This window comes from Streptopelia decaocto (genome assembly GCF_964273445.1).
Source record: "Streptopelia decaocto genome assembly, chromosome: 1".
NCBI classification, from domain to species: domain Eukaryota; kingdom Metazoa; phylum Chordata; class Aves; order Columbiformes; family Columbidae; genus Streptopelia; species Streptopelia decaocto.
This window is the reverse complement of record NC_138663.1, coordinates 20,359,623-20,503,801: the sequence shown is the minus strand read 5'-3', so window position 1 is coordinate 20,503,801 and position 144,179 is coordinate 20,359,623. Positions and strand designations below refer to the sequence as shown.

The 144,179-nt window shown below is 39.5% G+C and overlaps 3 protein-coding genes across 4 annotated transcripts; 1 reads left to right on the top strand and 2 right to left on the bottom strand.

The window, feature by feature from the left end:
* Window positions 1-79,267: 79,267 nt before the first annotated feature.
* On the bottom strand, window positions 79,268-91,551 carry CRELD2 (cysteine rich with EGF like domains 2). The gene is made up of 10 exons (XM_082060266.1): window positions 91,244-91,551; window positions 90,051-90,133; window positions 89,021-89,131; window positions 87,136-87,227; window positions 85,942-86,118; window positions 84,621-84,719; window positions 82,917-82,994; window positions 82,062-82,157; window positions 81,083-81,223; window positions 79,268-79,832 (listed from the first exon to the last, which is right to left on the bottom strand). Exons 1-10 carry the CDS (start codon window positions 91,394-91,396, stop codon window positions 79,774-79,776), a joined length of 1,089 nt encoding a protein of 362 aa, XP_081916392.1. The 5' UTR covers window positions 91,397-91,551; the 3' UTR covers window positions 79,268-79,773.
* A 259-nt stretch (window positions 91,552-91,810) lies between these two features.
* On the top strand, window positions 91,811-108,363 carry ALG12 (ALG12 alpha-1,6-mannosyltransferase). Of its 2 annotated transcripts, XM_082043655.1 has the most exons (11): window positions 91,853-91,953; window positions 93,882-94,399; window positions 96,097-96,286; window positions 96,420-96,552; window positions 98,032-98,205; window positions 99,549-99,743; window positions 101,059-101,162; window positions 101,641-101,864; window positions 102,563-102,732; window positions 102,921-102,996; window positions 107,016-108,363. In XM_082043655.1, exons 2-11 carry the CDS (start codon window positions 94,293-94,295, stop codon window positions 107,245-107,247), a joined length of 1,605 nt encoding a protein of 534 aa, XP_081899781.1. In that variant the 5' UTR covers window positions 91,853-91,953; window positions 93,882-94,292; the 3' UTR covers window positions 107,248-108,363. The 2 variants fall into 2 exon arrangements, with proteins under 2 accessions (XP_081899782.1, XP_081899781.1); XM_082043656.1 differs by lacking the exon at window positions 93,882-94,399 and having other exon boundaries at window positions 91,811-91,953.
* Window positions 108,364-114,435: 6,072 nt separating this feature from the next.
* ZBED4 (zinc finger BED-type containing 4) lies at window positions 114,436-143,808 on the bottom strand. The gene is made up of 3 exons (XM_082043654.1): window positions 143,627-143,808; window positions 134,371-134,448; window positions 114,436-119,783 (listed from the first exon to the last, which is right to left on the bottom strand). The coding sequence occupies exon 3, from the start codon at window positions 119,375-119,377 to the stop codon at window positions 115,862-115,864; it is 3,516 nt and encodes a 1,171-aa protein (XP_081899780.1). The 5' UTR covers window positions 119,378-119,783; window positions 134,371-134,448; window positions 143,627-143,808; the 3' UTR covers window positions 114,436-115,861.
* Between the last annotated feature and the right edge of the window lie 371 nt (window positions 143,809-144,179).

The following is a 144,179-nucleotide window of genomic DNA, read 5'->3' as shown; positions in this document are numbered from 1 at the left end:
GACACTGAATTAAAGGCTAAAGTAGCACTACTGCTTCCTAAAAAGTACAGACCTAAGAAAGTTAGTCCACTCTGAGGATAGAGAGAATAGTATAGTGAAAGTTAAGTGGAGGAAGAAGACTACCATTTCATTATCAAGCTCTCTGTCTCTTGGTTTCCCATCTCTCTCACATGGTTGACTTGGTATATGCTGATGATTCATTGTGATGATTCTTTCACTCAAAAAAGCTCTGTCACTCCAGGACAAAACAGAAAAATCCAAGCAAAACACTTCTCTAGTGTTTCAGAGGTTTAGTTGCTCTTCTTGCTGTAGTTCATCGCTGGCATTATGCTCACAGTCATATCTCTGCTCTATTACTAATTTTAGCCTTCGGATACTTAAGCTGTGAGCCATAGGCTCTTTTAACCACAAATTATTTTATGGGCTCCTATGGGCCTGTTCATGTTCATGTTTTTCTCTTCTTACTCTCCCTTGTCCCAAAGGGGAGTGAACCTCTACTCTCCTTTCATGCAGTGCCCTTCCTTAGTTGATAATTGTTTTCTTGATTATTTTCCCATTTCCACTTCAGCCCATTTTCTCTCCTGTTTTCTGTAACGTCTGTTACTGACTTCTGTCCTTGAGAACATTATCTCTTTAAAAAAGGGAATAGAACAGACTACAGTTTTTGACTGAAAATTTTGCCTATTAAAATTGAGTTTGTAAACTCAGTAAAAAATTAGAGAAGAGAGGGGATACAGAGAGGGGAGGGAAATATCAGACACATTGTTTTGACGTTTTCAGGGAAAATTCTTTATGTTAATCATAGTAATGTATTTTGGAGAGGAAGGGGTAAGATAGTCTTCTTGGCCAGCCCTCTAGTAGAGAGAAGAGCTATTTCATGTACCTAAAGCAAGGTTTAAAAATAAATTATTCTGAAACCCAAACTCCGGCATTTGTAGAAAGGATGTTTTGAAAAATGGAAGAAGTTCAAATATTTGATATAAATTTCATTGACTGGAATCTCTGTGGAAAGATTTGCAGTTCTTTTATACAAAAGTAAAGACACACAAGCACACACACCTGTATGACTGGGTGTCTGTATACCATTTGAATATCTAGCATATTTAAATTCCAAATGAAATGTAAAAACTTATTGATCTGTCCTCTCAGGAAGCTCAGAGGCTAATGAGTGAAGCATCAGATGCAATTAAAAAACAATTACTCAGAAGAACATAGATATATTGTCCTTTCCTGATGTAACCAAAAATAAGCTGGCAAATGTCACAAAATGTTACTACTACATTACCTTAATGATAATTTGCTGCTCTTGAATCATCACTATACTACTGAGTCAAGGGGCATTCTAGCATTAAAATACATAATTTAATGTAAAAACTAAACTTTGCAGAGAGTCAGCTTCCATCCTGCTGTGGTATATGATATCAAATGTAAATATCTAAATGGAATATCTGACATATTTGGAGAGGACTGGAGGGGTGAGCTAGCTGGGAATTTTTAATCAAGGTTATTTTCATCAAAACAGAAACTGTCTGTCCTATAAAACTGAATTTTCCAGTGGCTATTTTCATTTTTCTGTTCTGTTACTGAGAAGAGAGCTACAGCTACCCACATTATAACCCTCTGTATTTTAACCTTTGGGGAAAGCCTCAAAGCTGATGAAACCCCCTCAGCATCAGCAAAAAGGAGCAGAAGGACAAAAAGACTTCACATTTAACTGCTAGTAACCCCAGTTGAAGACTAATAATTTCACTTATGGAAAGGAAGAGGAAAGTGAGCAGTACTTTCTGGGCAGGCAGACAACTGGCAAGACAGAACTCCCAGTAAACACTATTTTTTAAAAGAAATCTCTTTCTGCTGAAGTAAATAAAAAAATACATGTAATGTTGGGAGCAGGAGGAGGGAGGATTGTTCTTTTTACTTTTTAACCCAAATCAAAAGTCAAATATTTTCCAAGCTATTTTATTAAGCCAAATGGATTTCTACTTTCCAAACAAATCTAGTTGTGATCACTCAGGTTTCTGACCACATGCCAAACATACCTCATATGTTTATGTGGAGTTTCACTAGAGGAAGTTTTGCATAGTTCAGTAAAACCAGCTCCTCCCTGCTCCCAGCATCTCTCCCAGAAAGTGTGTCCCACCCACCCATGGGGCTGCTCCCCATCCTCCCTGCTCAGCCCACCCCGCACATTTCTAACCCTGGAGGGACCTGATCCCTGCTTGCTCACTGCCCCATCCTGGCCTTGCCCCATCCTCACACACCCTAATTCTGCTGATATTTCATAGGCGTCTACTCATGTTTTACAGATGTCACTACCCTTTAGTGATAGGGAAAGGGTCCTTATTCACTTTTTCCTTTTTGTTTTCTTAAGGAATGTCAACAGTTAGATGGAAGCCAGAAATTAGTCTGTGTTTACTGGCATTCTGAAATAAATAGGTTTACGTGACTTTTGTAACTGACTTTTCTTCTTATACCAGTGCCATTTCAGTGTTTCATACAATGCTAGATCTTTATTCTACTGAAAATTTCTATGCATTTTTTAAAATATTTGCCTATATATTTGGTTTTTGTTGTTGTTGTTTATTTTATTAAAATATATATGAACTTAATTTATTTTCTAGTCTATCTGTCAGACTTTTTCTTTTGATAAATTTATTTTTTAAATCATCTTTTTATAAAAGAATTAAAGATGGAGACTGAGCAGAACTGATACAACAGTTTGGGCTGAAAATAAATAAGGGGGATTGCTATGTTTCTTTTCATAAATAACATTGTGTGTGGTATCAACTGGAGCTTGAGCTCAAAAGAAGCCTTCCTTCAAAGTAGCTGTGGTTGCCTCTCCGTGAAAGGAACAAAGATGGAACAAAGAAAGGAACAAAGCTGCCAGGATCAAGCTACTACACAGGTAGCAAGTAACTATTTCAGCACAAAGATGTTATTTATTTATTAATAATTATTAATACATGCTTACTGTTATAGCAGAGAATGAATTAATAAAATTTGGGAAAGAAACAGTATTTATTCAATTGGCAGACAAGAAGTCAGTCAAAGAGCTTTACATTAATATGCTTTTCTCCAGAGCCTGGGCAGACGTAAGGTCAGTTATGTTGACTCAATAGACAGATGACAAATTGTTAGTTTACCGCAGCTCAACTGCGTTCAGCCATGTGCCTTGGCCTTCAGCTTATTAACATACTGTTTCCAGATGTCTCACTTATTGTACTATTAATTCTTCAGTTATGCTATTGATATTTCACATTGGATAGCACCTGATATATCGGAACCATCCACTCCACTGGTGGAGAACATCAGTAGTCACATTTTATAAAGTCCAAATGAATTATAAAGTGGGTGATTATAAATTTATCATATATGAATAAAACAACTAACTCAGAAAAACAAGCTAATGTGCATTACTGTGTGTTTACCACCATGGGCCCAAACTCATACAGATAGCTGCATCGGTGTGCAAAAATGAACTTTATGTGTTGAATTTTTTATGGAAATACACAATTTTTCTTCAATGTGTTGTATGTCATAACATCTTCAGGGAATCTGTGTTTTTTGCAGATTTTAGTCATTCAGCTGAAGCTTAGAAAGCCTCACATAGGGTTGCAAACTAATGAATACACTCTTAAATAAGGCAAAACCAAATATTGGCTTTTGCAGAAGGTGTGAATATATTCAGGAGATAATTATGCTTGACACTGTCAGAGTTTGACCTATTGGAACACCCCAAAGCAATCATGTATGTGACTGAACAAGGGAATTCTGACTTAATCTTGTGAATATAACAGTTTAATAAATTATAACTTGTACAGTGAACCATAGTACACAGGATTTAGCTGCCCTTGGTTCAATATTTAGAGCAACTCAGGTTAAAAAAATGCAGCTCAGTTATATAAAGATTCTTCATCTCTTACTACTGCAGAGCAAAAAAAAAAAAGAAATCTGATTCTCTCAGGACTAAAGGAAGAACACGCTATCAGGTAGGTTTACCTATACTGAGCAAAGCGCCACCTAATCTATCTCAGCTGATACGACTGTAATCATATTAACTTCCATAGTCACGTTCTGAGAACAGGACAGATTCAATCATGGATGTGTGCCTAAATCAGCTTCTCCATTAGCCTAGTAAGAAAAAAAAGATATACCAAAACAACTTTTGTAAAATCTTTGTTTTGTGCCCTGCAGTTGCATCATCAAGGCAGTCTATAATTAGAGCGCACAGGGACCAGTGACTAATACCATGAAGGTACACTGAATTAACTGAAGTGTTTTCGTTATTTTTACTAGTAGACGGGAATACTAGATGTTCTGATGCTGTTCCCCAGACTGCAAATATTGGCACACCCTGCTCAAATACAGCCACCAAAGAAACTACAAAAGAAATAAAAAAGTACCAAATGCAGATGCCATCTCTTGTCCTACAGTGTTTACAATCTATATGTTCACACGCAGCACGATCATACTTCCAATGTAAAAATCCCGTGCCTCTTGTGCAGTGACATATCTATGCATGTGATCACTAATGAAAAGGCACCACTTTTTAACTTCATCTTGTATTGGCTTTGCTGCTCTGTTCCTTGCCTGACATGTTTTCCCTGTCTGCAAGACCTTTTTGGTTTCTTTGAGCATTGACTGAATGTGGTAGGAAACATTGTGTTAGTTATTCACAAAGATCTGAAAGAATGGCTTTGACAGAGCCTTCACTCTTGCTTTCCCCTTCAAACCAAGCAGTATGTGCACTACTAAATAGTCAGTTGCTGGACTGTCAGCTTATTCCTAGTAAACACAAAGTCTGAGTAAATATTTTGTAGTTTTGAATAGCAGGGATGTTTTGACTGATTAAGTGGGAGGGAGGGACAGCTGGCTGGAAAGAACTGTCCAAAATATGTGAGCACAAGATAAAAACCAATACATTGTCCCAGCAAAATCAAAATAGCTGGTGTGAATTGTTATATGCACCTGTATCTGAACACACTCCATTATTTTTTACACAGATAAATAAAATCTATTGGTTCTTGTAAGTTTTGGAATTTGGTGAAATCCAGTTCAGTGTCAGGAGCCAGTTACGGGATCAATGCACCTTTGAAGTAGTGCCTAGCTTTGTGTTGACCTTTGATAAGAGGATAAATTTCCCCCTGTGTCATTAATGCTGCCCACAAACATAAAAGGGATATGTTTGACTTTCCTTAACATCTTTGATATTTATCCACAGCTTTGCTTGAGATATCAGGTATAAAGATGACCCTGTCTTTCCTGACTGTGCTGAAAAGGAGAGATATTTGTATTTAAAATCAAGTTCAAACCTAGGCTGGAGAGATAGTTTCAGCTCTTGTTGAACTTTTTCCTAGCACAGTGCAAGAAGCCAGTGTAGGTGAGCTGATGTAACTTTACTGTAATAAAGTTCAAAAAACAGTCATGATTTGTCAAGCCAAAGGCCAAAATTTACCCTGAGATAGGTCATGATACCACGGAGATCAGACATTACCCAGTAAGCATGTACCACACCAGAGGAGAAGAAAAGCTCAAAAACATTTTTTCAACCCATAACTAGGGTGTGCAGTGTGGCGAGTGAAGGTTAGACCTGTCCACAGGTGCAAATCTCACTGTCCTGTCCAGGTCAGCTCACTGAAGCGGGTTGTTGCATTCGGCCATGCACACGCTAGGGTAACGCTGCTTCTCCTGCTGCTCACAGCATGTGCCTCGAGTCTTACCCCTGCTGTGACTTCGTTTGGGGAGTGGGTTATAGAATCACACACACTTTAGACATAAGCACTGCTACTACCCGAAAGTCAGATAATAGTCCTTCTGGGCAGCTTCCCTCCTCTGCAAAACAGGTAGGTCCCATCTCCTAATTTTCTCAACCCTGCCTCTTCTTATCTCTATACTTGGTCATAAGTTAAAGAACTTCTGAGGACTGTCCAACTGACTGGCATGCTGCAGATGACAAGAGCTGCCAGCAGAAACTGAGTGACCAAGGACATCTCTGCTTGTCAATAAAACAGGCCTTGACTCATCATTTCAGACTGGTACATGTGTGGCTTTTGCATGTGACTAAGAGCCACGTGCACAGAGAGTGAAAAATGAAAATGGTTTGGGGAAATTGATTTAAATAGTGCCTATATCTTTGGGATCCCTAAGAAGGGTAGCAGGTGAGTAGGCTAAGGTTCAAATTCCCAATGTGGTACACACACAGAGATCATGATATTCTTGAATTTGGAGTCTTTTTCGACAGAAAATAAAATACAAGAATATGAATGTACAACTACATGTATATTGTAATAAGTTTCCTTAAAAATAGCTGTTGGTAAAACAGGATTTCTGCTATGAACGAAGAATCATATCTGTAGTCAGTCCTCAGTTAATTTAGCAGCCCTCAATTTCATAAAATAAGAGTGTGTATCCAGGAGTTCCTCTGGCAAAGGGGTCCCTCAGAATCTGGAAGATTTACCCTATTACAATGTAAAGAAACTTATGGCAAGGATGACTGACTAAAGACAGAGGACTCCAAGAGCATCAGAAAAGGAGATAGAAGAAAGACTGCGAGAGGGTGTAGGTGTGTGAGAGAATTTCCCTTTCTCATATGAGTAAAGTGAGGAGAATTATTCTTGTTCTTAAATTTTGCAGTGAGAGGAGTCGTGGTTCTGCTTCCTTTCCTTTCTTCTTTTCTTCTACTTTTCTCTCTCTTTGCTATGTGCAGACCCTGTATTTACATTAAAAACTTACATTGATTCTGATGCACTTTTTTAGATTTACATGTGGCAACAAAAAGGGAACTTTAAGAAATATTTTGGGCAGGATGGAGAGAAAATACAAGATAGGTGTTAACCCTAGGCTGAGGCAGGGGAGCAGTAGATGACTTCTGGGAACTACAAGGAGGTGCCAGAGAGCAGTTGTCTTGAAAATCCCACTCAGAACAGGATTATTAAGAGCTACCAACACTTTCAGGAGCTAAGGACTCTTCCTAGCTCTCTTTTTACATACTGGGAGCTGTCTGTAACAGAAGACTCTATTATGCCTGGAACAATCACTTGCTCATGCAATGCCATTCTATGCCCATCATACATATCGTAATCCCTGAGCTGGCACAGGAAAGTGACCAACTGATTCAGAAGCATCTGAGATTGACTGTGATCAAGCCCATTTACTCTTCTCTGTTGCTGACATCTCCTGTCTGACTCACCCTCAGGTGTGGCTTAGCAAACTGTACTGTTTAACCCTTGCAGCTTCCAATCTGATATTCTGCTTCAGCAGCATGGCTGTGAGTCAGTGCATTGCCCAGGCATGCACTGGGAGCTCTGCATTGTGAGCTTGAGAGCAAACAGGTCAGCTAGGATCCCTTATCCTATTAAACTGTGGGGCCTTACCCATGTAGGGAATGGTCTCTGGCCCATGTTATCCCACAAAGGGCTCCTGGGTACTATCCCAGGTAGTGCAAATGAACCAAAACTCTGCCTTGGGGCTTATTTACTTCCAGTATTAATGGTTAAACCATACAGATAATTGTAGGCCAGATCAAATTTGTGCTTTAACTGGTTTAGTCATCGCCTTACTCTGCCCGTGGTTACAGAAAATGTTCATTTTCACCTAGGAGAGATCCCATAAATCCTCACAAAAGAATGTGAAAGATTACTCAGAGGGTTTATTTGGTTTAGGACAGTTCCCACAATTTCTCAAACAGTAATAGGGAAATTAGGTAGAGCAATTAATAGATCAGTAGGTAAATGGAGAAATAGATATGTTCACAAACTCTTTAAATAATTAATGATATAACAAAGCACAACACTCATTAGAAACATCTGGGCTGCCTACAGTTCAGAAGAAAATTAGGTCTTCTCTTCAGCTTTAGTAATAGTATCATTAGTACATGTCAACATTTAAAACATTTACGTGAGTCATAAAAGTATGACACAAATTATTTCTAGAAAGGAACACTACATTTTATTTAAAGAATTCTGTAGTATTTTCTCTTTTCACTTGCATTGTCAATTATTTTCTTCCTAATTCTACTCTCCATGAAGCTCAGAATGCTGACTTGTATCTCTGCACATCTTCTTAAGCATCAGATAAAAAAAATTCAGATCAGTGTCAATTCCCAAATGTTGTTGTGGTTTTGTGGAACCTCCCTGTCTGGTAGGAAGCTCAAGAAGTTGTTTCACCCAGGTCCAGCCCCAGTGGGATGATGTCATCTGCTTCCCCTGGCTTACCTCTCCACCTCTTTAGCATATTCTACCCAGACTTCCTCATCACTTTTAGGGCAATGAGTCGTCTGAGTTGTAGATGAATGAAATAGGCCATATTATCCTTATGTAAGGAAGACAAAATATTTCTGCTATACTTTGCATACATAGTTGCTAAGGCATCAAGCGTACCGGTTTTATGATATTGACAAAATACACAATTAGAATGGTGTATGTCCATGTTTGACTGATTGATACTAATTTCCTTTACAAACACAGTATTAAGAAAATGATTTTGTGGAGGAATTGGATGAAGTGTGCCATAACATTTAATGATGTTACTTGTTTCAGTGCCTGAATTGATGACATATCACCTTGTTGAAAGATGGATTTATGAAATATTTAGCTTCAGCTCAGTTAGTCTGTTTATCATCTTCCTCAAATGTGGGAAATACACTGTTCAAATAACACCACAATACGAAAAATAAATAAAATTTATGATGAGAGTTTCCCAATATAATCGTCCTGAATATTTTACTATTTTGACATCTGCATTATTAAAACAAATTGCTTCATTTTCACCCAGTGACTGCTACTGGAGTTGCAAATCCTGCAAATGTCAATGAACAGCATGCACATGAAACTTCCACTTCTTTGTGATGTACAGTCATCTCCTTGAGCAGATTAACTGTACAGTAGGCATTGGCTGACTCAGCACCACAAAAACACAGCAGTACTGCTTCCACAACTGTCTTTGGCCTAGTATTAGTGTCATGCTTTTTATCTGACAACCTGTCTGAACTAATAATCTGTCCAGGACTCTACTTGGCTTCATGAAAGACAGGCAGCCTTGAAATCCTTTCCCAGAACTGGGAGTCCGTAACAAAACATTGTGTAATCAATGGCCTCCAGACTGAAGAACTACAGGTGCGGTTTGGTTTATTAACTTATGGTTTGTATGAGACCTCAAGGATTTGGTAGTAAAGCGAGGGACAGCAGCATCTCTGACTGCTGGTGGGAGCAAAAATTGCCACTGACAGTACCTCAAGGATTTGGTAGTAAAGCGAGGGACAGCAGCATCTCTGACTGCTAGTGGGAGCAAAAATTGCCACTGACAGTACCATGTTGCTCAGGGTGTAGAGCATGACCAGTGTAGAGCCTCACCTGGAAAATGGTGCTGCATATAGTTCTGGAATTCGAAGCATTGGGAAACATGGGCATATGGAAAGCCATGGACCTGGCTCTCCATAGTTATATAGCTTTACACTGAGCAGGGAGCAGGAACACAGAGTCACCAAACAATTCTTGGTCCAAACCCCTGCTAAAAACAGGACCTATTTTGAAGACAGATCAGGTTGCTCAGAGTGAGATATCACACAGTACCAACACTGGTGTTGTGTGAGATTTTCCACTTTCTGGATGTCCAAGATCCTATATATTGAATAAACTTGGAAAAAATATAGGATAAATTACAGAAGTCCTAAACTCTGTCCTTCAGCCTTATCACTGACAGACTGCTTCATGTCAAGATATAAAATAAACCCAAAACTAACTTTCCTTATTTCTGAGGAAATCAGTAATAAATCCAGTAAGTCATGACTAGTTCCGTAATGTGAAATAGGTATATGTAACAGAGAATCTAAGACATGTACTCCTTAGAGCAGCAATTTTATGGGAGGGAGACTTCTTCTCCATGTTTTTTTTCTCCCAGATTTCCTGCCAAAGGCTCCATCAAAAGTTTCAATTCCCTGTGGTTCTCTAAGCCAAGAGACATGGAAAAGGGTCCACAACAGTGTGTATTGATCTCCTTCCTGAATCAAGAAACTTCCCAATAACTTCATTGTTCTTGATTCGTTTTACTCCATCCCTCTGACTCTGTTGGCTCTCAGTGTGTTCAGGAATAAGATGTGCTGGTTCCATCAGAATGCAGATTTCCATATTATAAAGGTCCTACTACCCAGGTTTCCTCACAAGCATGTTCTGCTTACAGAGAATAAACTACTTTTGTACCAATACCCATACAATGGTATAACTGCAGTGTATTAGGTTTATGAAAGGTAAATGTTATGGAATAGTTACATCCCCAGTTTACAAAAACAAAACAAAACAAAACAAAATAAAACACCTAAACTTTATATAAATCATCGGAAAACAAATAAAAGAGTTACCAAACGATAGTTATGTGTAAGTATAGCACACACAAATAACCTTTAGCAAGAGGGCTGGGAGCTGGAAGCAGTCTTACAACAGCAGCATAGAATAGTGCACAATGTAGCTTACCAGATATTAACTCCTTTCAGTAGCACAGAAAATCTGGCTGTTCCTGTCCTTCTTACAAAATAGACAAACCAACCAGTTGCATTTTTCTGAAGTGTTTAAATCAAGGGGGACTTATGAGGTGTGTAGATTCAATGCAGAAGGCAAGGCATCATGACAATGCAATCCAGCCCTCATAAAATGAAACCCATATATAAAAGTAGCCCATATAAAACTCAAGGTTAATTATGCAGGAGAGAGCTTCAGGAAAAAAGAAGTGGCAAAATGTTAATAACCTGAATAGTGTAAACAACAACATAAGTTCAGTTAGAAAAGCTTCTAGTACATCTATCCCTGGAAAAATTAGGATGAGAAAATCTATTAAATCCAAATCTCTATGAACTTATATTTTCAAAGAATTTTGGAGAACATTCAGGGTTTGTTTTCTGCTTGCTTTCTGTTGCCTTGCAAGCTACAGTAGACAGTGAACATGCAATAAAAACTCTAGCTTTCTTCTGGTCAAGTGGTTTTCCAGATATTTGCTGAGGTTAAGAATTGTTTTTGCATGGATCTGGCCTAGAGAAAGTGTTCAAGAGACTAGAATTTAAATAAGCTAGAATCCCCAAAGCAAAGAAAATCAGAGGCTAAGAAAGTCTTGTGGTTTATACACAGAGTTTGAAAAATCCAGTGAGAGACCTCAGGCACATAAAAAGATCTTTCTGTGTCCATTTTCCAGCTGTAAAATGGAGATAACTTTTCTCTTCTAATTCTCCAGGAGGTTATAGCATAAATTCATTAATGTTTGCAAGGCTTTCAGATGTTGTGTGAATATCTAAGAACAAAATAGGAAACTGCTGATGGAGAATGAAGGCCTTATAAATTTTTATATAGATAAATCTTAGTCTCTTACATTTCACATGGAAATTTGAATGTAATTGTGGAAATGTAAAGATAGAAAACAGATTATTTGAGTAATGAAGCTGGTGATCTTTGATACATCTAAGGGTGAGAAGGACTAGTAAGAGGACTGATATTAACCCCTTATTAAAAAAAAAAATCATAATGTTTGCACAATTGATAACCATAAAACACTGTTACTGTGGTTTTGTGTACCTTACTCATCATTTTGGAGTTTTGTCATAAAGCATTTAGTGTTTACTAACCACTCTGCTAACTGTTGCCACTATCTCACTTTTCTGCTCTTCACCTTTGATTGATTTAATTGACCTTGATGATAATTGGTGACGATTAGGATGAAAATATAACAACTCATAAAGAGGCACCAAGAACATGTGCACTAGAAGATTTGTGTTAAGCATTCCATTTTTGTGAAGTGATTAGCTTTTGCAGAATGGTGGCCTGCTCCAAGTACTGGAAGAGGCACCATGGCACCACAAGATTCGTTCTCACCTCGTAAAGTGAGGTATTACTCAAAATCTCAGGCCAGTACATAGATCGTACCTCAAGTTTTGTTTTAAAATGCAAATCAGCATTTTAATCATCATCCTTATCTGCCAGAAACTCAGCTGCTGAGAAGTCAGCTTCTCTTTCGGCTGATTGATCAGCCTAAAGATCTTGTTTCTGCCTCTCTGTCCTCCCTATAGCATACCCTGCCCCTGTGTATTTAAATTGTGTGCTTTTCATGACCCACTAGCCATGATACATACCTCAGAAGCATACCATTCACAAATAGCAGGGTGTGCCTGCAATAACAGTAAGCACTCCTCAGGCATTTCTCTGCTAAACTGTCCGATGTCCTTCTTGCTACAGCTACGTTACCTATCAGCTGAGAGGGACTAGAGGGGAAAACATCTTCTCTAAGTTTCCTGAGATCTTCTCTGGCACCATTTTTCAGGTGAGAGTCACCAGGAAAAAACATATTGGCAGTAGTTTAAGCAGGAACTTGAATCAACTTCATCCTCTGCCTTTCTCCCTCCTGTCCATACTCACAGGTTATTTTTTGTTTAGTGGACACAAAATCCAACAAGGAGTTTTGGTATGCTTCAACCATGACTCTGATCTATGTGAGACAGAGATTAGATCTGGAGGGCACGAGAAAGCTTAGTACAGCTGTAACTTGTACACTGACTCACATAGCTAAAGCCGTCTATATCTGTTCACAACTACGGTATGTACCAAGCAGGAGAAGAGAGAAGTGAGATGTATATAGAAAGGCGTTGACATTGGTCTTATAATTTTTATTTTTAATGGAGAACAATTTAGCCCATCCCAAACTACAGGAACACTAGAATGAAAGGATTAGCAAGGTATAAAGTCTGTCAACACAAACTAAAACTAATTCTGGCCAGGAAGGGTGAATTTCTGCTTCCATCCTCTAATTCAATGACATTTCAGCTCTCCACACCAGACATCATCAGAGAGACCCTGGGACAACTTCGCATCCTTTACAGCAGATAGCTCGAAACCAGTGAAGGATTCATTTGTTTCAACTGATATTTACAAAGACTATGAAGAGGTAACTGATACACTTCTAAATGCAGGAGCACTTAGAGCTATGGTGGGGAGCAGGTGAGGGCTGACTTCCCATTTTTAAAAACCATTTAGACAGCTGAAATCAGAAAGTGTTCAGTACTAGCTAACAGGTATGTTTGACGGCACAGCAAGAAAACAAAATACACATCTATGAGACGGGGTCAAAGCAGATTGACAGCACACAGATGCCCAGTGCTGGCTCTTCTTTGCCTCTTCTTACATCAGCTACAGCTGGAAGTTGGCACCAGTGAATTCAGCAATCCTATCTTGTGACACTGGGGCACCAACTTGCCCTCTTTAACATTACAAAATAGATGTAAAGTGTATCTTTAGGAAATCATGCCATTTGCTATTTACAGAAAGATCAAAGCATAATTTCTGGGTCACATGTAAAAATCTCTAAACAAAAACTTACACCAGTTAAGAAGAGTATGCTATTGCAGCATTTGAAACAAGTAAATAAGAGCAACTCCTTGTTGCTATTTCATAATGTTTTTAATAAGCAACCATTTCAAACACAGGATTTCAAACTGAAAAGTTAAGAGAGCCATGTTTCATTAAGAGTATTAACTTATGTAATCAGAATCAGCACCAATTAGATCAAAGTTATGGCTCTTTATTGATTAGTCCTCTGTGTGTGTTTAATCAGTGACTGGCCTTTGGTGGACTGAGAATAGTAAATTAACATAGAAACTCACCTGATCTGTTCCTGGAAATACCACTGTGTTGGACATTAAGAGGTTCTTTAACTAAAATGCACTGGTTTTAAAGAGAATTCATGACTCTGGTCTAAGTTATCAGCAAGCTGAGGATTACAGATATGTTATCTAACAAATGAACAAACAAAAAAAATGGTATTATAGAATGTTACTCTTAGCCTTGGTGGTAACAGTCCTTTCTTTTCTAAGGCTCTTTATTGTTGTTATGTCACTTCAGTTATAAGACCTCTGTTGCATAGGAAGACCCAGTAAGGATTTTAAAAATTCAAACGGCAATAAAAAAAAACAAAACACTCTTAGCCCCTTTTAAACAGCTTTACTCTCAACAAAGTGGTGTCCACGTATGTGTGTTTTGAATACAGGTCCAGCCTCTAATTTCAAAGGCATTGTAACTGACCCATAGAAAATGTTCACCCAGGTTTTATCAATCAGTGTTATGATTCTCATACCAGAAAGCCATATTCACTACCCTGGCCATCAACAAGCCAGTGCACTCTCCAGTCTGTGTGTCTGGAAAATATCTGGCTCAGACCACAGATAAGCACTCTCACACAAGGACAAGAAAAGCTAATTGTCTACATAATAGAAGACCCAGGACTCTTGTTCCAGGAATCACCTCTCCATCATGACACGACACCAACACAAAGGCACAGGGGCAGTACAATCAAGGCTGGGCTGACACAGCACCCTGACCTGTGTACAGTGCAGGTCTATACATGCTTGGCTCTCACTTCACATTTCCTAAGCCTATGCTCACCATCCTACACATGAGATAAGTCTGGACTTGATGAGGTTCACACCTATATTTACATAGGATACTCATAACATAGAGCCTATCATTAGTCAAACTGGAGTAGGTGTTCTTATGATGGTAAGGTAGATCATGAATTGTACAATCTCTCCTTTTCCCGTAGACGTAGAAAATGCAATACTCTGTGAGTTCAAGGGCAGGGACTTTTCACCCCAAGCACCTTTAGCCTGCCTGTAGCCATCCTGCATGCTCTCAGCTGGTGCAGTCTCATAGCATGTCTTTGCTATGAGCTGAATTCTGCTTATATTGCAAATGCAATATTTGCAACTCATTTGCAACTGGGGCATTGTTTTTTACAACCTTTACAGAGGAGTGTACTTTTGTAATCCTTCTTGCTACTTTTTTAATGAGAAGTGCCTCAAACCAGAAGAAAGTTTTGGAGTTGAGAGGTTAGAATGTCCTGAGTTGGAAGGGTTCATCCCAATGAACTCCTAGAATTTTTTATTCCAGTGAAAAGGGTGAAGTCTTTGTGACTTTCATCATCTTTGAGGGCTAGAAATAGGTTTTGTGCATGTGAGGCCAGAACGTAGTCTTTATTTAAGAATGCGTTTGGCACTTCTGATATGAGGGGATTTTTTAAGTTCCCCATGGTGTTTCAAGCTTCAGGATATATTACTGCTAATGCTACATCAGCCTGCTCACCACGTATTCCCCGGAGAATATGGCAACAACTTCTTAAACAAGGCAACAACAACTTCTTAAACAAGAACAAACACCCACCAACACAACTGTCTAACATCTCCTGGATTTGCACACAGCTTAATCAAGACACGGTGTGGGCTAATTTTCCTGCTGTGATAGGGATATCCACGTAAGCTCCCAGCACCAACACTGATATCATTCAAACCCTTGCCACAGTTGCACTAGGGAAGGGTAACTGAAGATTTCATAGCCTGAAAATGGCATACAAAGGCAGGGAGTAGAAGGAGTAGCACTGTAATAAGCATTGTTTTGCAGTTCAGGAGCTAAGACAGAGACTGTGTGGACTGATTTGCATGACAGAAAATTTGAAACTGATCAGGGCTTCAACCTGCCATCTTAGACTTATGTTTGTGTTGTGGAGGGGATTTTTTTCTTGCCTGGCTATGTAGTAATATGGAATACCATACATCAGACATTAAAAAAAAATACACACACACACAAACCCAAACAAAACACCCAACCAACAGAAAAAAAAAAAAAAAAAAAGGCAAAGTGACGATAAAAGCTCATGCCAGAACAACATCCTTATATCCTTAATGGCAAAATCCTTTCTCAGGGAAAAAAGTACTACCTGGCTGTTACCCAAAGAACAAAATCAAAGGAACAGTTATACTGATCCTGCCAGACTGAGGTGCAATTACATTTAATGTAATAATTTCTAGGGCAGTGCTTTTGCTCAGAGCATATGAAGATGAGAGCAGGAAACTTTGAAATTGAAAAGCCAACACTTCATTGACGTAAAACAGCTGGGTGAGTTTACACCAGTCAAGGTGACAGCCCTATTAATAGTATAGGCAGCACTTCATTTGGAAATCAAAGCAACTCTGGATGTACGATTAGCAAAATACCTGTAAATCTTGTCTGAATAGAGGGGGCAGCTATGTTTTGTCTTATAAATCAGGATCTTAGTTGCTGCGGTAATACTCCCTGTATAACTTGCTGCGTAAATGAAACTCAATCCCTGTTGTACCAAGACACAGAGGATTATAGAATAATGAAAAACAAAACTAAAACAAAGCAACACAGTCAACTGAAGCCTTAAGATGAAAACCATAAGTGAAAGTTAGGTTTAAAAATAGTTGGGTACTAGTTCATGGGAATACAAACAGGTTTGGTTTTTTTTGTTGTTTTCATTTCATCAAGGAAAACAAACTTTGGAAATACTTTACAACTGGAAAACACAGCACTGATGTTAAAACAATCATGAGCAGCTGTACCTGTCTCCTGCACCTGCCTCTGGCACCTTGGGTAGATAACTTAGAGAAGAAACATAGAAGTGCTGACTAACAGCTGATGGAGGAGAAGACTGGGGATGGTGATGAACAAAGACTGGGGTGGAGATTTATAAGATTTACAAAACAGATTTGAGGCCAGATAGTAGTAATTGATTACGCATAGTAATTTTCTTGCTTTTAAACTACAAGGCAGTTGAAATCCATCTATCCTCAGTACTTTGGAAAGAGCAAAACAGAGACATTATTAGTTTGGTAAATAGCACTACACCATGGCCAATGTTTCACGGACTTTATCACCACATGTAAAGTGTTGCACAAACAGATTGAGCCAGTGCATAATAAAGCGACAAGTTTGTACTGAGTGTAGCTGCCACCCTACAGTAAACAATCCTGGTCTAATCATCAAATATTATGAAGCCCTGGGAACAGCTTCTGGAAGACACAACATAGCACTTTGTCCAAATGGCTGAAGCTGTTGGCTGTGGCACAGCACTAATTCAGGTCCCCCAGGGAAATCCATCTGCTTTCCAGCACTCACATCTTTCTTTGGCTGAAGAGGGGCCAAAAACAGCAACAACAAGTGGACAAATGTCAGAATTTTGTAATGAACTACCTTATTATTTTTTCATTTTTCTCTCTTCAGCAAAGGACTAGAGAAATTAATATAATGTATGCAATTCATGAGGGAATGGCTTATTTCCCTTGCTGTAGGACACATATTTAACTGTGTCTTACTAAAGCAGGATTTCATAGGCCATGTCTAACCATAGAATTACACTGACATGTAACTGGATCTTTAAAAGAAAAAAATCCCTCTACTGTGCCTCTTTGTAAAAGGCAAAACTTCCTGTCTTCACAGTGCTTAGCCAAGATGCCCGTGTTGCACTGATTTGCATTTGCTATTAATGATTTAATTGTCTCTCCACCTAATTACCTACCTCTCTGACTAATTGTATCTCTGAGGGCAGTAAATACAGGGTGGAGAAGTTTGTATCTATTTATCTCATATTTGCACCTGGCTAGTAGTTTAAACACAGACTCCTCCCACAGTTGAGCAGACATAGCATAACTTGCTTTGCCATAGGAGTTGGACCAAGAAGTTGGCTCCCTTCAGACTGTGTATTGATGCCACTCCTGACTTTTTCACCTTGGGATGCAGAGTTCTCTATATGTCCCTAGATACTGAACTCACCTACTGGCTCTGACTGATGGCTGACACAGGTTTCCTGAGAAGAGCTATACACACTGGCAGTGCACGAACCCACATCTGAGTGGTTAGCAACTGGTTCCAGGTGAACTTCAGACTGTTGATTTTGGGTCTTCAACCTGGAAGCGACTTGAGGTAATATCTCTGCTGCCCCACACAGAATAAAGAAATGGAGACAGAAAAGTATAGCCTTCCCTTCTCTCTTCCCCTGTCATTTCAATTGGAATATCTAGTATGAAATAGATCCCTGGAGCTGTATATAACCCAAATTCTGACTGAATGGAGGAAATTAGTATGCTGCAACATCTCACAGCTCAGAACAGCAGAGACGCAGGCAGTGGAGCCAACAAGAGGAGTTATCTAGCAGAATTGTCTCCACCTTTAATTATAAAACCTGCCTCATATCCCCAAGTTCAACAGAGACAAGCTTGTTTGGCTGCTTGTTGGGGGAAGGTAAGGGGGTGGGTGACATTTCTGAGCATGCTATATGGAGTACAGCTTTTTTTCATCTATTTTTTGAAGCAGTTGGAGGAAGCACGAGCTAAAGGCAAAAGACTGTGAGGGAAAACATTCGTAGAAAACATTTCATATAAGCTTACAACATTTATTAACATTTATGATACAAGCAAGCAGAGACCTAGATAAATGCTAAAGCTGTATTATCAAATTGTTAATAGGCAAACATATTAAAAAAAATCTGTGAAATAAAGAATCAGCTGAGGTTTTTTTTAAACACAGAAGAGATCCCTTCCTCAGTCCACTGACAGGCTGCTTCAGGGCTCAAAGCCGTGCATGACTCTGAGCTTCACAACTCATCCCATTTGTCCTTGCTTCCAGACTGACAGAGTGCAGGTCAGTTCATGGTCAATAGTACTGGAGGCAGCTGACACATCCAAAAGAATCAGAAATGACACCTGGTCTTCATCCATCATTGACGAAGGATTGTTAGCCAGCACAAATATGTGCTGTGACTTCTGTATCAAGTGGTTTGTAAATAACTGTGCATTATGGACAGGATTTCAAGTGTGCTCAGTGTTGCCCTATCCAAAAAGAAAAGCAGACTAAAGCTACCATAGAACACTGATGTGTGCGGATATAAACTTACGCAAATTCAGTGCTCATAGCATATGGAGAGTAGGATTACCTGGCCATCTACTGAAGGATCTGGGATCTGACAGAAGGATTTAGGACCAGTTTCCTACAGAGATATTTAAGGAAACAGTTAATATGAAAGTGATGTATGTCATTGTGTGGAAGAGTGTCTGGTTTTAAACTTGGATTTATTAGGCACACTTGCTGTGTGAAACAAGTTCAGAAACATTAAGTTTCAGTCTCTCAAATCAACATTCATGTAGTGAATTTTAATAATGCACAATAATTCCCTGGATCACTCAGAATTCATATCCTTCATGACTACATGAGTATTCTCTGGGTTATTTAGTCCAAACAAGCCTATTGCAATTGCTACAAACAGAAAATAAGGGAAGAGCTGTTCTTTGCACAGGAACAGGGAGGTAGTTTTCTGTGTACATGCCTCTGCTCTAACATCAGGACCAGATAAAAATATTTGTCAGGGCCCTGATAATAATATTTACCAGACTGGTAACCCTAACCTGCCCCTCACACCCTACTATCCTCAGGCCCTTCTGTCCCAGGTCTCAAATCCCCCAGTCCCTCCTGCCTAAAAACTCCTCCAAACACCTTTTGTGTCAAGTGACCCCTCCCACATTGGCCTTTCGCAAGGTCTCCGCCATTCCAAAACACCTTCCTCCCATACCAAAGCTACTCATCTTCCTCCCCAGCTCTCCTTGCTTATATTTACTTCATCTTTGACAATTATTTTTCCATACATTTTACCAACCCAATCTCTTTTTTTCCTACAGAGTCAGTCCTTGCAACCCCCAAACAAGAGAAATAAGGCCTTCCTACTCCTTTTTGAATGCAAACTCTCCCATCTGCCACCATTCTTCTCCAAACCCTTTATCAAGTATTTCCCTAGACCTTAAGTTCCCCTCTATTCCCCATTTCTGTTTCCTCTCCTGCAACCTCTGAGCTTCCAACCCTCAGCTCAGTGTTCTCACCCTGGTTCCCATCTCCCAAATGGTGCCATTCATTTATTTCCCATTTATTATCCCCCAGCTGACTGTCATGAGTCAGTATATTCTCATCAACTTCTGCCTCCAGCTGAGCCCTCCCCTTTCTAAGGTTATCCTCAGATAAACGGTCTGGAGATCCTGGACACAGATTTAACTCATCAGAAATCAACCTGGACAGGACTTTGATAGTAGAGGAAGGTATGTATAGCCTAGCTGAAGGTGTTGCATACAAAAGCTTAATATTTATTGTTATTTTCTTGCAATTATTTTCAAATAATAACCTGAAAGTTCAGGCAATTCCCTTCCTTTACCTCAAATAACCCTCAAATATGAAATTGTCATCAATAATAGATACAAGGACAGGGAAAACATAAGGATGAAAATAAATACTTTACAAAGTAGAAAATGCCACTAATTATTCTTTAAGAAATTCAGAATGTAATTAGTAGATACTGTACATGTTTGTTACTGTGTAGTTACTTAACTCTAAAAAAAACCCTCTACACTGCTCCATATACTCAAATTACATATCTATTCCTATTGAGTTCTGAAATATTCAGAATTAGTGTTTCAGTATATACCTCACACAGCACCAAAAGATTCATTTTAAATTCACAAACCAACTTACAATTAAAATATACTTATTTCTGATTTACACATGAATAATTATATTGTAATTACAAATGGAACCATATAATAAAATCAAGTTTCTTGCTACTATGTCAGAATAATTACAGAGCAGTTAAAATTCTGCTTTTGGATACATCTTCATTAAATTCCACTGACTAAGGGAAAAAAAAAGTAAAATTGGAAAGAAATGCTTGGCAATTTCAAAAATCCAGTCTTACAAATACCAAACAAAACTAAGTCTAAGTTTTCAGTCACATTATAACTCTAGAACCAACGACTTCTGGCTGGGAACTGGAACTTGCTCAGAAATAGATATTCATAGGCATGTATACTTTGGTCCAAGAATGAAGAATACATTAACGTTTTATATAGCTTCTTTTTTTTTTTTAACCTGGTTTCCATGGAAAACTGAAACTGTAGTTTTGTGCACCCCTAGAGCTGACATGGACTGAGCAATTCAAAGTCAATCTAATTTATAAGCATGATCATGTTTCCTAAAGGGCATATTCTCTGTCTCTCTTGGTTGAGAAGCCTGATCCAGTGGGTGTGAGCACACAGTGTAAAAAGCATACTTACAAGATTACATTTACTACTTTGCATTGAAGTATGAAATCACTTCAAGAGTCTTTTCCAGAGGTGTCAAAAGGAGCAGATTTCTCCTTTTTTGGGGCTGTTCTATAGCCCTTACCTGCAGGTGAGCTGGGAACAAGCAGCAAAGATAGGCAGTTTCCTCTCACCAAGACCCCAAGCATGCTCACTACAACTAGGAGAGCAAGAAGCTGCATGTGTCAGGCAAAGCTGGAGGCACCATGGGGATGACTGTGATGCAGGATATCAGAAGGACAAGCTCAGAGCATCGAAGTGTTTTGACCTGAGAGATCCAGCAATGAATGTTAAGGAAAAAGTGAAATAAGAGGCAAACTGTATGAAATGCCAGAGGTTTGGGGAGTGGAAGAAGACTTACTGTTACAGAGTCATTGGAAATTAATCCTGACCCTTTGGTCTTCCCTGTCATGTGTTTCTGAAACAGCTGAATCTGGCACCAGTTGACCATGATCCCAATCTAATGCTGTGACCAAGGGTAGAACTTCAGTGGAGAGGCTAATGGAAGAAAAAATTGAGATATACACTTAAATTGCTTTGACTCAGTCAATCCCAGAGCAAAAGCTTTTGTATCCAAATTGTCTCATGAGATAAGTAGTAAAGTAACTCAAAAACATGAGTTCTCCTAGTTACAATTTTGGTTTTGTAAGAAATAGCACCTTACAATGGTGTTAATGGATTTCTGTTGTATTCCTCTTTCCACAGCCTAGTGAATGTCCCCCCAGGAACAAAACTTTGGAATGTCCAAGCCAGCATTTTACGGTTGTGGTGGGCTGAACCTAGCTGGGCACCAGGGTGCCCACCAAGCCACTCTATCATACTCCCTCAGCTGGATAGGGGCAGAAAAATATGACAAAAGGCTCGTGAGTTGTGATAACAGAGAGAGATTCACTCAGCAGTTGCCATCATGGGTAAAACTGACTTGACTTGGGGAAATTAGTTTAATATATTACAAATCAAATCAGAACAGGATAATGAGAAATAAAAACAAATCTTAAAACACCTTCCCCTCACCCCTCTCTTCTTCCCAGGTTTAACCTCACTCCGTTTTCTCTACCTCCTCAGCCTGAGTGGCCCAAGGGGATGTGGAATAGGGATTGTAGTCAGTTCATCACACAGCGTCTCTGCTGCTCCTTCCTTCTCACACTCTTCCCCTGATCCAGCAGGGAGTCCCACCCACAGGAGGCAGTTCTCCACAAACTTCTCCAATGTGAATCTGTCCCATGTCCCACAACTCTTCAGAAAATATTCCAGCATGGTCCCCTTCCACAGGGTGCAGTCCTTCAGGAGCAGATTGCTCCAGCCTGGGTCCCCCATGGGGCCACAGGTCCTGTCAGGAACCTGCTCCAGTGTGGGCTTCCATTGGTGTCACAGCCTCCTTTGGACAAGCCCCTGCTCCAGCATGGGGTCCTCCACAGGCTGCTGATAGAAATATACTCCACCATGGTCTTTCATGGGCTGAAGGGGGACAGCTGGTCTCACCATGGTCACGTGCCCGGAGCACCTCCTGCACCTCCTTCTTCACTGACCTTGGTGTCTGCAGAGTTGTTTCACATATTCTAACTTCACTTCTCTAGCTGGCCTTCCCTAGACTTTTTTTCCCCCTTAACTATGTTATCCTCAAGGTGCTACCCCCATTGCTGATGGGCTCAGCCTTGGCCAGCACCTCGGAGCCAGCTGACATTGGCATTGGCTCTATCAGACATAGCAAAAGCTTCTAGCAACTTCTCACAGAAGCCATCCCTGTAGCCCCTTGCTGCCATAACCTTGCCACACAAACTCAAAACAAAGGTATTTATCCAAGAAGTATGAGCATCAAGATTCATTTTCCTCTTCAGCCAATGGGAATTCAAACCCATTTCTCCTCTTGTTTTCATATTAAGTAGTTGCCGGATAAACAAACATTCCTGAAAATGATAACCAGAATCAATAAATCTTTCTCCTCCCTGTGATGTTTATTTTATAGCCCCTAATTTTCAGGATTGAGCCATGTATTGTGCTCTTTTATTTTTTATTATGCTAGTCTTTTTTAATTTTTTTTTTACCTGTGACATATTCCAGCTTCAACTCAAGAAGATGCATCAAGAACCACAGAGCAACCTACAGCTGAAGAGTTCTGAGGCTCAATTGAATAATGAAAGACTTGACTTTGAACTTTCTCAGTCTAGCCAAGGAAGTATTGCAAGTATTAAAAATTCTGTCTTATAGTATGAAGAAATTTAAACATTCCTTTCTGATTCCTTTTAAAAAATACACATAATTGTATTTTTCATGCAACACACTATTCTTTGTGTTTGCTAGGAATTCTGAGAATATTTTTCAAGTTAAAGACAGACTTAAGGGAAAATTCCTATTTCTGAAACCTGATCAAGTGTTGAATCAGCTGCTGAGCTCCTTATATTGGGGCAATCCGAGATGGGCTGCATAGAACTGAATTCTCATAATAGTAATGTTTAACATCAAACCAAGAGGCCCCTGGTGAGTTTAGGTATCTATATTGGGTTAGCTGCAGCTGAGCATGGGATTTAGGGATCATAATTACACTCAGCTACACCCAAGCTTCTCCAGAACTTCCTTAACTCTTTATTGGATCAACCCTGAGTCATTTTGTGGATTTGCCCTTGTTTTGATTTTTTAATTTTTTTTTTTTTTTTTACTATCAGTGCTGCAAAATTTCTTCTGGATCATTCTTGGAAACACACAATGGTTAAGTGTTTTTCTCTGTTTGTCCTTTATACTTGGACAGGAGACAATGGTTCAATAACCTAAGACAGCTTTATAGGAGGGATTATGATGTGCTGTCACAGCAATTTACCAGTTCCTGATGAATATTCATTCTGTCTCCTCTGAAAAGCCAGGAACTCATGATGAAGCAAGAAAAAACTCTGCAACTGGACAGAGAAGAGAGAAGGGAGACACCCCTGCCAGAACACCTTTCCATAGTGAGGAAAGGATCACCAGTCACTAGACTGACTCCAAATATTATCCTCTGTTGGGGGACCACACAAAGAGAACGCAACTTCCTGTCCATGTGCCCGGAATCCTGGATTCCCCCATGTCCTCAGGCAGAGGCCTGTAGTCTCTCTATGCAAAACTCTTCCAGCTGAGATGTGGTTTTGACAGTTGGATTGACAACTGTCCACTGGAAAGTGAGTGGAATGTCAAAGCTGTTGTGCAAAAGGTGATGAAGAGCTGTCATCTAATCATTGTCATTGATTTTTATATCTACATTTCTTCCAGTTTGCGCAATATTTTAACTGTGAAATATTGTGTGATTGCATACTTCCTCAGTGGAAGGAAAAAAAAGTATCTCTTTTTTATTCCATGTGCTAGAATCTCCTTCCTGTACTCTTTTCTTATACATCCAAGACTTGCAATAGTAATTTAAAAATTGAGCAACTAGCCATGAAAATAATGGACCAAATTAATTCCAACTGTCACATTCACTTTAGGAGAGTTATACCTAGGGCAGTTTTGGCCCTCCTTTTTAAAGATTTAAATGGCAGTTGCAAAACAGAGCTTTTATAGCAGTCCCTACATTTTCTAGCAAACTTTTGAAATAAAATTGCACGCCTTTTAAAAATCTGTTTTGCCTAAACAGCACCTTTCAATGAGGCTCTTGTTTTTGGAGACTGGAAACTGTGTGAGTAAAGAAACATTACATTGTAATATATCTCCAGTGTCTCCATTTCTTAATCTGCTTAAAATGTAAAGGAAACTTTAAAATAATACCTCCCCAAAACAGAAACTAAATCACCTCTGCAACAATTATTACTCATTTTTGTATTACTTTCCAAAATAAATAATTAAGGAAGTATCAGAGCCATGATGAGCTGCAAATTATTTTTCCATTTGTTGCCTCCTCAAGCAGGATTCTGGTGTTTTTCCAATAAAAGGTAGTTAAATGTTCTATAAATCTCTGCGATTTGCTTTCATTTCAATACGAAAAAGATTTCTTCAGTATCAGGCATAAGAATAATCCCATTTTGCAATGGCCATTTCAGATAACACTCAAATCACCCACCTTTTGCTTCTGATTCGGGTAATGCTGAACCAGTGGTGTTCTGAACACCTTACTACCTAGCTGATTCACACCTAAGAGATGATCTGACTAAGGGGCTTGTTTCAAAGATGTTCCATGGCTCATTGATAACTTTTATACAAATTGCAGAAGTATCCTTTCTAGAAAGACCTGTCTGTCCTCTTGCTGCGATTCAGCTGGGCTGAGCAGAGCTCTGAGATTGGAAGAACCAGCTGGTAATCCACACCAATCATTAAGCAGGCAAGCATATTTGGTCACTTAGAACTATGGCTATGCTTTGTTAAACAGAAGATTCAAAGGCTACCAGCAGAACTTGAGAAATTAAGATGGTTTATCTAGCAGCCACATTTTTTACCACATGAAAACTGAAGGCCTGCCCTGATCTATCCCTTGCCTATTTGCGCTGATCAATGCGCTGTGAGACTTAGGTGGTGCAAAGAGCTCTGCTGTTAATTCAAATTTTCCTTGTATCGATCCTGGAGTACGGTCTCCTATTTTGTGTTAGTGGCAGGCAGAGACCAGGCCAGCAGCATGCCAAAATGGGAGACAGGAATAGGGAAGTGGCAGACAGAGTATCAATGGGAACCGAGTGTGTTGTTGTGTACATAGCGTGACCACACATGCGAAATGCTGATTCCATCCAAACCCATAAAGCCTGACTTTAAGCTGATTCAGCTCCCTCTTTTCTGCCCCTTGTTGAGTCATTATAAGGCTTTCTTGTCCAGGATTAGACCTAATCTTTCTGTGACATCATCCTTTACACTGAGTAATGTATGAAGTGAGGGCTGGACACTGGTCATGATAGCTTCCACAGATTTGTAAGCCATTGCGTACATAAGACTGTTCTTTCTTGCCAGTGTCATAAAATTTCAGGTTTCTGTTTTCTTTTTCTAATTACTACACAAAGCTTGATGTAATTTGTTCTACTTTGGCACTCTTCACAAAGCAATATGTAGCACAGCACAACTTTTGTAAAAATCATGACATTTTGGATTTTCTACAAAAAACTTTTATTTCTGCTATAACCTCTAAACTTCCCCCGAAAAAGTTCTGTTTATAAATTAAGAAGAGGTTAATTTACCTTTATTCTGACATCTGAAAGTCCACCAAGTGATATAGAGGCTCTATTTCATGACACCTTTTTTCTTCTTCTTCTCTTCATGCTTCCATTGCTCACTTTCTCATTTTACACCCCTTCTTTTCCTGTGATTGCCTCCTTCTCTCCATACATCCACTTGCTTCAGGATTCTCTCATTCCTTTGGTTGGCCTCTAGCACATATTTCTTCTTTCTTTCTTTCTTTCCCTTTGGTCACCTTCTTCCTCCATTTTCCTCTTCTCCTTTCATGTTCCAGATACCCTACTATCCTTCTCTGTTTGTTTCCATCTCCCCTTCTCCTTTTCTGCAAGCACCTCCTCCCCATTTCCTCCTTCCTCAATTCACCCCTGCTTTTAATGTATAATTTTCCCTTTCTGATGTCTTTTCACTCTCACTGCTCCCTCTCCCTCATTCCCACCTGCTTCTTGCTCTACCACTTGACTTTACTTGTTTTTTTGGAATGGTTTCCTTCCCTCTTTCCTTCTCAATCTATAAATGATTTGCCACTGTTATAGGTTTTACAAATTCTGTGCAAGCTTAAAGAAGAAAAATACCTGTCCTTTAAATTGCAGCCATTCAATGCACCTGAAGAGACATCTTGACAGGTGACACAGCTCTTTGGATTCACTTTTTATCCACAGTAAAATACAATTTTGAGTTTAGATGGAAGGATAGTACTTCCTTGTTTCTGGTCTTCAGGTCAAGATAAGACCTTGCTATGTAACCTCCCACCTGTGTATCCAGGTTTTCTTTGGAAGGTGTTTATTATGCTCTAAATGGTTCTACAGACTAGGACTGCATCCATCCAGCAGAGCACATGGACACAGCAGCAATTTTCCAGTTTGTGAGGAAGCCAAGCTGAGGAAAAGGAGGGTGCACCTGTGGACCTCAGATACGCTGTGCTTTGATTTTTTCTGAGATGTATTCTTAGTTCTGCTTGTTTCCCACCATACTGACTGTGTAGTAGGCTGTGTACAGGACACAGGAGACATCACAGTTCTTTCTTGAAAGTATTCAAATAATAAAAAGACAAATCAATGATCGGAAGAATACAAAAGGTAGAAGCAAAGGTACTATGAGCCATATGTGTCTGGAGTTGAGCGATTTCTCCTTTTGAACAAGCCAATCCTGGAAAGACTAGAAGGCTGCAAAACCTACAAGTCTAGAGCAAAATTGGCTTTGCTTTCAGATTGCTGCAGAAAACAATCCAGTAATAGAGGGATTTCAGCTACTGGGCCCAGTCTAAGCACTCCTCCCCCATTTGGAAGCTTTAATCCATTTTACAGAGTTAGTCTTCTCTCACTGGGGAAAATATTATTGATTTTCTTTGCAGCAATTTTAATGTAAGAAAGAGTCCTACTCACAGCAACCATTAGGAGCTGATGTCTATCCTTGGTTTTGACATTCTCAGGCAGCAAAGAGAACTGAACTTTTCTCCATTAATTCCTAATTATGCTAACTGCTAGGCTATTACAATCTGTGGGCTGAAACTTATTTTTTTTAAAAAATACAATTGGACAGCACAATATACTTCTAAGTCTGTTTTCCTAATCCAGTTACAGATATCAACCAGAAGCTATAAGACATAGATCCTCAAATATATTTAGGTTTTTAAATTTCATTTATTTGTATAATAGGTGACATGGTAAAATTTACTCCTTTCATACTACGCAAAAAGCCAAGGTGGCAATAGCAGGGGCCAGGCAGAAAAAAAATTCAAAGCATAGATCCTGCCCTAGCAGCCAGTGAGAAGACTGTCTTCTGAAGACAGTCCTCTGTCTCCTACACTGTCAGTTCTTGGCACAGAGATTGCAAACACAAGGAATCTACAGTACTCAGGGCTGATGAGATTCCAGGCTGAAGACAGAAGTCTGAGGAATGATCTGTAAATTGTCTAAATGGTACCATAGATTTCTGAATTGAAAGATCTCAGCACCCCCTCAACACAGTGTCGCCACTTCGAAGTAGAAAAACTCTCAAAACTTATCAGCCAAATATATCTCTGAACATGTAGACAGGTCTGAAAAGGCAGAGCAGTTCCCAACAGCAACCAGCAAAGCCAGGAGAAACACGGCCAGGAAAGCTACAAACCAGAGAACTGGTAATCTCATATTATTCCCGAGGATCTTGGGTGGATGTCTGTGCTGCCCATTTCAGTCATAGCTCATACTCTCCTCCAGGCAGATGGAGTCACCTCTTTGAACACGAGAGTGTTCATGTTCATTTACCTCTTCACTTGAAAAGCTGGCAATCATCCCTTAACCTGCTGGCACCACTCTGCCTAATGCAGCCCAGGTCCTGCTTTGTTCCCAGGACACATAGATGGCTCACCATCAGCTTGGTATCTATAAGGACACCCAAGGCTTTCTGCCAATCTGTTTTCCAGTTGGTCAGCCTCCAGTCTGTGCTGGTACTTGGGCTTTTTCTTTCTAGGTGCAGGATTTGGCATTTCCCCATTCCTGAAGTTCATTAGGTTCCTATTGGTCCATTGCTCTCACCAGGTGAGGTCCCTCTGATGGCAGAACATCCACCTGGTCTATTAACCACTCCTCCCAGTTTTGTATCATCTGCAGACTTGCTGAGGGTGAATCCTGTCCCATCATCCAGATCCTTAATGAAGGGACTCAGAGGTATTGGCCCCAGCATTGACCAGTGGCTGGCCTGATGTATGTTTCATCCTCCAACCCCTCTTAGAAACATTTTGTTTACCTGTATGACTTCCATTAAACGTAATGAAAATCATGTGGATAAAAATCTATAATACTCTGACTTTTCAGCCTTCTGGTTTTCAAAGAAGCCCTTTGGTTTTCAAAGCAGCATATAGAAACTTGGTTGGAAACTTTCAGCTGATTTTAGTGGGAGTCATATATGTTAATTCAGAGATCATTTCAGAGGCTTTGTGAATATTATTTTCTTAAACTACATGAAAACATTTCTTAAACTGCCTGAAAGCTGCCTTAAACTAGTCTGAAAATGGGGCTGCCAGGGCAAAATGTAACTAACAGTATTGATTTTATTTTTGAAATATTACTGGATTTTGACAGACTTTTTAGTGTAATACAAATAACAGCACTCATTAAATTCCTTTTTACAGTCCTGCAAAATGATCTCTGGTCTATGACTAGGCTTCCCAAGTATGGTGATAATACAGCTGATTAGGTAATAATAATACTTAAGCAAATTCTTTTGGAGATACATTACTTTAAATCATGCTGTTCCTCAGCATGTCTTTCCTAAAGAGTTATTTGGACTTTCACTCAATTAACTCAGCATCCCCCAAAGTGAGTAAGCCTCCAGATGGTTTCTTCTTTGAGGTGGCTAAGATATTTTTACTGGAAAGGGGATGCAATTTCTTTCAGTCTGCATCTGTGAGACATTTAGGAAGTTATATTGGTGCTCAGAAAAAACGACGCCTGTCCTGAAAAATCATCCTGCTCTTTTATGAAAGTTTGTTCTAATTGGCTGCCTACCTAGTGTAGCTGTCTTCTCAGCCCACACTTTTGCCTGAGCTGGGCTGAGATGTCAAAAATGGAAGAAGAAGAAAATGAATTATTTAAACCTTCATGTAAAAAAGCACCCAATTCTCTTGCCATTACACTGATTTTATGTTAGCTCATTCAGTTTACCTTTTTCTATTAGTGCATTTTATGAAGTCACTCCCCCTCGACAGCACTGTGCAATGTCAACAAGACCTTAGGAGTTTTATCAAGCTTAAAGATGCACCTTCATTCTGATATTTAGAATTAGGACTAAACCTTCTTGGACCTTGGTATACTTGAATTTATGGCAAAGCTGATTCTGCATCACTAAGTTTGGATCTGAATTTGAACCCTCAGTACCTACTAAAACTGCAAACTCAGTAACCACTTGAAAACCATTGCTCATGTTTTTCCACAGGATCTTCCACACCAAGCTGACAACAACTTTTTGTTATTGAAAACAGCCTCCAATATGGTTCCATCTTTTTTTTTTTAAATTTTATTCAGATTGACAGTATTGCTAAAAAGTCCTAAAATGCACTCCAACAGCCTTTGGCATGTTTTAAAATATTACATGGATACAGTGTAACACAATTTCATGCAAAAATTAAATTTCCACTGATATTTATGGATGCCAGATAAGACTCTTGAAAATGTGTGTGTAAAACTCAAGTAATTATTTCTGGGTTTCTGCCAAAAAATTCAGAATCGATTTTTGTTACATGAACTCAAACGACAAAAATAGTGTTTGCATAACTTAAAATGAGTTTTGATCTGTATTTTTTTAAATGAGGACTGTTTCAGTTATAAGCAACAACACACAACTAAAAAGCAGAAATACTTTTTAACAAGTTTCCAGATAAACAATATTCCTTTAAGAATTATCCACATTTATCAGACAGAGCAATACCACTCTAGTATCTCTTTAGTATTGATGGAAAGAATTACAGAGGGTGTCTGGAATACTCTGGTTCATAATTTAGAAGGTTTGCCAACCTCCATTATAAGCCCAGTGATTTGCACTGAGACTTACACTAAATGTACACCGAATAATACTTCCACATCCTTGTTTCTTCCATTTTCCTTTCTTCTTGGTTATTCAGCTGTTTGCTCCTATCTGTACTCAGGTTTCTTACCCTTGTTCACAGTTGGTTTAAGAGCAATACTGTTGCCTGTCTGTTCTGTAAATCTTACTATGGTTGCCTTCTGGTATACCTAATGGTCTATTAGGACAGAGTATTTGTTTTGAAAGCAGCAGCTCAATGGTCAACATGAAGAGTAATGCTCTGATTTCTCTCACCATTCTAATTTTAATGATCTCGTGATTGTTAATATGAGCATCACAGAGACTATGATGAAAATATACCTTCCTGATGAAAATATACCTGCCCACCAGCCTTCCTGTCTAACCACAACACAGAAAGACAGGAAAACATTGAGTTTTCCTAGAGAGTCTTAATCTCATTTTTCAGTTGCACAGCATTTTGTCCCACTTTCTGGTTTTACTAGGTAATAATATCACCGGCACTTTGAAAAGGAGAAAAACATTTATGACAAAGCCCTGAAAAGACAATTCTTTTTTAAAAGCTAAAATTTGCTTGAGTAAGAAATTTCAGTAATCAGATTTTCCATGCACTCTTGCAGCATACTATTATTAAACTTTACCAATAAGTGTGAAAAACAAGGCGCATAAAACAAATCATTGTGTAAACAGTAAAGATGATTCCTATGAAAGAAATGGTCAGAGTCATCCACTCACAAGCCCTACTGGAACATGCTGAAGTGAGAGTAGTATGGACCTTATCACTTACATAAAATTCTTCTTGCCATGTGGCTTGTGATTGGATTTTTTGATGTCATTTTTTGGGTGGACAATTGCTAAATGATGACCCTTACTTGGTATCAGCAGGACCCAGCTCTCCTAGAGTCTGTGAGCTAGGGAAAGTCTACTACACTCTAAGACTCAGATATTGGTGGAATTTAATTTCTCAGTCTCAGTAATACCTACTCCCAAGGGGAGAGGGATGCCTAAATCCCAACCACTTCCTCTAATGTTAAGCTTCTTCAGACTAAACATATCACTGGGTTCAAGGCAAAATATTTCCTCATACCACAGGCATCAAGCTATGGAAAAGCCTTTCGCTAGAGAAGTGGAAGTTCAAACCACCACAGACTACTGCCACAATACAACGAAAGTCTTCAACTCTCTGGACTAAAGCTGTAATCAATTGTTGCTACGCCTCCTCTTCCATGCATGTGTAGAAAGAAAAATGTTTATCTCCAGAGCAATTTTGTGTGTATTTCTATAAAAGGAGAATAAGCATCTAGATTTAGACATGACCCCATCTTCAGCATGCCCTGCAGTATGCAGTGCACTCAGCATACTAGTGGTTTTGGAAGTCTCTCCACAGCATTTGAATGCCTAACAGTGAGTTAAGGTATACAGTAATGAGGACAAGTACTTTATTGTTAGGTGCTTTAGTTCCTTTTATTTATCTGGTGTAAGGAATTTGTGGGTGTTCTTTAGGGAGACAGAGAGGTACGATGTTCACAGGGATCACTGGGAACTCAGTATTCCCATGGGCCAGACCAGTTACCAGAGGAAACAATACTCACTAATATAGACCTACTATTCACTCATTTCACTGCATTATTTCATCCAATTTTGCGCTGCTTCTTCAGGAGGTGTGTGATCCACTTCTCCAGCAACACAACTGAAAGGCAGAGCTGTAACTCCAGACATGGATGATGAACCAATGGGCTGCTAATTTCGTTATACAAAATGTCATACCTTTTTTTTTCTTTTTTTTTCTGGTCAGATCTTCTGCAGTGGCAGTACATCTGGTTTTGGCTAGAATTGGTTTGGCACTGTGCTCTGTAATGTGGCCAGATTCCCGCAGCTCTGTAGCCCAGCAATTTGTCATAAGCAAGTCCATTGTGATTCATCTTCTCATGGAAATCTGCAAAATTACAGCTCCTCCACCACAGCTGATTTTTGGATGTGATACGATGCATCATCACTGTGTAGTGGAGAGAAGACATGGCCCAATATGACAAAATATCTATGACTTTCACCTCATGGTCTGCAGTGACAGAGCCTAAAGTCTGGTTTTGTGTACTTACAGACAGGAATCCATGGGACTCTCTGCATGCCTGTCTTTCCCTTCCACCCAAATGGTAAATAATACTGATAGGTTTATCAGGAATGTTCTACATTTAAAATGAAGTAGCTACGTGTTCTTGCAACAGAGTTTTTGAAGAACCACATCATGCATTTGAGTACAGGCTACACAATTCTGAGATATGCATAGGAAGGCTGAGTTCTCTGAGGTTAGTATAATAGTGAAAATATGACAGAGGGTGGGTAATCCACTCTGTCTGGGAGAAACCCTATGTGGTGCATGTCCCTGGAGGTCAGGTCATTGGATACACTGGCTGTTATGTTCCAGGGAACCCAGACATCCCACCAGAGGTTACCTTCTGTAGAGACAGCATGTTAAAGAATTAGTGCCTGGTGGGCCATTGCAAACATGGTGATAGGACGGGTCAAAGGAAGATTTCTTAGTCAATAAGCAGACAACTCCAGGATTCCTGTGTGAAAAAAACTTACCTTGCATACATGTTGCATCTTGTGAATGGGAGAGGAGGCCTCTTCTGCAAAGTTTTCCTGTGCTGACTTCACCAACAAGACAAGGTGGTAAGTGGCAGTATGATCGCTTGGTGGTGAGTACGCTATTTCTTCCATCCTTTTCAGATGTCAGAAAAAATAAAATATTGAGCCGATTGGTTCATGATTTTTTTGCTCAATCGTGATTAGAAGATGGGAAAAACCATCCATTAGGAGAGATATAAAGAAGCAACTGAAAAAAAAAAACTTAAGATCTCTTGCACCACTACCACAAGAAGTTCCTTAATAAAAGCGAGGATGCTCTTCTTGTTTTGTTTTCTGTGTAAACACCAAGCAAAATTCATGTCCATTAGTTTGTCTTCCAAAAATAATCAAAGAAATTCATAACAAAAACATGTCCACTGTTTCAAAATAAAAACACCTTCATTATATCTTTGTAAAGCTCCAGCCATCCTGGAAGTTCACGTGGCAATTATAAGGCTCTCAAAATTACACTGTAACAAAAGAATTTATAAAAACAAAAGACATCAGGGATTCATGTTTCCAAATAAATCATTTATTTCAGCTAGATTCTTTTACTTTGAAACTAAAAATTCAACTAAAACATGGTCATTCAAGGTCCTTAGATAGGAAAATCAAATTATACTTTATTGAAAGTACTTCAGAATGTAGTAACAGAAGATATGAAGCTCCTTCCTTGGCTGTTTCCAACAAGTACACAGAGAAGCCATGCAATAGCAAAGAAAGCAAAACTTCTTGCAACTTCCTTGTTCAGGGGGTTGTTCCAAACTGACTCTGTCCTCAGTGTGATCTGGACATGTCTCAGGGCTGTCTAACCCATGCTGAACAGCCAGCGTTCCATACCATGTTCCCTATAGAAGCTGTCCCAGTATATATGGACAAGTCTTCCTCTGTCCATAAAACGATACAGCCAAATTACAACATGCAGACAGAAAATATTCCCATCTAGCTGCTGATGGCAGCTTATGGGACCCTCTGCATTGCCAGCAGAGCACAAATGACTCCAAATGGGGCTGAAGTTGCTGCCTGCAGGTTTTATAGCAATGGCTGTGGAAAGCAAAGCTCCAAAACTAACTTCATAAAATTAAAGGTCTCTCTCTCTTATTTACTTTACAAATCTCCTGGAATGTGGCACCACCCAAGTATCAGTCGTGCATCACTATCAAGCTGAGAGCTTGAGTAAACATGAAAAAATCACAGATAAGCTCATTCTGACCTGCGAAAACCAAAAGCAAGCTGAGATGTGACAAGGGCATCTCAAGTGTGGTATGTCCTGTGATAAGGAAGAGCTTGTTCTGGGAAGGGCCCTTGGTTTCAATTTGCTAATTTCTTTGCTCTACAGCATCGGCAATAACAAAGGCATAAAAGACCTTTTTCTAATTTGTACTGCATGTTTGGAAAATATGTCTTCTCTGATTCAGGCACTCGTAGGGTGTGGATGGTACTTTTACCGTCAGTGTTAGCCAGCACTCTCCCACTGTTTCAATGTTTTCTGTCACTCTGCATCCTGCATTGCTGGGTAAGGTAACCCATCATCTCAAGCCATATTACCACTAGGGAACATTAAAAAAAGCTAAAGGAAATTAAGTTGGAAGAGAGCTGGCTAGTTCTCTAAATAAAGTGAGATCATTAATGTCAGGCATGCTAAGGCAATGTCTAAATGAGTTCCATTTTTAGTGGCCTAACTCTGGTCTGATTTGCACTTATGTAGATCCAGATAAACTACTTGGAAGCAAAGGGAGTTCCTGTAGAGTTGCATCACAGTAAGGCAGAAGCAGAATATACGCTTTTGTTTACATTTTCTGTGATTTCAAGAATATAAATGAGTTGGGAAGACCCTTTTTTAGCCTTATAAACTCAATGGAAAAAGTAATCCAGGAAGACAAGGGTTTCTTAGGACTCTCACCAAAGCCACAAATAGGGCACTACTAGATTATAACTCTTACAGTAGCACCCCTGGGAGAAGAAATCAAACTCCAGCAAAGCAAAAGAGAAAATCAGAATCCTCTAGTTTCCATTCTTCATAATAAGTTTTCTCTGTATTTATTTCCACTTGGAAACAAGTTGTGCTTTTGACTTTATAACACATAAAGTACATTTTAAACTCACTTGTGTGAAAGTCAGCATTTCCCCGCATTCTGCATAGCAACAAGCATGATGAACTGAGAACTACTTACTGGAAGTGACACTTTACATCATAAAATTCATAAAATATCACTTTTTCTCTATATACAACACAGTACCAGCTTTCACTGCTTGTTCCATGATATTTTCAGTGAGACAGAAGACTAAATAACAGAATGCCAAGCCTGGTATAATGTTTTTATGGATAGAAAGAGGGGGGGAATGGAGGTCATTGCTACTGAAGAGAACAATGCATTTCACAGTGGCAAGATACAACAGGGAGAACTGGAAACCAACGGCTTCATCTCCAGCTCCCATGATGCACATGGTGATGCTGCCTATGAACTGTCAGTGACTGGAAGTCCTCACTGATGTCGTTCTGTGAAGGGACAAGTGTCACCATTTCTCCAGAGGCATAAAATGGGCAAGCCAAATACAGACTAACAAAGAGGTTCACTACGGCAAGAGGAGAAAAGCAGCTGCAGAGGAGTCCTCTGCCTTGGTGCATGCAAGCTGTGAGAGCACAGTTGTCACAGAATTCCCTGTCTCCCTGGCCTGCTTAGTCTTAAAGAGGTCCCAGCTCTGTTACACAGAGCTGACAGGTCTCAGCTTTCCTGCACAAACCAACCCGGCTGCTGTAGTCTCTTGTATGGCTCTCTACATCAGGCAGAACCAGACATATAATCCATGGACCAGGAAAAATTTTGCTGTGTCTTCCCCTGTTCCACTTGTCTTGATTCCTCAGGACTGAAATATCATGAGGAGACCCAAGCACAACCCTGACCCACAAGACACAACCACAAGGATTTGGTATTCACAACTTGGTTTCATCTCCAGTTCTCTTTCTGCCCTCAAAATATAGACATAACCAGCTCTGCAGTGGTCATGTCCCCTCAGCTTGCTTCTCTGCCCCTCCACAGCAGAGTGGTCCTATCCTTTCTGCCACAGAGGGAGACCTGTTCCAGGCTCATGTTATGCCAGGAAATAAGCCCAGGTACCACCTGGGAGAGCGCTGGGTAGTTCAAACACATGCCATGAGCTTGGCTGACAGACACTGTGGGCAGTTGCAGGAGAACACCCCAACCCTCACTGCAGCCATGATCATTTCATTGGTACACACATGGCCCTCCAGAAGGCTGAGAAGGCAAGAGGGACTGCAGGACTCTGCAGTAACTACACTGGCTTGGGCTCACCCTCTGCCAGCTGCTGTGGGCAGATCCTCCTCTGCCTTCGCACTGCTGTGCAGACCAGACTGCCCCAAACAAAGTTCTGCAGAACCGTGCTCTGAGGAGCCTTGGCTACCATGATGATTATCTAATACAGCTCTAATCACAATATTTAAGATGATGTACGTGAAAGATAGGCAGCAAAACATTCCTCTTCCAGAGAATCCAGTGAGGGAGTAACCTTCCCAAGGAGATGAGGTAAATTTCCTAAAGACGCTCTCCAAAATGTCCTATCTGAAAAACAAGGTAGTAAGAACACAAATCCCTACCCAGTCCTCACAGAAGAAATGACAAGGGACACTGCCAAGTCTGCTTCTGGAGACAATTTGCTCAGATTTGAAGCAGTGTACAGACTTTGGATAGACTGCAAAATGGATACTTTTGAAAATAAATAGTTTAAATTCAACTAAGAAAAATACACATAGCATATATTTCATTAGCACTCTTACCAGTTCTCTTGTTTTATTTGTTCAGGGCTCAGCAGGGATGCTAATCAACTCCCTTAACATTGTCAACAGTCTCAGGGGTTCAGCATCACCAGCAAATGCCAAGGCTTCCAAGGTATCTGTGATATTTGAAACAGAGTTTTGGTTATGGACATTTATTTATAGAGCACTTTCACTCCAAACTTCCAAAACACTGACCACAAGTCCTGTTCTGGTACTAACAGGAATCCCTTTGCTGGTCTCTGGATTATCAAAACCCCCTGGCAAGACAGCACTAACGCTTAATACAGCAGCTTTGTACTACAGTGTGAGACAAGCAAGGAATAATAATGTATCTAACTATAATAACTAAATTACATGCAAATGTCAGTTAAGCAAAATACAGTTACCAAAATGGAATTTGGACAGAGCCCTTTTGTTAACACCCCAGCTCTTGGCCAAAGTGCCAAAGCACTTCTGAAGGTTAAGTGTGGCCAAGAACTTGGTTTTACAGCTCATCCAAAAGCCCATAATGTTTGCATTAACGAATGGATTGTATAATAATTACCATTTCAGCAATGTGTTGTAGCTCTGCATATTATGAGAATTCTTTTTATTGGTAGTGGTGCCTGCCTTAAAATGATCTGTCATTCACTGCTGTTGTTTTTTTCCAATTCTGGGCAGGTTTAGTCCATTTAAAGTCTTGCAAGCACTCTTTATTTTCTGTGTCTCTCTCTGATAGGAAGCATTTCTGCAAGAGTCGGTCATTCTGACAAAGAAATCAAGACAGACAGATCAGGCAATTTTTCAGAGAAAAGCTCTCAGTTTTAAGGAAATGCGGATTTTGTACTCGGGTCTGCAAAAGCTAACTGCAATTCAAGGACAGTCTGTGTGACCTGCTCACAGCAGATTTTGGCAAGTCACTCCCTTTTCTTTTTTTCTTTTTTTTTTTTTTTTTTCCGTTAGGCAAGTACAGGTGAAAAAAAAAAAAATCTGAACAGTCGAATTTATTATGTTCTAGTGAGCACCAGGGGAGAGTAATTATAAAGCTTCAATACAAGACTGACACCATCTGGCTACTACAGAGGTTGCAGGCTTTACAACATGAAGGTTGCAGGCTTTACATGAAATACAGCTTTTATACCCAGAAAAATGCAGTATCTCGACCTACAGTTCCAAGTGGGGGATCCCCAGTGAACAGCCAGCACCTCCTGTGTGCACCCTATGAAAGCTGGAAAAGCTGAGGGCTCCTTAGCAGCTGGCACCCTCCTTCTATCGCCGTGCTCAGGGCAGGTGCAGTTATTTTATTTCCACAGGTCTGTAACGTTCCCTGTTAAAAGCTGTCACCTAGTGCAAGCAGTTTCTAGTAGGTACTGATTTGGGTTTTTTAATATCAGGAGGATGAACCTCTGGCTTTTGTATTATCTTCTCAGGAACATGCAAGCAAATAAATAAAGTGAGAAGCAAGAATGTTGTTTGAGAAAACATAACATTTCTCCAAGTAAATCAGCCAAGGCTTAAGCTAATGCACTTGAAGAATGTACTGAAGTCAATGAAATTGCTTGCATTCTTAAACTGAAATGGCTGGATAAAAACCTCTAAACAACAGTTTGAAATAGAAATTTAACCAAATGTGTCCTCTCATTTTCTGAAATCCTGTACTGAGCTTGGGTTCACAACTTATAAACTTGATTCCCTTGGTCAGGAAAGAAAAATAAGATAGCAACCAGAATTACACTGTAGCTGAATACTGGATGACAATAAATAATTTCTCACTTCTCTAAACTGCTTTTTCCCAGATGCTTGTCGCTCACTTATTTGTATTTATTTGGAGCACGATTGTTCCTTCTTTGCAGTTTCCCAGAAAGGAGTATAGCTGATGCTTTCTCAAACTCAGTGAGTCAGAATGAGTCAGACCACAAGGATGGGACAGGGTCCCCAGAACAAAACTTCTCTCTGCAGAGAGTTTGAGGAAGAAGTGAGTTTCAAGCTGCACGCTGCCTTGGTGGAGTTTCTGCTGCAGTGCCGCAAATATATCACTTTCTCCTGCTCAGATCAGCAAAGAAATTGAATTTAGTCCTTGCTGACTGATAAGGTGAATGTTTGCATTTTTGGGGAAGGAGTGGAATTATGCAATAAACAGTAAAGAATGTGACCCAGAGAAATCATCAGTACAATTATACAGAGAGACACTTGAAAGATATTACAAGCAGATGGAGAAATAGGATTTTCAGAAGTATGAGGTTTCCTTAATAAGGACTCCATCTGGGATTTAAAGTTTGCAGCTTTTTCTAGTTTCCATAGAAAACTATTTGCATATCTTAACATAATTCAGATTACTTCCGTGTGTCTGCAAAATTTACTCAAGCAGTGTTCAAACTCTACCCAAAAAAGGAATTTTCATTCTTCACATTGCGTATTAAGTTCAAATTTGTGTGCCTCATATTGAAGAGATTAGGTTTTTCCTTCCTTGCAATCCTGAAAACCAAATACTGCAATGAAGTAAGAAAGAATTACAAAATCCCAAATATATAATAATTCCCTTCCTAATAAATGCATTTGTGGGAGCTAACTGTTTTCCAAATACATCTTGGAAAACAGCCATCACCAGAACTACAAACTAGAGCTATATGAGTATCTGTTTGTATGGTTAGGTTGCCAAAAAATTATCAAATAACAGAATAAAAAACCAGTGACCTAAAATGAACTTTTCTCATTTCCTTGGCAAAACGGACAAATCAGTGCAAATCATTTGTGGACCAAAAAGAAATGAAATGTCTTTTTTTGTTTGTTTGTTTTAAGACTTCATGGCTTTTTTTGGTATATTTAACCTCCTACAAATGTTTGCACTTGTTAGCATGTAATCTGTTTGTTGAAAATAAGGTAACTAGTTTTAATCAGGTTACCAGATTAAATACAAATGCTTCTCCCACTGTTTGTTCTGAGTCCTGTCCTTACAGAACAAAGTGCTTCTGACCATGCCCCATTACTGACATTGCAGCAGCTCTGTGAGATGGAGTCAAATGCTGCTGTGGGGAGTTGTTACTCCTTGCACCTTGTTGGAGCACACTGGGCTGGGCTGGGCTGGACTCAGTGCTAAGGAAACACCTCTTGTCTGTATGGTAGCTCCTTGCTGCATTTATTTGCAGTTTTCTAGCTTGTATCATAATGGACCACTGACAATTTATTAAAAATTCACACAAGCATTTCCATGAGTTCACACTCTGTTCTTATCACAGATGGACCTAAATTGCAAAATCTGGATCCTGAATTAAATGTTCTTTGCTTTGATATGTCAAATGCAAGGTCTGCCTTCTCTAAGGATTAAAAAAAAAAAAATTTTAAAGAAAAAAATAATAAAAAAGGTGTGTTCTTATCTTGAATTAGTTAACTAAAAGTAAAAACCTAGCAAAAGCAAAGAAACTCATAGCTCACATTCGGCTTCTATATGATCTTCAGCTCAATGTTTAATTTATTTACAGCCTACAAATTGCCCTGTCTTCAGTGGAGTGTTATTGTGCACTAACTGCTCTGAGTTACGAGTGCCTTTTTTCTTCACTGAAGAAAATACCCAAGTACCTAAAAAAGCCAAGTTCTGACCCACTCCAAAAACCAGAAATATTAAAGCACTGGATGTTAAGACACTTATGATCTGGTTGTGCTGACAGCACACTGCACACTGTCAAAGGTAATACTGAGGCAAGATCCCAGGATGACTGATAACACTCAGGTGTCATGTACTGGGGAGAATGACAGAATTCTGCAGAAGACACTAGTATTTTGCTGCTTTGCATGCAGTGATAGGAAAGCACCTCATTTTGCCTATGCTGGTTTATGACCAGGGCAAATAGTAACAGCATTTTTTCACACTGCTATTTCTGGCTGCTCTGTGTATTATGACATAAGGAAGGGAAAATGAAGACCAGTCAAAATGTACAGTAAATGAGATGATGATGATGAAAACTCTTTAAGTTCAATGTGCACTTAACAGTTTTTCTCTGCCCAGCAAGGCTTGGAATAAGAGGAGGAGGTTCTGCAGTACTGCCACATCCCATAACGTCACCCAGCACTGGTACTGAGAAGGGCTCTTCATTCTGAAGATTCCTACAATTACATCCTTCCACAGAAGGTTTAATGTTTGGTAGTCTGTTAGGAAGAAATGTGTTTTAAACCAGAGTTGGAAATAGAAAGGATGATTATGACACAATTATGCAGAACAAGAGCAGCAGTGAAGACTTTAGAGAGAGGAGTTTGAGAGAATTCAAACAAAAAAAAAAAAAAATGAAGCATTTTTCTTTGTGTTACACCCAGCATCTCAAGAGATACCTCAACAGGACTGCTACAGCTGGCTGCTCTGTTTCTGTTTATCTTCAGTCATTAAAAGATCCTTCTGTCGCATTCTGAACCATGCAAAGGGTTAAATACATATGTCATGAACATTTAAAATTAATTGGATCACAAATAATTGCAACCAAGACCAAAATCTTTGGATTGCAGTGTCAGCTTTATGATAGTAGCACAAAAGGTATCTATTTCCATTTCACAAGCATTTTTTGTTATGGTTTTTGTGTGTCTGTCGATGTCCAAAAGACCTTCCAGCAGAGCATACTGTATCAACAGACAATTTTTCTTTTAGAATTTTGTTTGGATATTCCCTGGAAGATTGTCATTGTGAAATTTGTACTGTACCATGATTTATGCTTTTTTCCTGTGCCAGGTAGATACATACTAATATACTACAACACGTGCTTTCAGTATCATGTCTAAACCAAACACAAACACACAGTCTATTGAATGCCTACAAAGTTTACCGTATTAGATCATTTACATTATGTTTAAGTGATTCCTCTCCTCCAAATTAATTTTAAGCCTAAAGAGCTGGCATATGGCCAGAAGAAATAAGAAGGATGCCAAGACCTACAGGAGATCAATAGGAAATTTTAAATTTAAAGTCCTTGAATCCAAACTGCTGACAAAGATTGCAGGGTCAAAAAAAAAAGTAACCCAGTTAATGGCTTCCTAAGTAAATATCCAAGATAATTTTTATTATGTAATGAAACTTTTTAATATATGTAATCTTCACTCTTTTCCAACTCCTATCTGTCGGGGGAAATGTAGTATTTTATATACCAACAAATGAAAGTTCTCGAAAGAAAAATGCAAAGGAATGCACTATAGTTAACAGTTTTTAAAAACACAGTTGACTAAATATTGACCATTTGACATTGAGCACAGAAGGATAGACTTCATGTCAGAACATCTTATTTTCCTGGTTTTTGTTTTTAAGCAGTGACTAACTATAGAAGCAGCACCACATTTATGATACCATTATTAATGTGGTGACAGCTTTTCTATTATAAATTTCTGTTTTCAGGGATTTATAACTCCTCTGTGGAAGACTGTTCCAGGCAAAAAAACTTTTTGAAGTGCAAAGATCAAAGATCACATTAAGCTTCATGTTTAAAAGAAAACTGTATCTTTTTTCTGCAGCACAGCAAGCCAAAACTTCAAAACAGCAGTGAAAGGATAAGTGGGTCTGGTCTGCTTTATTTTGGCTTCACACTGGAAGAAGTGATAGATTTCATATTTTTATTAGCAGATATTAATATCAGAAGAACATTAAACTGCTTTTGAGGCAGCATGGAGTCTGGCATTCACTATTGCAATTTAAATTATTTCAGTTCCTTGCAAGACAAGATTGTCTCCTAAGATTTTCAGAACTAAAAATTTTAATTTAAATTTTAAGTAAATATTGATTTCAGGAGAGCTAAGATTTTTCTCCTGGCAGCTTGTACACAGCAAAAACTTGGTTTCATCAAGGGAATGTTTGGATAATAAGGATAAATAAAGTGAAGGTTTATTTAAACATTAAGAGGAATGTAAAATACTAGATCAAGCAGAAGATTAAAAAAATATAAAAATGGCCTAAAGTATACTACCTAAATCTTGCTAAACAAAACAAAACAACCTTTTTAAAACACTCCTATGTGTCTCTATTTCCATTGAGGTCTGTATTTTTGCAAGGCTAGAGCTGAAATACAAGAATACCTATAAAAACAAAAACAGATAGGGATGAAATCCAGAGAGACAAACTATCAAAAAGGAATCTACATGATTTGGCAGCAAAGCAGCACACTGTCTGTGCTATTTGGTCACTAATATTTTTGTAAGTTGTTTCTTCATTTGTTTTTAGATATATGTAGTAGTTCTGATGTTACCGGGTATATATAAAATAATAGGTTATAAATCATTAAACCTGGTTATATTGTTTCACTTAGCATTTATGTTTTATTTGTGTGATGGAATTTTTTGCAGTCTGTCTCTAATTATAGGAAGGAAATTTTTTACTGTAGTTTATTTGACTTCGTTCACCACTTCTCAACATATGCCATATTTAGGACGTGATATAAGTAACACTGTGTATGAAGACACACTAGTGCTTCCAATTCAGGGCCAGCTAAGGAATGTACTCCCTTAAAGTGAGTGTTTAAATCTCCTTCAGTTAAATATCAGTCTCAACATGCAGTCGCAAGCCACCCTGAGCAAGGGCCTGGTGGAGAGTTCCATCAGTGGTTTTGTGGAATGAGACTCATTTTTTTCCTTTTTTAAGTCAGGAAAGCTTAGCATTATGTGAATTAACTTCAGATGGTTTTAATCTGCTGAGCAAAAAATGCCAGTACCATGCAAGGTGAGAGTTCATGCTCAGCCCTCTGCGTGCTGGATTAAGGTGCCTGGGGTGCACAGACACCCACACCAAGCCCACCAGCCCAGCCCTACACCAGGCTGGACCCCTGCCCTGGGGGCAGCTCCTGCCCAGACGCACAGGGTCTGATAGCTACTAAGCCATGAACTCAAGCTGTCTCTGCAGGGTGTCTGCTCAAGCACCTCAGATTGCCAGGCACATTGCAGAGATGCTCTAGCAGATGCATATAAAATTTGTTCAGTTCTCACTGGGTTTATCTGTCCTGGTTCAGGGCTCACCCTGCAAGAGTAGCCTGGGTCAGGCAAGAGAGCAGAAGCTGCCAGGCAGTTGGTATTTCACTGTCTTGCTTCTGTGGGCTGTGTCTGGTTACACCGTACTCACACCAGCCCAGCCTGCTCCACACAACACATCAGGTAAGTATCTCCTCCTCCACTGAAGCAGAAGAACAATCCCCAAGAGGAAGACCTGTGTGGACATCAGTGCTGCTGCTGCTAGGTTACAACTTGAGCAGGCTTCAGGAGACAGCCCTAGTGATGGAGTTCCTCCAAGGCTTTTCCGCTGGGCAGCTTTTCGGCTTTGCCGAAGCAGCTCAGGGATCTCATATGTTAATCTTTAGCTTCTATGAGTCCAAACTGTTTCTGTATGCCTTCTGCTCTAGATTGTGTCCCTGTAGCTCTTATCAGTTACGTATTTGACTATTGGTAGTATTCATTTGTGACAAATGACCTCTTGCAAAATTTAAATTAAAAAATATATATATTTCAGTGTTTAGAAAATCATACATCATTTGCAGCAGATCCTTAGGAAAAAATTCCACATTTTATTTTTGTTGTTTCCTTATTACTATCTAACTGATTCAGTTATGAAACATATGAAAATTCTGCATCCCAGCTGTACTTTATAAGCATAAAATAGTTCTAACCTCCAGCTGCACGCAATCCAAACCCTAGCACATCACTTCCCTAGCAAAGACACATGCATTTGGGAAAATCAGAGTTCTGTGCCCAGAACAAATCTAAACCATTCACTTGCATGAAAACAGCAATGAGTACTGTATATACAGAGTTTATAACTTCTGTTGTTCTATAGAAAAGTCTAGATTATCTAGTTCGTACTCTCACAGATTACAGATCACTACAGTTTATCAACATATCCTTCTTAAAAGTTTAAGTATCTAAATTTAGGACTCAAAGGGCCTGAGTTGAGCTAAACTGCTTATCACATGAAGTTTTTTACTCTTCCCTTCTCCCAAAGGTTGCTGCTCCTGCAGCCAGGCAAAGGGATAATTGTCTCACCCTGCACCCTGTTGCTCCACCTTCGAAAAAGGGGGGAGGTGGGAAAGCACAGCTGGATGCAATACCACTTCCAAACACAGAAGCTAGATTCAAGCCTGAGCTCATCTCTTAAGTACTTAGACCAAAATATTCTGAACCTTAACTGGTGATTCTGTTTGCAACAGAGGAAATCAAAGTCTCACCCGCATCCAAGGCCCTTTATATGATATAATACCAAAATTATTTTTATTGCTAACCTTCCTACTATTCTCTGCATTTCTTGTATATACAATAGTGACTTCAAATACAAGTTCAAATATGAATAGCAGCCCCTTCTATCCCAGAAGTCTGGGTATGTTCACAGAACGCCACTGAAGTCAATAGAAGAGCTTCCACCAGGAATAGATTTTTGCCTTTTCCTCACCTTTGTCACCTAAAATACATGCACCTTTTTTAGTGTGGGGCATATAAGTCATCTTCAGGAGAAAGTGGTCATAAAAGGCCACTGATAGCTGCAGAAAGTCCTCCACTGATATGTAGCTTCCCACAATTGCATTAGTCATGTCTTTGTTGCCTGTCTTCCTTCAGCTGCCTGGCCTTTGACAGGTGATGTTTTGGGAGTTACGATCTGAAACATGTCAAAAGCGAGGTAACAAAAGCAAGTGTAGATCTCTGTGTTTTCTACTTCCCATGGAAACTTTTCTTCAACAGGTACCCATTAAAAAAACCTTGCTGTAACTTACACTGGGATCAGGCATTCTGAAATCAGAGACCTGTCAACACTCCCTAGCACAACCGAGTATTTGTGCAATGCCATGAGGTCCCCAAATTAGCTGCACTGATGCAGGACACAAGCTAACATGGGTAATCACCATCTAGTACTGAGTTTCCATGCATGAATCAGGGACCCAGGTACTTGCAGGTTTGCTCCTGGCTAGGTGTTAACACCATCTTCTCTTTGCTTTCTGTTAGGAATGTTCTTGACAAAAATAATCTATGAAAAGTTACCAGGAAGACTGTAACCTCTGTGAGAATGCTGGGTGCTGTAACCTGTTGATGTGGGAGCGACACGCTAGTGAATCTTGATATTATGTTTGCTCTATTTCTGGAAACATGTTTACACTTATGCAAATGAAGATTTGTTCCCACTGATTAATGCTGTCTTATTTTTGTTGAGTCACCTCACAATGCAACCACTAATTTCTACTGGCTTGGTAGAAAGATAAAAGATGAAGTGAAGTTCCCATGAAAATCATCTAGATTAACTCTGTGACCAAGGGCTAGCTACATGCAGAGATTACATCCATTTAACTAAAACTTTTTGAACTGATTCAGTTAAAATTCATGCAATTGCCATATGCTGCTTGAAGAAATGTATTTGATTGGATGTATATTAATACTAGGCACTGCTACAGATTGATAATTTTTTACAAAAGGGAGCAAGACCTAGATTATATAAATCAATTTACAAGTTGATTAAAAAACTCTGTGTTCACACTGGGATGGAAACTCACAAATGTTGTCTTTCTCTTATAGCTATATTGACTGAAATGACTACAGTCATTATTGTAGAGGAAACAATCTTCTATGTTCATAGTGCCAAAGAGCAGAAGTATGGTAAGGTCTTTGCTAAAAGATTTCTTATAAATTACTGCACAACTTTCTCACACATCCAGAAACTGGTTCCCTAATCATATGAGATTTTTTTTTATTTTTTTTTTTGCATGACAACAGAGATTAACTCAAACACTTCAAAAGCAAAAACTGGGAGAGGAGGGAAATGTCTGTAAAAGCAAATCTGTTTGAGTCCTGCTGAGTTTCTGAAGTGTCAACTATTATTACAGTTACACTTTGTAATGTGTGTCTCATAGGCACCACTGTGCTACACTCTGAATGGAAGATGTGGTCCCTGAACCAGCAAGATTGTGTCTGGTTTTGGTTTTTGGAGCAGAGGGAACACAGAAGAAGGGGCCAAAGTAGAGAGGCTAAAAATCTGGACTAACATGTCGCACAGATGTATTCTAATCTCAGTTTGACAAAGAACATCAAAGACTAAGTTTGGATGTCTCCTAACTAAAAATGGAAATTGCTGGAGTTTTTAACTCATCTGTAAGACCAGATGAGATAACAAGCTCAAATAAAACTTTTGCTCTCATGTATCCTACTTCAGAAGGACTGAGCGCTGCAATGAATTGCAATATAAAAGACAACTACTTAGTTTGGTCTAGATGCTCTAGTATATATTAGTGCTAACTTAATTGATATTGTAGTAGTAAAGAAGAAAAATCTAGAGAAATGCAAATCTTGAAGGCCCATCTTTTACAATTACTGGTCTGCTTGTATTCTTCTCTTTACACTAGTGCTGCATGGCCTCCTAATGCAGTGACTTATCTGACAACAGGAGATATTGCAATTTGATTGAATTACTTATTATTGTCAGCTGGGAAAAAAATGGCAGATATGAGATTCATAATATGACTATGTTGGTGAGTTTATTTAAGCCAAGAGGTAATACTCAACCAGGACATCCACAGGACATGGCAGGTTCAAGTCTGTGCTTGATATTTAAATCTCCATCATCCAGGAGTTTTTTCCCTAAGTATAAAGCCATGGAACTCTCTTAATCACTTCTGTGGTAGAATGTATTTAAAACTCCTCCAAGACCAGACGAGGCCACCCATCAGGCTGTAGCATTAATCCCCTGATTTTTTCTAACCTATGACTCCCTCTTTAACAGCACTTTTCACACATATGTGATGAAGACTGAGACAAAGAGATCAATTCATCCACTGCTGAATTGTTGCAGCCACTTTGATGAAATCTGATAACTGTTTAATATCAAGGGAACAGAAATTCAGTTTAAAATGGGAGATGGAAAGGGATGTCATGGGACTGTGAAAGGGAAAAAGGGGAATAGACTAAACGATCTCCAGAGGTCCCTTCCAACCCTAACTGTTCTGTGTGAATGTGTCATAAGCCTCTTAAAGCAGATTCCACTGAGATATTAATCTGTCCACTCTGTCTTGATTTTGTTATGCTGGACCTAGAAGTTTCAGGCTTCAGCCATTTTCTCTAGCTCTGCACAAGCTTGCAAGCCCTCTCCCGTCATGTTCTCCCTCAAGAGATGAGCCCCGCCAGACGGCATGAAAGCCGTGAGTGCCCATTCCCCTCCGTGAATGCTTGTTCTCCCACACTCCCTGGCATCCTGATGCACCTTTTCAGAGGCTTCCCAGGCTGAAAATACTCCAACAAATGTTCATCTCATCAAGAGCCACAGTTCAGCAGAAGCACAAACCCAGGCAGTTCATGCACTCTGCTGTACTCTTTTTATCCACTTGTAAACCATGGATAATAATACTTTTTTTTTCCTACTGATTTACCTGCCTTTCCTACTGTTTCAGTCTTACTATAAGATGTAAGTACCAGCAAACACCCATACAGAAATATAAAGTCCTCTTAGTTTTAAAATATTCTGGTTTTGCCTGCCCTTGAAAAGAACTCTGACCAAAGCTAAGTCACCCTTACTAACAAAGGTCTGCATATCTGTTTATATCTATGTAGTGTGCTTAGCAGTGTTCATCCACAGTCTTGGCTCAGGATCCTTCAAAGGTGCCATAACACCACTATTAGATACTGTAAAATACTTTTCTCTATTGCCTTTCAAAGCATATATTAATGCTGGTCATGCTCTCAATTAGTGAGGTTCTGTCATGAAGATCCACACCTGAGGAGCATAGCACTAGCAAAAGCAGTTTAAAACAAACACAAGAAATTACACCTCTTCCCAGTTCAGAGTTAAACTACAGTTGATTTATTTCTTTGTCTCAAGTTAGAGTAAATGTTAAATGTTGTCATAGGATGAAAAATCATTTAGAGAAAATTATGGAAGAAAAATCCACAAAAAAGCTTTTAAAGACAAAGGCACTATGTTCACTTTGGGAAGTCTCTGGCTGGCTGGAATAATATTCTGAAATTTATCACTAGATAATTATTTTGTTTCTGTGCCTCTGCTCAGATATTTCTATGACAACATACTGAGATGAAGGGATGCTGCTCAGATGAGATGAAGCCATTCAAGCACCCTGACAGAAGGATTAGTGTGACTAGAGATCAGTTGAATGGACCATGGCATCTTCCAACAGTTTGTGGCGAAGAGGGCTAGTGCAATCTTTAGATTATCAGCTGAAGAGTGATTCAGGAATCTGAGGTATGCTGTAAAGGAAAGAAAGATGGGGAGGGGCTCCACAGTTCTCTTCACAGGGATAATGCTGACTCCGGAGGGTAACTGGGCACAGAGAACTGTACCAAAGGGGAGAAGGCATCAGGTAATGCCTACATCTTCTGCTTTTTCCCTTCCGTGCCACCTCAGCTCTGCAGGTGGTTTCCATACTCTCTGTTCTCCTATTAATATGTTGTCCTCACAAACAATATCACAGAAGCATGTGAACGTGCACATCTGAATGCGTGCACACAGGAACACACTTGCAAATGTTTAGGGATGTCATATCTGTACACCATCAGGAGTCAGTGCATGGCTTTAAAACTACTTCAGAAACCACAGAGCCTGTCGCACCAAGGCAGCGGACAATCTGGGACCCCATTAAAATGTAATATCTGGGTATTTGTCATTCTCCCATGATAGCCGCATTCTTGTAGCCTGTCTGCCTTTACTTATTTATTTTGTTGGCATTGCTCATCCAGGTCTTAAATCATCCTAAATGAAACATTGGAATAAAAATGCCTGAGAACTGTCAGCACGCAATCCCACTCTGCATTCTTTTCTAAGCTTTGCATCCAGCCTTCACAGTACAGATGCTTGCAGTCTGGTGTGTTATAACTTGCTTTTATTTTCAAATAGTGGATTTGTCAACATTTCGGAGCCATCCAACCTCCATCAGGACACACTGACAGCTGATCACAGGTTTTAAATAGCTGACTGATATTTGGAAATACAGCTTTCTAGGTGTCCATGATTAACTCTATGATTCATTCAAAGTTGAAAGAAGGAAGACAGTTACTCTCCTCTGATGTACCATGGTTATGAAGAAGATGTATTTTTGAAAATCTCTGACTAGCAAAATTGTAAAGCAAGGGAGAACAACTAATGTGCTAATGAGTGACCACTGCCTAACTATATAGGGAAGTCAGGTATCAATATATGGCCAGGGGCTTATGGAAATGTCCTTCACTACTGTTCACCATAAGCTGAGGCTGAATTGTCTATAAAAACTTCAAAAAGCATTGGCAAAAAAAAAAAAACAACCAACCAAACAAATCCCAGCAAACTGCTCTTTCTTGTCCATCCTTTGGCATGTAACCAAGAGGTAAGTGGAGCTGTGCAGACCTGCAGCAGCAAGAGCTGAGGCCAGCAGAGCGCCTAGGATGTGCTGGCAGTGTATCAGGACACTCAGTGCAGATCTGCCGTGTAGCTGATCCTCGCAGCCAGGAGAGCACAAGTAGAGTAGTGATGGCTGTGTAGCCCTGAACCCAAGCTAGAAGCAGAGTTAATTTGGGCTCAGAGCAGTGTTCACAGCAATATACTGTTTCTACGACCAACCAACATCTGTGTCTAGTGCTGCACTATGCTTTCACTCAGAGCTAGCTTAAGGCTCTCTTGAACATGTACCATTGCAAAATTTTGTCTTGCCTCAGTGGTGGTAGGCTAAGTCCAAGGATAAGAAATGAAATGCTGACTTTTTTGTTGTCTAACTTACTGCTTCAGCTACTCAGTGCTCACTGCTGGACCTACTGTATAGCTGCTTGCTTTAGTTTGCAGTATTTTTTCTGAAATTAGATGCATTTTTTTATAGACAGGGGAAAGAAAGTAGATACTGAAATCTGGTTTCCTAGTGAGCTTTGAAAACCAAGGCAACATTCCTGAAGTAAATTTAGTGCTTCTTTGTATTAAATTGTTTACAATTTGTGAAGTGTGATTACTTCTGATAACCATTTAAGAAATAAAGTAGAAAGAAACAGTCATAAGATGAGACAATGAGTTCCAACCAAGTCTGTTCTGTAACTCAGCAATTCCCGATCACTGATCTGACATATTTTAACAGAGGCATTGTAACTAGTTTCAAGTGTGGTGGTAACAGAAAAATCTTGGTTTTATAACTTTCCTAAACCAACAGGCCCAGCTACTCTTTATACAAATGTTGGCCAATGACAAATCCTAATGCTTCATAACATTTCAGCCTTGTATTTGTTATTTAGCAGGGTTTTGACTAATTGGCAGGACGACCCATTATCATGTTGATGGATCAGGTTTCGGTGACTACCAAAAGTGAAATTTTGGTGCCCACCAAACAGGAGGAAACTGGCTTAATTTTTGTTTAGCCATTCACTGGCAGTTTGGAGACAGGAGCTTTCTAGTAATCATATGCATCCCTTCCCTTAATCCCTAGATTTCAAAATCCTGCCCTCATGTGGTACTGCATCTCTCACCCAACTTAAATATCTTTCTAATGTCCTCTGAAAGTGTCTAGAATGCCAAGAAAAACTTGTCATGCTGCTATGATAGTAGATAATAAATGACAGCTGACTATAACTCAAGACACTGCCAAAATTCTTCATCAAAATCTCCCATTCCAGCAAGCTATATTACCCTGTATAAAGAGAAATGCCAACACACCATGCACTAGTCCCTGAACCATGGAGAGATATTTATTTTAAATATTTGACATGATGTATTATGGATTATTTGCCTACCAGAGAAAGATCCCAACCATTAGACTGACTGACTGATTGACTGATTTATTTGCTTTTGTGCCTCATTCTGTTCTCTGCTAGTCTGGAGCTGTAAAGATTGATCTGGATTTTCACAGTTTTGAAAAAAATCCTTTTGAAAGACCTAAGATTTGAAATTGAAAACTAAAGAGTACCTCTCCTGTCCCAGGGAAGAAGAGAAACAAACCTGAAGAAGAACAAATAGGAAGCTCAAAGAGTTCATGTAGTTTGTCTGGACAAGCTGGTGTTGCTTTGCATTAGCCAGGACTGATGCCTGCGTTAAGAGAGCTGTACAGCTACACAGCTATACCTGCCTTTATGATTGCATATGGTGTTACACAGATGTATTCCCTCCTGGAGGTTTCCTTTCACTGCAGTGGGGAGGGCTAAAGAGCACAGCACGCAGGTCTGAGCCACAGCAGCTCGTGTGCTGGCACAAATTCAGGAACAAGTTCGGATGTTCAAGTTCAGTGCAGCAGCCTTTGTAAGGCAACACTTTGAACTCCTTCCCAGTTCTCTATCTGCTAAAGAAGGACAGAGGCATTCTTTCCTTAGTAGGTATTTTATGAGAGAAAACATTAAATATTGTGAAGCTTGCTGACATTTGGATAATGGGGCCATGCAGATATCTTAGATACATTGTTAGAAACCATACAACGCTCTTGTGATTTGTTAGGAAACACTGCTTTTTGTTTAGTGCACCTGTATAGGTACACAGTATACATAGCTGTTAAAACCCTGCATTTTGCAATAAGCTAAATCTTTCCTTTCTGTTTTCTGTCCCAAGGTGAAATATTTTTGAACACACTTCAGTAAATTGCTCCATCCATCCCTAAGTTCCGTCGAGGTGAAAAGATACAATTTTTTCTCCATTTTATAAAATTAGAGCTGTATTTTTTCTGTAACAATTAATCAGGAACATTTGAGAGAAAGAGACAGGCTGCCTCCTACAACATACACAAAGGAAAATAGAAATACATACCCTATACTTCATAGCTAGGAACATATTTTTTAAGTTAGATGTTTAATTCCATATAACCAATAACATCAGTCAATGGTCTACATTAAAATGGTCGAATAAAACTATGAGGCATCCTCAAATAAGTCTAGACACTAGTGTGGGAAATACTCATTCAGCTGTGTGTCTGGTTGGAGTAACTGATAACAAGCTTTGTTAAAGAGTGGTTGTTCCCAGGTCACAGGTCTGCTCCACTAAGGCTGAGTGACTGCTTTTGTACAAAAATAGGGTCCATTCCCAGAAATGTCACTGTACCAAAACCATAATTAGTTACCTGAGATTATCCAGATAAAACCCAAGGCAATAAAAGGATGAGTAATAAAGGCAGAAGACTCTTCTTGTGCCAAAGGCTTTGAGTTATCAATGATCAAATGATACAGGAAAAGAAAAAGATATGGCTTAATTGATACAATGAAGCATACTCCATGTACAGTTGCACACAGTGTCCAAAACAGACACTACAATATTCAGTGGTGACATGGAGGTGAGAATTATCATCATGTTTATTGATGAATTGAATTGCTTAGATCATATTTAGATCAAGCTGGAAATTCCCATAGTCATCACAAACTGAAAGGGTCAACTCCAGCATCCATGTTCTGGGCACGTTTGGGGAACAGAAGGTTCTGAGGTCCTTTTCGCTTTTGTACTTTCTGATGGAAACCAACTCTATGTCCATGTTCCAAAGACCTCTCTCTGGGCAGTTCTGTGCATATTCTGTGGCATTTCATTTAGCATGGCTGGATGAAATGTTACATTACATAAATAAAGCAGATTCTGGAAAGAACCGCAGTAACAGCTCCAGCTTCCAGATTGGATTCAGTAACTGATAACAGCTTACTAGTGTGAGGATACTGAGCGTTCTTCTGTTCCTCATTACTGAGAAAGCAATATTTTTTATTTTCTGAATTTGAAGACTTGTGAGGCTCTTTGGTCCCTGAGACATTAAAGGAAGCAAAAATCTAACTCCTTCATGTTTTCAGAGAACAGCAACTAGATCTGCTGTCTTTCATCTTAATTTAAGCCTGTTACTGCTCTCCAATGCCTTCATCATTACTCAAACAGTGTGATGCTGATTATCTAGTTACTAGTACAAGCATACTGATGGACATTTGCAAAGCTGAAGTTTTGAGGTTTGTTGATTGGAATTGATGTCACTGAATTGTAGGAGGGGGATTTAGCACTGGGTTAAGATAACTAGGTTTTGGTGTCCAAAGTATTTAAAGTATTCAAGGAATACTTGTAGGTGTCTTGTGCTACTTTAGAGTATGTAGGTACTCTAAACCATTTGAGGCACCCTCACAGGATGACATATGACACTGAATTTGAAAAGTATTCAAAATATTTTTGAACAACAGGTGGGATGTCTCACAAGCATTGAAAATTACACAAGACCTAAGCTGAAATGACACAGGACCTACATTTAGATAACTGAATCCAGATGCACATGAGTCTAATCTAGGATGAAATAAATTTGAATTTTGACATGACATCTTAAGTAACTAAGTTTTTCAGTAACTTTTCTAAGATGAACTTTTTTCCTACCGTATTTGTTCATGTAATTAATATATGTTTCCTCCACATTTTCTTACCATTTTTCATGTGTTACACATATGGCTTTAAGTGCCAGTGATCTCCTGTTCCCAAATGGCCAGGCAGACTAGGAGATCACAGCCATCAGATTCACAGGCATTAAATACACACACCCCGTATGTGCCTTCAACACAACTAGGAGGTGCATGTCCAAGGCCCATGTAGCTTTAGTCAGGCCAGCCACTACGCTTTAAAAACTTCACAGCAAAGTTATCTTGGCTCCAGGCTTGGCACATGTTTATCCCAGCTGCTGCTCAGCATTATGTCCTTCCTCCTACTCAGTGACCACTCTGCAAGTGTGCAAGATCAGACTGACCAGTGGCAGCTGGTGTTGGACTCACAGAGCAGAAGGAAGACTGGTGCTAGGATTTAAAATACGTTTTACAGCATGCCGGTACAAGGCAGAAGCCAATTTTACAAGATTTGGCTCATGTGATATGTCTATCCTCAGTGCTTTCGGGAACTAAAAAATCAACAGTTCCAAATATGTAAATTCAAATCATTCTATTCCGTGCACACATTTTATTATTTCTTACTCTCCAGCCCAGTCCTTTGTGATTACCAGTTATAAAAATTGGGCTTTGCAACATACCCAGAAAATTATTAATTTGGGCTTTGTTTACACATGTCTGCATAACTCAGCGCAGGTAATTTGAAGAGACATGGTAAGCAAGAGAGCCCTTGTCTTTCCACAGTGATATGACTTGGCTATAACGTTTGTCATAAACTGACATTTATATTTAAAGAAAAAAAAATGTCTTGAATTTGATATTTCTTGAACTATTGCACTATAAAACATATATACAGGAGTAGTTATATACACTGATTTAAATTTTTTTAATATATTTTTTACTTTCAGCCTGCTAAGAAATCTGCTATAAACAAATCCTTGGGCTCCTACATTTTTCATTACTACACAACCTCAGTAATACTGTTCAGTGAAGCCTTTCATACCCTTGTCTATACTAAAGGGAACATTTACTGGAGAATACTTACAAGGAATTTTTGAATAAAAAGCATCTTTTCCAGAGAGTCTGAGATCCACTTCACATGGAGATGCTCTAGCGGCTCAGTACTTAAATATCGGACAGGAGAGGGATGTTGTGTGACATCCAAGGTCACGAAGCACCTTACAGGCAGCATTCAGAAGTGTGTATGATCCAATCCAAACTAATTGCCATGAACAGGAGAGCAGCAGGCACTCAACATTACTGTCCATTTACCAGTAAAGCCTGACTATGAAAGAGTTCATTTTATCTGTTCGTGTGTACGTGTGTGTGTGTAGATACAAATTCTGATGGCTGGACCTTCATGGCAGACTAAGTCAAACAGCAAGTGAAAATTAGGACAGTAAAAAAACACCTGTTCTGCAGCCACTTTGGTTCTTCCTTATATTTATTTGGACTTTTGTAAATTTTATTTTAAATCAATGAGATCAGTTAGACCAAACTAACAAGCAACCAACTGAAGCAATTATTCACAGTCCAACACAAACCTGTAACCAAGCAGCAAAGAAAAGAACCCAATAAAAACTCACAAAGATAAATAAGTGAAAAAAGGGAAATTGTGTATGTTGCTTAGTGTGGATACAAGTAGGATGGGGTCTGGTGTGCATAGCACAGGCTATAAAGCACTTAATCACCTGTTCAAAGCCAGGTGCTGAAAGTTTTTAATCATATCCTGGTTACTCAGAAGCTGTTTTATAGTTTGGTCAGTGCAAATTTAAATCACCAACACACCTGATGTCTGAGACGCTGTCAGGAAAAGGAAAATGACAATACCTGGGACACCCTGAACACACAAGGATTTGCAGTAGTAGATTCCAGTTGGAGTCAAGAGGCCAGGATGTGGCCCACGTGACTGTGGAGTTCTCACTCCCCTCCTCCCTGGATGATCCACCTCAAGCTATATCAGTGTTCAAAACACCAGGTCACCTCACAGAAACCCTGGGTGACCACGGAAAGCCACAAAAGGCCTATTTCTCACTGCAGTCGAACCACAGTGCTTCCTTCTTGCCTCCCGACACTTCCTTACAAACTGGAGCTCAGGGAATTCCCTCTCCTAGTGCTTTTAAAGGAGCTGCTTCTAGGCTGTCCTCACTTTCCCCTTCCTGGACTTACTGCTGTTGACGACGACTCTGCAGTTTTGACCTGTAATTGCCTGGCTTTTTTTCTTTTTTTTTTTCCTTAAGAAAAGAGATTTCCAGCTCCTTTTCTTGTATCATCTGGTTTATGAGAAGCTACGAAATAATCTTGCAGATTTCTCCAGTGCCTTTGATTCTCTGAATATCTCCCAGAGTACAGATGCATATACTGCAAAGAATTAGTACCACTGCTCACGGGTCCCTTTCCCCAGCTAAGAGGCTGCTGCAAAGCAGCTCAGACAGCTCTTGGCTGGGAATCTCTAACCTGGTACCACTGCACACCACATGCTCCCGTGGTTATGCCAGACCCTTTGAAAGCTTCAGGATCAGACACCTCATCCATCACGCTCAGACAGAGTTCAGATGAAGAAGCCTTCAGGCTGATTTTTATCAGCAAACAAATCTCCAGTATGCTCCAAAAGTGTAGAGGATGCTCTAGGAGCCCAGCTCTTGGCTTTGCTGTTCAACTGGGACCTTGAGAGTCAGCTGCCATGTGCTTAGGCAGTTGTATGAATTAAAGTCACTCTAGTGACGGTACCTGTAGTGGTTCACACATCTGGAAGCTTATTCCAGAATAATCAGCATGCCTCTCCACCTCACAAATTCTTGAAAATCGTAAGACAAACATGGATGGAATTGTGAGACAAACATGGATGGAAGCTTTATCCAAATTAACTGAAGTCAGTGAAACATTCCTAATTGACTCCACTGACCTTCAAACTGGACTATTCCCAGAAGTTTTCAAGGCATTTGAGAGCTTCAGGGAGCTTTAAGGGAACAATAAACCATGAAAGTGCAGTAAAGTAAGCTGGGAGGAACTGGGAAGGTGAGAAGGCTTATGGCATCTTTGGACCTTGTACCAGAGGACTGGCACAGTACTCAGGTGTAACAGGGAATGCCTCAAGAGGAGAAGATGTTAGTATTTACCCTGAAAAGAAATGGAAAAAGTGTTACTACTGTATCTCTGAGCTCAGAGGCCTTCTCTTTGCCCCAAGGGAAGCAAAGGTATTTCACCAATATGGGTTTATTCTTGTAAAATGCCTCATGTGTCTGTAATAAACTTATGGGACATGGAAACAACAGTGGACATGAACCAGGTGTCTCACCTCTACTGGGCTGCTTATTGTCCAGGCCTTCTTTATCCACTGACTCTTTTTTAATAAATATCATAACTGCATAAAGGATTGCTATATCCCAAATATATCTAGATAATGCATGCATAATTTAAGCTTTCTCCCTTCCATAAAAATGTAAAAAGTAATTTCTTTATCATTTAAAGAAGTATCACTGAATGGTTTTCTTGTCCGGCCAAGTGCGCATATGCTTCTGTCTCGGTGTTATGGAAGTGGAGGTGAGGAGTGTGTATGGATCAAACTTTTGCCTGGCCAGATTTCATTTTATTACCAGGTTTCCCTGTGAATCCAGCAGTCTCACTCCAAACACATCACTTTAGCACTTGTAAATCTCTATAACAAAATGTCCAGGGGGACCAGTGTGGGTCTCAGGGCCACCCTTCCCTCCCACGCTGCAGTCAGACGTTAGCATGAGGGCAGCAACCTCCCTCCCCATCCAGCCTCTCACCCAGAAACACCGTCCCTTGCCCTCCATCTTCCAACTGGGTCAAAGGGAAGGCTCCAGGCACAACCTGCCTCCTGCCTGTGTGGGACTTATCACAGACACAGGCCAGACCTGGCAGCTAAACATTAAACAAATACCTATTAGCCACAGAAAGGCCATGCTCAAAAGCCCCCAAATCCAGCTTCTCAGGCAGAGGGTCACAGTCCCATCTAGTGGCTGGCTGACACTGGGGAAACCTCACCAGCATTTTAAAAAGACCAAAGGTCAGGTCCACATTGGTGTATGTAATGAAGTGAAATGAGCAGATACACCCTCACATATGTGTTGTATAGAAATAGGTAAAGATAGGCATACACAATACATTTTCAGTTATGAATGTAAATGTTTGAGGCCTGAAGCACAGGGTTTTTAGGATCAGTCACACAGTGTTTAATACACTTACACACTTGTGTATACTTACATGCCATTCACTCTGTGTTGGTTTTTAAATCAGCACTCCACTAGATAGCTTTCCCTTTTTATTTGGGCACTTGTTGTTCACAGACACAAGCCAGACAGAGTTGGGAGCAGATAAACATTCCTGGACCTCTTTCACTTTGCGAAGGGAAGTGGAAAAAGTACCCCAATAACAGGATGTAGGTTTCTCCAAAGGAAAACACTGGGGAACTCCCAGAGCCCCTCAGTAAACCCCATCAGTTTTCTAGTCAAAAGCTAAAAATGACCCGATGAGCAAGCGGCACTTTTAGTAAGGGAAAGGGCAACAGGGGTGCCTTGGCCCACACTGCATATTTTAAGTATGTGTTTGTGCACGATGTGAAAGCCATGCCAGGGAAGCTCATTGGCCCGGGTTTCTGTGACCCCACTGGACACGGCAGGTCCCAGATACGCAGCCACTGAAGCGCTTGAAGATGACACATCATAGCAAGCTTTCCGGCACAGCTCGCAGCAAGTGCTTTTCAGGTAAAAACACACAGGTTAAAGAAATGAGATCTTAGAATCACAGACACTTGCTTTCCCTCTAGTTGAGAAAAGACAAGAAACAAAGAATTTAACTGGGAAACGAAAGTAAAATATAAGATTTGTGCCTGTGTAGTGACTTTGTGCCAAATAAGCAGTTTAGAAGGTGGACAGCACCCATTAGTTAGAAAAATGCAGCACTGCTTTGTGTTTCTGTTTGCTTACACACAAACAGGTTTCATGCCTTGCTGTCCAGGGAGGCTGCAACATTTCACATTATTTGTGAGTTATATAATTTTAAGAGCACCTAATGAGATATCTTCTGCAGAATCCTCCTCTGTTCTGAAATGTGAGCCATTGCTCACATCTATAGTATCACATACCAAAAATAGCTCACAGCTACTACCCACATTCTGAGTATATCACACAAAAGAAGCACAATAGAGGAGGCAAACAGAAATAGAAATTGTGGGTAATGTCTCATTATATTAGCTAGAAATGTTTCTATCTAGTAATGGAAAAGTGTGTTTTAAAAGAGTACTATTAAGGGTGATTTGAAAAGTCAAAATGCACCAGTAAAAAGAATTACTGTAATTCAGACTTCTGCAAATGCATTGGGATTGTCTTTCCTCACATGATCTCACCCTATTTTTAGCAAGATTCATCTTATTTAGTACCGCAGGTTAAATGGGATAGACAGGTGGGAAAAAAATGTTTTCCAAAATGGTTGTATGCTTTCAAAGAAAAAAATCACTTTTCAAACTGAAATGAACCCTCACACTTTTACATAAGGCTAATGTGGGGGTTTTTAGTACAAAACTTAACCCCTTAAATTCAGAGAAGAGAGCAACAGATTTTCATTCATTCTGAAAGGAAGAGGACATTTTGCCAATTTGTTCCACAAAAAGTGGTAAGCGTGGATGAATAGTGAAGGTCAGGCGTGTGCTCGTACAGTGAAGAGTACGTTTTTAGTGGTCACCACTTCTCCCTCTCCCTCTGGGCTGGCCTTAGTCTTGTCTTGTCTTTTCCACATCCTTGCCTCCAAGGCTTTCTCCTCTTCTCCCCCCAAGCTAGACCCACTCCCCCTGCCCTGGACCCTTCATGCTGCCTGGCTTCTCTCCCCACCACCTCCCATCACTTCTTCCTACTCACAGGGCTTGATCTCAGGAATTCAGATGTATAATTTCTCCTTCAAACTCCTCAGCCAGTTGCAATGCCCTTGTCCTGCACCTCAGTCCTTTGTCCTTATGTCCTTGCCTAGCCTGTTTCAAAGCTCCACCTGTCACTAAGTCCTTGTTGGCTCTGCTGTCTCTGTTCTCATTGTCTACAATTTCTTTGCATCCTTCACAACCCATCAGCCTCTATACATCCATTATTTCCTTTCTTTCTCTACAGTCCCATTTTCCTTATTGAACAAGTCCCAGGCAATGCAGTCAATGAATACAGTCATCATGGGAAACCTTATCCAAGTTTTTAAAGTCAGGGAAAGCCAGGGAAAGAATGTCAAAGAAAAAGCTCCAAGATATCCAGTAAAGACCTTGTTTAGCCCCTTTCATTTTTTTAGGAGAGAGCTTTCTATGCCTCAGAGAAGCATGCCAAAGAAACCCCTAGGAACAGGAATCACTTCTCTCTGCTGTCCTAGAGTAGAGTTGTGGAAGAATGAGTCATTTTGCAGATCAAAAGGTCTGGGAATTGTTCTTGTTTACAAAAGATGTGGATTCAAGATCTAAGCTGAAAACACACTGATTACACAGGAGATCAAAGTAAGAACATCAAATACATCTGCCCCAGATGTAACATGGCCACAAGGGCCTTTATGGTTTTGTTGTGCTATGCCAAGCCATATTTCCATTTAAAAACAAACAGCACCATATCTGAATAGGATGGGACATCACAGTCAAATGCAAGTTTCACTGTTTTGCTTTGTCAAAATAATACAAGTTTCACTGTTTTGCTTTGTCAAAATAATACATGTAGTTTTCAGGTTTTCATTTCTTTATCCAGGTGCTTGAATGAATAACATCTGTTGCTTTCATCCCTAATTCCCAAATGATCCACTGCCAAGCCATTCAGGATGGAAGTTTTGCAGGAGCCATGTGCTCCCAGTTCAAGCATACGCAATGTCACTGTTGTTCCTGAACTGCTTTGTCCCCCAGGGAAACCTGAACAGAACTGTGAAGAAACACCAAACAAACACGCTCTGCATAGCTGCATTGGCTACCGGCACTGTTGAGTCACCTTCATGTTACAGGAGGACTGAAGGGAAACCAGCTCTGGGGAATCAAATCACAAGTTCATTCCACTGTCTGGTACAAGCTCCTGCATCTCCTCTTCAGGCCAGTACTACAGGAACAAAGCAGGCTGTATATCTGCAGTTTTCAAGCAGATATGAAAAACAGATTTTTTTAACATTAATGCTTATTTAACTATGCACACTGCAGAGTAAGTGTTGGCAATATAAATGTCAATCAAAAGACATAATTGCATGTGAATGGAAGATCTAGAAGTGCAAATGCATAATATACTTAATGCTATCTGAAATGCTAAGGTTTTTTTTTTTAATGATCAATTAGCAGCTATTGTGCAGCAAACTATTATATACATAGTGTATATAGCATACAGACTTCTCGGGGTAATTTCTCCAGCATCTGAAGGCCTCACCCCGTAAGCTGATGCAAGTTTGCTGAAGTTTTGCCAGCTGAGGATCTGGCCAATTACAATGACAAGCTGTTTTTTTTGTGTGGTTTGTTTTGGTTTTTAGTTGGTTGGTTGGGCTTGTGTTTGTGTTTGTTTTGGTTTGGTTTTGTTTTCTTTTTTTGTGGGGTTTTTTGTTTGTTTTGGTTTGTTTTGTTTCCCTGCTTTTTCTTTTACTTATTTCGTTCCATTAAGTTAATTAAAATAAAAAAGATAAAGGGTCTAAGTAATGAGGTCTTGATATTTGGAGACGTATATTGGCTTCATATATTATATATATTATATATTCAATATTTGGCTTCATATATTATATATATTATATATTCAATATTTGGCTTCAAATATTAGTGCAGAAATCAGCTGAAGTTTTAGGATCACACTAGTAGAGCTACCCATTGTATATATAGCAAAGATCCTGACATTTCTGAAAACAAGGCTTTGTCTTGGTAAGGGCAGCAGTAATAATGGCAGCTATCTATTTGATATCGGAAAATGTTCTTTCTACTGTTTTAAAGGATGCAAAGACAGTAGAGTTTCAAAACACCTCAGTATCGGTCAGCAACAAAGGAGACCACACAGAGAGAATGCATTGTCTACTGTCCAGAGGTACAAATTAGTGAGTATACAGATGAAGTCAACATGAACTGACAGGGCCACTCACTCATGATTCATCTTCAGGACTTGCTGCATTCACTGCTCTGTGCTTTATAGATGGTGGTATTCTCTTTTCTAGGGAGGAAGTAGAAACAGGTGGTTTCAGTTACTTTTGATGATTTGCTATATTCTGCAAAAATGTAATTGTCTTTCTTCTCTTTCTGTTTTGCTAGGGGTTTTTGTGTTTTTTTGGTGGCGGTGATTTTGGTTTGGTTTTTGTTTTTTTTTGGTTGGTTCATTTTTTTTAATCAACACTTGGTAAGTACTGGGTGACATGAACACAGACAGCATTTTTACAGTATAATTTAATTACTCTGAAGTCTAAGAGAACTAAGAATCTGTTTTTCCCCTGTATTTCACCAAGATCTTCTCTTACTGAGTGGGCACCTCATACCATAGTTTTGCCTAGTTGTAAGTGCAGGAAAGGAGTATAAGAATAAAACAATTTCCTGTTCTGATTGGGTATAAGCAATGAGTGTTCAGCATTTCACAGGTGGTTTTTATTACTTAAATTATTCCTAACCCTACCCTATAAATCAGTTCTGGAATACAGAGGTCTATTCCTAGCTGAAGATGCTCATGCAGGCAGTGGGAAAGGGCCATTTGTGGGGTTTGACTGACACATTTAGCACAGTGACCTCATGAGGAAATGTTCAGCTTGTCATAAGTCAAAGAGTAGGCAGCCTTTCCATGGTGAGGAACAGATGGGAAATAGTGATGTACTTTTCTGTTTCCATCACCTTCAGCACAAGGAGAGGCCAAAGTGACTTCTACAGGAGTTCATATCACATAGATTACCTCAAACTTAGCAGGCTGAGAACTGTTCCTAAGAGGTATGTTTCTGATTAAGGAACAAATTTCTCCTGCTGCTATGCTGTTGTAAATCCATTTTGGATGGCCTCTATGCCAAGGGAGTCCTTGGCTGCCCAGATGAGCAAATATACACAAAGGCACATCAGAAGAGCCTGGAGGTAAGTGTAACCCAGGCCATGGGAATTGTCTACAGCTTCTGAATCTGAAGATTTTGGGTTTGAATGTGGTTCTCAAACATCTGGATGAAGATTACTCAAACTCAGCTGCTGCCTGCAGACAAAGCTGATGGGGTCCCCACGCTTCTGCTCTGAAGGGACCCCACAGCCAGTGTGCAGGGGGGTCAGTGCCAGGCAAGGGTGCTGATTCAGAGTCAACACATCTACACTGAGCAGTTCCTGAGCACGTTATGCCCAGCATCTCTTGACTCTTTAAACAGCACTGGCAGTAAGACTAGCTCCACATGGACAGCTTATTGCACAGTGCACCCTAGATATTGTGAACTATATATGACATTGACAGTTGAAAAGGTTTTTTGGAGGGACTTCATAGAGGAGCAGAGAATTCCTAGGTAGCTGTGGCAGGATGCAAACCCCCCTTTCTCCCCTTCCCTCCTTCATCATGGAAGGAGCAGACACATCTCCCTCTCTCTCTGCTGTTTGAGGCTAACAGCTTCTTTTGTTTGGCCCCAGAGCACCCTGGCCAGGGCCATTAGGAGAAGGGAGTGCCGAGGCACCAGGGAGCCGCTGGGCACCCGCGGCCAGTGTGGGGGATGTTTGGAGGCTTCAGGGGCACCCACAGCCAGTGTGGGGGTGCAGAGAAGCTTCTGGAATGCCTCCAGTCAGATCTGATCAGCCTATAAAAAATGGGACTCTCGTCGAGACTCCGCCCATTGTCGCGGGTCGCTTGGAGCACGAGCAAGATGCTGCCGCCGAGAGCCCCCTCCCCGGGATGGGGACTGCGCTTGCTTCGCCACCACGGGTGTGAGTAAAACTTCTCGCAGGATTGCGAGTATATTTATACTTTCCGTGCACGTATGCACGTGTAACTTTCCATGCTCATTATGCACACGTGTAAAATTAATCCTCGCATAATTGCGGGTGTATTTTCCTCCCGTGCTTCCACATCAGCATGTGTAACTTTCCATGCACATTTGCATGTGTAACTTTCCGTGCTCAATACGAGCACGTGTATAAATTATTTCCTCGCACAATCACGAGTGTATTTTCCTCCCGTGCTTCCACATAAGCACGTGTAATATTCCGTGCACATTTGCACATGTATTAACCCTGGCAGGATTGTGAGTGTATTATAAATTTACCCTCACAGAATCGTGAGTGTACAATTTCCGTACTCACTACGAGTACATGTATCTCTTTAAAAATAATCCCACATCGTGTTTAGGCAAGTGTGTACTCCTCCCGGACTCAGAGACAGCTCCGACATTGTTTTGGGTGAAACCATGTGCATGCACTCTGTGGACCGCCTGTTGTATTAGTTGCTGCCCCATAATAATTTTCCTCAACTGATATCCGAATGTGTATTTAAGTCACTTTTGGAGTGCTAAAACCCTGTTTCTCACTGGTTTAATAAAACTTGTTTTGGACCCTGTTGTCCCTTAAACTAACTTCGGGGTGCCTCCGTGACAGTAGCCCTGAAAGCTGCCACTGCTGAACACCACAAATTTCATATACACAAAGCTGGACACACAGAAAATTCGTGCTTTCATTTGGAAGATACTAAGGAGGTGTCATCACAAATACCAAATAATTTAATTGCAACATATAGTCTGGTACTGATTTGTACCTAAGGTATGGGATGATGTACCATAAACTGTCCCACATAATTACATTTTTTGTCATTTTTGGAGAAACTATAAAATTAGTACAGAAAGCAGAATTTCACAGACAATTATTACCAATTATAATTGAATAGCAAATTATTTCATTAATAATAATGGAAAATTAGGTTGAGACATATAATTTACTGAATTGTTAGACATACTCAGCCAGCATAACAATAGAATCTTACATTGGAAATATACTCCTTGCGTGAGAAGCCTCACTCTAGAGAAATGGCATGCTATTTATTAGTAACATCATGTAGTACTAAAACTATTATACAACTGATGGGATTTGGGATTAATTACTGCTGCTGTGTCCTATAACACTTCTGCAGGCATAAATTCTCACCAATGTGACAAAATAGAGTTTATAAAACATGTCAGTCTGTTGACTGAGCGGTGTTCAGTCTGTCAGAAGAACTATTTCCAATAAAAAAAGACACATTTTTCTGTTCCTTTTCCTTGCTGAAACTGCAATACAGTTCTGACTTGAAAAATTTATCCTGATTCTGAAGTCTTAATGTTTTTGCATCCAAGCCTCATTTGGACCCTTAAGTCTGTGATAACCTGCATTCGAAGTGGTGCAGCACTCTACAGTCAGACTTCATTTCCATCATTGCATGCCCATTACAATGACATTTCTGCTAATTCAAGCCAAATTAAGCCTCCCTGCAAGACAAAAGACTGGAGGGACTGATTTTGTTTGCTGAGTGCTACTTACTCTGTTTTCTCTGCTTCATTGGGGACATAATAGTCTGGCTTTGCACTAAGCCACTGACACATCCAAAAGACAAAATCACCATCAAGATAGCAGCATTTTATTCACTGATGGGTATTAGCCTTTATGTTCAAAAATATTTTCTATATTTTACTTGGACGACAGTTTCACAAATATTTTTATTTGGAATTTTACTTAGCAGACTACCAGGCTTTGGTTAAAGTGTATAAACATAGTGTCAGCCCTGCTCAGTACTGCTTAACCCTTGTCGAGAATATATAGGATCATAATATACAACTCATAATATCTCTGTGAAGCACCTAATGTGGACTGGCACTGTACCAAAAGACCTTCAGTGACCCCAGCCCAGCGCTTTGGGAGGAAGGTGATTTTTCAGAGAAATTTGGCACCTGCAGACCCGGAGATGCAGTTACCAATATCATCAAAATTCCTGCCACCAGTCACACTCGGTCCTTATTTGCAAGAACTTTGTATGTGAGGGTTTGGCTTATGAAGATACTTTGATTTTTCTTACACGTGGGCAAGCACAAACATTTTCTATTCTACATTTGACATTCGTTCCTTCATTTAACCCCTGTTCTTGCATTTCTTTGGAGTTTGAGATTTTTCTTTGTGAGAGGACCAGACTAAATGAAGTTTTCTCTGTTACTCTATTCTCTAATACTCTAAATAGAGTATTCAGATAAAATCTATTTCTCTTCTTTCTTTTTTCTTCCTGTCCGAAAGATAATTTGCTCCAGTACAGAGGAGTCCCAAATGACCAGGGTGTTTTCTGTGTGACAGACATCTTTGAAACATTGACAGAGAGGTTTCAGGTTTTCTTCCTTAATTTTCAGCACTCTAAGGCCTCAGTCATGGTCCAGCTAAAAGCTGTGGGAAAAACTCCCCGTGATCACAGCAATGGTCACACATTACTTGTAGCGATATCCTAAAATGACAGGGTTGGCTGCACAATTAGGGCTACTTACATGCTGCCTAGTCCCATCCCTTCTGCAGTGTTGAATCCCTGGGGATCAGCCCGGATTTCACTAGCGAGGAAAAGCAGCTGATATGTCTCTTTAGATGCCGACAGAAGTGAGGTAAGCCGGCACGGAGAGCGGAAAAAATGTAAGCAGCAAGCAAAGACCTTTGGACAGCTGTGGTCTGAGGAAGAAGAGAGGCTGCAGATAAAAGCGAGGAGGGAGGAATGTAGCAGGTGGGGAAGGGAGGGGTGGAGAAAGCCAAGGAGTTAGCCAGAAAAAATGATCCTCAGCTTCACTCAATGAGTATCACCAGTCATCTCCAAAATCCATTTGCTATTGGAAAGCATTCTTCAACTTCTCTCCTGCCTGCCTGCATGCCTTACTTTACTAATTAGCTAACTGCTTGTACTTAACTTTGAGGCTGGAGAAGGCCATCCAAGTAAAATAACTTAAACTGCATATGCAGCTGGAAGAGAATAAAAATTCCTTTTGTCTGGTTTCAATGATTCCACTACAGTAGAGATTCTGAAAATCAGCTTCTACTTTAAACAGGAATCACTATATCTAAGAGGTTTTTTTCCTGGAAAATATGTTGAGGCTCCTGCTAGCAGAAACAAGTATTTTACAGAACTATTCATCACTTGTCACCAGAAGATCCATCACTTGCTATGAAAGAATGAGAGGCTAAAGAAGTTTCATGAAGTTTAGTATTTCTTGACACATTCTCAAAACAAAAGTTGGTTTTACTAAGAAGAAATAACATTTTGTCCTTCTCTTAACGCCATTCTCTAACAAGCTTTGTTTTTATTAGAACTGGTACTTTTTAGGGGAAAAAAGGAAAAATTCAGAAGTTGCCATTTCAAAAAAGAGAAGGATTGGGGACAGTACATATTAACAATATTGCATTTTGTCATTTTCTCTGTACAACTATTTTATTATTGCTGTGGGAATGCAGCAAAGTGCCAATTCCCTGAACAAGAAGCTGTGTAAATTCCAGTTATGACCATACAACCAAACCTTGTATAATCAAAAGCAACTTTTTCTCAATGCCTGTATTTTGCTTGAGTTCTTGCCAAAAATGCAGCTGCCTGTCATTACAAAATCTACATTAATCTTCAGTTTTGTTTGAACTGGTATAAGATATGCTCCACAGTCCAAAGCCTGTAGCTATTTCATCATTTTAGGCACTTCGCATTGGGGTATTTGAGTGTTCTTCCCGCTTTTGTGGTAACAGGAATTTCACAGAACCACTAGAGAACACTAAATCGCTTTGATCCCCCGTTCACTAGAGGTGTTCACTTTGCACCAGGTGCCCCTGTGTTCATCCAAAGGCCAAGCTGCCACAGGCCTGTCAGGTTCACCAGGGCAAGTCAGAAACCATGAGGACGCTCTGAATAACAATGACTGTGGGTGACTAAGCCCACTGAGTTTCCTCATCAAGGTCAAAGCTTTCCATTCCTGAATCTGGCCTCTGAATTCAATGGGAGGCACTGGAGTTATCTCACCTTCTACACTAAGAGAAATGCCTTCCCACCTCATGCTGGGATAACACACCCAGGCCAGCCTGGCTACTGAGCCTATCAAGTACACACCTGCCTAAAGAATAAAGCTCAATGAAGCAATTGTTTAAAAAATCACACAGGTAATCTACAGCAAGGCTAGACCTAGAACTCAGAAATCTCACCCTGCCTGCAGTCCACCAGACTGTCCTTTCCCATGGACATGCCACCTGAACCTCCTGCGCTTTCTAAAAGGTACCTCAAAAGTATCCCTGGAAAAACTCAGAGCAATCTTCATTGTTATCTTACAGGATGCAACTGACAGACACTTCGGTGTGCTGCCATCACACAGCTCTTACTTCACCAGTCATCCGTCCTTGCTGACTGTCACACAGGTGTAAGTCAAAAAGCTTTGGAGACATGTTCCACAGCTCCTCCTGTGCAAGAAACAGAAAAAATGTCAGTATGCCATTGAAATTACTTCTGTGGCAAGGGTCTGCTCCTTCTACTTCACTGGCATAGTCTTTACTATATATTCAGGATTGCTCTAGTTTTTAGAAGATTCTGTGTTTTGCTCTACATGTCACATCTGTTTTTTTTCCTGTAGTTCTAATGGTTTAAAAAAAAAAATATTGAGGTAAAACTTATCTTTGGTTTGCATGCTTCAGTAAAAATGTTATGTCTACTGCTTATGTATAGAGGACAACAGCATTAGAAGCAGTGATATTTGCAGTGAAAAAGCTCAGCAGTGGCTGTTTCCCACAACTGCTTACTTTTATGAATCCCCATCATCTCCTCCTTCAACTTGCTACCAGGATTTGTAAGGTTTTTAAGGCTTTCCTGAGACCTTAAATACAACTTCCAAGGTTGGTTTGCAGAATTATTTTTTTTTTTTTCTCTTTCTTTACATTTGTAAACACTAGAGCTCAGAATAAAAAGTATAGCATGTCCATTTGTTTACTGGCACATGCCAGGTCATGATCCCATGATAAAATCTCTCTCTACTCCAGAGAATAGTGAAACTTTGTCACAGCACGAGTATTTCCTGGAACCACTTTTAAGTTCAGAAATAAACAAATTTCCCATGGAAGTTTATTCAACTGGTATTCAAAGAACATTAACTCATATAGCTGCTTCTTTCCAGCACTGTACTTCTAACTCATGTGAACACTGTGTTCCACTTCACATTGTGAGGAGTCCAAATATTATTGCAATAAAGAATGCACACCAATAGGGAACGTGTAGTACCACTGGTGGTGACTTCCCTGGTAATTATCATACTATTTTCAGAGTAATAGCAGATAACTCTTCAGAAGTACTACATATTCTTGTTTATAGCATACTATGAAAACTGGCAGGTTTTTAAATTGCTGTTAACAGACACATAAATTCACAGGATTTGGAACACATGCTCTGATATAGCTAAATTCAACAGCCATAGATGTTTCCCATGAAAGTGTGAGATGTAGAACAGGGGTCAGAATCTTTTCGAGCACAGTGTGCCAGACTTCTTTTTTTCCCAAGCGGGAAGCTAAGTGCACTAGAAGGAGCTCAGAGGGAGCTGGGGAACATGGCCTCTGAAAGGGGTGATGCAGCTGATTGTTTCTCCCCTGTGTGAGGAGAGATGTCTGAGCCCCAGACTCAGAAAGAGTCAGGAGAGTCCCCAAATGTCTTGTCAGGACTCAGTAGCCCCTCCTCTTTATACCTGAGTGACATTGAGGATCCACCTCTCCCCCACCTTCGGCACTTATGCTATATGTTGTTGAGCCTTGCCATAGACTGAAACCTTCCAGCCTTCAAGTGGGTGTCTCTCTCTTCAGTAGCACAACATACTGCTTGAACCCTCCAGGCCAGTGCTGAATGCTCTTGCATATGTATTAAATTTTAATTGCACCGGTCACACTGAAAACAGTAGGATTATTCACAACCTTAAAATGAAGAGCATATGTTATTGTTTGAAGAGTGTCGAGCTTGACTTGACTCAGCAAACTGGCTAAACCTCTGCTTAAATCCCACTAGCTTTATGGGAAGAGGACTATGTATATGTTTGGCTTTGAGTACTTTCTGCTTAAGTTTTACACACTTTCCTGAGTAAGGATGTACGTGTGTATATTTGCATGGATTTACTTTCTTCTGAAGAGAGCCCAGACCCAGTGAAATAAAAACCACATGTACACACACAAAATACAAACAAGGCATTTACATTTGAAGCAATGTGTATTCCTCATGCCAAACTGAAATGACATTTCTAATTATTCTATTTGGTATTTCAATCATACTGTTTGAACAGTCTTCAAGTTAATTGTAAAGAAGAATTAAAAAAAAATAATATTGCATTTTTAAAGTGATGATAGCTGGAAAAATAAAGGAGCTCTAAGAAGCAGAAGACTGACCTCACTTTTCTTCAGGAACAAGACTGTTGTCTGGACTATACATATTCCAGCACTTAATACCCTCCTTAGTAAGCTCTTACTTTTTCTATCAAACCATAAAAATTAAACAAAAGGCGTACACTAGACTGTGACCTTCAAAAAAACATACATTTTTATGCCTAAGTATGTTCCCACAAGGTTTTAGGAAGAGGTAGAAATTAATTGGCTGTAGTATCCAGTCAAGAGTCTTGTACAAAAAACTGTTATATTGTGCCTAATGACTCATCAGCTTTCATTAAAACTCATCTGATTCAGGTGGTGCCAGACTGCAAATTGATCATAAATGTGGTTCCATTAGCCTCAGTGCTGTGATGATCCTGGGAGCTCCAGGTGTGCCAGCCAAGAATCCTGAAGAGGTTCTTCCAGGTGTTTCTGGCTACCTCATTGCTCTGCTTCTAATCTGCAGAAAACACAGCTGTAGGCAGTAGGAACAACTGGTGATAGAGCTGAGTAGCAGAGGGAAAGACAGAAAACCAGTGAAGGAGGAACAGCTGTGCACTTAATAAACTGTATTTCTACAGATGAGCAATGACAAATATACATGCTTCTTCTAGAAAGATTATAAGCCTTTAAAAATAAAGGTCCTACTTATAATGAGGTCAACATCATCCTGTCAAATATAGTGAATTGTGCATTTGTCTCTTGTACTTTGACTATGACATCAAACAAGATATGTAAGCTTTGTAAGAAAGACTATTTTTCTTCTTGAAGTATGGTTTATGAAATAAACTATAAAACTCCATTCCTCTGTTATTTGCTGAATAGGTTGGAAATACATAACCTAATTTTGTAACTTTATTTGTAGTGACTTTATGTATAAATCTGTAACCTACAAGCCTACAAACTATTGGTCTTTATACATGTAATTAATTCTATTAAAGGCAGTGGAACTACTGATTTAAAATAAAGTGTAAACAGAAGAATTCACAGAATTGGGGTCAAAGCTGGAAGAATGGACTGACACGAGCCTTATAAAATTCAACAAGGACAAACCCAAATTCCTGCACTTGGGAAGGAAAAGCCCCTGGCAGTGACACAGGCTGGGACTGAGGGCTGGGGAGCAGCTCCGTGAAAGGTCCCTGGGTGTCCTGGTGGGGAGCGAGGTGAGCACGAGCCAGCGGGGCCGTGACAGCAGAGGGGAGCACCAGCCTCCCAGTCTGCATTAAGGTATAGAGCCTGCAGATGAAGGACTGACAGCAGTGCATGGCAGGAGGGCAGAGACAGGAGGTGTAAGCTGGAACAAGACACATTGAGCCTGAATGTATAGAAAAAACATTTTGACTGTGAGGACCATTGCCAAGAAGTTGTGTGGTCTCCATCTGTAGTGGTTTTCAAGAGTGGGTAAGGTGGCTACTCAGACTTCACAGCTGACCCTGCTTTAGTGGATGGCTGGATGAGAGACATCCTGAAGTTCTAACCTGAATTTTCCTGTTTCCTGTTTCCACGTTATTTTATATGACTGAGAAGATCTCTGTTGTGTTTTTGGAAAGAATGGAGTGTAGAAGATTTATTCAAAGAAGTATATGATCTATTCATCAGTTTTACTTAAGTGCTATCAGGCCCACATAATTAAAGAGATTGCACTTCTGGCCCCAGCTCTCAGTACTGTAACTGTGTTTGAGATAGTGGCCTCCTGAAACAGCCAATATAGCAACTTCTTCTTGGAAGCTTAAGAGTACCCTCTGCTGGCTTAACGTGAAAGCTGTGAAACTGCAGCACGACCTACTGAAACAGTATGGCAGGCATATAGATTCCTTTCCCAGCACAGCTGTGCAGCCCTGCATGGGGTAAACAGCTGTGCAGTAACATCCATCATCTACAAAGGGACTGCCTGAAGCAACATTGCACTACGCCAGCCACAGGGCTCTCTTTCTCAAACAGGAATTCCAGAGCTGTCATCCTGTTAGGATGCCTGTCTTGTCAAATAGCCCATCAAATGCCATCTGTGTGAAGAGCCCTAATACAAAATAAAACTTAGTCTGGGGACACTCTGTTTTGAACATGAACAGTGTGCAGTGAATTGATAGCTGAATTATGTCCTAAAAGACGGAACAGCTTGTGTCTTAATGACTCATCTTTCTCCCTTATGAGCTCATGGGAAGAGTTTGTCCACTTTCTACAGCTCACACTGCAATCAAATTTCTTGTTGCAAAGCTGATATCAGGTAGGACGAATTTAATCACTGCATATATTACAATGTACAATGAAAAAAATATATAAAGTTATTAAATGCTTCAACGGGAAGTTGTTTATTTATCTAAATTATGGCACATAGGTCTATATATACCAACCTATGGAAGTATTTCTTTATAAACATAAGCATTTAGATTTATAGATTAGTAAATGTAAAAAAAAAAAAAAAAAAAAAACACAAAACAAAGTTGAGATATTTATCTTCTAACCTGATTACCAACGAGAAGCTGCTGCTTCAGTCAAGGCTCTTGGACATTATTAAAGAGCTCCAAGAGATTGCCATTAATGGTAGATACTGCACCACTTTCTAGCTGGTGGCTGTATGACACCTGATGATTTTTAACTTTTTCTCTTCTCCATTCCCAGTGATCTGCGATCCTTCTATTTGCCAATGATGAGCAGCCACGGCTCACCTTGCTGTTACTTAATAAATAAATGAAACAACTTTCTTAAAGTATGTTACAGAATCATGGAGAGGATGAACCCACAGAGCAGAAAATCTGAGAGCAAGTTAGAGCTGATCCTAGCACTGAAACTACATGTCAGATTGCTGCCAGAAGTTATGGTTAGCCCTTTCCTCTACATAACTGTATTTCATATGAGAGTATCAGCTGCTGTTATGCTTTCCTAAATAGTAGTTTCTGGCCTTCTTTACTTTAGTGCTTGAAAATGTGACTTTGCCTACTCCAGGAACCAAAACATTTGAAAGCAAACTAAAACTCTGCATATTATTTATGTAAAATGTCAAAGATGAGCCTCAGTTCTCTGAATCTGTTCCTCTTCCACCTTTTGCAAAGCAAAGATCTTATACAGGACCATATTTTGTGTCTGTGTGATACCTCAAAAAAATGAGGCCATGATCACAGCTGTATGAGGGAAAGTTCTTATTTATCGCACTACATGTTAAAAAGAATTGCTATCACCTGACAACAGGGAATTATGGAAACCACCTCATCAATTTTGTAATTAGATACTGCATTTCCAAATGGCACAGAAAGAATAATTCCACACTGGCACGAGAAGAATAACATGACCTCACAAGGTCCCTCCTGTTAGAATACTGCATAATTTATTCACACATCACTTCCTTGGGCTTTTCTTTGTCTAGGAAACAACAAAAACCAAACCCACCTAATATGCAGGCCACTTTATTTTTTTGTTTCAAAATGTGTTCCTCCTTCTCCTTTATTAAAAAATGCCTTTTTTTTAGACTAAGAAATATTTAAGAAAAACAATGCAATTTTTAAAATTAGAAATAGCTACCGGATGGGCAAGAGTAATAGGATCCAGACTAGATTCCTAGAAGACACTGAAAAAAAATAACGTGAAGCAGAACCGATTTAATTTTAAGTGCTTTTTCTTTTTTCCTCAAGGAACATAAATATGCTTAGTCCAGGTATGACATATGTCACAGAGAGGACAGAAAGCACTGGGTTTATAAAGTTACTGTACATATAATCTACCAAAATGGTAGATTACACTACATGGACATTAACACATTTGCAAAACATGAAGCATCATCACCAAAGTACCCATAATAATTTCTCAAATATGCTTAGAAATACTATCATAGCAGCTCCAAGATGCATTTAAAGATGATTGTCCCAACATTAAAAAGCTTAACTTGGACATTCATCTTATAGCTAGTATGAAAACCAACAAGTTTCCTTTTTTTTAAAAAAAATTCTTTTTATTTTCTCCCATCCCCAGACTTACTGTGCCCTGTGAATACAGAATAATTTACCAAGACAATGTTTATCCTGGCTGCACAACTTTGCAGCTACTGCTCAAGCAGTTTCTGCACTAGTGGATGCAGCAGTATATGTGTATTTTACATTTCAAACGCTATGATGCATGAGGATTAGGGCATTACTCTATTTGACAAATGCAAAACAAAAAGATGATCCTCAGTCCCAAACCCTCTCGTCTCCCTACTGACAAAGGCTACATTAGGAGGTTCAAATTAAAAAAAAAAAAACATCATTAAGTAGAAAGACAGTATTTTTACTTCAGCAGCAGACCAATTAGTATAACCAAATACCATTTTGCCATAAAAGCAATAGCAAGATCATAACCCCAGATGTCAGGAAAGTTGACCTTGGCCTGTTCAGGGTTCTGCTTGGAAGGGAAGCTAAGGCAGACAGTCCTAGACAGAAGGGTCCAAGAGAGTCCGTTGATTTTCAGTGATTGCTTTCTCCAGCCCTGATTTGTGGGAAATCAAGCAAAGGTGGCAGTAAGCCATCACAAGTGAACAAGGAGCTCCTGACTAAACCAAGATGTAAAAACGAACACACAAAGTGGAAACCGGCAAGTGACCGAGGAGGAATATAGACACTGTCAAAGCATGAAGGGATGGGGTCAATAAAGCCAAAGCCACCTGGAGTTGAACCAGCGACAGATTTGAAGATCACCAAGGGCTGCGACACGAATGTCTGCAAGCAAATGAAAGACGACAGAAAACATGAGCCCACTGCTGTGGGCAGGGTACCAGGTGACAAAGGACACAGAAAAGGTCAAGTACTCAATTCCTTCTTTAATTTGGTCTTCACTGGTAAGATTTGCCTTAAGAATTCCCAGACCTGTGGGAATGTCTGGAACAAGGTCTTCCTGGGGGAGAATCAGATTAGGGAATATTTAAACAAGCTGGAGAGACAGTAAGCCCATGGTGCCTGATAAGATGGACACCCACAATCATAATACCACACTAGCAAAGCAAACTGATGCTAAGCCAGGCCAAGTCCAGCCTAGCTTAAGGTACAGGACACTGCACTGTGCCAGGAATGGAGTGGAACAGTTAATTCATGTAATCACACTCTCTGCAATCTGGACTTCCAGCTTCCACTCCAGAAGCCCAGCACTTACTAGGTGTGAGCAAGGTGCCAACAACAGATGTAATCTGTCCTAACAGCAACTGTCAAACAACTCAGCCAGACTCTGACACCTACATTCTAAGCAGTCAAAGTTAAGCAAGCTAAGGTATGTACTCCTAGCCAAAAGCACCCCTCAAACCTCCCTCACTTAGGAATGAGTCTGACTTTTCATTCCTTCTACAGAACTTAAGTATATGAATCAGGACCAGAAAGTTGTATCTATTGATAACAGATACTCCTAATAACATATTAATAGTATTTTTCTAAAAAAAAAAAATAAAATAAAATAAAATATATATATATATATATATAAATTTTAAACAACCACAACAATTAAAACCCCCACCAAAGAAAAAACATAAACAACCAAAAATACCAACAGGCCACACACACTCCTAAAAGAACATATGAACTTGTATGAGCTCACTCTTTTCTTTTGATATGTGGCCGGATGTAGCCTTGTGCATCTAGTTATTAGTTAACCGAGTGGTTAGAGCACTCTCAGAAAGCAGGAGAAATAAATCCAGGTCTAGGTCTCTTACCTCACAGATTACTCCAGGAAATTCCTCTAACTTCCAGAATCTCAGTTTAAGAGGTCTAGATTCAACCAGACTAACAGCAACTCTCCCTCCTGCCCCCAAGAAATTAAACGGAGTGATAAGGACAGGGTAATGGACATCCCTGTTACCTCAGTACTTTACACATAGCCATGTGTGCCACAAAGAACAATCAGTAGACTAGAAATTAAGTTTGAACATTCCAGTCCTGTAAGACAAAATATTAACTTGAATATATCTTTTAAAAGTTAAAATCAAGACAAAAGGCTACAAAAAAGAGGTCTAATGCAACAGAAATACAATTTCAAAGGTACTTTCCAGTAAGAAAGAAAATCTAATGCACTAGTGCAAGAGAAAGACTACTATGTTAGGATCAGTTAAAATCTAATTTTAAGAGAAATCTGAGAAAAAAGCAAGATGCTTGCAAACATATTTGAGCTCTATCCACAAATCATATTTGGATTAACATTGGAACTGAAATCAGAAAGATAGACATGGTGAGAAGTTGCTGAAAAAGATGAGGAAAATTCCTTTTTGATCCAAGGAAGGGAAAAAAAACCCCACAGACAATTGTTTTGAATAACCTCAGAAGTTTCCTTTCAGAATAGATAAAATATAATCTCAGAAAATAACCTGTGGCAGACTGATGGACAGAGGGAAGTGATGGGTTATCAGGAGGCCAGCTAAGGCCATTACGGAGTGACAGTGTCTTTTATATTATTGCTATGTACGTTTCAGGAGCACCTGGGTTTTTGTAAGGCTTTCCCCTCTCCTCCCCCCTCTTTTTTTCTTCTCATGCCTTCTTTTCAGTTAGCCACTTGTTAGCACAAGCTTGAATTATTTGTATGCCTAACCTTGTGCTGTATTAATGGTCTGAAAGCAACTTGAATGGCAGGGTGCACCCTGTTTGTCAGGGAGAATTGTCTTAACACACACATATAGTGCTGCATACATCGAGAGAATGTGATCTGGTGATTTTGACGACCCTTGATGCTTTTATTAACTTGCAACTGTCAGTTCAAAGGCTAACGATTACAAGCGCCTGACCGAAGAGCACCTCTCCCATACATACTAAGACAATGTATGATTAGTCCTTGTCAACCATAAAAGGAAAAAGTGTTGTGTTTGTACAATCTATCCCATATAACTTACAGTGACCCATGTCCTGGTCTTGTCTATAATCTATGGGCTTTGACATCTCTCCTAAGAAAGAAGATAGTGATTTGTATCCTTTCAGGTGATCCTTGGCTTCCTGAATTACCTAAACAATCAAGTTATTCTGCAAAACAGACCTCTTTTTGTATGTAGCCAGTTACGGTAACATTAGGCCTTAAGGATCTTACAGGAGTATAGCTTGTCTTTGCTGCTCAGTCATTGACACTTAACTCCCAGGTGCTCCAGATGATCGTCTAATAGTAACATGAAATGTTAATAGTAACATGAAATGTCAGTTACGTTTAGAAAGTACTGTCAACTCATTTTGTCTCTCCAGAAGGCTACACCTCTACTAAAAAACCCTAAACATATTAGAGTTGCATTCTCTTTGCTCCCCAAACTGCCTATTTCTTCCTTCTTTAAATTTAGCACTCATTAAATACAACACCTATCCTACAACTTGAAAGATATATGGCATATAGGCCCATACCTGGCAATTACAGACTGGCAAATTAAGAAACATCTAGATATAACAGCTGAAGGAAAATAAAGAAAACTGTTACAGATACTTTTTAATACCATTGGGTACTTAAACTACAGCTCAAGATCAGCTTAGACCGCTTTTAACGTAAGAATTCAACAGAATCCTTTTCTATACAATATTCACATAAATATCTATTGCACGTACAAATCTTACATGCACTATTCACAAACTGAACTGTGACTTAGTCCGAACAAACAAGTCTGCAGGAGTATACAGAAGATGTTTGGCCTTCACTGATCAAAAGGTCAATCCTGTTCATACCTTTTTTATTTCCACTTACCCTGAGGTACTGTTTATAACTTCTTCATAGTGAAGCCTAAACTATGGATTTTTTAGCCGTATTACACAGAATCACAGAATGTCAGGGATTGGAAGGGACCTCGAAAGATCATCTAGTCCAATCCCCCAGCCGGAGCAGGAACACCCAGATGAGGTTACACAGGAATGTGTCCAGGTGGGTTTTGAATGTCTCCAGAGAAGGAGACTCCACAACCGCCCTGGGCAGCCTGTTCCAGTGCTCTGTTACTCTCCCTGAGAAGAAGTTTCTTCTCATATTTAAGTGGAACCTCCTGTGTTCCAGTTTATACCCATTGCCCCTTGTCCTATCCTTGGTTGTCACAGAGAAGAGTCTGGCTCCATCCTCCTGATGCTCACTCCCTTTTCATCTTCCCTGTAGCCACTACCTAAATGTATTCCAAACTTCACTCACTTTGTTCAGAGCTTTAAATACTGCATTAGATGACCCTTGTCTTATTTACAGATGTGATGGTCCTGCAGAATATACCAATTTCGGCTCTTATACTTACCTTTAAGCTTAGAGACAACACACAGGAATTGTGTCTACACTATGCCTATTAGCTTTCCCTCTGAAATGGCACAAGGAGGTAAATTGACTGTAGAATGCTTGCTCTGTAAAGGACAGGAAGCTAGCAGCAGTAGACTGTAGTGCAAGTCATGTATTCATCAATTCTAGAGCACTCATACAACAGCTGTGAGCCACCGAGTGCAGGTGTTAGCCCAACTTTTCATTACTGTATAACCAGTTTACACACTTAATGCAAGCATCTGGAAGAAAGACTTGTCTACCTACCTTTGGAAAGTTTTAAAGTTTGACATAATTCTTCCTTTAGAGGTAAGGGGTGCGGGGTGGTATTTTTTTTCCTCCCATATACATTCCAGTACAACCAAGTGCTGGAGTTCAGCGTTGAATTGAAATACAGTGCTTGCAAAGTTATGGGGTTTTTTGTGTGGTTTCTTTGCCTTTTTTTTTTTCCACCACCCAAATGAAAAATAGACATGACAACAAGGCAAAGTATTAACATGTTAAAAATTTTCAAGGCACATTCCAACAAAATAAACTTTTATTGAATGCAGTATTAGGCATTCTATTTTGTTTAAGGGAACAGCATTTCCCCCCCAAATAGACTCCCTTTAACAATTTCTAAGAGCTGTATTTCAGTTACAGAAATATTTCTCACGTCAAGAAACACCAAACTTCAGCCTAAATTTTTCTTGAATTATGAAGTGCAACCAAGTCCTTCCAAATTATGATAGTTTTCAGTAGGCACTAGAATGTGAAACCTGGAAATTGTTTACAATTGCTGGGTACAACATTATGTTAATTCAAATTTTATACTTACCCATCTAGAATGTTGTTCTTAAAGAATGATATAAAAAGTGGCATTTAGGAATAAAGAAATGCAGCTTAAAGAGCCGTTTATCACCATTTAAAAAAATCTTAATGGTAATCTGCATATTTAATACCATTTCCACAGTATGTCAGCTAGCAGAGGCTTAGTCCAATAATTTAAAACTTTAGATAGGAATGTCTTTTGGTTCTGAACACATGTCATAAGTCATCATGTCCAGCAGGTGAAGGCCCACTTGTTTCACTCTCTACTTCCTCTCCTGTGAAATTAAGTATCATAATTAGTATACAAATATATTATAAATTATAGCATATATTTTTTATATTAGGAATTTTTAAAAGAGAAACCCAAATCAACACATTTACTAAGACTAGACAAGCAATAAAGCCATATAAAAGAGCTACTTGCACCACCTGCCTAGTCCAAGCTTATAATTTTTTTTTTTACTAGATGCAAACAAAACATTTCAAATAAACTGATATGGTATTTTTAATGGAATATAAAACCAGCACAGCTATTTCTGTTCTAAGCTTCTGTTTTCAGCTATTCACAATGAACTTTCTGCATGAACTGTCAGAATAACTTCTGGTATTTGAAAACAAAACGTAAGTATTACTCAGAATTATTTTCTATAGTTCAGATGTCAAAACAACCTTTAAAAAAGCAGAGCAATTTTATTTTACTGGTAAAAGCATTGGCTGTAAGAAAAAAAGCTAAGCCAATTGGTCAACCTTCCGTTTTGCATTTACTCTCATAAAATGTCAAGCCATATTAAAAAAACAAAGTAACTGATACCCTGAGTATCTGCACAGGAAAAATACACAACTGATTTTAAAGGACTAATAGCAGTGAGTACTGAGAATATAAGGTGTGAATTGAATGGACTGGAGTAGCAATACAACCTAGACCTTTACAATTTATTAGCACAAGATTAAATGCCAATCTTGGTGGAGGTGGGAGGAGACAAAAAAGAAACAAGCTAAGAAGTCGAAAGAAAATAAAAGTATGAGATTGAGTGTCTCTCATCTGAGACTTCACTGAGTTTAAACAGCTTGCATGTAATCAGATAAATCCCTAAGTCATTATAATTAATGATAAAAGAAAAAAGTGGGGAGGAAGAAGACCTCCTTTTTATGATAGCAGGAATTTGCTAGTTCACTTTATGTAATGAAGCCAGACACTTAAGTGACTTACAAACATTACTTTGAGTTACAGGGGAAAAAAAAAAAAAAAAAAAGAAAGACAAAAATAAAAAACAAAACAAACGAAAAAACCCCACAAAAACCAAAAAAAAACACAACAATGCGAGAACAGGATGTTTAAAAACCCCACTGTCTTTGAGCAATAAAACATGCATGACAGAATGTGGCCTACACCACAAACTATTTGGCACAGACCACAGCTGTACAGGATGAGAAATTACACAGTAGAGTTCACAAGTGACTAGACCCTTAGACAGAAACACATCTCCAAGTTGTCAATATAGTATATTCGAAAACAGCCACTTGCCTGTTTTTACAGTTTGAACACATGTTCCATCCTTATCTTCAAACCCCTCTGAACATACACACTTGTAACTACCTGAAGTATTAACACAGTCTTGATTCTCTTTCACACAGACCTTTTCAGGAAGGTTACATTCATCTATATCTAGAAATAGGAAAAAGAGTTTACTGTTATCATTTTTTTAATAAAACTTACCTGTGCTCAGTCATATAAAGAAAATTCTATTCAAATATAAAATACACTGAGCAGCAGAATGCTGCTGCAACAGATTTAACTTCTGTTAAAATACTCTGTTAAGGTTTTTCATGATTTAGACATTTCAGATTTATTCAGATAGTACTAGGGTATTTTATGATTTGCAGGCTCCTATGTGGGGAAATGAATAAGCAACAGCACTCATCTTAATCTGCTGAAGACTTCTCATAGCCATTTTCTATTGATGCCATCAAGATACAACTAAAGGGAAGGGAGCCTGTTAATATAAATACTATATCGTCATAGTTAGCAGCTACTTAAGATTGCCCACAAAGAAACTCTAATTTCACTCTTTTTACCAGCATTTCACATGTTATAATTCATTGGGAATTAGTATCATTTGAACTTGGATGTTAATTGATTAACAGAAAGACAAGAGAATCTACATTGCATCCCTGCTACAAAATGAACACAGATGCACACTTTTAATGAAGTGATAGGTAACTGACAAGAGACTCACATATTTGTTTCCTGAACATGTTATAAGATACTCAATCCCTTTTGTAGGAGTGTTCCACCTTTTAGCCTTGTCATGCATATTAACTCAATAATATAAGGGAAGTTATAAACAAAGTCTTCGCTACTAATAATAGAACTGGGTTCATTTTGATAGGCTTGAAAACTGAAGTGGCTAAATGCAAATGCACTTAACAGCTCCTCAGCATGCCCAACCAAGAGTGAGCTATTAATAACCGGGGTTCTACCATGTACTGCTAAATCCACCAACCTGTACACTTTTCATCTTCCTTCACATATCCAGATGCGCAGGTCTTACACTTGTCAGAACCTTCCCCTGTGCAACCTACACAGCTGGCATCACATGCTTAAGAAAAAATATTTAAAACAGAAAAATTAATATATCTGAGGTTTAAAGTACCACCCTTAAAGTCAGTCAGCTTGCCCACACAAGAAATCATAGAATCATAGAATGGTTTGGGGGTTGGAAGGGACCTTAAAGATCACTTTGTTCCAACCCTCTTGCCATGGACATGGACACCTTCTGCTAGAACAGGTTGCTCAAGGCCCTATCCGGCCTGGCCTTGAACATCTCCAGGGCCTCACCACACTCAAGGTAAAAAAATTTATTCTTTAATCTAAATCTCCCCTCTTTCAGCCTAAAACCATTACCCTCACCCTATCACTACACTCCCTGATAAAGAGTCCTTCCCCATCTTTCCTGTAGGCCCCCTTTAAGTACTGGAAGACCACTATAAGGTCTTCACAGAGCCTTCTCTTCTCCAGGCTGAACAACCCCAATTCTCTCAGCCTGTTCTCTTAGGGGAGGTGCTCCAGCCCCTGATCATCTTTGTGGCCCCTGCTCTGGATCTGCTCCAGCAGGTCCACATCCTTCTTATTTTGGGTGTCCCAGAGCTGAACATGGTACTCCAGGTGGGGTCTCATGACAGCAGAGTAGAAATAACCAGAAATCTCTTGCTTTCCTCATAAAATAGGTCTAAAGCCTCATCCTCCTCATGCCCAGTCAGGACCAGACCACATTGTACTAAATGCCTGGTATCACAGCCCTTCTAGCATTAGATTAGTATTCTAGACAATAAAGTACAACAGCAGATTAAAAAGAAACCTTTGCATGAGAAAGATCCATCTGTGTTCAAACAATACTGGTGATCTTTGCAAGGAGAGCCAGCACACTCATCTAAATCTGAAAGATAAAAAGTGACAAGTTACCTAAAACAGTAGTCATTATTAAATAGGTAGACTAATACTTAAATGCTGTGCTTTGAGATCTTGTAAGAACTTGCCTACAGAAGCCATAAACTTAGACTGACTGCATTGAGAATCATTACAATGAGTTTAGGATCAGACATGCAACACCTTATACATAAAAGTAACATAGTAACTTATATACTATTTTGTTCATCTTAAGACTTAGACTAACAGATCAAAACTGATCCTAAGATGTTTTTGATGACAATAACAGACACATCAGAAATTCAAGAGATCAAATCTTCCAGAATACCTACGATCCTTGTCATTTTGAAATCAGTGTTTTGCACACATTTATGCTTTTTATGCAAATAGCATAACAAATAAGCAGAAATACCACTCTTCCGGAATACAGCTGACTTCTCTATTCCTGTATTATCAAGCTATGGAAATTCTTAAAGTATCAAAAAAAAAGATTACACCAATGCACACATACACACTGCTTAGTTTTCTACACAAAGCAAATTGGAGAAAACCAAGTTACGGTTAGGACCACTCAAGCTGAAAACCAGTTCTATCTGGGAAGTTAAAACATGCTAACCTTGTGAATACAAGGAAAGGGCACAACAGGACTAGCAAATAAAAAATGTGGACAGAGAAAGGCTATTTCAGTCCCCTTGTTGTGTATCTCATCTTGTTGCTGCCGACATCATTCCTACTGAATACTCAGTTAATTTATACTTGATCAGTTGCAATGACTATTTGGGAAAAACTAAACAAAATCAAACCAAACACAGTTGTAGGGAAGACAATACTGGAGCGTCTTAAAAACCCAGTAGCTTTAATTCAAATCCTAGTTCTCATTAGCACTTTTCAAAAGAAGCAGTGTTCACATAACTTCTAAGATACTGTTTCCAGCCATTATGTCAAGGGTTTTTATCTGGTCAAATTCAACCAGTTAAACAGAATGTGTTACTCTCCCCCAGTGCAGTCCTGCACTGGGAACATTTTTAGTATCTGGGTTTTTCCTTAAGTGTTCCATACGTGTCTCCTCATAAACCACAAGAAATGCTAAGCCAGAAATATGTAAGAGATTAATGGAAGCTCTGAGCTTGTTGGCTACTGATATTCTTCTCCAATAACAGGAAAACTTAGTACGCACGGCTTTTAGTGAAATGTTTGGACTCTATTAGGGCAGAGAATTTACAAACATACCATAGTGTGAAGACAATTGTGCAATTACTATAAAATATGGAGATGAGAGCAATCTTCCAGTAGTTGGCAAAATAGTTTAAATCAAAAGCAGGGGACTGTTTAACATTCACATAAACATAAAAACCCCCACATCTTAAGTGGAATACCCCACTTGCTGCTATTTGTATTCCACTAAACTAAAAAGAATCATAGTGAACAATTTTATAATGACATTATAATCACCAGGCAATCAATAGGGAGGAAATACCACTTTCCTGCAATGTGAAACAATACAGACTACAAACTATAGAAATCTAAACTGACAGAACACTTCCATTTAATACTATAAAAGCTGATGTGATATCATCTAATCTCATTGGCAAGTATTGTTTCAAAACCCATTTGAATTCTACCTAGCGTTACTCACCCACACAAGCTGCTTCTTCATTTTTAATCCAGCCCTCTTTACAGTCTTGGCAGTCCTTGTTACTTGAACCAGTACAAGTTTTACAGGCAGCATGGCAGGCTGAGACAAGAGAAAACTACAACCTGAGCTTTGTTGAGAGATTCCAAAAAAAAATTGGGCACACAAATTCTCAAAGAAACCTTATTTAGGATTTACTGGAAGCTATCATAGTTTAGTAGTTTGACCCTCCCATTCAAAAGATTAAATCTTGACTTTATGGAGATATCATTTGCAAAACATGCAGCTCTATCCTAAAAAAAAAAACCAAACACCCAAAACAAAACCCCCCAAAACCCAGACCACTTTAAAACGTTGTCATGAAAATATAAAATTCTAGTGACCAGAAGTGGCAGGTCCAATTTCCAAACTATTTGGAAAGAGGAGATCAAGAAGGTAAACTTTGCTCAGTTGCTCAGGGTTAGGACTCAGCACTCCCACATAACAAATCCTCAGACTACTTAATTTGCAACTGGCTATGGGAGCAATGTGTGAAGTGATACTTGTCTAAGAAACTTCACAAGGAAACATGCTAGAAATCCAGATGTGTATGTATAATAGATATCTTACTTGCACATATAACATGCAATATATATCATATGCATTTTATATATTGTAATATAAAAGAAATCATACAGAGGAATTACTACATATCCAGACAAAAAAAACATAGTGTTGAAAAACAATCTTTTTAGACCCCACAGTCAGGATTTAGATGCTGCAGGATCTCATTAGAGATGTAAAAACAGATGAAAACCTGACTGACTGAAAAAGTTTATTCCTATGACCTGATTTTGTTTCAAAATTAAGCTTAGACATACTTAACTGGAATGTATGTAGGCTACCATACAGATGAGCTGTTTCCATGCCCATTTACTCCAGTTAAGCTTATCTGAGGCATGAGGAAATCCTGGCTTTCAAAGTAGTCCACTATGCAGCAATTGCAGCTCAAAATTTTCATGCAGTACTTCACAGAGGGGCAAAGGGTGACCCAAAGCTTGCTCTTCCCTACCACCTCCCTCATGATGTATATGAATTCTGTTTCTTAATTCAAAGCAGGAAAAAAAAAAAAATTAAAAAAAAAAATCAAGGGCAGTATGAAAGGATGACTTAGAAAATCCTTAGAATCCCACCAAACTGACTGACGTCATTTATAGTTAAAGGCGAGTGACCAAACTGCAACTATTTTTTGTTTTTACATGTCAGTTTAAATTGTTTCAGTTTTTGTAAACAAAACTAAAAGAAGGAAGACAAAGATCTAAGCATGTGTCAAAGACTATGTTACCTGTACAAACAGAATGTGTCTCATTTCTCAAGGTACTGAAGTAACCATTAGAACAGTCCAAACAGAAATCTCCTGTGTACTCCTTGTTACAGCTACACGAGCCATCTCCACCTCGGGTACCATCACCATCACAGTGGCCATTTCCATGGCAAGGTCTTTCTGACCCACCACGACAAGCTAAAAAGGATCAAAATACTCTGAAATCAGATGGCCAAGGACATAACTTCCTATTCTCAGTCACAAGCACCTGAAGACCCTCCCACTTCATAGACAGTAAAGTGTAAAAAAGTAGTCACACTAAACCATGACATAACTTCCAAAACCTTTTTTCCCTTAACAGCAACCAAAAGGCTTACAGCAAGGCATGCTCAGTAATGTGTTCATGTATAAAAGCAATGCAAAACAACCTCCAAGAAAGTTCAGTTATGAATTAAATTTTGGGTAAAGACCATGCCTTAGACTCTTATCTATTATCCTAGCTTCCCAGCCAAAGTTGGTATCTTTCTGTACTCTGGATTTCTAAGAATGCTCATACTGCAGCTGGAAAAACATACTAGCAATCATTTAGACCAAAACCGGGAATTGTCACTTCATTTTTAACAATATAAGAGGCCAAAGCTGATCTCTAACAAGGTGCAAGGTTTTAAAGATTTATAAATTATACTAACTTCAGGGTCAAAAAAGGCTCAATTACCACTTTTGCAAAGACCTTGCTTTTTATCCAATTGTCTCCCACCTACTTTTATCCAATTTTTTCCATTGCCTTTTTAACAAATTCTTAGTTGTGAATTTCTTCATTTAATCCCCAACGGTGTTTTGGACATTTTACTCTTGAAACTGGTCAAGGACTGTTGTCTACATAGCTTCTGAAAGGCCACCTAAACAACAGATTGGACGTCACAGAGAGCCTCTAAGCATGGGTCAGGTGTGGATATGAGCATCAGATCAGATGGACTCTGCACATGTAAGTACCCTTGAGAGCTTCATATGTTACTTCATGGCCAGAAGACTTTTCTTTACGCAGGATGCCCACAAGACAGCCACCTAACCTATGAGGCAGCAGGCAGCTACAAACTACACAGCAGCTGCTGTCTCAAAGTATCATACTTCATGTATTTGTCTGTATTATGAAAGACTAAAACAAACACATAAAAATAAATTATCTGCTACTGTATTTTTCAAAGGAAGAATTACCAAGGCAATCTGGTCCGTAAGTTCCAGCAGGACAGCAAACTTCTATTGTTTCTATGCAAAACCACTTAAACAAATCAGGATATTTCTTCTTTCTGTATATGAGAGACATTAATTTATCAATAAATAGAATGAAGAGTCTTTAAAAGCCAGCTCGCACAACAGAACCTGCACAACACAGTAAAGAAATCTATTGCACGACAGATTAGAAACCTTTTTTTTTTTCTGTTCTGAAGATGATCTTATTTCAGGAACCCATTTCTAGAAGTCCTCTAACTTGTCATGAAGTGTTTATCTAAGCTATTCAGAAAATAATCCAGGAAAGATATTAACATTTGCTCAAATTATTGCCAATCTGACTTCACGACAGGGTGCCTGTTCAAATTTCTCCTCTTTTTCAGCATGAATCAAGTATTATTTTAGAAAGATTTTTTTAAAATACTAAGAAGTTATTTATGTGCTACTCTAGCATTAGAATATATCACCAATTAACAATGAAAACCTAGGTATTATTTTGCAAGCAAGCATGAGGACTACTACAGTTCTGAATGACAATTCACACATCTCGATATCATGCTGATACTGAAATCTCAAAAACTTTAACAAAAGAAAGACTTCGAAATTCTGTAGTCTGGCAGAGGTCGTCAGCAGCTCTTGAGACATGTACAGCTTCTCTTTCTAAACTACTATGTCTGACCGTATTGACTCCACAGCTCAGGACCTGAAAAGTAAATTTACTGAGTATTGCATGTAATGTAAGAACTAGTGAAAAAGATCTAAGGCATCCATGGACAAAGAAACTGTCTTTGGAAACCACCACAGAAAATTAATGACATTTTGATATCATAAGTTAAAGGACAGGAGGCAAAAGTTAATCAATTGCACTCAAATGTCTACCAAATACAGAAACTTTCAGATAAACAATGTACTTTATGAACAGTTTTGTTTACATTTTAGGAAGTCTACTTGGTCAAATTCTGTAGTTTAAGACTCATCTATTTCAAGTCCACAGATTTAAGACAACTTCAGATAATGACCTAGTTTACTCCGGGTTGCATAGCTCACTGTTCCTTCAATTAGCATGCTAATGTATACACAACCCTGTACAGTTAGGTAAAAGGATACAGCAATAAAGCAGTCAATAAGAGCAAAGTGGAATATCAGAAATCCTTATCCAGTGATGAAGTGGTAAAACAGTAGTTCACCCTATTGAATTCTAGCTGAATAGCAGTTTTGACAATCTAAAGAAGTAAAAAATACTTAGAATAAACATGATTTGGAATTAAAAAAGATCTTAAGATATTTCAATGCTACAATGCCATCCTTGCACTGACTACATTTTATAGTGATATACAAAAACCTCAGTTATAACAAATCACAGGCTAGCTCAGAAGGCAGGTAGAAAAGCCAGCTGCTAGACTACCAACCTCAAGATATCCAACTTCTAGATTTATTAGTATCAACTATTTTTTGAATGACAAAAGGACAAAATATTTCAGGAAAAAACAAAAGCAAACAAAAAGCCCACAAGAACCAGAGTCCCTCACAGTTTTATGACGAAGGAAAACAAAAAGGGCAATAAACCCCAAAGTTTTCCAATGTTAGCTTGCCCTCAAGACCCCACTTGTAACTGAGTAAACAATATATCAGTAGCCAGACTGGATGTTTTGGTGCAACACTTCTGAAAGTGAAAATGAAGAGGAATATGGTACAGTGGCACGTTATATTAAGAATCATCCTGAACCCAGCTGTACTCAATGGCAACTCTTGAAGAACTGTGAAGAATTCCCCATATTCCTATCATTCAGGCGCAATATTTAACATCAGTAGTTCATCCTCTTATATACTTAACCACAAAAAGAAGTCCAGAAAAAAAATTTATACTTACAGTTTGAACCACCATTTCTCTATATGTTCTTCATGCTCTTCTACCATGTTGTTACATTCAAAGTTACTACTGTCACACAGATTCTCTATGATCTCTACAAGACGAATTTCACTAGAAGCAGAAAAGGAAAGTCATAAGATAAAATAAAACATATTGCTACTCAATATAAGACAGAGAAGCTAGACTTCAGCCTAGAATACCTTACCAGTTCACGGTGAGTTCTGAATTAGTTTCAAAACAAAGCAAATAAGAATAAAGAACTAATGAACGTTATTTCAACTGAAAACATTAGAAGGATGACCACAAGAAATACATCAGCTTGCTTGTATTTATTATGTTTGTGGATTGTAGGCTTGATAGATTTTTAGCTTCCCAGCAACTTTTCAGTATAGTATCTTTCTCTTATGTTCAACAATACATTTTACGTATTGCTAGTATCTGACATAAATCCACAAAGGTCACAGTAAATGAGGTTCAGAAATACCATCCTTACAACTTAGTTTTCCAACTAAGATTAAAAAATGAATTTGAAATTTGGAAGAAAGATACCAGATCCTTTTGCTCAGTAATCAAACATACATAAAAAGGAGTGCAGTAATTTGCACCTCTTATAGTTTTCTGTTTGGTACTGAAATAGTGACAAATCTAGGGGAGATACTGCTTTACTTCTAAAACAAGTATTGCTGTACTCCACACCTTTTATGACAATCAATTAGCTACTGACCACTATTTAACATCATTATTCTGGAACTTCAGTGGGTAAATAGAAAAAAAAATTACTATTACCAATGACAGTATTAACCTTTGTTATTTTCAGAAACAAGCCAAATAATAGTATTAATAAGGGGTTTCAGTCTTTAATCTTTACAGTATAACCTGCTACATTTTGACCACTAAGATCTGAAGGCTTAGACAAATGAAACTTCAGCTGCGACATTCAGTATTGAAGTTCCAGACAAACACTGGTACCAGGAAGTTAAATACAGTGGACACAAAATGTAACCGAATGGAAAGTACTAAGACAGCTTACCTGGACTCATATTTTGACAGCGTCTTTTCTTCCCAAGCAGTGTTTCCACCACCAAAGTTCTTTTTCGCTGTATCTGCTAATCCCTACAAAAAGTACCAAAGGAATGTGACTACATAGGTTTTGTTTCTAACAGAAATTAAGAGCAATAGTAGCAAATACATATACAAAAACTGTGAAAAGTGCCATGTAGAAAGTTCAGTAAAGCTCTGAAGCTTCTAATTGAATTGCAAGTGAAAGAAACAGGTACTCATAACAAGAGAAGTGAGGAAGTACAGGTTAGAGCATAACATCACTCAACTCTCATAACACATAAACAAGGCCTTGTTAGAGCCTTTATGTCAAAAAAGATAAGTGTATGAAACTTTATATCCTCCTCTTAAGTTCTAAGGAACTTCATTAACCAGTTGATCAGGACCTCTGCTTCATTCAGTTTTGAAAGGACAGCCCAGTCTTCACCATGTCGCAATATAATCACACAACAGGACAGCTCATTGTGATCAGCACAACTTCTTCAAGTCACAGCCAATGCCTATCAAATCACCTCTGCAGCTAAAGCGATCTATCAAGCCTACAACGATGAATATTGGTACAAACAGTACAGTATCTGTCAGAAGCCAAAGAAGCCCCTTGCTGCTTACGTTGAATTTACTGTTCTACAATGTAGGGCTGTTTCAAGTGGCAACAGACACAGAATTTTAGGGAGTGAAGTCTTCAATCAGAAACCCCCCCGGAGTTGGGCATGCTACAGCCAGTCTTTTTGCACTAAAGCACCAAAATAGCTTTGAGAGCAATGCTCGGTGAGCTCTGTAACCTGCCGACCTACGGACTACAATCGTTTCGGAAGCCGGGAGCGAACCGCTGCTGTGTTCCAGGGCTGGGAGCGGCCGCGGTCAGTGGCGGCACACCGGCGGACGCGCTCCCGCGTTCTGGCCCAGGGGCTCCCGGAGCTCCAAGGCGGAGAGTCGGGCAGCACCGGGGCCGCAGACCCGCACCGCGCCGGGCGCTGCCGCCGGCCTTCCGGCGGGCCCGCACCTGCTGATCGTCCCGGGTGCTGACCCTCGGAGCGGCGGGCACGGAGCGGCCTGCGCCGCTACCACCGCACCTCAGGCTGCCCAGCGGGACCCCGCGCCCGCTCCCCTCCCCACAGCTGGGCCTCCCGCTGCCGCCGGCCTCGCCGCGGCCCCGCTGCCCACCTGGTTGAACCTGTCCACGATGCCCCGACAGGTGGAACACGCGAGGCGCCGCCGCTCGCCGGCGCCCAGGGCAGGTGGCAGCATCAACAGAACAGCGTAGAGCGCCACGAGCAGCGGCGCCCGGCCCGGCTGAGAGGCGACGCCGCGCCCCATGGCGCGGGAGCCCCGGGCAGGCAGAGCGCGGCCGCGCCACCGAGCGCGCCACCGAGCCCGCAGCACCGGCCGCGCACAGCGCGCTCGCCCCGCCCCAGCCGCCGTAGCAACCGGCCCGCGAGCTCCATTCAGATTTTCCCGTCAGCCCCACGGACACTCAGCCGCAGGCGCTCGTTGGTGGAAGCAGGGAAGCGGAAGAACGTGGTCCAATCAGCGCCCGCCACGCTCCGGGCCAATTGGAAGCCCCCGCGTGCTCAGAGAGCTGGGCAGGGGGCGTGGCGTAAGGCTGCCTGAGGAGCAGTGCCCATCGGCCTTGCGCGCCGCCGCCATCATGAGAACGGGCAGCCAGAAGCTCCGTAGGGGCTTCAGATCCATCCGCCATTTGTATTTGGCAGGCACCTCGGAGCCCTTTTGCTGCTGGGGGCGTGCTCTGCCCTCACCTAATATGGCTGGTCGGGGAAGTGGTCACGTGGGCACGGGGCTATCTCCCCCCCCTCCCGCTCCTGGCCCCCTCCTGCCGGCGCCGTCTGCGGGCCGGCCACGTGGACGCCCGGGTGGTGAGTGCGGGCCGGGCCGGGCGCTCTGAGCCGCAGTCTGTGCCGGGCGGGGCTGGGCGGGGGAGGGAGCGGCGCGGGTAACAGTCGTGTGAGGGGGGAGTGAGGAGGCCGCTAACGGCCCGTTCTTTGGCCGCAGCCCGGGTACAACCGGGCCAGAGAGCGTCCCCGGAGCCCCGTCCCCCGCGGAAGCGCTGGCTATGGCTGTAACCGCAGCTGCCAGACGGTCCCCCTGGCCCTCCGCGTCCCGCGCGCGGCGGCTGCGGCGTGGCGGGAGGGAGGGAATGGAGCGGAGCGGGGCCGGGCCGGGCAGCCGCCTCCTGAGGGAGCGCAACATGTCTGTCAGCGGGCAGCGGCCTCTGCCGCGGGTCCGTGCGGCCTCGGGGACGGTGCCGGTGGCTTCTGGAGCGGCGGGTGATGTCGCGGTCTCCTTTTGAAGCGCCCTGGGGCCGCACATGAGCGACCTGAGGGGAAGCAGCGCTAAATCCGCCCCGAGTGCGCGCGGCTCGGTGCGCCGGTCACGCCGATCGTAACTCGGCGTTTCTCGGGTCCCCAGCGCGGTGGCTTCAGCGTCGCGCGGCCCTTGGGGGAGGCTCCGGGTGGCGGGGGCGAGAGCGGGAGGCTGCGCTGCCCGCGGGGACCCGGCGGGGGCGGCCGCTAGAGGGGGCCGGACACACGCCGGCCTGCAGTGTGTGTGCCGGGCAGTGGGGGGGCAGCTCCGGGGTTAACAGGGGTTCAGCTGGAGCAGGGGTTTGGGGCTGTGTGTGTTTGTTTGTTGTTTTGTTTTGTTTTTTTTTCAGTTGAGAGCATTCTGTGCATTCCTTCCCCATTCTGAAAAGTGACATTTTCTACATGGCTTCATAGCACCTTTGTAGCTGGTGTTGTTTCAGACTCGATTTCCTGTCTCAACTTCATCTTTCTTGTCTTAATTTTTATTTTTAGCCAGTCCCTAAACTCATGAGGAAATGTATATAGGAATAACAACTATCATTTTCCTTCATAGAAAAGAAGAAAAAGCAATCCCAGCAACTACCAGGTTTAAATCTGATCTCGTTCAGAAGTTAGCTTCAGGAGCAAAGTTGGAAGAGCTGCTGAAGCGTAGGGAAAAACCTGAAAATAAAAGATAATACAACATAGGTTTTACCAAAGCTGGATCAGTCCCTTATACTGGGATACTCTTGGTGGTTCTGCTTAGATGCTTCCATATAGTGTGTGAGGGAGTGAAATGCAGTTTCTGTAGACAAATTCAACATGCTTTTTGGCTGTCAAACTCTAACATATTTATACTGATGAGCATCTGGAAAACAGAAGTGTGACAAATATGGTAGATCTTTCATGGGAAGAGTATAAAGTCCATTATTTGGCACTTCTACAGAAGAAGTGTAGAAAAAGAATAAACCATTTTTTATGAAAGTGCTTCTGCCTTTTTTAATGTAAGAAAACAATTGGTTTTCATCCAATGTAATCTCAGGAGGGGATGAATTCTTTGTGTTGAAAATCTCTTGCTCTTCTGTGATTGTATTAATATAGACATCTGGCAAGGAGTCATTGTGGCTTTATTGTACGGGTCTGAGGAAGATTCTTCTAAAGTTGTTAGAACGTTAATCGTGGAAAGTATTCGTATTCACTTACGATATTCTTCTAACCTTCATTATTAAAATACTTTTATTAAGTGAAAATCTGTTTCTGTGGTTCTGACATTTAAAAGTAAAAGCTGTAATTGCAAGTATTTTGCCTTTATATAGCAAATATATTTTAAACATCAAATTTAGTGCCTACCTGTCTTGATAAATTCCACGAATTTTTGGGTTTGCCAGCAACAGTTTTTGCCAGAGCAAGTTATCTTGAGTCTTGACAAGACCATTAAATTTATTGGGTTTTATCTCAGAAACCAAGGTGTTGTCCTCATGCTTTGTTTTTTTATCATCTAGTGTGTTTGCCTTCAGGGAATCTCAGGATGTATAATGCATATAATTATCTTCAAAATCTATGAGTATGCTGGCAAGCCTGATTTCTTCAGGCATACAAAAGGGTGAAGTCAACAAGATTAAAAAAAGCCTTGTGATAAACTGTGTATGGGATACACAGCTTCACTGTCATTCTGATGATTTAGGAAGTTGAGGACTGATTATTCATGTGGTGATCAACTGAAGATAATCAGGAGCAAGCTATATTGTAGAACGGTCAGACTATAATGAATGCAATATTTATAGGTGAAGGTGTTTGTTACACAATTGATATAGTTAAGAAGGAAAAAATAGAGCTTCTTGGCACTTTGGTCCTTTTATAAGGATTCATTTGGTCCTAAAATATCTGAAATGTGAAGAAGCTGTGAATTGGGAATGAGGAATACCTGCCTTGCTGCTCCACATGACACACAAGCTACTCCATGCCTGTGTTGCTGTATGCAGCGGTGCATTGATCCTGCAGTCTCCATTTTTTCTCTCAGGTAAACTTGGCCAGAAACGTGAGATGCCTCTGTATTTTTTGGAGGAATTCAGCAGAAGAGCTTTCTACAGACAAGAATTTATACAAGATAAATTGCCCTGTGCAGAGGCTTAATTCCTGTCAAACAATCCTTGAACTGCTCTTGATGGCAGTCCCAAACCTCTCTTACTGCTGCTGTGGAAAAACGATTCTGTTGCGGTGTAACTCATTTTTATCCAGCCTTGTAAAGAAGTAATGCTAGGCACAGGTTAAGAAAACTTATTCATGCTTCCTGGGATGTTGTGTTTATTTAGGCTTTTAATACTGCAAAACAAGCCAAAAATTGTAAGGACCTACCACAGAACTCTGTCTTTGAGCCCAGGGTTAGACCTTCCATTACAGTCTGTAACAGCAGCGATCATGAGGAGATGCCATCAGTGAGATATATGAAGTTATATACAAATACATGCAGTTTACAGGAAGTACAAAAGTTTCAGGATTTATTGATGTTAGTTGTGAAAATAATGAACACTAGCTCTCTGTTTATTTTTATTAATGAGCAGGAAAACATAAATTCAGGAAAAGGTAACTCTAGGAGACAGTTGCTAAGTGATCCTAGCAAATCTGCCAACTATCTTACATTTTTTTTGATGGATATATTTAGACCAAAACACAGGAGAAAACATCTCTAACCAAAATGCCAGTTGTATCTTAGAGGTGCTGGTTTTGCAGTTTTATTTCTGTGAGAAAGGAACAACGATAATAATAATAAAAATCTCTTGTCCTTTATTATATTCTAAGTTACAAAAACTGGGGAGCTTAAATTAAAAGAATATGAAATAGATTGCCAAGTTTTTGCTGGAAATGGTCATGGGTCATGGAGACTAGCTTTTTTTTTTTTTTATTGGTTTATAATCTAAAACCAAAACTGTTTACCCATGACAATACCTATGCTTTATTTGCTCTGACATCACCTGGACACATGATTTTTATCATCGTGATAAAATACATCATAAGTAGTACCATAAGAATGTCTCTGCACAGCATTGTGAAGATAAGCACTAGGGAGAGACAGCCTTAATTTCCAGGCAGCAGTGCAAAGGATGGGGTTCAGACTGTTTCACGCCGTAGTGACACATGGTGTGGGTGCCGAAGGGGATTCCTCCTTCACTTGCTGAGTCCAGATCCAGCCACTGGCAAGCTGGCAAATTCAAAAGATCTGAGTACTTTGTTCTGAGCAGTTTCTCATCCTCGTGGTTCCTCTCCCACTGGTTTCAGCATCCCAGACAAATGAGACAGTATGTTCTCAAGATCATGTGTAAATCCAGTGTGAGATTAAAGTGAGAGTAAATTACAAAGCTGTCTCTCCCACAAAATGCAGACATAATTGAGGTGGCACTCTCAGCAGTGGTGGCAGTATGGAACTATTATTATTAACTAGGGTCTATGCTGTTTGAGGTTTTTTAGGTGAAAACTAAAACCTTTACTTTTGAAGAAGATGGCATAAATCCTGGAATGCTGTCCGAATGTGTTTTTTACTATCTACTTGATTCATTGAGTTTACTAAAAAAAAAAACAAGGATGGATCATTTGATTTAGTAGTCTTTGTTTAAACTTCTACAGTACTGTAGCATGTTTTTCTTGCGTTATGAATCTGTTTGTACACTTCATGCCAAGTTATTAATGTATTTTCTTTTAATTTTCTTTCTATAATACTAGAATATATGTGAGTTTTGAACGCAAGATGGCTCAGAAGAGAAGCTCAAGTGGGCGGACATTCCCATTGCTGCTGCTGATCATTGTTGTGGCCTTTGTTCATTTAACTGTCTGTCCTTTTACGAAAGTGGAGGAAAGCTTTAACCTACAAGCTATCCATGATGTGGTGTACCACCAATTGGACTTGGATAAGGTACTTTCTTGGACACTGTTGAAGACTGCTATTCCCTGCTATATGAGTAGGATAAATGCAGTATGAGTATGATTTATGCCAGTTTTCCTTTGTTTCCGATTTACCTGTCTTACATAGCTTTTCCTTTTTGCAGTATGACCATCATGAATTTCCTGGAGTTGTCCCAAGAACGTTCCTTGGACCAATTTTTATTGCTGCTCTTTCCAGCCCAGCTATATATGTGCTTTCTGTGCTTAAAATGTCCAAGTTTTACTCCCAGCTCATAGGTATGAGAACTTTAAATAATCAGAATAGAGATATTTTTACTGCTAGACTAATAATACATTGTTGTAACATTCAGTGATTGGACCCATTTTTAAAGTGATATTCTTTTCCTCATGTTGTAAATGGAATTTTTTACACAGCTTTGATTTAGCAGAAATTTACGATTTATTAATACCTTTTGGTAGATTACAAGGTTAGGTTGTATAACTACTAAGATCACTTAATCATCAGTCAATTTAACAGTGTGAGTCAAAGAAATTTGTTATAATCAATCAAAATAGTGACTTAATTAAAGATTCATAAATGGCAGGGTTCACACCAAACTTACAACAGGGTTTCCTTAACTAAAACCATACACACACACACATAAAAGAGGGTATATCAAAATGCACACAAAAAGACAAATAGACAAAACAGTTCTAAAATCAAATTACATACACACAAAAAGGTTAACCTATAGTTAAAGTTTCTCTTTTGCGAGTTTTATAAATCACTCACTTTTATGTGTTGACATTCATGAGCGGACAGTTGTCAAACTGTGTGAAATTAGGCCTTTCAATCCTTGCAAAACCAGCAGCAGATGATCATTGAATCTTGGTGAAATTGACCCTGAAGAGGTGTCCCGGGAGAAGGTCCTGGGTCACCACCTGCTGCCATCCAGGAGAGCTCCACGGGCCTCCCTTTAGGATCACTATTTATAGGGTCGCGAGATCATTGACTTCAGTCAGTGTTTTCCCACTCCAGCCGCACTTAGGATGAGGTCATATTTGCTCTTTCCCACCATTTGTCTACGTCCAGAACTTTTCAGATCATATAGTTCTGGTACCATCCTGCTCGGACTGTGATCCAGGTAGCAGGTGCACCAGGCTGTCAGGAGTGACTGATGGTTGCCACCTTTCTGGGCAGAAGGGGGGTCTTTTCCCCCACACAACAGCTCTAAGAATGCAGAGGGGTTGCCTCAGTGCTCAGCTCACTGCACTTGCATAATGGGAATTGTTCTCCCCAACGTGCCTGACTGGCCTGGGCATTCAGGTGGCCCCGGGGGGGGCAAGCTGCAACCTCCACGCCTTAGAGAGGGATTTGCAAACTGTAGGTACTGAGTGCCAGCATGGCAATTCCACCCCCGCCTCAGAGTAACTGGCAGTACAGAGAACGTCTGTGCTAACAGATGTCAGACAATGTAGAAAAAGCAAGTGTCTTCAGAGAATACACTCCCATGTGTACTTCCGTGTACACTTCAGAAAATATTGTTTAACTTGGGCATAGAAGAGTTGACCTTTGCACAAAGGTATCAAACAAGTTAAAGTTGGATTAAAAAAAAAAACTAATGGGGAAGTTTTGTGCTTCTTTTCTTTGAAGCTGGTAATATTGTGATATCTTGTGTTATTTTTTCATAACTTCTTCCCATTATGTTATGCAACATGGTTTATCAGCGATCCCTCTGATATTACTCTTACTTCCCATTTTTATTCTTCTAATAGTCCGAGGAAGCTTGGGGCTCAGTGTTATTTACACACTATGGAAGTTGCAAAAAGAAGTTAGAAAGCAGTTTGGAGCAACTACATCAACAATCTTCTGTCTCATCACTGTCACTCAGTTTCATTTGATGTTTTACTGTACACGAACCCTCCCTAATGTGTTTGCGCTTCCTTTTGGTAAGTATTCGCATAGAAATAATTTCAAAATACAAAAATTCTTCTCAAATATATCAGTACTTAAAGCACTGAATATGTGTGGTCGGACCAAATTAATGTATGTACTTGATTAAGTTGTGTGATAACTTGAACAGTTGTGATTTCTTTTTTTCTTTTTACTATATACGCTTTCAATGAGTATCGAATCAAGTTTTCTTGATTCTGAGTGTACGTGGAGTTTGTCACATGGCTTCGATTAACTAGCGGTTTGAGTGCACGTATCTGATGCATAAACCGGAGCCATTGAAAAGGCAGTAGGTACACCTGCAGTTCAGAAAAAAGCCTGTGAAACTGATCAACGCAGGAAAGCAGCTTTCTCATGAGAATGTGGAAGAAACTCGCACCACAACCTTTCCACCTTCCTCTTCCGGAGTTATCTACAAATGTAGCAGTTTGTACACTTAAAGTAAAGGGGGAAAAGTCAAAGTCAAAACTTTACTGTGCACATACAGTTTTTCCCCAGGGATGATGAGCGGGAAGATTAACCACATGTGACAGATACTAGCTGAGTCACTTAATGCTTCGGTGCAAGTTGCTCAGCTGATAAAATCATGAGGTTGGTGTAAGAACCTGTGTAGATCAGAACTGAAAAACAAAAAGCAGTTAAATTGTCAGACAAACACCATGTGGTAATAAACTTCTTAGATAATTTCTGCAGATATTAAAAAATACAAGTTGTTTCATGTTTTTGTGCTATTAATGTTTCACAAACTTTGCTTAGGATCATGAGCACTTTACTACGTAGTCAGTGTTATCATGTGATTTAAACTGAAAAATTAGAGACAGCTTCATCTGTGAAGATACGGTGTGTCTTCAGCTAACTGTGCAAATGGATATATAGTTCTTCCCCCTGACTGGTATTCCGTAGTCTCTTTTTCATATTTGAAATGGGGTGCTCTTGTCATGAGTACAGGATGTATTCAGCCAAGAGAACAAACTAACTCTTCAGCTCATATTGCACAGTAATAATTATGAGTCTTCATTTGAAAGGCTTTTAGTACTCCTTTAAGGTTTGTTTGGTTGGTTTGTTTTCCCAAAAGCTATTACATATTTTGTCTAGGAAGAGTTTCCATGTGTTCCGTGGTACTACTTTCCTTAGTTACTGAAGCATCAACAGTATAAAGTTGTGTGTTATTCCAAATTACTTTTATCTAACAGAGGAAGAATTTCTTTGCTAGAAATGGTAGGAAGACCAAGAGAGGTGAGAAGTTAGAGGAACAAGACACTAGCAGTGAAAAAAATGTTGCCTTTTAGAACACCAATAGGTCAGCATGTCAAACAGTGTGCTTTGTTTATTTCTGCAGTGCTCCTGGCATTGACATTTTGGATACAGCAAAAGCAAAGGCCATTCATTTGGTTCTCAGCTTTGGCAATTATAGTCTTCAGATCAGAGCTCTGCATATTCTTGGGCCTCATGCTTCTGGTGACGTTATTAACTAAAAGAATCTCCATTTTCAAGGTGCTTTCCCATGCTGTTCCTGCTGGAATTTTTTGGTTGGGTAAGTGTTTGCTTGGAAAAAAACAAATGCTACATATTAAATTCAACAGAAGTCTGCTGGAGATTTAACTGACTTCTCTGGTGACCTGGCCCTTAAGGCTTTTTTTTCCTTTTTTTTTTTTTTTTTTTTGGTTTGTTTTTGTTTTCCCGATTCTATTTGCTATTATATATGACAGGTTTATTTGTTTATTTGAAAATTTCCATGTGAGAAAGTAGGTGTGCACAAGGCAGTAGAAAGATACTGTGAACCCTGCTTTTTTTATGCTTACATGTAACGACCTGATCTTAAAAAGGCTTAGAAGTGCAAGTTGACTTTAGTACAATTAGTAGCTGACTGTAGCTACACATGCATTATCAGCTGTAGTATCTATTGCTGTGACAATAAGCTGAATCCCAGGATAAAATACAACAGTGTGATGGACAGGGATACCGAGCAAGAGGATTGTGGAGAGAGTCATAGTTTGGCTCAATTTCTTTACTAAATTAATTTTAATAGATTAAGTGATTATCCATGCTAGAGAGGTTGATAAATCTCCGTGTCTCTACCCATCCATAGAAGGCTTATGCATATGCATGTAAATACTCTCTGACAACCTACCTAACTAAAAATGCTGTTGTCAGACACCTGATGATGATCTCTGGTAGTGTGCTGTCCCTTCCACAGTGTGGACAGTAGAAACAATGAAAGATTATGCCACATGCATTTGGAGGCCCCTCAACAGTGTAAGAGTTTGGAGGTCCAGTGGGAATTACTCACCAGAATTCCTATTCCCTCCCTGGGCAAACGTCTTAAATACCAGAGCAATTTTCACAGAGCTGAGTGGAGGAGATGGGGCTAAGGGATTTGCTGGTTTTCTGGTCTTTTTGCCTTTCACCCATTATCCTCCTTTTTCCCTCCCACCTAATAGTAGCAAACATCTATAAATTGTTTTTCTTATCAGCTGTACAATAAAAATCCATTTAGTACCATTTGAAGCTAACCCAGATTTCTTACCATTGATTGAATTTATGCTCTCATGTTCCTTTAAAAAAAACTTTAATTAAACCACTTTTCATGTCTGAGGTTGGAGTGGAATAAATCTCAATTGGATTCCTATCTAACGTGCTTCTATTAAGACTTAATAGTAAGTGCCTCCCTCCCCTGCATTTCCACTGCAAGACAGACAGATTGAACATTCTCTGTGGCTTTGGGTGAGGCTTACAATGCATGTTCCAGTTTATGTTCATATCATTAGTAGACGTGCAATTTGGATGTGCTAGGTTGCTTTGCCCTAGATTTTAATTAACGCAGATTTGTTTTTCTTTAATTCTTTTAGGGCTAACAGTTGCTGTGGATTCTCTATTTTGGAGGCAGCTTGTGTGGCCTGAGGGGAAAGTGCTCTGGTATAACACAATTTTAAACAAAAGTTCCAACTGGGGAGTATCCTTTGAAATGTCCTGCGAAAAAGATCTATTGAACACTACCAGCCAAAGCAGAGACTTGACGTAACCTATTTCTGAGACTCATTTACAGTGTTAAAATCTACTTTTCGTCTAGTATTTCATTATTTGAAGCTTATGAGACAATGTCTTTTTTTTAGATCTTTCTGTAGATTTTAACTTTCCTCTGCTGACTGTTCCTTCTTACTTCTTTGTGCTCTACCAGTGTAGAGCCAGGTTTCTTCCCCTGTTTTTCATGTTGCCCATCATTAGCACCATTTGATGTGCCTCTGGTTGATGTGAATTTAGTGAGGCAACTGCTTTTATTTCTCAAAGGGTAAAGCAGAAAACCAAACGCCTTGGGAATAATGTGATACGCAAAAAGTATACTGCATATTTGTAAAATTTGCATGTACTACTGTAAAGAATAGTTACTTATCAGCAGTGAAGCATCCTTAACTCTCCTTTTCACCTTGAAGACCTCCCCCTTCTTATGGTATTTCTATTCAGCCCTGCCTCGTGCTTTGGGATGCAGCATTGTATTTGTACCTTTAGGTGTAGCAGAAAAGAGAACTCGGATATTACTTTTACCAGCACTGGGATTTATTTTCTTATATTCGTTTCTCCCACATAAAGAGCTGCGTTTTATCATATATACTTTCCCTGTCTTCAACATAGTGGCTGCTAAAATGTGCTCACGCATGTAAGTTCAAAATTCTGTTTTGTTGTGTTTGTTTTTTTCTATTATTACTGGGTTTCTGTGCTTCTTTCCATCTTGGAATCTGGATCACCTTGATCTTTGCATGCTTTAGAAAGGAGGTCTGTATCATTATATCCATTTGACTAATTAGGGAAATAGAGACAAAGAAAAACTATTTGACAGGACCATTTAGCAAGTCTGGGGCAGAGTAGATAACAGAGTCCTGATTTTACTGTTATGCTGTTAGAATTCAGTTTATTTTATTCAGCAGAGAAGACGACACACTCCAACGTACTACTGTGTTGTTAATATGACTTGCCTTAGGAGATAGATTAATATACAGGTGGGGCTCATGAAATATGGTGCTTGTATTAAAGAGTTAAACTTGAATATATTGAAGTTAAACTCTGAACTTCTTTGACGGAGAATAATTTCATAGCGAAAGGTTTGAGACATAGGAATACTTTACTGATGAGCTTGTGTTAGCTTTATTAATGAGAACATTCTAATTTAAATGTTGCTAGAAGCTAGCCTTTTTAAAATAGATAATTGTGTTCCGTAAACAAGATTGTAATAAAGTTCGCATTAATCTTTATTATTTAGCATTGGAGTTTTCATAAAAGTTCTGTCACAATAGACAATGACCAGTATGAAAGAAAAATAACCGTTTATTCTTACTTATTTTTTCTCCCCTTCAACAGTCTGAATAACTACCGGAAATCCTGGCTGTACAAACTTGGATCTTTTTTTGTTATAATGCATCTTCTAGTTAATGCTGCTTATTCAGGAACATCTTTATACGTTTCACATTTCAATTATCCGGGAGGAGTGGCAATTCAGAAGTTGCATGAGTTGGTACCTTCAACAGCAGGTATGTAAATCTGGCTTGAGGTATGTTTGCGTTATTTCAATTGCATTTTTTTTCTGCTGATATATATTTATGTGTATTGGATATTACTTCTTCATGTTATTTACATGCATCTTTTCTATTACTGTTTTGTTGATAATCAGAGTGCTCAAAGAATTTTGAAATTGTATTTTGTTTTCTTGTTTGTGTAGACGTCTCTGTTCATATTGATGTGGCTGCAGCACAAACAGGAGTTTCTCGATTTCTGGAAATCAATTCAGATTGGAGGTATGTTGTGAACAAGGTATTTTGTTCTGAAAACAGGAGCCTGCTTTTTCCTTTTTTGTGTATACACAGGGGCAAGCATCAGAGATACGGTTTCTCGTACAGCATGTTTATTAAGCCAGGTCAAGAGCAACGTGAATCTTCAGAGAATGTTGATGTGGGCATTGCTGCCATTTCAGAAACAGAGCACTGCAATGTTTTTTAATTGTTTTGGTTGGTTCTGGTTTGCCTAAATAGTTGTAGAAACTTTTAAAGATGTAGCGAACAGTGCAAAAAATTGTTAGTTAACTAAAACCAATATTTTTGATGCAGCTACGTTTGATGTATCACTAGATCTTGTAAACCCCAGCTGTAGGTGAACATTTTTCCACTCTTGGCAGAACAGTGTATGTAATTGTCAGACTATCTTCTCATTTGCTTTGTTTTTAAATGATGTGTGGCAAGGTGAGGCTTATGTGTGTATTAATACTCAAAGCGTATTTTTGTGTGGAACATCCTTCATATAAATGGCATTGAAGCTGCTGTTGTGGTCTATCAGTCACATTCATTAGCTCTGAGGGAGAGCAGTTCAGTGCCTTGTTACCGTGACCAGCAGTGATGTACAAACAGTTTTACGAATCAGAATATCTTAAATTAATAGTATGAGACATTTCCAGGATGCAGACCAAAAAAAGGGCACCTTTCTGATTCTTAGGCCTACCTCTTCACATGAAGTGTAGACCTCTAATTTAAAATGTCATCTTAATGAAAATGATTCAGCAGAAAGTGACACAAAGCCTCTTTTCATACTTGCACAAAACAAAAGCAATACAAACAGACTTTGGTTTAAGACGTATTCTGAGTACAGGGTTCTTTTTCCACAATTACAGCTTTCAGGATCAGATAATAATGATAATAATGTAATTATTGTTTTGTTTAGAGATAAAACTATTTTGGAAGTAAAGAGGAAGAAGGGAAGAGTATGCTTCTGGGAGAATTATAAAAATCATTGAGGTTGCTATGCCTTATTTTATTTCTGTGCTCTCTCATAATATTGTGATGGTATGGGCAGTTTAAAACTGAATTGTCTTCACAGTTACAATGCTTATTTCAAATTGGTTTTTGCATGTTCAGTCTAGAGAAGGTTTTAAGCCATGAGCAGTTGGGAGGAAACATTAAACTATTAGAGTACAAGTGATAGAACACACATGATAGCTAAAATGTTTCAATCTTTTGTTTTTTGAATATACTTAAGTACACACACTACTAAATACAACTCTGCTCTCTAAATACAATACTTAATTTCAGTGATCTGTTTTAGGTGGTGAGTTTTGGATTGTTTTGGGCTTGCAAGGCTGTAGTGTAGTGGAATTGGAAGGTAAACAAATAATATCCCTGTTGCTGATGGATGTTTCGTAGTGTTGCAGCTACAGACCAGTTTGTCTCCTTTTTATCTTTACTTATCATAAAAAAGCCTCAAGAGGGATGATTCATCATAAAATTTCACATTAAAAAGATCAGGCAAAATCCGCAACTGAGCGTCATACACAGGACTGTCACTTTGTTGACAGCACAATAGTGCAAAGTTTAATGGCACCAGCTGCCCATTTGCTCTTTATTCAGAGAAGTGACAGCCTTTCAGATGGATGAAAACTAATTTACCGTCTTCATAGACTATGTACATCAGGTGAAAACAGATTTATGGATGGACTGGCTGTGAAGGCTGATGATTCATCAGGATAACTACAGTCCATTAATAAAAGTGTCTTAAAGTTAACAGCTTGCAGTGGTGCGCTTAGATTAGATCTATTTGCCTCAAGAAAAATGCAAGTGATCCATTATTTTTCTTCAAAGGGTGATTGAAAGAAGTTTGATGCAGATTCTTACACAGGACAGGTGTTACAATCTTGTCTTCAATTAGCATAGTCTCTTTGAACCAGGAATAAATATGCTGTGTAAGTTTAAAGTATTTAAAAATAATAAAATTCAGAAATGCTTGCAGCCAGATGAAAGGCCCTTTATTTGCTGATGAAGAAAACACAAAATTAGTAGCTGGTAAAGCTGTTACGAAGCTTGCCCTTCCTTCTGCCAGCTGGGATGCACGTACCATCCTGAGTGGTATCGTGATCTTTTTGGAAATAGCAGATTACATTAGCATGCATTTTTTTTTTTTTTTTTTTTAATCAGAATGAGAAAGCACCGAGTATGCAAAGTCTAATTCTGCAATACATGGTGTATTTATTGACACCTCTGGATTCTATCAGCCTGGGCTCTGTTCTCTAGGCTGCCAAAATTTTAGTTTAACAAATGTTAATGACTGCTATGTCAGAGAATATTGTAAAAATATACATTGAGATTGTTTCCAGTTTTTCCACAGAGAACTCAGGCAGATGAGAGGCCAGGTCTGCAAAGATGCGTGTGGCAGAAGATACAGACTGGAGTTACTCCGAGGTGCATTTAGGATTATGTAGGGTTGCAATTGTACCACTTCCATACTAGAGTCCCTGCCTGTATGAAAAGCCGCAGCCTTAAATTGCTTGTGAAATGTGGCCTAAATCAGGTGCCTAAGAATAGGAGCTCCAAATGTTGATAAATGACAGTTCACAGAAAAGGGCAACAGAAAGGGTGAAGAACTGGGCACTGCTCTTCACTTGGGTCACAGGGCATGGACACCCTTGTACAGTTAGGTGCCCGAGGCTGTCTTGTAATCAAACTAAAGCTATGTAACATCTGTCTTAACCTCTGTCTTCTGGACTGTTACTCAGCATTAGTGTAGAATATTTTTCTGGAATATAGAGCAAAGACCCAAGTCCAGGTCTCCCACTTTTGGAAGTACACTAAACAGGTGTCTGAGTGTTTTGGGGTGGACTTATCTTATTCTTTCCCTCTGAAGTGTTTGAATTTAGGACTAGGTCAGGCTGCCATGTCCAATATAAGCATCGTAACCCTTGGGCTATAAACTCCACCTCACTCTCTTCAGTGAACGAATAACTAACTATTGTGAAGTAGAACAGTGTCTTCATAAGACAGTGAGGGAGATCTCTCTCGTTTTTTCTAAAAAATTGGAGAGGTTCATACAGCTCTGTGAGATAACAAACTTGGGTTCTGGGCTTAGGTCAGACTGAGAGTGGCTGAACATCGATCCTTCACATCCCTGCCAAATGCTTAAGTCACCTGTTTTCTCATCCTGTAAATTCTTTCTACAGCTAGACAATCTACCTGCTTTTGAGAAATAACTGTAAATGTACATGCTAAATAGTTTAATAACTCACTAGTTATTTTTTACATTATTTTTAATATATTTTAGCTATATTTGGGTACCTAAACAGTTTTATAAAAGTTGACCCAAAGTGACCTGCCCAAACATGTAGTAGATCAGGGAAATGAACCCAGAAATAACAAGTGCCAAGTTAATACTATAATTGCCAGGCTGTTCTTTCTTTCCCACAGTGTTTAAGGAAGTCTTCTCCCCACTATTCTCTGAGGCTCCTCCTTTCATGTACAACTACAGGAAGATAAAGGTTTCTGCTAACATGCCTCATAACATTTTTTTTTTTAATTAAGAAAAAAAAAAGGACATGTAGGGAAAAAAAAAAAACACACACACACTAACAATAAAAAAAAAACACCTTCCCCAAAAAAAAACACATACAAAAAGACCAACAACAAACAAAAAAATCCACAAATGGCCGCACTTACCTAAACTGCAACTCTTTTAGAGTAAAACTGAAAAATTAGTTCTGTTTTCTACAGTCTTTGTCCTTTCTCCACAGAACTCAAATAGAGGACTAGTGAGGAATTTTCTAGGATTCCTGATTTATATCACAATAGCAGCAGAAGGACTTCTATGGAATGATTGGCTCTCTAAACTCTTTGAAAATACTTTTTCCTCCTCCAGTACTAGTTAATTTGATCAAGAGCTATAACTGAGAACGTTACAGTCCCTTTCGTCTTTCCTCTTGGATGCTACATGGCTTTTTGATAATGGAGATGTTCAATATGTAAAGAGAGGAAAGTAAATAAGCCTTCTTTATTCTTTACAGGTATGACAAAAGGGAAGATGTTAAACCAGGAGACCAGTTGATGTTTTCTTACACGCACATACTGATGGAAACAAACCCTCTTCAGATATCACATTACAAGACAACCCACAGGCCACTGGCAAATATACCTGGCATCAGTAAAATTGGGTTGAACCTTACTGCGCTACCTCCTTTTACTTTAAACTTGAAACCAAAATTAGTACTGTTGGAAAAACTTCCTGTATCATCTTGACTGTGAATTTTAAGTAAGTCTTTTGATGTAATTTTGCTGATGACTGAATAATTTAAGACAGCAACAAATTGTCATTCCAGCACTGCAATTCAGCTTCTGTGGAAAGGCACAGAAAATCTTTGTACCGATTGGTATTTAGCTCCGTCCTGTTTCTTACATAAATATTACAATGCATTCCTAGTCAGTACGTACTCAAATACTGAGTTGTATTGTTAGATACATTTGAGAGAGGCTACCTACTAGTTTAGTGGTATTAAGTAAAACCTGTCAACTTGGTTTGGGTAGCTGTTTCATAATGTAGCACAGGTATGTCCTAATTGACCTATATAAAATACATAATGGAACAGGTTTGTGCTACGGCAATAATTTGATATGTAATCTATGTGTGCAAAAATGTATTACTTGATGTATCTGCAGGATTGTAATCCCATCAGTTGTCAGATTGCCTGTGTGAAACTTAATGATGTTATCAACATAGGAAAGCCATATTCATTGTAGCTTCATCACAATACCTAATTGTGCCCTGTAGGCTACCAAGCTAATTGAAGTGAAAGATTCACTTCAAAAGCAGTAGAACCTCTTGACAAGCACCGTCTCATAACAGATTTGAGTATTAAAGGATGGTTGTCTTTATTCCAACCGTTCATGAATAAGCAGCAACTTGGATTTCACAGGAAAAATAATTTTTAAAACAATGTTTCCCTCTTCTGCTGCAATGATATTATCTTAATTTGCAGTGCGAAAATTTACCAGTGAAGATATTCACTTGAATACGCTTTAAGAAGATAGGTGCTGTTTTCCTTTTTTTTTTTTTTCTGTTAAGCAGTCCCTTCAGAAAGGAATAATCTAATGTGCCATGTGTTGCATTCTGTAAACTAGAATAAGATTGCATGCTCTGTAGTCTCTTCATTAGATGTTTTTGTTAAGGGTGTCTGCCTAGATTGCTGAATGGAACAAGTTAATGGTTAGGACCAGTTGTAATATCACAGGAGCTCCATTAGTGTAAGAAATCAGAACTGTTTAAATAATCATGGGCAGAAAACTCTTCCTTGCTGACTGAAAACTCAAGTGAAAAAAAGTATTGTTGAATAAAGTGTTATGTTTTGGCTTTTTTAACTCAAGTGTGCTTCATTCAGGAACTACCTTCTCTACATTTCAGTTTTTAGAACCATGTTTTCTTTTTATCGTCTAGATTATGTATTGGGGCAACTGCTCTGGTGGGGTGGAGCCTGCTCCCCTGTGGGTGGCTGTTGCTCAGGCTTCCTCACGCTGAGCAGATCTGGCAAGGGTAACATGCAGAACTTGTTGGTCCAGTCTCTGGCTGCTCTTGAAATTGAAATCACTCAAGTATTATCTATTTGACATGTCTTTGGAAGAAAACTCAGCTTCCTCCAGAGTCAATTTGAACATCAAAACAATTCACATGAGACAGAAGGAAGTACATGTGCAAATAGATGAGAAACTGGAACAACACAGAACTTTTGAGTAAGGATGTAGGCCCTGATGTGAAGCTGAATAATGACTTAATGTGACTCTCTCACACTGTAATCCACAACTAAAATGTATCCTGCCCCAGTGTAGACAAATGCCTACAGAGAGAACCTAGGGCTATGATGCTTGTAACATGGGCATTTCAAGCTAATGCCTAAAGCAGCACGGAACATGTGGATATTAAGCATCTGAAAAAGTTCAGTCTTGCTGAGTGTCAGACACTGAGCTGACTCGGTCCTTTCAGATTTTGGTTCTGGTATCTAGATGCTACTTCTCAGGCTTACACTAGTGATAGAGTTCAGCTGCAGTAGTGGTGTGTACTGCTCACAGCTGAGTACAATAGAAGCCATCAGCTCAAACTGGCCTGTTTAGTGTATTTGAGTAGAAAAAGGTAAAATGCATACACGGAGACAGGAAAGAGATACTGAACTGCAGATTTGAACAGTATCATCTGCAGTTTATTTAGGTCCTGCTGCATCTTGCTCTGCACATGTGGTTCTTGGCAATTGCTTAGTTTTAACATCTGCAACCTGTTTGGGTTTGTGGGCAAGGGCTTGATCATGACCATGCAGTGCAGGCAGCACCAGTGGCTGTATGACTGCTGTGACAGCACACAATAAGAAGGGGCAGTTGTCAAACTAGAATGAAGATTACTGCAGTTTTTCATAAACAAGCAATCCTTGGAATAGAAACTAAAACCCTCTCTCCTTTTCTTAAGTCAATCTTCTCATCACCAAGGCTTGTGTTGTCTTTAGCTCCACAAGAAACAGAACTTATTTTTCCTTTAATATAGATAAATTCCCCTAGAAGAGGGTATTAAAGAAGTCTCTCACCCATTCTAAAAAGGTGAAGTGAGGGATTACAAATTCTTCTGTATTTGGGGCGCATAGGAGAGGAGTTCAAGTTCCTGCATGAATGGTGCAGGGAAGAGACATACTGTGAAAATTTAATTGGTGGAATTTTTGAGGGGACTTTAATGAATTTTCTGTGACTACTCAAGTTCTTAAAAGAAAAATTACTTTTGTCTTGACTGATTACAAAGAACCCTAGAGTACAGCTTAATAAAAGGATAAATCAGGTGAATGTATTCAAATAATTGAGGGTTGAATTAACCTAAATAAAGCAAAAGACATTTAGTACAGTCCATCTATTAATTATGTTACATCTATGACATTTACACACAGAATGGAGTTGTAAATAAAAGGCATTTAACATGTATAATGCTGCTGTAGAATGAGAGTTACTTCAGGATGTCTTGTTAAATGTTTCATGGCATCATGCATTGCCTTTTGAAGTTTGACTGAATTTCTTACAGGCAACATTTGTTCCTATAAAGAGCAAGGCTAACAAGTGATTTGAACACAAACACATAACTCTGTCATTTCTCTCAGAGATAATGAATAATCACTGTCGTACAGCCTGAGATTTAAGATGCCCTGTGTTGTAAAACTGAATGAAGTAATTTAATGAAAAAAGTTGTGGAACTCGCTGACAGAGGACATTTTTGGATGCTGAAAGTACAAGGTGCTTCAAAACAGGGTTAAACAGATCACTCTCCCATCAAGAACTAAAAGAATCAAAGGTCAAGGAACAGATTCCGCTTCACTAAGTCTCTAAGTAATAGAGTGTTCAGAGCTGGGAAAAAATACCAGATCGTGTTTACCTTATTCCTACCTGAAGTACTCGTTATGCTGAGAGAACTGGGTTTGTTCAGCCTTGAGAAAAGCAGCTTAGGGGAGATCTCATCACAGTGTTCCAGTATTTAACGGCTGGCTACAAAGAAGATGGAGACTCCCTTTTTACAAGGAGTCACATGGAAGAGACAGGAGCAATGGGTACAAGTCACTGCTGAGGAGATTCCGATTGGACGCGAGGGAAGTTTTTCACTATGAGAACAATCAGCCATTGGAATAATGTCCCAGGGAGGTGGTGCATTCCCCGACACTGGACAGTTTTAAGATTCAGCTGGGCAGGGTGCTGGGCCACCATGCTTTTGCCAGGAGGTCGGACCAGATGATCCTTGTGGTCCCTTTGAACCTGGTACTGTGTGATTCTCTGTTGAGAGCAAATTTGGGGTGAGGGAATCTGGAAAATGGTTGTATAAGATCCAACATAAAAATGTATCTGTTAACACTGAGAAAAGCCAGAATGTGTCTCAGCTTCTTCCCTTTGCTGTCCATTTCGCTTCAGCCAACAAACACAACCTCAACACAACTGCATGACACATTCTGAAACACTGATCACACCCCTTTTTGTCACTCCCTACCCATTTCGCACATCCCCTTCGTGAGACAGGTTACACATTAGGGCAAACAAGATTTGAGATTGTGCTGTCTCTCCTACTGCAGCTACAACTGTTCTGAGACCACTCCAATCTTCCTGAATACTTCTAGTTCTTTCTATAATGCTAAGGAGCTTGAAAGGTGATACAAGATTTAAACACTTATTTGCTGTATCTCAGTTTCAATGCAAGAGTGTGCATTTCCCTTGCATCCAAGACCACTTTTTCATTCATAGCAGAAATTATACAGAAGTCTAGCACTGCTTTCCTCATTTCATTACCTGTGCTCATTCTTAAATAGTCCCTTCCCACCCCCACCTAGTGTTCAAAGAATCCTGTACAAATGACTTCACTTTCTATTTGCAAGAAAAGAAAACCACAAGCTGAGTTTATGACCGATGTCAGCAAGACTGTTTAGCCACAGCCTTCTCGGGTAGCTGGTTACACAATGAGTCTCAGCTACGTCTTACATGAAACATACAGCTATCTGCTTAACAAGCAACACAGAAAACTAAAAAGGGTGTTTGCAAAAATTCCTGAAGTTAAATCACAAAATACCTCTGTGAAGATCTTCCTTACTAATTTAAATATGTTTCTTAAATTTAATTGATCCATTTTGTGTGCAACTATTTTATATCAGCCCTTTGGATCAACAGAAGCAACTATGACTACTTTCGACTGTTCATTTTAGTCCTTTGTTTATGATAGTGAGGACAGCCAGTGTTTCTTCTGCAGTTCTACATCTAACTCTTGCAGGCAGTCTTTCACCAATTCTGCTTTATTTCAGCTGTAACTGCCCTTGGTTCCATACCAAGGCTTGATTTGTGTCCAGTTATGTCCAGTGTAAGGTAACAATGCTGTCTGAAATGGCAGTCCGTCTTTTCCTTTTAAACTGCCAATTTAAAAATCAAGAAATTGGAAAAAGGAATTGGTTCATACAGGAAAGAAAAACAAACAAACCAAAACAAACACACAACCACAACCAATAAAAAACACCAAAAAACTTAACGGAACTGCTTAAGCAGTTGGTGTTGGAAGCCAAGTTGATACCTGAGCTGGGGACATCGCTGCTGGTTGGCACGTTCATTTTATGAAATAAAGCAGCTTTGTGTCAGTTTTGCAAGGAAACCAAGAAGGTAAAGAATAAAAGATGAATATATTTGTGGAATGACTAAAATGCTTAGTTTATAAAATCTAAATGTGTAATTAGAAAGTGTTATTTGCATTATATGGTTTTTTTTTTCCTGTGTTTGGAGATACCTAGATGCAAGTTTGTTATGGTCAGCTCTGTACAGTGGTGGAAAAAATGAGACTTCAAAGAACAGATCTCTCAACAACTGCAAACGTCCACTTTGAGCTTGTCATCTATAGCTACATTATATCCATCACATCCTTATGCTAGAATTTAAACTGTTCTAGATTGAAATTTTGGTTCTTTGTAAATTCAGAAGCTGCTTTTGTGGAGCAAGGAGAAACTATGAATATTCCCAGTAAATGCTCACCAGCCAAATTCTGTAGTCAAACAGGTTTAACCTTCGCTTTCGCTTGATGGGTAGGGAAAGAGGCCAAATGGAAAGGGGCAATGTGGCGGGAGCATATTCACAGGTTTCTGGAGCAGTATACAGATCTTAGAGATGCTTTCCATTAAATACCTTTAAGACTGGAATTGTTGGAAAAGGCTGTAGTTCCTACCCTTGGAACTACAAAATATTTCTTGCTACAGTGTGTAACTGTTACACCCGCCTACTCTTAAAAGAAGCAAAAGCCAAAGTTTCTTACAATGACACAAAGTATCATGTTTAGTACAAAGCTACATTTTACTTTTTAAGCTAAGAGAAAAAAAGTCTGCTTACTAAATTTATGTCTAAATTGCTAATGTACTGAAATTAACTGTTTAAATAAAATAAATATCACTGTTGCAGGTTCACCGTATCATTATGTGTTAGGGAACTGTCTGCTGCTGGAGGGATCATTCCAGCACAAACTCAGCTTGATAAATGCTCCTTCTATAAACAGAGCTCAGTCAGAGAGAGTAATGTAAATATAGTGAGTTTCTATACAATACAAATATTGGAAGAGTTAGGGGAAAAAAGTTTTAGCAATCACTAAGAATTTATATTAAAAATCATACAGTAAACCCAACACAAAACACACCCACTCAATAACTTACCTCAATACGTCAATGAAAGCTTTCAGCCCTTCTTTTGAAGTCATTCTCTTCTCACAGCAGCAGTGCCTGAACTGAAGGTTGAGATGCTCCCATAACTCCTATAGAAGGATCAAGGCTTACATCTGAAAAACTGCAGCTTTGGGGTCTCAGTCTTTCCTATTTTATTTGATTTTTTAAGAATTACGTGGTTTGATTTTAAGGCCTTTCAGGCCTGCATATTATCTTTACAAAAATTGGAATGTAATTATTAATTCTTAGCCAAGCCAATACTGAATCACTGTGGTCTTAAGAACTAGGCCTTTCAAAGCACAACTATACAATTAAGTATCCATATGAATAAGATGCAAATGAGGGGATACAAAATGCCAGCTCTTCAGCTTTCCACATGAGAGTCACACAGGAGCTACAGCAAAGGCCTTCAGCCACCACGCTGGTTTCCAGAGACCTGGGATTTTCAGGGAAGCTACTTCACTGCCAGCACTGCTGCTGTGATGTGGCTCTACAACACTTTAAACCTAAGGCCATATTTATGTTCAAGCCTTCAATGAAAATTATATCACTTGATTAGAGGAAAAAACAACAAAAAAAACAAACAAAAAAAAAGATTTTTCATCCTTTACCTCCCTTCTCTACTGGAGAGATTAAACATCTTTGCAAACATCAAGGTTATATTCACAGTTAAAATGGAGGGAAAAGAATGGAGATAATAATTAACCAGTAACCATTTAAACATGTTTCCCAACAAGCTGCTTCAAACTCACCTAGTTCGAACTATATGTAAACTAGAACAAATTGTTTTATTACTGCAGAAAGAAAAAACAACGTGCTGTTCTAATTTAACCCTAAAAGAACAAAGACATGCTGACTGTTGATAGTATTAAAAGTTGCCTTTTAAAATACTGGAGTCAAAATGCAGTATTAGTTCTTCCCAAGTACACTCCATAACAATTTACTTAAATAGTACAGGTGCAAAAATAACTGATGAAATAACAATCAAAATACCTGATACCATAAAATATTTAGAGACATGTCATGTGGAAACCAAAGCCACCTGAGAAAGAATTGAACACATTTTCCTGAGGCTGAAGACCTTGAGTGAAATGAAAAGAACTAGAATCCAGGCTGAAGTCCAAAGAGCTAAATGGAAAACCAATCTATTCACATAGCATGTTCGGTGGTATATTTATAATTACATTTGTATCAATTTAATCCATCTGAAAATAAAAGGCAGTGTTGACTACCACTAGAAAATTGCAAATAAAATGTTTAATTTCAGAAACTTGAGTTCACCATTTATAAATACACTAAAACATAGTAAATGCAAAATTAGATTAGGCATAGGTACAGTATTTTAACAAAGCTACAACTTTTCTAAAAGGTCATAGACAAATGATGACTTGTTTCCCAAAAATATGCAATGAAAACTGAAGTGAGAAAATTATTCTTTCTAGAGTTAAAAAAACCCCATGGAGAACGTTCCTTTCAAATTAAAATCCTGGCTATTTTTTTTTTTAATCTTATTTGAAGTGTTGAGGGCTCTATATCCCATTTTCCTGATGAACACCAACAGTTACGTACCAACCCTACTACATAAAATTCTAAGCAGTGCACCATATCCATAAGGCTATGATGGAAAATCAGAAGATCAGGTATTTCTGTACTAGAAGCTTTAAGACAGGCTGTTCTACACAACCAAAATTACATTAGGAATAAGGGAACCTTATAGCTTCAATGCACTAAAGATTAGAAAAGGCTTCAGAATGACATTTCAGTCTTCATGGTAAATTTCTTGCCTTTTTTTGTACACAGCATTAAATAAGAAGCATTAATTCACAAACTTTGATAAGACTTCCAAAAAGTTTTTATAAATACCCAGAATATTTCTGTAGTTCAGTTAAAATGTAAAACCTGAACAAGAGAATCCAGAATGGGAAGTTTTACTACCGATTGCTGTATAACTGACATTTCATATAACTTCCAATTTAAGATTAATTTTCAGATACAAAGTCAATAGTCTCCTGTAAACATATCTGCTTCAATAACTCTTCTTAATCCTTTAAGTACTTTAGGGCTTGCAGATTAAAAAAACAAAAACAAAAACAAAAAACAAAAAAAAAAAAAAAACAAAAACAAAACAAAAAAAAAACAAACAAAAAACCAAAAAAACACATGACAAAAAGACAGTTTGAAATCCATCTTTCATGTACAGCTTTAACAACTACAAAAGCTGTTTTGTTGCAATTAAAGCAATGTTCAACTAAAATACAGTACCTGGTTTATGGTTTTTACATAATAATTGAATAAAAAACTACCGAATAGAACTGTTTACATCTTTTTTTTTGCCATTCTATTAAAACAAATGACTGAGCTTTTTTAAAGTCCATTTACAATTATGGATTAAAACCTACATAATTTTGTATAATTTGACAAGACAGGCTACCTCTAGTAAGAACTTTTAAAAAACATATATACAATATCTGGCCTGAAGTACTATGAATAAGGCACATGTAGACATATTGAAAGCTGAAAAAAATGAAACTAAAATTTGGAATTATAGTCACTGATTAGATGTCATACATGGCCCCTATTGGAGCAATTTAACAATCCAAGTTATAGACAGTTAATATCCAGTGAGCAACAATAGGTTTAGTCTAGCAGTTTGTTCATTAGTTTCAATACTGGAAGTATATTAAAGGAAGATTGACTTTCAAAAAGATAAGCTTTTCAAAGTGTTCAATCATTAACCTTGACTGGCTAAAGTTGTTGCTTTCATTGGATGTACTGAATAATCTTTCTGAAGGAACGATGCTTGGTGGGCAACCCAAGAACCTGACAGCCAATTTTGACAGTACAGGCCAAGATGACTTCTTAAAGTTCCAGTAAGTTAGAGGATCACAGTTATGCTCAAGCACTTCTTCCTCCAAGTAAGAAAGCACCATCTCCTCTGGTAACTTTGCTCTCTCTTTCAGGTCTTTTGTTTTCTTCATGTCACCCATGAGTGACCAAAGATTATCTTCCCCATATGAATTTGTAGATGGTGAACCCATATCACATCCATTGGAAACAGGTTTATCATTTGAGGTAGAACTCATTATTTCCAGCTCCCTGATTAAGTCTTGTTTGTATTGTTCAGCCTCCTCCTCTGTAAATAAGGATGTTTTATACCGGGGATCCAGAAGTGTAGCAAAAATGTACCTTGGATCATGAAGCGTGGAGGACAGTCTACTCACCATAGCTTCTTTCAAAGATTTCAGCATAGTATCTATGCCCATTGTTTCTTCAAATAGCATTTCTATTTTCCTGTTGAGTATATGAATCATTGGAATCACTTGGCTGAGAGTAGACATGTGTGTGCTCATCTCCCTGCTTGCAGCTTCGAAAGGTTTGAGAGCATGACACACGGACTGCATGACTTCCCACTGATCACAACTTATCAGCTCCCGAAAGCTGCATTCTATCGACATCTCATCAATTGCTCTTTTCTGTTCGATAAGACGTTCAAGCATATGAAATGATGTATTCCACTTTGATGGAACATCTTGTATTAGCTGATGCTGAGGCAATTCATACTCTTTTTGCAACTCAGCTAACTTCTCTTTTGCTTTTGCTGACCGATGGACGCGTTCACAGATCTTTCTTGCAATACTAAGCAAATTCTGAACCATTCTCTGGCTCTTAATAGCCTCATTTACAATGACATTAACAGTGTGACTAAAACATTGTACACTTGAATGATCACCTTCATTTAAAGTTTTCTCTATGCTCTGATTATCAGTAACAGTAATCCCAACCTGAAGGCCAACAGAAGTAATCCATGTTTCCCACCAGTACTCTAACTGCTTTTGAATACTGATTCCATTGTAATCACAATCAATCTGTGAGACATTTAACAGTGCTGAACAATGGTAATCCTCACACTGTGGTCGAAATGAAGACTCAAATGTTACCCAATGAGCTGTCAGAGTTAGATACTCTCGTGTTTGGTTGCTCATCCATATTCCAGACGTAAAATGGATCACTCCACTTTCAGCTTCTTTCAGATGTGAAATAATTATTTGTTTTACATTATCATACATATCTGGAATTGCTGTCCTAGAAAAGTACGATGGAGAAGGTAAAGAATACTGAGGTTGCAAGTATTCAAGCAGCCTGTTAAAGCCAACGTTGTCTACAAAAGAATATGGCTGGAGGTCAAGTGCAATCATTTCGGCTACAAGACTTGTGATTTTTTTGGCAACTGGGTGAGAGTCACAAAACTTGTCATTGGTTTCATCAAAATTTGAAGATCCTAGTAATTCTGTGCTCAGTGGCGTGTGATTATCTGTAGATGAGGATAATCCTGTCTCCGAGACATCAGTTTTCAATACATTGTTATGAAACCTTTGTAAATGTCTTAGAAGGCAACTTGTGCCTAGATTTGTTGGCTTTTTCCCCCTACTTATTGTACGTCCACAGTGCATGCATATTACTTTTGTTGAGTCTGCAGAACAAATTGAAAAGTGATTCCACAGTTTTGAGGTCTTCTTACTATTAACAGGAAATATAAGTTGATTATCATGTGTAACCATCGTAGGCAAGTCAGTCAACTTTGAGGATGAACATTCTGCAGAAGCCAAAGTGGCATAAGGAGAATTTGCCAAACTCACATCAAGAAAGCTCTTTTGGTTTCCAATGACATCAGGATGGCGTCTATATAGATGTCTCATCAAGCAGCTTGTGCCCACATCTCCTTTCTTACCACGACTTATCATACAACTGCAGTATCTACATACTGCTTTTAGACTGTCTGCAGGTGACAGTGAAAAGTGATGCCAAACTTCTGATTTAAGCCTCTTCATAATCCTTTTGTTTTGCTGAAATACAGCAGTAGGTTCAAATATTAGTGGGCCTAATCCCTCACACTGTTTCTCAGGAGAGGAAACAAAAGAGACTTCACCTATATCATCAGAAGATGACAGCATAGAGTCTTCCACTAGAGCATCTCCAGAAGACAGATTAGTATGGATTTCCTCAGAGATTCTGTCTGGAGAGGAAGAAACAGAAGTTGATTCTTTCGCTAGTTTTCCGGGAGAGGATGACATAGAATTCAGATCACTATCTGAGGGTAATAAAGAAGGCAACAGAGTTGGAGGTGTGGTGTAGAGAGGTGGTATGCTGGTACCACCCCCATTCTCTTGCAGGACAATGGAACGATGGGCTCTCCACATATGTCTTATCAAACAACTTGTTCCCAGGTCTTTTCCATTTTTTCCTCTGCTGAATTCATTCATGCAGTGGATGCAAACAGCTTTAGAATTATCTAGAGGTGACAAATAAAAGTGTTTCCAGACAGCAGATCTCCTCCTGGAACCTGATGTGCTCTTTGGAATGACAACAGTTTTTTCTGCTACATTCTCCACAGTGTCATCATACTGATTATTGGGTAGCTGTGAAGATGACTCAACCATGACTTCTTCTTTGCTGCACTTTTCAGAAACTGAGAGATCTGGTATTTCTTCAGAAGAAACAATAGAAACAGATTCCTCAATTATTCGATCTGGAGATGGTATTTTGGAAGCCATTTTCTTGACCAGTTTTATAGGGGATAACATAGAACTCAGATCTCCAACATCTGCGGACTGAGGTGGCAGTAACAATGTAGGTGAAGAAAAGGAAGGTATACCTGGCATACTTCCATTTTCTTGAATGAGTACAGTGGGATGTGCTCTCCTCACATGTCTCATGAGACAACTTGTACTCAGGTCCTTTTCATTTTTACCCCTGCTAAATTCTTTCATACAGTACATACATATCGCTTTAGTGCTATCTCTAGGAGATATAAAGAAATGGTTCCAAGCAGGTGACTTTTTTCTAGAGCTTATGTTTCTGCTAGAAAGGAGGCTTTGTGTCACAGCTTCCATTGCTACATCATACAGCGTACTACTATACTGAGAAAAAAGAGATCCGTAATCATCTTCATTTTCTGTAGATAAATATTTGCCAGGGTTGTTGGTAATGAAGTTCTTTTCTTTGTCTTCTTGTTCATCACTGCTGTCCGCATGTTTGAAATCATCTTGTTCTGTCTTGATATCCATTCTTTCTAGAGTACAATTAATGCTGTCTTCCTCTTGCTCTACTTTTAAGTTATTGATTTTACCCAATACAAAATTACCATCCATTGTGGGGGAACCTTCTTTACTCTTGTCCATGGATGACGAATTCTTCTTGCCAAGTCTTCATTTATTAATAAATACAGACAATTTAAAAGATTATTTTAAAATTGATTTAAATGATGTATCTTGTATAATGAATGCACAAACACAAATGTGCATATGTGTCAAAATAATCTGGTTTATGAATTCTGTTCCCGTGTTGTGCATAAGCAAATATGATCAGTCATAAAAATGCATTTAAAAATTACAGACCTAATTAATGGAAACTCATTTTTTTCCCAGGATCAGGACATTTCTTGTCATAGATGAATGTTCTCAAAGACAGCTACTGTTAAATGCTTCATGTTGTAGACATAATCCTAAAAAAAGAATGTTCTCTTTTCTTGTTGAAGGAAGCCATTCTGTTCATCTTGATTGGGCAACTGCAATTCTTCTGCACCATCTAGAAATTTAAAGAAAATAAAATAAAAAAAATCAGAAGACAAAGTTGACTAGCACTCTAAATAACTAGCAAAGGTGAACTGGAAACATGCACTGTATGTTCTATGGGGTTTTGTTTGTTTGGTTGGTTTTTGGGGGGAGGGTTTCTGGTGTGTTTTTTTTTTTTCTCTTTTTCTCCTTTGAGATAAAAACAGTTGAGTGTACTATAAAAAACAACAACAAATAATATATTTATTGTGGGCAAATATGTGTCTATACATGCAGCTCTGGTTCAGCTTTGACAAAATCTAGATTCCAAGTGTCACTTTTATATTTGCTTGGACATATCTATGCCTCATGCTACATCTTAACCACTGCATAATCATACATATGCATATGCGTAATCATACACATATATACACAAACATATACTACATATGTGTCTATATGTACAGATACATATGAAGAGAAGCAGGCATTTAGTCACATTAGCACAGAAATACGTATTTAAAGCTAAATGTTAATTTAAACTTCTGTACATTGAGCCCTTCACTACTGAAAATAGTATTTAAAAATACAGTATTTTAAAAGAAACTGCCGTAAGGGTGTCCAGCGTTTAGTGACACTAATCTCTCTGTTCCTTTGACCATAGTCTCACATGGTTATATTCACGCCATAACACTCCCAGACAACACCATAGGATAGAAACAAGCTACTTTTAGAGTTACATGACTGAAAACTGCAATGCTGAATTTAGGACAACTCGCTATGCGATTGCCACACACACACTGAGGTCTCCCAAAAGCACAACAGCATCACTCAGAAGCAAAGATCCACACAGCGGCACACATTGGTGCGCAGGGCAGTGCCGCCAGTCCAGGTTCCTCACGTACCGCCACGGTTGTGCTAGAAAGTACATTCACACCAAGACAGCCTATTTCCCTCATGGCTAAAGATTTCCCCCACCAACAATTCCAGTACAAAGAATAGCTTTTTTAAGTACAGCTGCATATAAATCACAAGGCAACAGTAGGCTCAAAAACCAGAAATCCTCACGGCCCCACACAAACCTGAAGAACATGTCTGTATTAGTCAGCTACTTTTTTTTTTTTTCCTTTTACTACAGTTCTATCAGAACCCTAAATTTTGCCAAACTCTTTTCTCACTCATTCTCTTGTGTCATTAATGTACTTACTGGTACCTTCATTCAAGAGAACCGTTTTTTGACCACACAGCTGATGCTACACTATGCAGCCCAATTTGTGCAAACTGGATTTTAAGGGATTCTTTCTTTCCAGCTGAAGACAAAACATAAATTTGATTTGGTTATTTAAAAATTTCTCACACAATTTTCATGTGTTACTCAAACACAAGAAGGATTTCAGAAGACAAAAGGTGAATATAGCCATAGCTACAGGACATGTAAAAAAAGTCTAGGCTGTACTCATACAGCCATTTCCACCCTGTATCAAGACTAATGCCATATTACCTTTGTAACCTAGTTTAATTAATATTTCTCTGAGGCCTGCTTACAAGAGGGATCAGAAACACTTTTTATGCTGTGGATTTCAGATTTCTGGAAAGCCTATTGCAGTGAGAACTTTCTTTTCCAGTGCAGGAGAAGAGGCAGGGAACAGGGCAGGTAATCAGCTTACTGCAGCTCTTTTAAGGAAAAGGAGATGAAGCAGTCAGAACTTGCAAAGAGGAAGGCAGTAACTCTGGTTTTCTTTCTGTAAAAGCTTTAGTATTTGTAGTCTTTCTTTAAAAAAAAAGCTTTCTGACAACAAAAGATATGAGGGTTGAGCATGAAGAATGTCAGTTCTAATGAAGGGAGACTTGAAAAACCTTATATTTCCAGGAGAAATTAATTTAATTTAATTAATTAATTTAAATACACAGTATTTTGTACACGTTTGTGAAATCACATCTAAAGCAGCAAAAACTAATTTTACATTACTCAGTATAAGACTGAACGAAACACAAGTTAATGATCACACATGTATTTATGATATAGCCAAAGACTGTCAACATTTTAAATAGAAATCAATCTAAGAGGATATTTTTTAATCTTTATTTTGATCTAATCTGTGAATTTGGAGCTTGTACTACAAACGGGAAAAGCAATTATATACAATACGCTGCTGTGACTTAGGATCACAGAACAGAAAGGCTCACAAGCAAGTGACTCCATGCAGAGCTTACAGAACATAAATTATGCATCTAAGTGCCAAGTTACAGTAAGGACATTACAGATTCCTAGTTAGATTCGCACACAATACACACATGCATCAATTGACGTAGGGTTCTGATGAAGCTGTGCACAATTTTTTGCCTCAAAACAGGTAATCACATCTCTAGCCTACAATTCCTGTAACTTCTTAACCATGCAAAAACAACTCATGGAGACGCTTCACTTGTCCCTGTCCTGATAAGCAGTTACTGTTTACACAGTGAAGTATAATATAAGGCAGCTGTGATGGGAAGATTTGGAAACCTGATAGATGAGACCAGTTGAGTTCTTAATCATTATCAGCCATTATCACTACATATTCAAACAGGTAGGCCGTAATCATCTTTTCCTAAATTAGCTTTGGGCACAAAATACCACTGAGCTGATGCCATGTGGTTAAATACAGATGGCTACAGTCCTTGACGGTCTTAGTTGCTGAAGTCAAGGTGAACAGGGGAGAAAGCTATTTGGGCTCTGAAGCAGAAACGGCAGTGGCAGATTTCACCTATTGCTGTTGCTGGGTGTTTTTAATGCCCATAATCTCCTTCACCAAAAAAAGGGTGTGGGAAGCAATCTCATCTGCTCCTGACATTATTTACCTTATTTTCTTTAGGACCAAAACCTGTTCTTGTTCCACCAGAAATCTTTCCTGCTTATTCTGTATGTTTTGTTTTTGCTTGCAGATTTTGCGGCTGGAATTATGATTTACATGTTTTTCTGTCCCCTACTTGTGCAATTAAATATAGGTCTCCCTTAGCAGCTACATATTATTTCTATAATTATGCTTAGCTGTGACATAAAATGTTTTCATATTGTTAGGAGGGTTATGCCATTAGCAATGTCATGAAGTGCTTATATACTGTGGCCAGTTACACTATTTTAGTGTACTTATAACTGAGTTTAAAACAAGAAAATATTAATTAAATCATGTCCACTTTATTGCTGCTACAGGTCTCTGGCTACATAGTACCTATATTTCTGGGCATTCTTGCTGCCTTCTAGGAATGCAGAATAGATGATATTCTTCAAGGAGACTTGTTAGGGCTGCTCCATCACTTCCTGGGAAATCCCCAAGGTTGGATGCCCCTTAAGAGATTTTTTTTTCCATTTTCTTTAAAACATTTAAGCATGATCTCTATTGCTTTGAGTGTTACTACACTATACTGTAACATTACGTCAAGCTCCCTTCAAACCACCTTGAGAGTTCAAGCCAAATTTCCTTTAGAATACAGTCCCCAAAATGCTCAGGGTTAGAAAGAGATGTTTTTCATCTCCCCTTCCCATGCCAACTCTATATAAGAGTCAATATATTTCAAAACCAAACAAAACACTCCATCCTATTTTAAAATTTTACAGTAACCTAGAACAAAGTATGAATTTTGTTATGACCACCTTTACACAGATTATTTACCCTTGGACATAAACTATTTGAAGTTAAGGACTACTGCTAAACAAACAGGATATTCAACAAGAAGGAAAATGTTTTCAAAGGTGCAAAAGCCTACAGGCAGTCGGTTCAAAATTAAAATGATGAATGCCTTTGAAATTTCCTCATTAGATACCAACAAGTAGCAAAACAACTAATTAAGAGCTACCTTGCAAGAAAATCTCCAAAGAAAATAAATGGAACTAGAGGACCATTATCTGCTCAAATATACTACCCTGGACTATTAGCTCCTGAGCAGCTGTAGATCGTCAGCAGTTTGCTGTGGCAAGAAACTTGCAAAAACATTTTATAAGATTCTCCATTCAAAATGGGATTACTGAAAGTGTATAGTAGTTGACAAGAAGCGTCAGAAGAATGTCTCTGATCCAGAGTGCCACAGCAGGCTGCTGTGACCAGAAGAAACTACTGCTGAAAGAAGGGGTAAAAAAAGAAAAACACCGGTGTCTTGGGATTACAGAGGCATACATTAACACACAGAGAAGTATGAAAAGTATGCAAGAGCACTAAGCCATGAGCAGATTATTTGTTTGTAAAGCAGATAGTGGCCTGCAAGCTGTAAACAATTCTAGACTGAGCAGTCGGGCAATATCATGGACTTGATTATGTTACAGAATCTTAGGGCTAGAAATTGTCTAGAAAAAGTAACTTAAACCAAAAAACTTTAAATTACTACAGAAGCGCATACAGTGTAAATACAAACACACACACTTGCAAAATGCAAGAGTAGTTGTTTTGAGAGACAGCAAATGTGGAGCCAGTGAAAGCAACACTATTTACTGGCTTGAAAAAAAAAAAGTAGTGACAGATTTTAAGCGTGGGCGGTACATAAAAGCACATTAAAAACAATTTGCAGAAATGGATGTCAGTTTTAGAATAAATAGTGCTAATCTTGTTTATTTTTGGAAGTGTACAGGCATCATTAAGAACATCAAGTAAAAAGAAAACCCCCATAAGCAAGCAATACAAGCAATATGAAACAGACATTTTAAGAAATTATTATTAGCTTCCACTTCAATGGCAGGTACTATAGTAATTAAGGAATATTTGCTAAAAAGTCCACACAAACAAGAACCAAAACAAATAAAAAACTCCAAAAACCTGAAAACAAAACACACATCCAAAAATGTGTAACAAACAAGCAGAATATATTTTTAATATGAAATGTAAAGCCTAGATTAACCTCACTGCTTCTCAAAGTTACAAATCCCTTGAAGAAGGAAAACTAAGAATGGTGACTTTTTCTTTTTTTTACAGAAATTTCCTATGACAAAATATCATTACAAGCTCACTCATAAAGAACTGCAGAAGTTTACGAGATGCTGAGTGATTAAAACATTGCAAAATTAGCACGTTAGTCCCACTCTGAAACAAGGCGAGTCCTGCACTCCAGTCTCACTGAAGCTCACAGGAATCTGCGTGGACCTACAAGCATGAACTAGTGGATGCAATAGTGTAATTGGGACCGAAGTACAGAAAGCCAGGCTTAATAAAAGAAACAAATTGTTCTGAACTTCCTGGGAGGTAAGATTTGTAGAGGACTGCCAGGAGAGAAAAAACAGAGGAAGATAAAGCCATCTTTTCTATTCCATTACTTTTCCAGCCACCTAAAACGAAAATCTTACACTAACCAAAAACTGTTGCGGTTTTACAAAGGTATTCTCTCCAACTTGCAAAGTAACCTCTCGTTTTCACAACTCCAAATGTTCCATCTGGACACAAAAGAGTAAAGTATGGAAACAGCACCACCAATACTGTACATTGCTCCTTGTTGACAGGAACAGTCTTCACCCTAACTGAATATCGGAACAGAATATAATAATTAGGACAAGTAATATGAGACATTTTTAGTAACCTTATGTGAAAGAGTTCAAGGTTATAGGAATTTGTGAACTTAACAGAAATTATGTAAAAAAAAAAAATGGAGAAGCGTATGTAGGGGAAACATCATCACCAAAATAATATCTACATCAATTAAAAAAAAAAAAGAAAATAAAAAAGGGCATACACAGAAAAAGAAACAAACGACAGAAGCTATTCCTTTTGTAAGTGTTCTCTTTTACTGAAAACTCCTGATGTTAGAAACTGAAAAGTACTTTTATTTAAAATTTCAACTATTTACTATGCCTTTTTCCTTATATCTTAAAAAATGTGATATGTGAAAGTAACAAAACCATAACATTTTTGAATATCAGCCGAGAAATCATATCTATTAATAGGTTTAGCTTTTGTTCTGTCACTAACTACTGCTCTTGCAGACGTTTAAATTTCTCCCTCCATGACACCCTCACAATTAGGAGGGCTGTAATATCTTTCTTTCATGTTTTGTTTTTGTTCCATCTATTCTGCTATGAGTTTTACAGGGTCATCTTACTTTGCACCTTTTCCAACAAGGTCTCACTCTCATTAAGGCTCCCTAAGTACTCCTGAAAAGTGTAAAAAGGAAAAAGAAAAGCTTTTATAATTATTTGGCAAGTTCCATTTCAGAGTGAGACAAACATTTAGAAAAATCCTAGTTTACACATAGGGAATATTCATGAACAGTTTTGTATGTTTACGTAAACAACAAAAGACTGATTCAGCTAGACTAGGGCTGGTGGTGGCAAGGAAAAAGCAAATAATAAAATAAAATAAAATAAAACAAAACAAAACAAAATAAAATAAAATAAATAAAATACTTAAAAAAAAAAAAAAAAAAAAAAAAAAAAAAAAAAGAAGGAGGGGGGATTATTTCCTCCAAGGTTGGAACATTTCACAGATGTGTGACCAGCCAAGTAGGATGCCACATGTAGGAGCTGTAACAGGCTGGGAGGCAGGAACCAGGCAGCTCCTGAGGATGCTGTGACTGTTGGGATTCAGCTGCTGGAAGAACAGGGCAGCTGGTGCCCTCAAACTCCCTCAACCCTGAGGAGAAGCCAGGAAAAATTACAAAGAGAAAATAACATATTCAGAGTAACACATAAGGAGGGAAACAAAAACGTGCTTTGGAAAGTGATGGGACAAAGGTACATGCTCAGGGGCCTGGTAGACAAGGCAGGAGGAATGAGAGCCCTCCAAGAAAGGCATGTGAGCTCCCCAGTGCACTCATCCAAGACACAGAGACTTCCGATTTATCCAAGTATAAAGATAATTCATGCATCTACATGTTGCTGAAAAACTCAGTGTTTGGTGTAACCTGGGGCCTAAATCAGTCATCACAGACAGAGAAAAAGCAAAGTGTGGAGAGCTGAGTATTATAGCCATAGTCATCATTAGACTCTGGGTACTCAATCCTCATTACAAATGTAGGAATTTAGCTAGAGACTAAAAAGTCAAAAAGACTACCAGCTAGATGTAAATATTCACCCCTTTCTTGCCTCCTGTCCCCAAAACATCAAATAATTTTACTGTGAACATTTATATTAAGCAGTAAAACAGACTTGCTAGTGCCAAATTGTATATTTTTGGTTTAGCAGTCTCTGGACTCTTCTCTGTCTTCTATTTTCCCCACCTCCACCAAATTAACAATAATGGAGGAAGATAACAATCAGCAGCACAGCTCAGAAGTGATAGCTTTCCTCTTAAACTCTTGCTAAAGGGACAGAGTCAAGTTAAAATCTAACTAGCACATGGACAACACCTAACGTTGCACAAACTCAAGCTCAGCTTCTTACTCTTTTAAAACCTGGTTTGTTTTGTACATCTGTTTTCTCCTCTTGCTGCTGTAAACATCAAAAAGTCTATGGTACTCTGTTTACTGGTCATTTTCAGATGTTCCCTGAAGCCTCAGGAAAGATTCAAGAATTAAAAGCCTCAGCTTTGTACTAATACCTTCATCTAGAACCCTAAATCATCTGCATCACAGTGTATGGAAGAAAGCGTGTGCACCAGGTCCCCCTGCACAAAACTACATCAGGGCATAAAAGGGGTGAGAACAATTCATGACTATGGCAAAACCAAAGAGAAACGTCATGATTTCCACATTAGCATAATTTAAAAAAATACTTTGAAATAGACAAAAAGCAGAAATGAAGATTTCATTTTCAAAATTAATGTTTGTTTTTTTTAAAAAAATAGGATCTCACTCTTAATTCTGTCCTTATAGCAGTATATCATCAACCATAAAACTTCTTAAAAAGATTGAGATAATGTTTTTTACATATTATACATTTAATATCCATTATTTGTGAAATTTGATATAAATTAGGATGTTCGTGTTAGCATGCGTATTATTCACATCTGGCTGACATTTAGTTCTGACATCCCTGTTTCATGCCCAACTGGATTTGCAAAACTTGTTCAGTACCCACATGTTTCATCAGACCTCAATGGTACATACTGACTTATCAGTACGTTTAAGAATAAAAAAGGTGTCTGACATAGGGTAGGAAGTCAAAACTCAAGCTTATTTCTGGAGAAATCAGTCTTCAAAATTTAATTGACAATTTATTAAGTGTATATCTATTTGAAACATCATCCTTCACCACCTGAAGCCCATAGAACAGAAATGCCCATTCCACATTATTTCAAATAGAATTTACCTTAAAAGTAAAATAAAAATGCAAAGCTTAAATAACAAAAAAAATCACTTCAGCCAAAACAATGTCATTCCCAAGTTTTATATTAAAAAAAATAAATATCACTGTGTTACATGTACCACCATACATAATATTATGTGTCACCGCAAACAGTAATGCTACTCACACCCACAAGCACCTGATAAGTCTTTAATCACCACTACTTTTTTTTCTTAGTGCACTAAAAATACCATCAGATCTCAAGTGAGGCTCTCTTCCTTCACACATCCTTTGCTAACTTCCCACAGCAGCACACTATAAGAAAGGAGGGGAAAAAAGGCGGGTTGTACACATGCTAATCATTTCTGTTCCAGCTTTTACTAAGAGATCACTCACAAAAAACATTTGTCACAGTAAGTAAATTATGTCAACATTTTTCTAGAATCCAAACTGTCTCTTACTGTTGAAGAGTTCTCATTATCTGGTATGATACTACTGAAGCAATGTTTGCAGGAGATGTTTCTATGCCATTGCTCACACCTACCAAATGTCAGATCTGACATTTTTTAAAATGCTGATGTTTTAAGGAATAATTTCATTAAAACTTTAAGCAGGATTTTCCTGAATCTTATGTATCTAAATGAAAGCTATAGATTATACCCTTATTTTGATACTTTTATCATTTGCATTTTCTGACAAACAAATATTATATGCTATTAAGATGGGACAGTTCTTAACGCTACAAGAGATAAGGTGGTTTTCTTAAGGAAAAAAACTTTTTTTTTTAAACAGCTGAAGTACATACAACAGTATGGCTTACAGCATTTTTAATGCAGGACATCAAAGCTGCTTTTAGTATCTCATGCTGTACAATTTAGGACTGCAGGGAGATGACCAAAGGTTGCAGTAACAGAACACGAGGGTAAAATACAGAAGACAAAAATAAGAACAGAGAAGGGAAGATGAATCAGTATTATCATGGAACAAGAAACAACACAAACAGAAACATAGTAACAAGTTCCAAAAGAATGAAAGACAAAAGACATTTACTCCATGTTGCTAGAGAACAGCAGCCTGCTTTCAGAAAAGTGTTAGAAAATTCAAAGCAAAGCTTCTCTGACACATCTTTTCTCCATGTGATCAGTTCCTCTGCCTAACCTATTACATCCTTCTGCTCCTTCTCTTGTGCAGTCCATAGCTGACAAAATAAATGGGACAGGATTAGGAGATTCTTCTGACTAGTCTACCTCTCTAGCTGGCTAAATATACTAGGAAACATATGCTTTTTAAAAAAAAAAAATCTTGTTTGTTGTGGGTTTTTGTTTTGTTTTGTTTTTTTTTAATGTCTATCTTTAAACTCAGTAAGAGTGAAACTTTAAGCACTTTAAATATTATTTCAATTAAAAATGAGACACCTGTAAAGGACAAAGCTGAGGGTAACAGAGCTGAATAGGCAGGATGATGAAGAATGAGAAAGCAGTTAGGAGGGGCAAGCTGTGTCATGTGCACAGTAAGTCTTCTCAAAACTCTTGATGAAAACACCCATGTAAGTATAAAGTGAAAAAAAAACTAAAAAAAATGTAAATGGGGCATTTACATAACATAATATTATATTAAGCTGTTCGAACTGTAGTTTTTCTAAAATTTTTATATGTATATATATATATATATGTGTATATATATATAATCTGTTGAACTGCTAAAACTATCGTATATTAGTATCTATTTTGATACCAACCAGATCAAGTCTGAAGAGGTCTGTTAAAAATATCCTTCATAGCTACCTATTAATCCACTTCTGTGTTTGTACTGATGCTAGTTAGTTACACATCCTCAGACAGTTTCACTTGAGCTATGGAGAGATTTTCCACAATTTACATATATTTTACTAATGTACGTGTAATATAACATAGTACTATACTTATATTACGTGTTTCTATCCTGAAACATTTGTGCATATAAAGACAGGTTAGAAAGAAAACACAGGTCATAGTCCCTGAAAGACAAAAAATACCTTTGAGAAGATAAACAGTAGTATAAATACTTCGTAGGGAATTTTTACAGCTAAGCTTAATCCTTTTTCTGCCACAAAACTTTATTTCAAGTCAGAAGGTATCCTCAATTGCAAATGATTCTCCAAATAAATCTGTTTTTTCTCTGTACCAGGTCATCTTCTTTCTTCCTCATGTAGTAATTTGAAGAAACAGATATTTTACTTGAAGCAAGGAAGATACCATCTCTTTTCTAAATACACTAAATAATAGTAAATAACATTCACAATACCATCCAAAAACAATTTTATAGCATTCAGAAATATTCAGTTTCATCTTGCCAACAAGCAGAAGCACTGCAACAAAAAAAAGATAACTTTAAAGCCAAGCTTCCATATCATATGCAGGCATAATTGATCATGCCCATGATAGGGGTGAACTTCTTACATCCATTTCAAGCATTTTTTTCTCATTCAGTCTAAGTAAATTGTACATTCATTAGTAGCATCCGACATTTTCACCTGATATCCCAGTTTAAAAAACAATGACCACAACTCTGTCTCTCTCAAAACAAACATCCATACTCATAAAACAGGGGAAAGGGAGAGAACTGAGTGTATAGAACTCTCTCTTCACTTGTCAACCAGGCTGTCCCAGGCCTCCATGGCAAGCGGTCTTTTCGCCACTCCTTAAGCCCTTTTAGGGACATATTCTCTTTGCCTTCAAGGCAAGGTGAGACTTCACAGCAGATCCAGCTGACACAGACAACCAAGCCAGGAGAGCCGACATTGATTCCACTACCATCACACTGAGCATTAGCAGGAAATCCAGAGAGACACTCCTGTCCCTGGCAAACAAATAGCTCAGTCTTTCTCTCCCAGAAGAGATGGTTTACAGGAGAACCATCCTAATGCTGTAAGCACAGATTTTGAGAAAATACTGTTCTGCTTGAGGAGCTATCAGAAGAAATTTAATTGAGAATAAAGCCTTTTGCAGTTCCTATTCTAACCAGTGCAGTTCATGAGCTTAAATTCATGTAATGCAACCTGTAATTTAAATAAGTTTTATAGAATAAGGTTACACAGGTGTTTTATTCAGAGCAGGATCCAAGACATTTTTAGTACAAGAGCAAGTAACGAAAGGATAGCCTTGCTATTCCTATTTGCTTGATTTCTGTTATTATACAGAAATCATAATACAGGGTGTTTCAAAAAGATGGACCAAATTTCAAAGTACTATTATTAAGTAATAGGGTCCATCTTTTTGAAACACCCTGTAATTATTTTATTAAACCTAATATTTTTTTTAGGTATATAAATGAGAAATAAAAACATTTAAAGAAAGGAGAAGGATCAGGAAGCTCCCTGTTTTTAAAAGTATAATTGTATTTCCTGTCCTAAACAGATTATTATGGTCTCCCAGCCATGTACTAAGCCACAGAAGACAACTCAAATCACAGGGAAAGGAAAAGAAGAATAGAACCTCAATTCCACGGCTTCCCAGTGTCAAATGCAAAGATGCCACTGAGAGCATGGTCTGTATCCTGTGTGGCTCCCCAAAAGCAGACCCACTTCTACTATTTCAGCAGTGACTAATGCAAGTCATAAGAAGTGAAAAGCTCTCATGTAATGAGTATTACCCTGTTGCCTTTTGGGTTGTGCTTTTTTTTTTTCTCCTATCTGTAGGTACACTCCTATAGTTATTAGCATATCATGTTCTCACCTGTAATGCGGAAGAAAGAAGGGGAGAAACAGAGTAAAAACAGAAAATGTGATATGATGGCCATTATATGTGTCACATTTCAGCAAGGATTTGCTATTCCAAATCTTAAATTAAAAAAGTTCTCAAGAACTAGGAGCCAGTAGTTGGGTGGGAGGTATAAACAAACAGCCATTTCCAAACTGCTGTTTCTTCCCTCACCTCCTCTTGACACATCTAACACTACTAGATCCCTTCAATCAGGAACTAGATTTTCTTCAACCATCTAAATTGCACATAGAAGCTACTGCAGAGCACTGGGAGACTTCAATTCTTACAGTGGTCGCTAAAGGATGCAGACCAATAACATTTCAGACCTACTAAAATGTAAAATTTTAAGAGAGCAGATAACTTCTGGAGAGCAGAATATTTCCATCTTTATTCTTAGGAGGCTCTTCAGCTCTATGTAAGTACTCATACTACCAAAAGAGTGCCTTCTTAATCACAAATGAAGAACACATCATGGACAGAAGGAACATTTGCAAAATGTGCTAGTTCTGTGGGCTGCAGCTCTCAACTCTAGGAGCTAGTATGCAATAACTTGTTCATTAACATGCTGCATGGTGCAATCTGTACTGGTGAATACATCACATAGTGCATATTGATACACTGAAACACAGAGGAAAAATAAAGTCAGTCTTCAACCACCGTGACATGAAAGAAAAATACCCCAGCAGGGAGTAGTATAATTTAAGATTCTGTACTCGATATATTCCTCATATTTCATATTTCCCAATATAAACATGTAAAAATGACTGTGTTCTATTAAACCATCACAAAATAGTTAAAGAAAAAAAAATTGTCACAAGGAATTCAAAATATCTTCTATAAATGCATTTTTAGGCTGACCAAAATTAGCTAAGCTCTATTCCAGACTGCTTACAACCTAAATTTCAATGAAGCACATGACTATCAAAAAAACAGGTGATAAAATGAATACACTTTTCTGTCGGAGCTCATATTGGCATTTAATTTCTTTAAGACTAACCACTTATAGATTTTATTATGTACCTGAACAACTGAACTTGCAGTCACGAGTTATTTCACCTACGATTATAATTCAAGAAACAATTCTTGAAGACACTAAGACCAGATACTCATTTTCAGCAGACAGGTAGTACTAAAGTGGATATTTTCATTAAAGGCTTTTAACCTTGAAAGACAAATTAGAAAGACACTTCAGCTAGAACTATAAAATGCTACAGTGCTTGACATCATATAATGGAACGGTGCAAGGCATAGAGTGACCCTGAGATGGGTTTATTAGAATACAGCATTAAATATGCGAGAGCTAACGTTTGGATATTCTGGCAAAACAACATTGTCCCTTTTAACAAATTTCTTTACAGTGGTCTAGAGCTGACTTGGCCACTGCAAACAACAACTACCCTTGCCTGCTCTTTGGCTATGCTATGGACTTGGAAAGCAGTTCATTTTTGCTTGGACTCTGAAGAATGATACACAAAATCCCACACACCTTATTTATGTGTCACCTAGGAAAACTTTCCTTCAAGAAATTAATCTGAATCACGTTATGAGGAAAGACTGAAAGAGCTGGGGTTGTTCAGCTTGGAGAAAGGTCCAGGAAGACCTTATAGCAGCCTTCCAGTACTTAAAGGGGACCTACAAGAAAGCTGGAGAGGGACTTTTGATAAGGGTATGTAGTGACAGGACAAAGGGTAATGGCTTCAAGCTGAAAGAGGGGAAATTCAGATTACATATAAGGAAGAAAGTCTTCACTGTCACGGTGGTGAGGCACTGGAACAGGTTGCTCAGATCAGTGGTAGATGCCCCATCCCTGGAAACATTCGAGGCCAGGCTGGACGGGGCTCTGAGCAACCTGATCTAGTTGAAGATGTCCCTGCTTATTGCAGCAGGGCTGAACTAGCTGATCTTTAAAGGTCTCTTCCAACCCATACTATTCTACGATTCTATGATTTAACAAAGACTTTCTAGCTCAGTATTTTACCTATATTAAAACGTTGTCCATCTGTGGCTAACATGCATATTACCCAATAGCACAGTCAGCTTAAAAGCTGAACTATTTTATTTGAGGTGAGAGAGGGAGAAAAAAAAAACAAAACAGACAGCTCTGAAATAATATTTATTGTTAATCTACATAGAAAAGTTCATCTGCATATGAAAAAAAATTTTGTACTGCATCTTACTAAGGAACCTCAGGCTTCCAAAAAATCTATACTCAACAGCTCAAACTGAATATATATTAATATATAAAAAAATGTTTCAAACAAAAAAGAAGAAAATATTAACATTTACTTTATCAGTGAGGACATGAAAATCTGAATAAGGTGAGTTTAATTTGAGTATAAGATTAATGTAGCACGCAAGTTACTTCCCCCGTTCTAAGAGACAGACTGATGGGTAAGGATATACATATGCCAGCTGTTACCACTGAGTAAGAGGTGCCCCACAAATTACAAACTGGTTACTATTACTGTAAAGATATCCAGGCTTCCAAACTCAATTTTTAAGTCTCAGGTACTCAAACAAAACTCCTGCTAAATTATTAAACTCCATACAAGTCAATGCACAGGCATACAATTATTCATTACCTTTATCCATTGGCTGACTCTACATTAATAACAACTATAATGATACAATACCCAAAGCAAACAAGCTGACCACTAGCCTATTGAGGAAAAATAAACAAGGAAACAAAAAGCACTTACACATCTCTTCCACTGCATGTACGTGGCTTCATTTGGAGTTAAATACTTCCTACTCAAACTTAATGATGATGATTGTATCTGAGGAAAAGAAGAAAGCAATTCCTTTTAATATTTTTTTTAGTCATTTTAACTGCCACAGTGGCAAGTCATGGGATGTTTCAAGTACCTCGCTGGGTCATAGCCAGGTCATAGGTATGAGCTCCAGCTCATACATGACTAGCTCTCACATTTTTTTCAAAATTCCTGGCCCCCATAATTGTCAAGAAAAATTAGACATTTTCAACTCCAGAGCTCCAAAGCAAAAAATCTAAATACACCCCTCCCAAGATGAGTACTAAAAAGATTTAAGTCAAATTTTTGTACTTGTCTTGGTGTTGCTCCTTTTTTTTTTTTTTCCAATGTTTAGGGATGACTCCATCTCAGGAAGAATGAAATCTAGTCTACACTACATGCAAGATTCCAAAGGAGCTTGCTGACACCTTCCAATGTACTACAACATTCATCTGGCAGCTTGTTCTCCATGAACTAAAAACACTGCTTATACACTGCACCTAGCACATGATTAATCAACATACAATAGCATAGGATCAACACAAGATGATCACTCCTCATGTATGAGAAAGGAATTATTGCAAGTGGAGCATATTACGTCAGATATTTCGACTTAGCAACAAAATAAAGCAAAACAGTCCACCACAGCACCTATTTTTGGAGTTTCACAACTTCAGTCCCACTGACCGTTATATAGACCCAAGTGTCATTGTGAAGACACCACAGCTGTTTCATTGGCCCGGTACACTACAAATATACCCTGCAAGAAATCTTTCTGCCATCTCAGAAAATGCGGAAAGTCAACTTTGACTTCAAATCCAAATGCAGAAAATGCTGGACTCTGCAATGTTAAGTGGTCAGGATGCTGCTTTGTCCTCTTTTCTAAACTTCATATGGATGAAGTGTGAACAGGTGTTAAATCAGCAAAGCATTCTCCCCACCAGTCAGTGCTTATCACTCTTGTTCAGATTGTGAGACGGTGTGATACACGTATAAACACACACATATATATGTATATATACACACACTTTTTTTTTTTTTGCTTTGGGAAGAACACTTCTCAGGGAGTTGAAAGTCCTGATTCCTGGCTCACAGTGCATTATTGAATGCACTACATATAACCTCTTTTACTGACATTTTCACTTAAAAATACTTCCATATTCCACCTAAAGCAAGTGAAAACATCTCCAGAGCTGTGCACCTGGCTAATTTGACTGTTGAGACACTTCAGCTGTGACTACTACAGTGAACATTTCATAGAACCACAGGATGGTTTGGCTTGGAGGAGACTTTAAAGATCATCTACTTCCAACCCCCTTGCCATGGACAGGGACACTTTCCACTAGACCAGGCTGCTCAAAGCCCCATCCAACCTGACCTTGAACACTTGCAGGGGTGGGACATCCACAGTTCCACCACACAGCCTGTTCCAATGACTCACTACTCTCATGGTGAAGAGTTTCTTCCTTATATCTAATCTAAACTTACCGTCTTTCAGTTTAAAGCCATTACCCCTTGTCCTATCACTACATGCCCTTGTAAAAAGTCCCTCTTCGGCTATCTTGTAAGCCCCCTTAGGTACTGGAAGGCTGCTGTAAGGTCTTTCTGGAGCCTTCTCTTCTGCAGGCTGAACAATCCCAACCCTCTCATCCTGTCTTCATTGGAGAGATTCTCCAGTCCTCTGATCATCTTTGTGGCTCTCCTCTGGACTCAGTACAACAGCTCTGTGTCTCTCTTATGTTGGGTGCCCCGGAGCTGGACTCGGTACTCCAGGTAGTCTCACAAGAGCAGAGTAGAGGGGAAGAATCACCTCCCTCAACCTGCTGGTCATGTAGCGCAGGATACGGTTGGCTTTCTGGGCTGCAAGCGCACATTGCTGGGTCATGTTGAGCTTCTCATCAACCAACACCCCCAAGTCCTCCTCAGGGCTGCTCTTAATCCATTCTCCAGTCAGCCTGTATTTGTGCTTGGGATTGCCTGAATCCATGTGCAGGACCTTGCAACTTGGCCTAGCTGATCTTCACGAGCTTCGCATAGGCCCAATTCTCAACTCTGTCAAGGTCCCTCTGGATGGCATCCTTTCCCTACAGCATGTTGACCACGCCACACAGCTTGGTGTCATCAGCAAACTTGTAAAAGGTGCACTCAAGTCCCACTGTCCATGTCACCAAAGATGTTAAACAGTGACAGTCCAAATAATGACCCCTGAGGAACAGCACTTGTCACTGGTCTATACCTGGACATCAAGCCACTGACTGCAACTCTTTGAGTGTGACATCCAGCCAATTCCTTATCCACCAAGTGGTCCATCCATCACATCCAGCTTAGAGACAAGCATGCCATGCATAACAGTGTCAAATGTCTTGCAAAAGTCTAAGCAGATTACATCAGTTGCTCTTCTGCTATCGACCAACACTGTAACCCCATTGTAGAAGGCCACCAAATTTGTGAGACCAAATCTGCCCCTAATGAAGACGTGCTGGCTGTCCCCAATCACCTTCTTATTTTCCATATGCCTTAGCATAGTTTCCAGGAGGATCTGCTCTATGATCTTGCCAGGCAGACAGGTGAGACTCCCTGGGTCTTCCTTTTTTCCCTTTTTAAAAATGGGGGTTATTTTTCGCCTTTTCCAGTCAGTGGGAACTTCACCAGACTGCCATGACTTCTCAAATATGACATATAGTTGCTTAGCAACTTCATCCACCAGTCGCCTCAGGGCCCGCAGAGGCATCCCAAGTCCCATGGGCTTACGCACCTGCAAGTTCTTTAGACGGTCCCGAACCTGTTCTTCTCCTACAGTCAGTGCTTCTTCATTCTCCCAGACCCTGCCTTTGCCTTCTGTGACTTGGACTGTGTTGCTAGAGCACTTGGCAGTGAAGACTGATACAAAAAAATCATTTAAATAATGTATACAAAGAAGAAGGTGTTAGCCAAGGAGACAGAGATCCACCCGAAGCAAGGTGCTCAGCAGGAACAGTTAGGGAACTCTCTCAAGATCTGGATTAACTCCTGAGGCAAAGCAGAGAAGTGAACCTGGCTCTCCCACATTCCTTGCAAGTGCCAGAGCCATCAAACTATAGCCAAGATAGAGTATAAATAACGCATCTCTATCCTCCCACCCCACAATGTCTCCAGAAAACAACACCAAAATCTCACAAACCTTCTATTCCCATTCTTTCATTTGTTAAACATGACTATAAAATAGTTCCGAGCTGGGTCAAACGTTTCATTCAATTCAAATTAATGCTTGGGTTTTCCTGATTGTTTATTTTAGTGAGAAGAATAACAAAGAAAAAGTCATTTTAGCTGGATCTGAGTTAATTTTCTTTAGAGGCAAACAGTAATTCAGAAAATAGCATACAGAACTACAATAGATAAGCAGTATAATTACTGAAATGGTAACTAAATGAACTTAGAATCATAGAATGTCCTGAGTTGGAAGGGACCCTCAAGGATCATTGAGTCCAACTCCTGTCCCTGCATAAGACAACCTCACAGTTCACACCATGTGTCTGAGGGTGTTGTCCAGTCTCTTCTTGAACACTGACAGGCTTGGCACCATGACACCTCCCTGGGGAGCCTGTTCCAGTGCTCCACCACCCTCTGGGGGAAGAACCTTTCCCTGATGTCCAACCTAAACTTCACCCAGCAGATCTTCCTGTCATTCCCTCAGGTCCTATGATTGGTTGCCAGAGAGAAGAGATCAGTGCCTGCCCTTCTTCCTCCCCTTGTGAGGAAGCTGTAGACCGTGATGAGGTCTCCCCTCAGTCTCCTCTTCTTCAGGCTGAACAAACCAAGTGACTTCAGCTGCTCCTCATACGGCTTCCCCTCCAAACCCTTCACTGACTTCGTAGCCCTGTTCTAGACACTCTCCAGTAGCTTTATACCCTTTTTGTACTGTGGCACCCAGAAACGCACACAGTGCTCCAGGTGAGGCCGCACCAGTGCAGAGCAGAGCAGGACAATCACTTCCCTCGCCCAGCTGGCAATGCTGTGCTTGATGCACCCAGGACACGGTTGCCCTCTTGGCTGCCAGGACACACTGTTGGCTCATGTTCAACTTGCTGTCAACCAGAAACCCCAGATCCCTCCCTGCAGAGGTGTTCTCCAGCATCTCATCCCCCAACCTGTATGTACTGCCAGGGTTGCTGTGTCCCAGGTGCAAAATCTAGCACTCGCCTTCGTTAAACTTCATGAGGTTGGTGATTGCCCAGTTCTCCAACTTATCCAGATCCCTCTGCAGAGCCTCTCTGCCCTTGAGAGTGTCAACAGCTCCTCCCAATTTTTTGTCATTAGCAAACTTACTTAGTATTCCAGCAAGTCCTGTGTCTTTTATGAAGACATTGAAGAGCACTGGCCCTAAGATGGATCCCTGCAGAACCACGCTAGAGACTCATCACCAGCCTGACATAACCCTAATTACTAGAACCCTTTGAACCCAGACTGTCAGACAATTGCTCACGCACTGCATTGTGTGTTTACCCAGCTGTGTGCTGGACATCTTGTCCAGGATGAACCTGTGAGTGGCAGTATCAAAGGCTTTACTGAAATCCAAAAGGATCACATCCCACTGGCTTCCCTTGGTCAACTAGGTGGGTCACCTCATTGTAGAAAGAAATAAAGTTTGTTAAGCAGAATTTTCCCCTCATGAACCTGTGCTGGCTGGGACCAATGACTACATTGTCTTTCAGGTGTTTTTCAGTAACTCCCAGAATAATCTTCTCCATAATTTTTCCAGGCACAGAAGTGAGGCTGACAGGCCTGTAGTTGCCAGGGTCATTCCTGTTGCCCTTCTTGAAGACTGGGACAATGTTTGCCAGCTTCCAGTCATCTGGGACCTCCCCAGATTCCCAGGAGTGTTAAAAAAAAAATCATGGAGAGAGGTCTCGTTATGACACCAGCCAGCTCTTTAAGCACCCTTGGATGAATCCCATCAAGCCTCATTGACTTATAGGGACCTAGCTGGTGCAGCAAATCCCACACAAGTTCCAGATTGATTGGGAGTTTATCATTCTCGCAGCCACGGTTCTCTAGCCCTGGGCTGTGGACTCCTAACATATTTGGAGCAAAACTGGTACAAATTCTTTGATCCTTTTCATATATTATTAAAGATCTTCTTCCATATATTTGCAAAGAATTACAGAAGAGTATTGCTAAAACATGTCACAGCTGCTAAATGAAGTCTATTTTCAGCCATAATTTTCAAGCTATTGACTACTGAAATCCAGAACTGACTTTTCAATTAAATGTACAGAAATTCAGAGTACTCAGTGCAAAAATTACTCCAATGCACAATGGAAAAATATATCTGTGTGACACTTGTGAATGTAAACTAGCAGACATGACTTAAAAAAAGAAAAAAAAAATCCAACAAGCTTTCAGGCAAATATAACAGTGAACTAGTAACCCCTCTAAATCTTCAAAGAGGGATTGTTCAACCCTAAATGTCATTACAAAGCAAAGGGGAAGGGAAAGAAGTGAGTGATGGAAGGGAGGCAAGTGTGCAGGAATAGCTAAACAGAGCACAAGGGTTGCAAGTTTAAACAAAGATTATGGGAATATCTAAATATTTCTTACATCAACATCCACTGAAAACCAGTCTCACACAGGTTACAGAAAAGACTGATACTTCGCTTTCCAATATGTTGCTCAATATAAAAAATTCACAACTTGTTCTGAATTATCACAGCTGAATGAAAATAAGGACCTTCAAAATCAGGCTATTTCCCTGTTGTTGTTTTAACAGGCCATCATACTATGCTGTCTCATTAAAAAGAAGTAAACAAACAAAAAAACACAACAACGAAACAAATTAATATTACCATGCTTAAAACTGCTTAAAACTACGTATCAGACTACATAATTGAGGATAGAAGTTCCTCCACCTCAGGAAAACAAAAACAACCTATAAAAGCTTTAGTTGTTCTTCTTTATGTGCTTTAAACTCTAGACTTCACTTGAAAGCTATCTTTAGGCCACAGAAATCACTATTTTTTCCACTAATTGGTTGAAATCAAACAAACTTATAGTCGTGACTTGACAGATACCAATGATGCCAATAGCAAATTGAAAATAAACAGCCAAAGTTGTACAGAAAACAACGCACATTTGCCATGTGCAAGAGAACACCTTTTTGTGAAGCCTGCTTTGAATGTATGCACTAGAACAGACAGCATTATGTACATTACATTAATTTATGTCAATACTAGTAAAACACCTAGATTGTCCCTACTCATGGGAAAAAAAAGTCAGTCATGCTGATGAGTCTATGGTCTACATTGTGCAAAATCCCCAACTGAACTACCTATAATGCAGTTTTCTAGCTAAACCCAAGCTAATATACATGTATAAGCACACCTATTTGCATATTTTAAAATGTACATTACAGTGGGAACCTCATAGCACATACGCTTATTTTGAAAATGAGAGCTCCTACAAACTAAAAGTGAGCCTAAAAGACAGGATTTACAAAATCCTCTCATACAGAGTCTTCAATGTGAATGGTGGTAAAATGTAGCAAGATGTTGCGAGATAAAACCCAAAACAACTACATTCCTTAATTCAAACTTTCCTGGAGCCACAAAAAAAAAAAAAAAAAAAAAAAAAAAGAAAAAAGAAAAAAATCTCTAAGAAGTTATCATATAGTTATCATATTCAGGGTTCTGGAAATTTAGAAGGAAACAAATTCCAAGATACAATGGCCTAAAGGCCACATAAACCAGCAACTAGCCACTACAACCTAAGAGTTTGACGGGACTTCTTTCTGTAATACCTAGTTCTGAAGAAACTTTGATGGAAGGTATTCAACTTTATATGGATAGACAATTTCAAATAAACGTGTGAAATTCAGTTGCCCTTCTGTATTTCCAAAGGACCTCTTCTAAGCCAAAGTGATGTATGATGTGTCTACTGAAGGAGACCACTCAGCACTAACCACCCATGACCCCATGACACCAGCTGTTCTGCAAACACAATTCTCCCTCGAAATGTTTCCATTCTGGGTTTAAAATGAGCCAGAATAGGTACAAACACCAAACAGAGAGAAAGGCCATATAGCAGACAAGGTAACAGAAAAACAGTAAGCATTACTGTAGGCTCATCACCTGTCTAGCCATCTGCTATTATATACATTGCCTTTCACATGACCATTGAGGATTCTGTGCCTGTCACAATTTTGCTTTATATAGAGTAACAGCAGAAGAGTTATGGTTATTCAAAAGTACAAAAGCTTAGAAAACTTTCCTCTGAGATGCTTAGTTTATATATTTCTTTTTACTTATTTTAATCAATTCTTACACTTGTCTGCTCTGGAGAATGTCTACAGAATATATTCCTCAACACCTGTTAAAGTTGGAAGATACTAACAACACTGTGAGTACCAAAGCAGCTAGACATCCAACTGTAGAAAAACTTCCAGCATCTTGCCTGTTGGTCTTATAGCTAACAGACAGCACTCAAATTTCTGAAAGTTCACAAGAGAACTTCTGCTGATTTTAATACACAATGAAGAGATGGAAGATTTTTTCCTCCACAAAACCAACCTCCATAGTAAACAATAACTAGAATGCCCTGCCCAGTATTTGTACAAATATAGGCTTTCTAGTAGCAGCATGGTATCTTGGGGATAGCTGATAAAGTCTTCCACACATCACTACCCCCAGTATGTGCTCCACAAACATCCTCTCAAGGGTGCTCGTCTGCACTTTGAAGTAAAATGTTGCATTACTGAAGATAACCTTTAGAAGAACTGCACTCACTGTCTCAAAAAGCAAAACACATGCACATACATGGTGGGACATAGAGACAAAACATAAGGAAAGCCTAAGGAATATGTTTGTGTTATGGGTGCTTGGAAGACTTTCTCTGTATGCCATTATAGGCATAGCATGACAGCTCACGCTAAATTATTTCAATCTCTCAAGATTTAAAGATACCTCTCAAAGATATCTCAAAGACACCCCCCAGAAACAAGACACAACTGCTTTTAACACATAAGCACCAAGGAGAATGGGCTGTGGAAAGAGGACTTTTTTCTACACTGCAAAGCAAAATGCTACTAAATGTAGCCACGATAATTAGAATCACCATTAATGCAAAGCAGGTCTTTTACCTTTCACTGCATTAAATAAATGTTTTTACAGTTTTAGTAGACTGCACGTGCAGCAGGTAACTTTGAGTGTATCAGACACCCTCCAAAATCCAGTGAACATAATAACACAGCTGGTCTCTACTATCAGCAGCTGTCTCAGTGTAGATCTAGAAGTTACAGAAGACATTTTTAAGCAAAATTACATCGTCCAAAGTAGAAAACGAGAGAAGCAGTACAGGAAAGTTGAATTCTACAGTTTTCCCATGTGCAGCTTTCTGAAGCGGCTGTTCCGAGCGCCGGGCCGGGCGGTCGCCCCGCACAGGAAGGGCTGCGCTGTTTACGCCGCGGCCGAAGCGCGCCTGTCCCCTCGTGTCCCACGTTCTCGCGGGGGAACGCTTTTAACGATTTCCTGGCCTTTTCTGGCCCCGGCACCCGGCTGGCAAGCCTGTGCCCGAGAAGCCCACCCCCCCCCGGCTCCCCGCGCAGCCCCAGGCCACCGTGCACCCTGCACGGAGCCACGGCCGCCCGCTGCGGGGGGCGGCGGGCTCTCCGCCCCCGGGGCTGCCCGGGCCATCTTGGCTCGGGATGGATGCGGCCACATGGTCACCGCTCCCTCCGCGGGCTCGGCTTCCACGGCCTCCCCGCGGCGCGGCCCCGCCAGGTGCGACCGGACGCTGAGTCCCGGCGGGTCCCGCCGGCCCGGCCCGGTCTGTGCACAATGCCGGGCGGGCTCGGGGCGCGGCCAGTGGGCACCCAAGCCCCCCGAGCCTGCCGGGCGGTCCGGGCCAGCGCCGAGCCCCCAGGGACCGGCGACCCCCGCCCGCCGGGCTGGCCAGGCCCCCTCCCGGGGCCTCGCAGACAATGGAGCCAGTACCGCGGGCCTAGTCCCCGGCTTCCTGCGCCGCCCCGCCGCCACACGCCCCCTCCCCGGCCTGGCGGCGCTGTCCTGCGGGCGCTCCCAGGCAGGACGGGGCACCGCCGGGCCCGGGGCGCGAGGCCCCGGCCACACAGGCACCGGCGCCGCTGAGGCAAAACGCGGGGGCGGCGGGGGCCGGGGGAGGGCGAGCCGGACCACCCTGCCCGGCCCCCTCCCGGTGCCGGAACGGTGCCACTCACCTCCCCGGGTGGCCGTCGCAGGGGAAGCCGGAGGTCGCCGCCGCCACCCGGCCGGGCCCGAAGGAGTTAAAAGGAAGGGCCGGGCGGGACCGTCCCATTCATTAGCCGGGCGCTTTGTCTCCGGCCGCCGCCGCCGCCGCGGCGCTGAACAGGCTGCCCCGGCTCGGCCGCCACAGGGCGCGGTGCGCAGGCGCCGGGTGCGGGGGGCGGGGCCGCCGAACGGCAGCACGCACGACGCGCAACATGTCATCCGGGCCGCGGCCCGTAAAATGGCTGCCCCGGGGCCGTGACGCCCAAGGGGTGGTTGGGCGGCTCCGCGCCTGGATCTGGATCGGGGCGGCGACGGGCGCAGGGAGCCAGGTGTCCGGCTGCGCCGCCCCCGCGGCGGGGCCGGGGTGAGACGCGGGCCTTCGCCGCAAAGGCGCGACCGCTCGCCTCGGCCCTCTTCGTTTCTGGGGCAGCTGAGAGGGGCGGTGGCGGCTGCTGCGGTTCGGAGGGCGGCTCGGACGGCGCGGCGCCGGCCTGGGGGTTCCTGCGGCGCCGCAGGCCTCCA

Excerpts from the sequence above, each read along its gene's own strand:
- CRELD2 (XM_082060266.1), bottom strand. The coding sequence starts at position 91,396 with ATGGGGCGCGGCGTCGCCTCTCAGCCGGGCCGGGCGCCGCTGCTCGTG. Across the intron at positions 90,134-91,243 it reads TCGTGGACAGGTTCAACCAG|GGATTAGCAGATACAGCGAA; the intron begins GTGGGCAGCGGG and ends TACTTTTTGTAG. Across the intron at positions 87,228-89,020 it reads GAGAAATGGTGGTTCAAACT|AAAGAAGAAATATCCTGATT; the intron begins GTAAGTATAAAT and ends TCTCATATACAG.
- ALG12 (XM_082043655.1), top strand. The coding sequence starts at position 94,293 with ATGAGGAATACCTGCCTTGCTGCTCCACATGACACACAAGCTACTCCA. Across the intron at positions 94,400-96,096 it reads GTCTCCATTTTTTCTCTCAG|AATATATGTGAGTTTTGAAC; the intron begins GTAAACTTGGCC and ends CTATAATACTAG. Across the intron at positions 96,553-98,031 it reads GTTTTACTCCCAGCTCATAG|TCCGAGGAAGCTTGGGGCTC; the intron begins GTATGAGAACTT and ends TTCTTCTAATAG.
- ZBED4 (XM_082043654.1), bottom strand. The coding sequence starts at position 119,377 with ATGGACAAGAGTAAAGAAGGTTCCCCCACAATGGATGGTAATTTTGTA.